General features: G+C 39.0%; 2 protein-coding genes across 2 annotated transcripts; one reads left to right on the top strand and one right to left on the bottom strand.

Annotated features, from left to right (window-relative positions):
* The first annotated feature begins 36,457 nt into the window (after positions 1–36,457).
* Positions 36,458–37,976, top strand: LOC145784079 (uncharacterized). The gene is made up of 3 exons (XM_082595832.1): positions 36,458–36,484; positions 36,634–36,826; positions 37,351–37,976. Exons 1-3 carry the CDS (start codon positions 36,458–36,460, stop codon positions 37,974–37,976), a joined length of 846 nt encoding a protein of 281 aa, XP_082451958.1.
* A 28,925-nt stretch (positions 37,977–66,901) lies between these two features.
* LOC145784078 (fibrocystin-L-like) lies at positions 66,902–136,618 on the bottom strand. Its single transcript, XM_082595831.1, has 88 exons — positions 136,537–136,618; positions 136,005–136,082; positions 135,473–135,605; positions 133,819–133,927; positions 133,142–133,347; positions 132,335–132,528; positions 130,339–130,439; positions 129,419–129,596; positions 128,409–128,590; positions 128,070–128,241; positions 127,661–127,855; positions 126,941–127,075; positions 126,324–126,561; positions 125,635–125,770; positions 124,902–125,079; positions 124,319–124,447; positions 123,132–123,263; positions 122,593–122,669; positions 122,090–122,280; positions 121,718–121,901; positions 121,333–121,489; positions 120,788–120,940; positions 120,473–120,583; positions 119,300–119,527; positions 118,860–119,046; positions 117,726–117,958; positions 116,999–117,181; positions 115,764–115,930; positions 115,558–115,657; positions 115,216–115,332; positions 114,740–114,897; positions 114,445–114,590; positions 114,157–114,281; positions 113,832–114,026; positions 113,463–113,573; positions 112,277–112,495; positions 111,793–111,956; positions 111,463–111,547; positions 110,890–111,042; positions 110,573–110,738; positions 110,113–110,221; positions 108,028–108,165; positions 107,455–107,592; positions 106,407–106,598; positions 105,909–106,026; positions 105,441–105,530; positions 104,434–104,561; positions 104,012–104,154; positions 103,623–103,720; positions 103,370–103,528; positions 101,861–102,092; positions 101,199–101,457; positions 100,299–100,437; positions 99,889–100,037; positions 98,860–99,052; positions 98,325–98,478; positions 97,922–98,125; positions 96,923–97,046; positions 96,204–96,377; positions 95,893–95,995; positions 95,490–95,673; positions 94,675–94,847; positions 94,090–94,179; positions 93,356–93,589; positions 92,975–93,078; positions 91,746–91,881; positions 91,391–91,560; positions 89,544–89,713; positions 88,876–89,024; positions 88,306–88,468; positions 83,995–84,106; positions 83,660–83,786; positions 83,402–83,578; positions 82,708–82,885; positions 82,037–82,191; positions 81,581–81,752; positions 81,317–81,400; positions 81,054–81,180; positions 80,778–80,874; positions 80,217–80,356; positions 78,407–78,526; positions 77,989–78,051; positions 77,322–77,507; positions 70,109–70,330; positions 69,398–69,449; positions 68,955–69,105; positions 68,302–68,450; positions 66,902–67,945 (listed from the first exon to the last, which is right to left on the bottom strand). The coding sequence occupies exons 1-88, from the start codon at positions 136,616–136,618 to the stop codon at positions 67,821–67,823; spliced, it is 13,242 nt and encodes a 4,413-aa protein (XP_082451957.1). The 3' UTR covers positions 66,902–67,820.
* Positions 136,619–144,179: the final 7,561 nt, after the last annotated feature.

The raw sequence follows: 144,179 nt of genomic DNA, 5'->3' as shown, positions 1-144,179 counted from the left end.
TTCATCCACTCGGGCATCTGCGAGCAACTCCCAGCTTCAGGAGCGGTCATGTCGCGTCGAAATCTCTCCTCAATTTCTTGAGGTGGGATTTCGCAACGACGGTCACTGTTTTTGCCTTCAACGATCCGGCGGACCGTTCCCTTCGCGTCCCGCGAGAAGGCGGCTCGCAACCCCACGCCCTTACGATATCGGGCTCCGTTCCCGCGCGAATCCCCGCCGCCCGACCGAGGAGAACCCCCGTTCGAACGACGGCGAGCCGCGCGAGCCCGGGCGCCACGATTGAAGCGTGGTTTGCGAGGACGTGTCCTCTTGGGCGGCGAAGTGCCAACGGTCCACTCTTCCAATTCAATGCAGAACTGACTCTTATCTTTGTGGAAAGAAAAGAGCCAACAAAACCAGCAGGCGCCAGGGCAGAGGACATTGTGAAGAAAGGCGCGTTCTTCCCGGCTATCAGCACAAGGCTGAGCACTCACTAGTACAGCGAGCAGTTGCGATTCGCTAACCATAACGGTGTAGCTTCCACGCTAGCCATTCAGACCATCCAATCAACAATATGTTTCTCGGCAGCCGATTTGTAGCAAGAATTGACAGCGATAGACACCGTGTTTCGCCCATGAGGCTGGGCTCGTCAGTATCGCACCACTAATTCTGCCACAAAAGTATTCGACCACCGCTTTACCAGTCTGTTTAACCTTTATCAGTTCCCTAGTCATGTGCTATGATGAATTAAACAGACTGGTAAAGCGGTGGTCGAATACTTTTGTGGCAGAATTAGTGGTGCGATACTGACGAGCCCAGCCTCATGGGCGAAACACGGTGTCTATCGCTGTCAATTCTTGCTACAAATCGGCTGCCGAGAAACATATTGTTGATTGGATGGTCTGAATGGCTAGCGTGGAAGCTACACCGTTATGGTTAGCGAATCGCAACTGCTCGCTGTACTAGTGAGTGCTCAGCCTTGTGCTGATAGCCGGGAAGAACGCCCCTTTCTTCACAAATACTTTCCTGACTTACCAATAGGCCTAACTAAGGTAATAAAAAAACATTCTACTAACGGACAGTTCAGTGATAAAAAAATCCAAAAGTTTGATATTTCTTTCAAATGCAAACAATATAAGTTTTTCATAACAAGATGAAGTTCAATAGCATTACAAGAATTCCATCACCATAATTCAAAAAGAACCTTTCCATTACTTGGGTTGACCCTTGCGATTACTCCGCATATGGGTTATGTTATGTACCACTATAGTTCACCGTACTGCCGATTGCCTAAAGCATGAAAAAAGTTGCATCTGTCTGCGGTTATAAGTTATATTTTTTTCTAAATTCAACTAAAACAGCTATTTGCATTATGAAACAGTTAGATGTGCCATAAATCAAACTATGGAATAAGTTTGTTTCCCTATAAAAACGCCTGCCTACAAAATGATAACATGTTCATAAAAATTACTAGATGTACATAACGCAATATACTTTATGATATTATATTTTCTGATTATACATTTCCAGTCCTTGTCATAGACTGCATAATGCTTACTCATTCACTTTCAATGTAACTGAAAGTAGTTGTTAGATAAAACCTATATATCACACGCGCTATCAAGTAAAAGCGTTCTATTTTACATTGATTCGATTGGCTCAATATGAGATGGCTACTTCTAAACTACACTTATGAAGGCAGAGTCTACAATTACTTGAATTTTTGCAGGTGTTACCTACAATAAATAATGCGATTAATCGAATACAATTCTCACACAACTCGTGAATATGTCTAGTCAATCAGCGCTGACATAATGCTGGATGATGCATTATTGTTTATTGAATAATTTAGTAAATATGCGTAACTTCATCTGTTTGTTATTGTGAGACAAAACTAGGAAGAATGGAAATAGAAATGGATAAAATAAAGGTATTTTTATTCAATGTAAACGCGCTGCCGCGTGTCATTATCTAACTAAAATATCTCTTGCCGCTAGCCTATGTCGATTCACCGTTTTCTGACGTCACGTCCATTCGACAATAAACGATTTCTTTCATGCATTCTCAGTTCAGGTTGGCAGTTCCCCGCCTTTCCGTCGATTCAACGTTGCAAGACGTCGCATAAGTTCATATCTTTAGTTTGGTAAACGGAGATAAGATTTCATTGTGACATTGCTATGTAAACTTATATTTCACATGAGACAACTTGACAAGTAAAATAATACACAAGTTTTCACAATTTATGACGAGTTATAGCACATGGAAATGTTACGCTACAATTGCTTTGCGAGGTACTGCATTGCGGTTTAGTTTATCAGTGACAGTGAACCTGGTACAAGAAGCCTCGAGTATATTGATTCAACTAAGCCGCATCACGTATAAACGTGGTGGAATGATCGTCCTTTTCACAAAAGCGTGATGTTCTGGTTTATCCTACACAAATGAGAAGCGTATTGCATATCAAATCTTTACATGTCGACTTGGAAATAAATGTTTGCAAGTATATGTGAGAAGCTTTGGGAACATCTTCGTCTTTTCTGCGTTTGATAGTGTGTCGGACAAAAGGAAAGATTTGAAACCAAAATCATAATATGTTACAGCGCAGCTTCTACAGTAACTAAATTTCTAATTATTCAAAACAGCGTTGAGGCCCAAACAGAGTAATCTAACAACAGTCTACAACGTTGAATATGTCACGAGAAATGAGAGTGAAAGAAACAAGTCGACCACTTTCAATACTTATCTCACATTTTACATCAAATCTACTTCAACTGACGCTGAATTATTGCAATAACGTTGTAACCTATGCTTTGTTTGATTGAAAGGACATCATTGTCTGCGAAAAACAATTGTCGCTCTAGTCTAGATGCATTGGCACCAAGTCTTATGTTTAATTTTACGCAATTTCAACCGCAAGCGACGGTAACTCATCGTATCAAAGTTGAAGCTTTTCTTCTATCGACGTCGCTTATAAGCCGTGGTGAGAACAAAAGGTCCACGCATACTGCCAATTTCCTTCACGCTGTGAAGCAGTTAGGATTAACGACACATGGGCCAAATTAATTACTTTCATCCAGCTGGTGGGAAAATTTTGAACAATAGAATATGAAATATTTCAGAGGATGTGCTGAGAAATGCCTTATATCTCTCAATTTATAACCTTTATTCGCTCAAAATTTCAGCTTAATAGAGGCGAATGAAAGTTAGGAAAAGTCAAGAAATCTCGTAGTCGCAGCCTCAGTGATTTTAGAGATACAACTGTCGATGCAAAAAAGTTGAATTGACAGCCCCTCCCCCAACCTTCAAAGAGTTAAGCAAAACAATGTATGCATTTTGTTTGTACCTAGTAGCTTAGTTAGTAAGTCTGATACTGCTGAAGTCAACAAATATATTAATGCAAAACGCAAGTTATATATTCTAAGTTACATCTTGTATCCTCAGGCTTACTTCACATCATATTTTGATTGTTACTAGGCCAGTAAACGTTAAGTAGCTGTTTGTTTGGGTTGTAATTAACGTGATTGGTTCCAAATAGCGTTTATACAACTCAGAAATGTGCCTGGGATTACTTCCAGCTTTGTCTATGTAGTAAACGACACGGCGTTAAATCTATCCCTCAAAATTACGAAAAAATATTTTTGCTGTAACTCAAAAACTAGAGCCAATTCGAGAAAACTTAGTGCATTTCAGAATCAGGGGCCTCGAAATACCTTAAAATGACCTTAACCCATTAAAAGCCGTCACAAGTTCTCATTGCTTTTTTTAGGAAATATTTCAGCCACAAAGTTGTATTGTCATAACTTTTGAATTAGTTTAAAAAATTTTGATCATTTTTGCTTTTTTGATGCATTTTTTTGTTTGCCTTTTAAAAGGGCACCGGCCACATAGTCAAATGTAAATCTCACGATACCTTAACATAAGAAGGTGTTTGTTTCAGTAGAAATTTGTCAGATATTTCTTGAAGGACGTTTCAAAGTTATTGTATGAACATATTATATTCACGGTAACCATCGGCGTAGCTAGTTGGGGGGTGTCCCCCCCCAATTGGCAGTCTCCTCCCAGGTCGGAAGCTTGTGGCAGCAAAATATTCTTAAACGTAAACGAAAAAGCATAATAAAAATCTTTTTTAAAATGGATTTGTCTCGAATTCTATTTTCTGGTTCCTACTTCACGCGTTTAGGGGTGCAAAATCATGGTCCACCGCGGGCGGCACAAACCATAGCGATACGCCACCGACAGTCGTCGGCTCCAGCTCGTGACTGACCATTGGTTTTGTCATCAAATCGAATTTGTCTTTGGATGGTGATGTCATATATGGCTTTGGAGGCCAGTGTATGATGGAAAAGACGTGGGCAAAAGTCACATTGTATGGGGGGTGAGGATTGTATGGAGGGAGGGACGTGGTAGTTTTAATTTTTCTAGTGCTCGTTTTTCTTGGGCTTTTGTATCCTTTTTTTTTCGAAAATTTCCGTGCCTTCCTTAAATCTTTTTCTCCAGAGTAATCTGTCACTAGCAAGGTTTTCCCATGAATCCAGATCAATGTTTGCATGGTTGAGGGAGACTTTCAGCTGATCTTTGTATCTCATTCTTGGTCTACTGGAGGGGGGGTTTCCTGTCTCTAGTTGTCCCTCCTTGTTGTTCCTTCTCATGACATGTCCTGTCCAGCGAAGGCAGTGTTGCAATATGGTGGCTTCTGAACTGGGCAAGCAACCTAGCGCGATCAAGGATTGCATCTTTGGTGAGACAATCTTCCCAACGAGTGCCTAGCATTTGACCCAGTTTCCTCTGCTGAAAATTTTCAAGACGTTTGATGCAACGGCGGTATAATGTCCAGGTTTCACAAGCATAGAGAAGGGTGGATAGAACGACTGCCCGTAGGACCATAATTTTTGTGCGGATAAATATAGCATGGTTGTTGAAAACACGATGGTTAAGTCTTCCAAGGCACAATGTGCTGCTTTTACACGATGTTCAATATTCTTTGACAGTGTTACAAACAACCAAAAAAATGTGGCCATGTGGCCGGTGTCCTTTTAAAAGGCAACAATAAATATAAAGCAAAATAAACAAATAAAAGAAGCAAAACCTTACACAAATTAGAGTGTAGTAGGAAGCACAATATTACAGAGTGTCAAACTATGAAGAAACATAATTCATATCTATTACCAATAGGCAATAAAACATGCATGTTCCTCCTCACTTCACTTCATCGGGCTCTTCTCATTTTTCAACAATTTTCAAACTTTTACAAAATTCAGAAAAAGTACGTTGTTCGCAAATATTTATCAACACCTTCCAAAACAGACCCTAAACAATTACTAGCAAGTCCAAAATAATTCAATCAAAATAAGATGATGCAATACTGATGCATTCAAAACGATGTCCTTTTAAAAGGACACCGGCCATGAATGGGTTAAAATGACTGCCTTTATATAAAAAAAAGTTTTGTTGGCCTGTGAAAATCGATAAACATCGTCAAATGATTCAAGAAACTGAAAGCAGTAGATATTTACTACGGTGAAGGGTGCACAAAGAAAATCATATGTGAAATGTGGTAGAATTCGACATTTTGAGAGTAATACACGTGTCAGTGTTCATGGAGTTGCTAATTAAACTACTTTGCTTGCTACAAGTTTGTGTTACTGCTTCTTATTGTGTCCATTAAGATGCTAGAGTGCATTAGAAGATAGCGGGTGAGCAGTTTCAGGGATAAGCGAAAATTCAATACTTTGAAAAGATTCAAACCAGGTGAAGCAGGGTCAAACGTTAATATTTTTTTGTGAAATTTGGTGTAGGAGATAAATTTACCAAAAGGAATAATATTCCAAACTGACGAAAAATTTAAAAGAAAAAAAATTTTTTTTTGAGATTTTGCGCCAGCCTAGTCCTCACATGTTTGGTACATCACATGTTTGCACCTGTTTGGTACTGCAGTGCTGATTGCCATAACAAAGTTGTTGTTTTGCAGCAAGTCTGATCACCTCTGAAGATTTGGGAGCTTACAACAACAACGAATTTGCTAAACAGTGTGAGCAAGCTATCAAAGCAGGTGCGTCAACTTCAGCTGCCGCATCGGTAACCCGTCTTGATGCAGTAGGGCACCTGTTGATGGTAGGCTACTGGCGCTGCGAAACGCCCAGAGACCAAAAGCTCTTGCTGGTCTTCTCTGGGCGGATTTCGACCAAGCAGGCAAGTACGATCTTCGTTATGTGTGCAAGGTTTGTAAATGACTTGTATTGTAACTAACTTTCCAAACACGTTTTAAACATAGTCTTCTTCTATCGAGTCTTCTAAAGTTTGTTGATACACCACAGATTGACACATTCTTCCGCAACGGAGTTGTACACTGACAGGTCCCACCTACTGCACCGGGTGGCAAGCCGAGGGCAAACAAGAAGGTGGTCCGCTGTTTGGGGCTCGGTGCCACAGATACATACAGCAGGGCCCGTGTCGTAGCCCCACTCCACCATTGCAGACTTAGTACGTCCAACACCGGTTCGGAGTCGATTTAATGTTTTCCACATTGCCCAAGGAGCGTTTGCTCCTGGGGGGAGGGACTCTGATGGTGGGATCTTCATTTCAGTGTATGATGGGTCGTTTTCGAATTGTTGTTTCCATTGCTTAAGTCTTGTTTCTTCTTTTGTTGAGGTTAGTGGCTGAACGTCTGTTAGGAAGCTTTTTCTTGATTTCAACCGGGTTTGTGCAGCAGTTTTTCCATATAGAGGATGTTTTTCATCACATATTTGTTTTAGCCTTTCAGCTTGACTGCTAACGTCTCTTCTTATGTATGGTGGTGCAATACCAGCAAGCAGATAAAGTTTGTTGGTATTTGTGGGCTTCAGACACCCAGTAATAAGACGACAAGAATGATTGAGTACAGAGTTAAGCTTCGATGAGTGACAGGACCTGTTCCAAACAGGGCATGCATATTCTGCTGTGGAGTAGCACAAAGCCAATGCGGTCATTCTGAGGGTTTGTGGATTAGTGCCCCACCCAGAGTTGGTAAGCTTTCTCAGGATATTGTTTCTGGTGTTAACCTTAGCCTTTGTGTTTTCAATGTGCTTTTTGTAGCTGAGAGTACGGTCCAGTGTCACTCCAAGGTAGACGGGGTTAGGGCAATGTTCCAGCTCTGTTCCCGACCAGGAGATTTTGAGGGTCCTTGTAGCTTCTCTGTTTTTTAGGTGGAAAGAACATACTTGTGTCTTTGAAGGGTTAGCTTTGAGGTGATTGTTGGTGTGATATTGTGTTAACTCCTCGAGCGACTTTGTAAGGTTTTGTTCTATAGCAACAAAGGTCTTTTCTTGTGATGTTATGCATAGATCATCGGCGTATATAAACCGCTTAGTGTGTTGATCTATCGGCTGATCGTTGGTGTATATGTTATACAGTAACGGTGCTTGGACACTTCCTTGAGGAAGTCCGTTCCGTTGATGATGCCAGCGGCTTGTTTTTGAATTCAGGATAACTTGGAATCGTCTGTTGTGGAGTAACGTTGCTATAAGCTTTGTTACTGCAGCATCTTTGGACATCTGCAAGATCTTTTTCAGCAGGAGACGATGGTTAACTGTGTCATAAGCCGAAGATAGGTCAACAAATGCAGCACCAGTAATCATACCTTTCTGGAATCCGTCTTCAATACGTTGCGTTAGACACAGCAATTGACCTGTTGTTGACTTTCCAGGTCGAAAGCCAGCTTGTTGGGGAATTAGGTGTTGTTCATAGTGTTAAACATAGTGTGAACTGAACAATTTTACCCAAGTGTGAGTTCAACTTTCCCAATTGTGTCATTTTACTATTTTTTGTCATTTTACTGAATCATTGTTCTGTCTTTTAAATTGCGTGATAGAGCCTGCATGGTCATTGGTCATTGTTTAACATCAAGCGTTTACAGAAGCCACTTTCCAAATTTAAAATCTTGTGTTTCTTGTTTTGCAGAGCCACGATCATAAGACGGCGGGCACATATGGTTCCGCCTCGTTAAGCATTCCGGTTGGATTGCATGGATTGATTGCATCCTTTTGGACAAACATGCGAATGAGTGGACCATATGTGTCAAAGGCTACCAAGTAGTAAACAACTCTGCTGAAAGCGAAATTATTTAGCGACTTCAATGTGTGTCTATGTCTTCAATGGATGAATCACAAAAACAGTTTTTTCTCCAAGTTGTGGAAAGACACAGAAAACAATATCCTGGTATCAATAAAAACAAAAAAAACTTAATAATCTGCAATAATCGTTGTTTGTGAAGCGTTTTAAGTTTTATGAACTGTAAACAGTGTTCCGGTTTCTTCTAAGTTTCAGACAAGCACGATTTTTGTCCAAATTGTGGTTAAAATCACATACAAATATGCAAAATTCTTTACTTTATATAGTAATTGTCTTTAAATTAAAGAATGAATAGCTTAAAGTAAAGTACGTTCTACGAAACAGTGACTGTAAATAAATTTTGTACTGAAAAAATGACATATTGTCTCACATGGTTTAAGATTGAGATTTTTGAAAAAATGAAAAATCCTAGGCAGTACTTACAGTGAACGAATCGCTATGAAACGTTGGGAACTTAACTTTTTAACCATTTGAAGCTGAAAAATAAATGAGCACTTAAAAAAAACATAAAAAAAAATTTGGACCACCCTACTGTAGGCCTATATACTACCATTACATTAATATAGAGTAAATATTATCAATACAATTCAAAAGACTGCCCAATGCCATCATTATAATTATATCACCTATATAATATATATAATAATATGGGAGCATTTGCAGTGATCAGTTAGAAGCACTATAGGCCTATATCTTGTGTATGTTAAGTCGTGAATACTTGGTTAGTATCACCCTCCCTTAGCTGTAATGTTTTATCTCTACTGCTAAGTGTTAATTTATAAGGGAGGAGTGATACAGTTAGTAACGTTTATTTTGCGTTATGGTCATTGCCTAGTGCATTGCACCGGGTCACGTGCACACGATTACGTCGTGCCGCCCTGTGGCTGTGAGTAGTTTGTAATCACGGCAGCAGGACTTCTTGGTAGCTACAGAATGATTTGTCCTTTGTTCATTCTAGCTCTACTCGCGTTGAGACCTCTTTTCAATCCTTTACGTTTATCTACAAGCGTAACAAATACTTACTTGTAATCCATGCACAATTAGTCAACCATCACCGGAAAGAATTATTGAAAATATGACCGTCCACCGCTCTAGTCGAAACGCAAAATGAACGCTTTTCGATAAATGAAACACAAAGATTCAAACTCATGCGGCTGGAGGTCACTGAAGCGTGAACGCAAAACAACATTCAAAATAAGAAAGGGATCGCATAAATCGTTTCTACAAGGTATCTGTGGAAGGAGAGTGCGGATTGAAAATTCTATGCGACCCGTCTGCAAAATTTAAAATGGCAGAACGGGCAAGGAGGCAGGCTTAGCTTTACGCAACGCACAAATGTCGTCCCACGACAAGCCGGGCTGTCCGTCCTGTGGGGTGACTGGCACCGACCGTAGTTTGATAGTTGGGCAGCACCCATTGTCACAGTTTCTTTCTATCTCTTACCGGAAAAGAGACTTGGAAAGGTTCAATGACGTAGTTTAATGGGATATTACCGAAAGGCAGTCAATCAAATGTCGAATAGTTCTACTAGTGAAATGATAATTCGAATTCTTGAAGGACTTTAACGAATGGTTTAGCACTTTCAGAAACTAATCAAAGTAATAGTAACAGTGAACAGCAATAGATTCCAACGCTTACAACTATTAAAATCGAGTTTAAGGTAATCCGCTCACAGCTTCTCATACGATTTTAATTTCAATCATAAATTATTTTAGCATCAACTTTGCTTTACTCGTATTCAATAATTTCAACTCTCGATCAACAATAATCTTTGCGTCTATTACGAACTGCTACTACTACAACAATGATCTCTCATAATAAATGCTCATAATAATGACACGCAAACTACACCACTATTTAAAGCAGGTTGTTTGGTCTGGTAACTTCGAGAAGGTTACGTAATGCTACATCATGACAAACAACATCTGGCAATTGTGAAAAACAACAGAACATTCTAGTTTCCCACGTAAACAAAATGTTCTAGATTGGCAATTGTGAAAAACAAGAAAATATTCCAGATTTGTATGTTACCGATTGTTCTGGAAATACGTTAAATAACAAAGATTCGCAATCAAAGGTTACTACAGGTCAATAACCGATAATAACACATCGCACAAGAATTCCACAAATCAAAACAGCACGCTCGGTCAAGATACAAAACAGCCCGTCGCAAGGCTTTGCACATTGATTGTGACACCCATGTCTCCATCACGTGACCATAACATAGGTACGTTTGACTCCTATACCCAGTCTACCCGTAGGCCTCTTGAAAAGCAAAACCAAACTTTCTTGGCAGATGACGACGTTTTTTTTTATCAAAATGCTTGGTATTAATTTGATCGTTTCAATGCAAACCCTAATCTCGTCAATTTACAAAGTGAAATATTTTGTTGTTTGCTGTTAGACTTGTCACAATTCGCTTGTCATCTGTTTTCCAGCCAGCAAATCATTCCTGCTTTACATCAAGTCAACGTTTGTAGACTTTGGAACAACGTGAAAAGACGGGATTTGAAAATTTCTATCTAGAATGTAATAAATTGGGTATAGTTGCTGCAAGAAAGATGGTGAACAAGAATAAATATCCACCTTTTTCACGTTAGTGCGAAGCCACAGCATAACGAGAACTTTATCTTCTTATTTCCTACTCTCGTCCCGCCTTGTTGCCGGGGAGGTGTCTGCCCTGTGGCGAGTGGGGACACCACGGGATGAGACAGTCTCTGGAGACTTCGCTCTGGAGGAGTTCACCGCCGCGCCCTCCGCCTAGTGGGGCTGCACGGGTCTCCGGGGCCGGGTGGGATCTGCCCTGAGCTTGTGCTCCATGCTGGCCATGCCCTAAAGTCCTGGTTACGTAGATTCCTCCCTTCCTGTCTGCACCATCTCCCAATCCCAAAAATCTGAAGAAGAGCTTTAGTAGTCGCGATCCCTAAGCCTCGTAAGCCACCGGACGACCCGGGGAGTTGTCGTCCGATGTCCCTCCTCTGTGCTCCTTTCGGGATCTTCGATGGACTGACCTGTGCCCGCGTCAACCTGGTCGTCGGCCCGTTCCTTCCAAGGGAGCGGGCTGGGTTTTGGCGCGGAGGATCCACCGTGGATCGGGTCGCACTCTTGACCCGGGATGTCAGGGATAGCTTTGAGGCTAAAAAGAGGGCCGGCGCTGTTTTTCTGGATCTCACAGATGCCTGCGACACCGTGTGGCGTCGCGGTTTTACTTGCAGGCTGCTTGCCTGCTTCCTGACCGACATATGGTTCATAAGATTATGGAGCTTGTCGGGAATCGAAGCTTCACCCTCACCACGGGTGGTTCAAGGCGAATCAGACTGAGACGCCTGAGGGGCGGCGTCCCGCGGAGGTCGGTCCTGGGTCCACTTCTTTTCAGCATCTGCGCCCGCGGCCTGCCAACTGCGGTCTCCGCGGGATACGCTTGTGCGAACAGCCTGGGGGTTCTCCACTCCACGGGGTCGTGGGAAGGCCTGGGGGATATCTTGAGTCAGGACTTGAAGACTCTCTCGGCTTGTCTCCAGAGCTGGCGACTGAAACCCGGTGGGGCCGGGGCTTTGGCGGCAGCTTTCTGCCTCCGCAGTCGAGAGGCTGATCGTGAGCTGCACGTCCAGAACAACCGAGAGCCTCTGTCCTTCTGCCCCGAACCAAGATATCTTGGGGTGGCGCTGGACAGATCGCTCACATACCGCCACCATTTGATGTCGCTGCAGGGGAAACTCACACCCCGCGCTGCGCTGCTCGGGCGCCTGGCGGGCTCTAGCTGGGGGGCGAGGGCTGATACTTTGCGTGTGGCAGCCTTAGCCCTTGTCTGCTCTTCAGCAGAATACTATGCACCTGTCTGATGCCGCAGTGCTCACTGCCATAAACAGCGCCTTGCGCACAGTGACAGGATGCCTGGGTTCCACACCATTGGACAATCTTCCCATTCTCGCTGGCATCCAATCTGCTGAGCTTCGTCGCGAAGAAGCCACTCTGTCCCTCGGTCTACGGGCACTGGAGCCTAACCACCTTCTCCACAACAAGATCTCTGCTCTCCCAAACGAGCACCCCCGCCGAATGCAATCAAGACACCCATTCGTGCCAGCCGCTCAACTTCTCATCAACAGAGTTGATGAACAAGACATCTCTGCCGCTACTTGGGCGGACCATAAATGAAGTTCTGGGTGGAAGTCATAAGTACCACCAGAGTCTATTCGTTCATCCCCGACGCCGGCACACGCCCCATCGACCTGACACTACCAAGACAGACATGGGTGCGCTTCAACCGTCTACGTACGGGCGTCGAGCTTTTCCGCGTAACCATGCACCAATGGGGAATGGCCTCTTCCTCCTCTTGTGAATGTGGTGCCGAGGAACAGACCGCAGACCACATCATCAATGACTGTTTCATTTTCAAGCCACCTAATGGAGTGGAAGGTCTGCGTGTAATGGATGATGAAATCAAAGACTGGCTGCTCTCTAGTAGCCTTCCAGTGTAGTCTGGTAACATCGTGAATCTGGGGTGGTGAAAGGATAGACCCTCGGCTCCAGAGGATCACACGACGACGATGACGACGACCTTACATTTATTTATAACATGTACAGAAAACCAAAATTACATTAAATTAGTTAGAAATTAAAATCAATCAACTAAGATGATATCAAAAGTAATAAGCCCAAACTGTAAATACTAAACTCATATTCAGCGAACTTTTTATAGCACTGAAGATGAAAATGGTTTAGTTATCGAAACTTTTCCTGAACATGAATTTAGTGTTTACATTTTGAGCTCTTTCTTGATTAGGTTGACCATGCGTTTCAACTATTTTGCTTCTGTTGTGCATTGCCCTAAAACTTGCCTGAGTTCATTTGTATTCAATGATTGACACGTTTGTTTCACTCGCTCTGTATTGTGCCTGTGTTCCTTGTGCGTTGACTAATCACTAATCAGTTCGTTACAAACCCGATCATTTGTACAAGTAACCAGCTCAGTGGCCGAGTGGTTTCGCCTTCGGCTCTGGTGCTGGTAGATCTGAGATCGATTCCAGGTCCGGTCAAACCGAAGACTTTAAAAACGGTACCGATTGTATTCTATCCTGCATAGCGCAGTGAGAATGAGTCGGGTAATAATGTGATAACATCGTAAACCTGATACAAATTAAAAATGAGCCCTGTCGCTAAAAGACCTTAGCTGTTGTAGAGCGACAATAAATAAAACCATAACATTATTATTATTATTTGTACAAGTGTTTAGTTGCCAGTCAGATGCCTAATTCTATTCTCAGTTATGTGGTTCTGTTTTTGGAAAACAGGAGAAGACATCTCAACTCTGTCTAATGTAGGCCTAATCAAATCTGACTTTTCAAAAACCAAAGACTGGTGTGATAAATGGGGTTTCAAGATCTCCGCAAACAAATCAGCGGTTGGTCTCTTTACAAACAAACGTACTGTAAATATTATGATCCGTGTACACTCGAAACAAAGAATTCGTTTATCCCCATCATAAAATACTACAAATACCTTGGAATCGCATTTCAAAGGGAAAGTATAGCATTCATGCTAAACATGTTGCAAAAAAATCCAAATCAAGACTAAACGTTGTTCGTGTACTGAAGGGTACAAACTAGAGAGCAAGAAAATCAGCACTGCTTTGCATCTACCGAGCCATGATACGATCGGTTATTGAATATGGTATGGAAGCATATTTTTCCACAAACAAAACCATACTACAACCAATTCTGACATTACAAAATGAAGCTCTAAGAATATGCTCCAGAGCAACGAAAAGCATCCCAATTTCAAACCTACAACACTACTGCAATGAATTACCCTTACCACATAGATACGAGCAACTTTGTCTAAACTACAAAGCCCACATTCTGACATTTTTACGCCACCCAGCACATGACATCCTTGAGGAAAGTTTGCTAAGAAATTTGATCAACACAAGTAACTACCAACCATTCCATTCCCTCACCGAGACAATAGACACGAATATTACCGTAAACCTCATCCAAGAACCAATTATCCCACCCTGGGAAGTCTATATACCCATAACTGACTACACCCTTGTAACTGAAACCTCCCAGCTTGACCATCCAAATGCCATCTCTGGAATAGTCGCTGAACACCTCACAAAAAATTACTCAGAATTTCTCAACATTTATATACAGACGGATCCACGACCAACACGAAAACCGGATCTTTTTGAATTAGTCAGTTTCACAGTAAAGTCACAAAATCAATTGATTTCGAATTTTTTTTTTGTATGAAATTCATTTCAAACAAGTTATACTGAGAATAGCGATTTTTTTAGCCTGCAAGCGATGATAGTTTTGTTTCGGCTACGTTTGAAGACACTCCGTGAAGGCAAACGAGCTTTCGGAACAATGACGTCATTTGATTTTAGTATTGATGGCCTTCAAATAACAAAATATATTTAACAAAAGTCGTTGTGGTATAACAAGGGCAATGTGAAATTTGTGAAAATAATAATAATTAACCACATTTCTGCAGCCTTCTAAGGCAAACTTGGGAAGAGAGGTTAAAACAGACAGAGCTCAATAACAACACGACATTTACCATTATAACACAGAAATAAAGTTTGTGCTTCTGTGTGCTTCACTCTTTGGATTTTGTTTTTTGTGCAATTATCTCGTTTTGTGCTTTAGTCCATCTTGCGCAATCTGCTCGGATACTTTTCCTCTGAACTTTTCCTCCATCAAATACTTGATCCGTTGTGTTGTGTAGTCACTTTGTATGGGAGCTAAATAGGAAGTTTTTCAAGGCTTAGATTAAACAATATTTTTGATGTTATACTGTGTTTCTCTAGGTATTTTTTTATGCAATATATAGTTATTTTTCTTAAAAGCTTGAAAAGGACTATACGTATAGCCAAAAACGTTCGCTTTATTTTTGCATTATTATGTTAACCGAATCTGTCACTGCTTCCTTTTGGCGGCAAGAGTTACTGGCCGAGACCATCAGGTCTAAGTCTCTCTTATTGCTAATTACTCTGTCGGCTTATATCAAATAACAACGGGAAAAAGTATGCCGTTGGTCAAAAGCCTTATCTATAACTTCAATCAATTTATTTCGCAAAATATATTCGTGATTGTGTATTTTAGGTAGAAAAAGTGATAAAGACTCGGTTTTTGATCTATTTTCGCCGTTTCTTGGTCAAATTTTTCAGTTGACATTTCATTTTGAAAGTCTTCTTGCATTGAACACGGAATTTCATCAATTTTGTTTTTCCGTTTCTGTGCAAACAGTATTACATGCACTTTTTGCAGTACAAAGCAATTTGCGCAAATAACGAATTACATTCCTAATTATTGTCTGCCACCAAAGAATGACTCATATTGCGTCAGAGACCGACTCTCCACCCAGACAGCAAAATCGACGTTGAATCGATGTAAAAAAGACGGATTTTGCTGTCTGGAATTTTAGCATCGTCAAGTTAAAACAAAATGAAACCTCACGCTAATAGTAAACTGTCAATCAAGCTATTGAATAAACCCGAAATTTTCTTGCATTTCATAACTGGCTGTGACAAAAGGTTTATTGTGAACTTCACAATTATCCGATACCAATATAATCGGGATTAAAATTTGTGGCAAGAAAAAAGTAAAAGTCAAGAAATCTCAGTTTTCTAGCGTCACTGCTTCTATGTGAAATTGCTGAATTAGCAGAGGGCGAGACCATAAGGTCTACGCCAGTAGCAGATACAGTTAAACCGCTGATTGTTGCTGAGCTGTGTCTGTCTTAAGGAAGTGACTTTCAAACTTATTTGTTGATAATTATTTTGTAACAGTGAGTCAACAAATATTTCACGTAACAATCGATGATATTCCATTCGGGATTTCTATTATCATTGAGTAAAGTTCGCTAGTAATTGTTTAACACTAGAACGGCCGAAAAAAAAGTATACCTCCAACGGCCGCTGTTGTCAAAATCGACACTTTTCAAAAAAACTTTATTTTTTCGCAAAATTAACAGTAAGAGTTCGTTTTATTTTACAGTGATAAAATTATCTGAAGCACTTATTACTTTTGTAACCTATTGCGCTGTTCATTTTTTAGTTTTAGACGAAAATTATGATGTAGGCTACCAGGTTTTTCTCAGTTCGAAGCTTGACTGTATCTACATCTTGACTCTGTACGATGATCTAAAAATTCAACAGAGCGAAGATATAATTATCATAAAAATAGCACAAAGTTTTCTTATTCAGGAGAAAAAAAATCAAACAAACCAACAAACACTTTACGCAGTGCAGCCTTTGCAATCTATACCTTTCCAGTCACCATTATCACACTTCCCACTTTTCGACAGTGGCGGAAAATGGTAACTGTATTGTTTTTGCAATAATGTCCAGCACATTTTCTGCGTTGTCTAGATTGTCGTCTCAGCTCTTCTCTGCAGTGTCGGCTTTCGTTTCAGCACATGAGCAGATCTCAAGCTCTCAATCTGGAGGATAAAATCACGTCGGCTGATATTGCTGCTGGAACATTTTCTAAAAATAATCCAAGACTTCAAAGCTGCAATGTCTAGCATATTTGTCCAAACTGCAGGAGGCCATCTTTTGCTTGCTGCATGTGTGGTGTAATTTCTTGCCATTTGGTCAAACACATCAACTGCTAGTTTGTTCTCGCTATAAAAATGGATCACAGAGGGTTTCTTTTTCTCTGTTGCATCAATATTGGGCCTTTAATGCATAGTGGAAAGGACATTTGCATTTTTTGCACTGATAGTTTACAAGCATGCAGCTGTTCGTTGAATTGTAGAAGAATTTACTGGAAAATCTTTCTCCTCCACCCTTGGTCATCTCCTTTGTCAGTCCGTTACTGTTAGCTCGAACAGTTCCAACAATGGTTATATTTCTTTCCTGTAGCAAACCAGCAAGATTGACACTAGTAAAGAAGTTAACTGCTGTGACATTGTACCTGCTTTGTCTGTGTAATTTGGTGGTAATCCTGATCACTACCTCCTCGGGGATAAGCTTTCCATTTCGTTGCTCTCTTTCAATAGCTCCGAGGTACGATAAGTAGGCTACGGCACGGTATTGCATACGTATTTGGAATGAACCTCGGCTAACACCCAGAATTTCATGCCAAACTTGTCTGGTTTGTTTAGCATGAACACGATAAAAGGACATCTGTTTTTCAATGGAAATAGCTGTTCATCGATCGGCAGGCTCCAAACCGGAGTGTAATTGTTTATGCAATTAGCCACAAGTCCTTCGACTGGCTCTCGAATATGAATAAACTTATCTATTGCAAATCGCTGATAGATTTGTGGAAGGTATTTGTAAACTCAGTAGGATGACCTAAAACCAAGCCGAGCGATAACACACATCAAGCCGAGCGTTGGACAATTACCATGAGAAACGCTATAAGTAGGCTACGGTAAGTATGAAAACTATTGAATTAGTTTTTTTCACACAGAAAATCTTTTATATTTTGCAAATCTTATTAAATTTGTATGAGGTGTCGATTTCGACACCTCGGCCGTTGGAGGTATATCCGCACATTGTAGATAACATAAAAAGATTTTTTAGAAAAATAATACTGAACTATAAAGTGTAAGCATAATTGGAAAGCTACTGAAAGTTTGAAAACGTTGGGATAACAATTAACGCCCAAAATAATATTCTAAACTTCTAAAAGAGTCGATTTCGACACCTCGGCCGTTCTAGTGTTAATTCCAATTCTTTTCACATAGAGGTTGGTGGCCGCTCGAGCATGTATTGTCGTAGCTGCGTAGGTTGCCAGAACGCACAGCCATGCAATCCGCATTTTCATTGTGACTATCTGGTTGTCCACTTTTCCACAAAGCATCAGCATCAGTTACAAGATCGCCATTGATCCATTTCCACGTTCTCTCTTTGTCGATATCATTCATTCCAACCCACATCCAGCCTACAAAGTTTAAACCCCTCTTGATGATCCTGAGAACACAGTGTACAAAATATGAGAGCAATGAAGCAGATCGGAAATGAAATAACCAACCACCGCTTTCAAGGTTGCATGTCATTCAATTGTAATTTGTGATGTTATACAATTACTGTAGATAATTAATTTTTTAACATAAAATATTTCCATGGTTTCGAAGTCTTACAATATTGCTACAACCAAGCACTAAACAGAAATATTATAAATTCAGAGAAAATCAGATTAAAGTTTAAAAGGTCAAAGGTCAGTTCAAAACAAAATTGCAAAACCGTGCTAGGTCTTTTAATTATTCAATATACAAATGTGAAACTGAACTTTCCTAATTAATCTGGTCATTAACTCTTTGAAGGTTGGGGGGTTGTCAATTCAACTTTTTTGCATCGACAGTTGTATCTCTAAAACCACTGAGGCTGCGACTACGAGATTTCTTGACTTTTCCTAACTTTCATTCACCTCTATTGAGCTGAAATTTTGAAAGAATAAAGGTTATAAATTGAAAGATATAAGGCATTTTTCAGCACATCCTCTGAAATATTTCATATTCCATTGTTCAAAATTTTCCCACCAGCTGGATGAAAGTAATTAATTTGGCCCATGTGTCGTTAATCCTAACTGCTTCACAGCGTGAAGGAAATTGGCAGTATGGGTGGACCTTTTGTTCTCACCATAGCTTATAAGTGACGTCAATACAGGAAAAGCATCAACTTTGATACGATGAGTTACCGTCGCTTGCGGTTGAAATTGCGTAAAATTAAACATAAGACTTGGTGCCAATGCATCTAGACTAGAGCGACAATTGTTTTTCGCAGACAATGATGTCCTTTCAATCAAACAAAGCATAGGCTGCAACGTTATTGCAATAATTCAGCGTCAGTTGGAGTAGTTTTGATGTAAAATGTGAGATAAGTATTGAAAGTGATCGACTTGTTTCTTTCACTCTCATTTCTCGTGACATATTTAACGTTGTAGACTGTTGTTAGATTAAATTGTTTGGGCCTCAACGCTGTTTTGAATAATTAGAAATTTAGCTACTGTAGAAGCTGCGCTGTAACCAGAGATGGGCAAGATCACCAGTATTGGTGATCTTGAAGATCAAGATCAAGATCACCAAGAATAGGTGATCTTGAAGATCAAGATCAAGATCACCAAACTATGTGATCTTGAAGATCAAGATCAAGATCGTGATCTTGAAGATCAAGATCACTTTCAAGATCACTTTTTGTGTACTTGAAAAAAATGAAGTTTTTGATCAATGATGTTGCAAAAAATAATTACTATAAGGCTATAAGCAACCTGGGTAAAGGTATATAGTTGGTATTGCTAACTTTTACTTTTAACCACTCGTTCGTTGGCCTAAGAATAGTAATAAGTCAGTGACTGTTGCTATTAGGCTTATCAATTGTTGACGTAGTTTGCGTAGAATCGCAACGTCACACCCAAGGCCAAGTTACAGTAGTAGGCTACTTAAAAAGACGCAAAATTTGCAATTAGTTTTATAGTTTTTATTTATAATAAATAAATAAAACTTTGAACTGCATCATTTTTTACCAAAATTTTGTCTGGTTCATGTGGGAGCTTTTATTCGTGTTACTAAGTAGTTTTAACTTTCACTGTATTATGTCAATGTTTATTGCACGATTTACCCATCTGGCAACCTTGGTAGGCTACTGTTGTCTGCTATCAAAAAAGTTCAGAGGTTCGCGGTCCGACAAACCGCTCCATACTCAGACACTAAACAAGTCTTGGTCTGGTTGATTTGCTGCAATAAACCACTCTAGGCTACATGTCCAAAGTCGGCTAGAGTCCAGATTTTTTAACACCGCCATTTTAGACTTTTGAAACATCTAAATTGGGTCAAAGAAAACAAACATTTCTTTAAAATTCACACATGGAAATTGTGAACAAAGTTAAATCATTTTTATCATACGTCAACATAAAGTACACGAAAGTTGACTTCTTTAAGACCAACACAGAAAACTTTTTCAATTTTGAAATGGCAACACGGACCAGATTAGATGGAGACTCTAAATCGTCTTTTGTTGGACACATATTATATTAAAAGTGGCTTAATGTTAGTAGTTGCCATTAACTACTTTGTGCAGTACGAGTTCTAAAAAAATGCCTCTATCTAATAAGTAAATTTCAATTTTAAAGTGATCTTGATCTTATTGTTCTTCAAGATCAAGATCACACAAAAAAAAGTGATCTTAGATCAAGATCAAGATCACCTCAAAAAAAGTGATCTTCAAGATCAAGATCAAGATCACGCCCATCTCTGGCTGTAACATATTATGATTTTGGTTTCAAATCTTTCCTTTTGTCCGACACACTATCAAACGCAGAAAAGACGAAGATGTTCCCAAAGCTTCTCACATATACTTGCAAACATTTATTTCCAAGTTGACATATAAAGATTTGAAATGCAATACGCTTCTCATTTGTGTAGGATAAACCAGAACATCACGCTTTTGTGAAAAGGACGATCGTTCCACCACGTTTATACGTGATGCGGCTTAGTTGAATCAATATATTCGAGGCTTCTTGTACCAGGTTCACTGTCACTGATAAACTAAACCGCAATGCAGTACCTCGCAAAGCAATTGTAGCGTAACATTTCCATGTGCTATAACTTGTCATAAATTGTGAAAACTTGTGTATTATTTTACTTGTCAAGTTGTCTCATGTGAAATATAAGTTTACATAGCAATGTCACAATGAAATCTTATCTCCGTTTACCAAACTAAAGATATGAACTTATGCGACGTCTTGCAACGTTGAATCGACGAAAAGGCGGGGAACTGCCAACCTGAAATGAGAATGCATGAAAAAAATCGTTTATTGTCGAATGAACGTGGCGTCAGAAAAACGGTGAATCGACGTAGGCTCGCGGCAAGAGATATTTTAGTTAGATAATGACACGCGGCAGCGCGTTTACATTGAATAAAAATACCTTTATTTTATCCATTTCTATTTCCATTCTTCCTAGTATGGTCTCACAATAACAAACAGATGAAGTTACGCATATTTACTAAATTATTCAATAAACAATAATGCATCATCCAGCATTATGTCAGCGCTGATTGACTAGACATATTCACGAGTTGTGTGAGAATTGTATTCGATTAATCGCATTATTTATTGTAGGTAACACCTGCAAAAATTCAAGTAATTGCAGACTCTGCCTTCATAAGTGTAGTTTAGAAGTAGCCATCTCACATTGAGCCAATCGAATTAATGTAAAATAGAACGCTTTTACTTGATAGCGCGTGTGATATATAGGTTTTATCTAACAACTACACTTTCAGTTACATTGAAAGTGAATGAGTAAGCATTATGCAGTCTGTGACAAGGACTAGAAATGTATAATCAGAAAATATAATATCATAAAGTATATTGCGTTATGTACATCTAGTAATTTTTATGAACATGGTATCATTTTGCAGGCAGGTGTTTTTATAGGGAAACAAACTTATTCCATAGTTTGATTTATGGCACTTATCCAACTGTTTCATAATGCGATTAGCTGTTTTAGTTGAATTTAGAAAAAAATATAACTTATAACCGCAGACAGATGCAACTTTTTTCATGCTTTATGCCAGGGGTTCCCAACAGGGAGTACTCGTACCCCTTGGGGGTACGAGATTAAACATCAAGAAGTACGAAGATCCTTGGGCCACAAAGCAGCTTTTTACAGATTTCACACTACAGTTTTATTTTGGAATTGTAAATGATATTATGCCATTACGGTCTTTGCTTTGAAAAAAAAAATTATCAACAAATAAATGTTGTTAATTAGTAGACTATAACAATGTGTTTTTTTACTTGCTGCTGCTGAAAATGAAAATGGAAACTTTGCTAATTTTCCTTGTCTTGGTCAAATTGCAAATAACTCTTTGCTGCAAAATGTCAAAAATGAAATTATGTCCCGTTTAAAGATGCTGGTTGATTCTTTCGATGGTTACTTTTTTGCTGGTGAATTGAATTATTTCCAGCATTGGATTATAAATTCTTTTTTTTTTTGATTCAACAAAATGTCTGGTGAAGATAGTTTGAAGGAGAAAATGAAATGAAAAGTGAAACATTGAAACTGCTATTTGACAAATTAAAGTTAGAAAATTTTTGGTGTGTGGTTATGAAACCTTCCCAAGTCTTGCTATGGAAGCCATGGCAGTGTTAATACTCTTAACAACTTATTACTGTGAAAGTGGCTTTTCGACCATGATGTATATCAAGAATAAGTACAGAAATCGTCTGCGACTGGAAGATGATTTACGTGTTGCCTTGAATATAATAGAACCATCATTTGAGTGAATTTTATCAATGAAACAGCAACAAATATCTCACTGGGAATTGTCAAACAAAATAACTGACATCTAACTTCTTTTGGTAATTTTTGCATTTTTGTGTGAAATATCGGTTTAACGTTTAATTGAGTTATAAAAGCAATTTAATTTAGCAATATATACCTGAAAAATTCAATCAGGATTTTTTTGGGGGTACGAAGAATGCTCTGACTTGACAAAGGGGTACGAACAGCAAAAAAGGTTGGGAACCACTGCTATAGGCAATCGGCAGTACGGTGAACCATAGTGGTACATAACATAACTCATATGCGGAATAATCGCAAGGGTCAACCCAAGTAATGGAAAGGTTCTTTTTGAATGATGGTGATGGAATTCTTGTAATGCTATTGAACTTCATCTTGTTATGAAAAACTTATATTGTTTGCATTTGCAAGAAATATCAAACTTTTGGTTTTTTTTATTACTGAACTGTCCGTTAGTAGAATGTTTCTTTATTACCTTAGTTAGGCCTATCGGTAAGTCAGGAAAGTATTTGTTGATGTGACATATGAGGATATTCTAAGAGACCGAGTTATTTTGTAAATAATATTTGATTTTTGGCACCATCAAAATTTTCACACAATACACAAATGCGCATCGAGATATAGTGCTCATAGTTGGGAAAAGTAAGAGTGTGATAATTACAACTTGCATGAGTAGGCCAACAGCAAGGGACAATCAAAATAGATGAAATCGCATTCATGGTAATATAGACGTTTTGCAAACTGCTCTTTTCATTTTCAATATAATAACAAGAATGACAGCTTATTTTCACTAAACATATCAACAAATATCAAAAATTATGGATGAACAGCGCATCTATATTTTTTGGTTTAGGTTCAAAAATGCATGCTAGCCATCAAAATGATGGAATATTTGGTAATTTTGTTGATACATACCATTGCCCAATCGTTGAATTTACATCAGAGATAATTTTATTAGATAGATTATCAGTTTCATGCACATGGTTTCATTCAGCGTTATAATGTTGTTTTTCAAGCCACTTGGCGTTCATGGTCATAACGCAACATTGCAGAAACTGCCAATATTGATACCAGGTAGGCGTACTAATTATTATGCCGCTTTCGTCGAATCTACGTCGCTAAACGACGAAATTGTGCAAACGCCTGTTGGATTTCCTTTCTACGTGTAGTTTATCATAAACGTGAAGCATTGCTCAAGAAGCTAATCTGAATCACCATAGATAACCATAATATTCATATAGTTTCATCATCAGTAAATATGTAAAGTGCACTTCACAATTTTTGACAACCGTCTGACAATTTATTATATTGCAAAGTTTTGGTTTATTCTTGACTTCTACAATTCTGTATAACAGTTTTTTTCCAACTAGTTTCTATGTGACTAACAATTTGTTTCATTATACATTTTCTTTAGTATTTCAACGCCATTATTAAAAAAATTACTTCCTTTTCACTTTTAAATAAAACATGGCAAGGCAAGGATTCAGTGCTGAAGAAATACTACAACATGTTTTACTGGATTCTGACGACAAAAGCCAGGTGGATGATTTGGAGGATTTATGGCACTCCGATGCAGATGAAGAAGTGGATTCTTCTCCGTCAACTTCCGCAAAAGCGATTCCGATCGAGATTGACGACCAGTTTACCCAGTGGCGTATCCTGGTTGGTTGAGCAAGGGAAGCAATAAAACTCGTGGGGAAATAGAGCGTGCCGAAGGCACGTGTTTTCTAGGGGGGTCCGGGGGTATGCTCCCCCGGAAAATTTTTGCAAAATTACACTCAAATAATGAATTATACTGCTTTCTGGAAACACCTTTAGGGTAATTTTTGTATGAAATTTATTAGCAGATAAACAGCTATTAACTTGTTAAAGGTAGCTCTTACACACGAACGGGCAAAGGGCAAAAATGCGACTATAATTAGAGAACACCAAAAACTCAGCTACAAAGTCAAGTCTAGCTTAGACCTCACATATCCTGTCTTATTCCAAAGTCTATCCAGCCAGGATAACAGTGTAAAGCCAACATTTGGCTCAAACTTTTGCTTACAAGGCCGATATTATAACCACAACAGTGCCCTGGATTTTCTCATTGCATAGCTCACTGGCACAACATCCAACAGAGCAGAGTTGCCAGACTATGAAAAAGTCTTAAAGCCAAAATAATACAAAGAAAAGGCCAAATGGATATATTTACCTGTTTCTATCAAAAATAATAAAATTTACATATATATTTTATAACTTGTAGTGGATTTTAATAAATTGTAGCAAAAATAATTCTGAAAGTAGCCCAAAAAATAGCAAGTTAGCCTATAAACGTAGCGGATGAGTTTTGATCCGCCACATTACAAGTATTAAACAAGTATAGAACATGTATTGAACAATGTTGAATATGGTTTCATCTGGTAAGGTTACAATATTAGAGAAATATTGATTATTATGCATTTTGAAAAGTTATTTTAAAAAAATAATTCGCGGAATTTGGCTAATCTGGCAACCCCGCGACTGGAAGCAATTTTTAAATCGCTTCCAGCGATTAGTTAAAAGAAACGTAAATTGCGAAAACTTTGCGCTGCTTTTTTCCTTTCTTTCAAACTTGTTTCTTCTTATTGCAAAAACGAGAGCAACGGATGCAATACGAATCTTCGCTTCCGTTGGCTTCCAACTTTTTTAAAATTAAAACCGAGTTCAAAATCATACGGGGGGGCATGAGTTAAAAACCGTTCTAAATCGCATTTAGGTAAAGAAATTACGAAATCGTTTTACTGAAAAATATCAGCTTCTCTTTTTTCAATTTTGACAGGGGAAGCAATGCTTCCCTTGCTTCCATTGAGGATACGCCCCTGAGTTTACCTTCCATGGGCGATGTTCAACCGGAGTTTGCGCCACCACGACGGATTATAACATCGAAAAGACTGGTGAACAGTGTGGCGCCCGAAAGCTAATTTTCTCTGACGCAACGCGCGTCATTGTGACGTCAGGTCGTATTCCAGAATCTTCTTTTCCAATCAACAAATACCGCGTACTTTCGGAATGCAGCCTTATAATCAATCTTTGCATTCTGCCTGAATCGCAAGTACCACTGTATTTCATCGACTAATGAATCCACCTTTGTATTACGTTAGATGATCGCATGTAGAATTGGCAATGCCTGTGGATGCACCTCTCCAATTTAAACTAGAGTTCCTTAAACTGCAACTATGATCCTTCACTAGACTGCTATTCGACTATACTATACTTACGATACTGCTATATCAGACTTTTCACTATTCAGACTATTCAGACTATTCAGACTATTCAGACTGTTCTATTATTCAACGCTATTCAAGACTATTCTTTATTCGAGGTTTATTCAACTCAGACTCACTGTTATTTCTGTTGGTAATCAAAGTTGAAGTTCTTTTAGTTCGGTGTTCTCATTTCGCTATGTTTGAATTTCTGTTCTTCCGAAACTAGTAGTCAAGTTAATAAACAACGCAGTCTTAAAGAATTCTACCTTGTGTCAAGTACTGTTCCGTCAAGCCAGTCAATAAATAAGACAGTGAAGAAGACTATCGTGTCCTGGTCATTCCTCGCCAGTTCTGATCTCGGTTCTGCCCAGGAATGTCGCCGTCAGCACGGACGGCTGCATATGAGCGCGAGTGCTAACTACCGCGTCCGCTACATATTTATGGTGACCCCGACGTGATTCAACCTTCTGCAACTTTCAACCTCCGAAGACGTGATTTTGGATTAGCGTGAAACTTACATTGGATTATATTGGATTACTTTCCTGTGGAGTATTGTACGATTCTCTTCACCGGACGCTTCAACAACGACTGCGACAACTATCATCACTGTTGTGTCCTGTTCAAGTTCGAGTTGGACCCCTGGACTCAAGTTAAGTGTTAGTTTACAATGTCTATATACTTTTTTTATGCTATTGTGCCAGCTATAAGCCTTTTAATCTCCCTCGTCGTTGTCGTCCTTGGTCGTCGCCTTACTCGTGGCTCGCGATCGGGGCGTCTTGACAGCAGCGATGACAATGTCTTTCGCCCCCGTCCGGACGACTCCCTTCAGGCACTGGACTGTGAGGCCTGTAGGTACCTTAGGCTTTGTTACACATTCACTGTTTAGTTCTTCGTCCTGGGCACGACGTAAAACTGCATCCATCCATCAATCCATTGCACCTTTCCTTAGTTAGCTTAGCACCGTTCTTGCATACAGTTATCAAATTAATTACAGTAGCTCTCCGTCCTGGGCATGACTGAAAACTGCAACCATTTCTTAGTCCTGGGTAAGACTTGAAACTGCATACATTTCCTCAGTTAAATCACTCCCTCGTTTAGCAGTTCCTTGCTATGTAGTTGTCTTTAGGAGCTGCGCTTCCCTCATATAGGCGTGCGACGCAGCACACTTCCTGTATATAGTACTTGTTATAATCCCTGTCTGACCACCGTCGTTTTGTTCACGTATCGCCTTGTTGTTTATCTTTGTAGCCACTGTTGTTAGGAATTTGCTTGTTAAGGTGGTATCATAGATGTAAGCCGACATGTTGCTTGCAACTAGCTTGCTCGTCGCTTTTTGCCTTTTTGGACTTGTCCTGCCACTGCTTCCGTTACTCAGTTGTCCTAGATATAAGCCGACATGCTGCTTGCGACTAGCTTACCCGTCGCTTTCTGCCCTATAGGCATTGTTCTGCTCTTGTTGCCCAGCTGTCATAGATATAAGCCGACATGTTGTTTGCGACTAGCTTGCCCGTCGCCTTCTGCCTCATTGGCCTTGTTTCGTCACAGCTACTCGCATTCATCTGTCCACCGCTTCCTGCCCTGTTGGACCGGTTCCCGGTGCAGTCGCTTCGCATAGCTATCTTGCTTTCAGTTTATCTATCATTCAGTCCCTGTAGTTGTAGCACTGTATATACACATTATCAGTTTCCGCCGTATTAACCTGTAATAACCGTTGCGTTTAGACATTGGTCTATTCAGGTAAACCGAAGGAAGAGTCATTTAATTTTTACGTTCGTGGAACAGAAGAAGTGGTAAAACGAATGGTGATGAGCCTGGAACAACACGCGGTGACCTTCAAGGTCGGAATATTTGGTATGACCGCTTGTACACCTCCATACCACTCGTGCAGTGGTTGCTTGGAGTAAAACTTGACCGGCAGTTGACCTACAGACCCCACATCGAGTCACTCCGTGCCAAGGTTACCTCGCGAAATAACCTCTTGAGAAGCCTAGCAGGAACAGGATGGGGAGCCCGAGCATCAACCTTGCGTACAAGTGCACTAGCCTTGGTCTACAGCTCAGCCGAATATGCCTCAGCTGTATGGAACCGCAGCAGACACACAAAAAAGATGGATGTGTGCATTAACGACACCTTGCGCATCATCACTGGCTGTCTCCGCCCCACACCTACTGCTTATCTGCCAACTTTGGCTGGCATTGCTCCTGCTCATGTCCGTAGGGAAGAAGCCTCTCACAAACTGGCTCTACATGCGAGACTCGATCCTCAACACCTTCTCTACAGTCACTCCCAAACAAATGGACCAGTCAGACCTCAACGCCTATCATCAAGGCGCCCATTCCATCGATATGCTACACAACTTGTGGATAAGAACTTCAGCTGCATGGAAACATGGACCCAAGAATGGAACGAGCTGCCACATATCCCTCCCCAGTTTTCAGTTATGCCAGCACTCTCCATCCCTCCTGGAGCAGACCTCTCAAGAAAGGCATGGGTCACATTGAACAGGATCAGATGTGACGTTGGCTGTACTGGAGCTAATTTGTTTAGGTGGGGGTTGCATAATTCGCCGATATGTGTCTGCGGAGCGGTAGAACAAACAATGCAACACATACTCCACGAATGTCCCATCTTACGACTCCCAAGTGGAATCACTGGTATTCGACAACTGGACCCAACTACCGTATCATGGCTGCACGAGGAGGCATTGCCAATCTAAGCTACTGCAAGTCAAACGAGAGAAGAAGAAGTGGTTGCTTGACAGGGGTATAACGTCAGTGGGAACCCTCAACGCTATACGTAGAAGAATACCTCTGCAAGTGAAGCAAGTGAGTGGTAGGGAGGAATTTTCGTACGAAATTTATTGGCAGACGAGTGAGGCTGATCTCAGGCTACATTCTTATGTAGTAAAAACAAAGAGTTCTGGCATGCGGAATGTGTTGATGTTGACGACTATGCATCCTCTATTGAGGATTACCAAAGATGACGGCAAAACGAAGCCAGGCTTGTATAATAGGGAGGGCCGTCGGAAACAGATTGCTTAGCAACTCGAGTTTCTTAGGAGATTCGTCGAGTAAATGGCGAAATCGAAAGCAATTTTTTAATTGAACGCCAGGAAGATGGCGCACAACCAGGGGCGAGTTTAGCTGATAGGGCCTCGGAACACCCTTAGACCGGGGGTCCGTGCAAAAAAATTTTTGCGCCTAGGGCGCGAAAAACTTTACAAAATAACTTGAAAGTCACCCACACGGTTGCTAATGCCTTTACGCCAAGCTCAGTCGCCACCCTGTGACTAAAATTAACCTTGAAAAAGGAGGCATTTTGCAGAAACTTCAAAGGCTGAGAGAAAATAATAATAATAACACAAAATCACATTTTCTACGTCGAGAGGCCCTTCAAAAGGTTGTCCCAGGGCAAATGCACCCTCTGCCCCCCTTAAATCCGGGCTTGTGTAGAACACGGTCCAAATAATCATTAAATCACCCCATTTCATGGATATTACCCCCCACCAGCGGTGACGTTCTCCGCAAAAGTGCCCTAGTGAAAAAAATAAAATTATGAAGAATAAGGACACCGGAGATTAAAAGAAGGAAATGGAGCTACACGAATTGGCGGAATCAGTGTTGACTAAAAAAGTATCTACGATTTCGCCACAGTGGCGATTATTACGTATGAGGGAGTGATCAAGAAGATCTTAAAGGAATGGGCCATGGTTAAGATGAAGAAAAAAATCCCCACGGCGAGAAAGAAGGCTGAATGGAAAACTTCATTGAAGGCCAGTCTTTGCCTCCACACGCTTTTCGACGTCGTTGGCGACAAATTGCTGCACTCACGCGAAGTTGATTTCGTTATCGACCAACGTGGAGCACGCATTGGTTTCATTAGAAACGTCGATTGGGAGGCGCTAAATCTGAAAAGAAGAGGGACGAGGGAAGGAGCAACTGCTTTCGCGAGAAAACGAGTGAAAGAACGCGAAGAATGTACTCACGACTCGGATGACTACAATACAGAAGAAACTCCCAGAAGGCGCTTCCCTTCTAGAGTGCTCGATCGGCAGAGAAGAACTCGAAGAAGAGCAAGAGTGATGTACTTTCGATCTTCGTACAGTTGCGCGTGAGGTGGAAAGGTATGGAATTCTAAGTCGAGCAGCAGCTGCCCTCGCAACCGCAACATTACTGGACACAAAAGATGATTTCAATCCGACGATGATAGTCGACAAAAACAAGCTCGTTCGTGCAAGAAAACTGCTCCGCTTTGAGACGAGTCACTTCGCTTCCAGTTCGCTCGACACAATAGTTGAAAGCCTTTACTTTGACGACAGAAAGGATAAAGCCCTTAAACTGAATGGCATAACTAGCTATCGTCGAAAATAAACCGAAGCCCACTAGGCAACGAGATGCTGATATACCCAGGATCTGAATATATCGACCACGTTTCCATTCAAGGGTGTTCAACTGGGAACAATATTGCCAAAACGATGTTGGCTGCTCTTGAAGTCAAGGGACTAACGTGAAAGGCATTCGGGTCGTTGGATGCGACGGAACTGCCCTCAATGCAGGTATGCACACAGGAGCCATCACCACCATTGAGCAACATATTGGAAGTACGGTGCAATGATCGATTTGCCAGTTTCAGCTCAATAAACTCCTGCTTCGGCATCTCTTCGGCGAGCTGGAAGGGAAATCATCAGGACCGCAAACCTTCAAAGGATTTATCGACCGTGCCGTCGTTAATGATAAGTGCAAAGAAGATAAAATCGAGTTCGAGAAGATAAAATCCAATCTGACAGCAGTCGATGAGGTGATGGAATTAGTGGCGAGCAAAAGTATCTGCTCGATGTGTTGGTCATCGAAGGAAGTCTGCCTCCAGAAAGCATTTGATTCCGTGATCAAGGAAAACGTGGTCATCCACGATGGCTTAATCTCGCTTCAAGGGTATGCCGACTTTATATCTCGGAGCCAGAACCAACAGAGGCGCTGATAGAAATGACGACGTACATCGTTAAAGTTTACGCTCCCATCTGGTTTACTACCAAGCAAAACAGGAAGGTCACTTCGCTGCTCGGTCCTTCCTTCGGTTGGTTAAGCTGACTCGCTATCTGACGAGCCAATTAAAAAAGTCGTCGACAGTGGCCTACAATCAAACGCCTTCGCTGCTCATTCGGCGAATGTAGTGTTGGCCCTTCTGCATGACGAGTCTAAACCAATGTGTAGCCTAAATCGGATCCAGAAAGCAAGGAACGAGTACACGGGTGGGATACGTCGCTACGAAATTCCTAAACTAAACTTTGAGTACACAGATTTGACAACAAACTCGTTGCTCCAGTGGAACGAGCGGAAACTCACTGAGCCACTAATTCTACACGATTTCAGCATGGAACAGCTCACAGAGCTTTTCGTCGAGCCCGATGTTCCTACATCGATTGACAGTTTTCCGTCCGGCACACAAGCAGTTGAGCGTGAAATCAAACTCGTCACCGAAGTAAGCGATGAAGCCATCGGCCATGACAACAGACATGAACTTGCCGACGCGAACTGCTGCTCGCTCACATTGTTCACATTTTGAGTCAAAAAAAGATTACGTTCTGTGATTGTTTTCGTCGTTTTGCGTATTTTCTATTCTTTAATTATTTAATTTTTTTTGGAAAAAAAATGTGTTTTTTACTTTTTTGAGGTAATATTGACTTTTTTGTGCGGCGTTTTCCCGCGCCCCGATCTAAAAAATATTTACAGATTATTTGTTTGTGACCTAAGCCTCCTATCTGAGTCGAGTTGCTAAGTGATTTGACAAAAAAGTGCATTGACGGCCCTCCCTATTGTATAAGCTTTACGACTTGACAAAGGGTGGCACCGATATCATCGACAAAAGGATGGGTTCATTCACGTGCAATGCGAAGTCCGCACGGTGGACAACTACTGCGTTTGCTTATTTTTTGGATACTTGCCGCGTCAACGCATCTACAGTTTTAGCACTAAATGAAGGGACTGATCCACGCAAGCGAAAATCCTACGACTTCGGTTGGGAACTTGCCATGGAACTCGTGAAGCCATTCATAAAGTCGCGATCTCTCCAGGGCCTGAACTATCACCCCATACATAAGATTGAAGCAGTAATAGGGAAACAACCTTCAACAACAATTCCAAGCGGCAGAAGGGCCACTCTGCCCCAACTATCGTCGACACAACGTAGATGCGACGTATGCAAACACGCTATTATGGGAGAAGGTGCCAAAGCCAGAAAAAATAAACTACCAAAAAACCGTGGCCAATGTCAGTGCTGTGAAAAGCCTTTATACCCTGCACATTCGATACGAGTATGTCAAGCTTGCTTTTGCGCAGAATAAACTATTTGAATGATTGCAGCTTTATAAACATTGGCTTCAACCACAGCCTAAATAAAACGCGGAGGTCAAAGAAAGATTTTTTTTTTCCTTTTATTAGACAGATAGCTATTTTTGCGATGATTCAACATATCAGGACGTTGAATACTTGTAAACATGCGCGGTTTTGCAATTAAATTGCTTATCAAAATCATCTATCATTTTTTGTATAAAAAGTGGGTCATAAAACTAATCGTAATACTCGATGTAAAATTCAGCATTTTTATATGCTGAAACAGTATTGTATTCAAATTTTATATTTAGAAAATATCATTATAATGCGGTTTGAACATAGCTGAATTTTAGCACGGTTACAGTGACTGATTTTATGACTTTTATACAAACAAGGACAGAAAAGAAGTAATCTAATTGCAAACCCGCGCATGTTTACATCGTCTTGCAAAGTTGAATCCACGTCGAAATGATTGTAATAGCGTTGTATTCAATTCCTCGTATTATCGAACTGTAAATGTGCAGCCACTTGTAACTGCAATGTGCCTCATTGCATGTTCCTAAATATTTCTGAACTTGTGTGTACATAACCTGACAGAACACAAGTTGCTTTACCATTGAATCAAGTTGAAACACGTTGCTGCAAGAGCCTTGTGCCAATTGCTGCATTCCGGTATTACTGTAACCAAATCAAAATACTTATCAATATTTCAGATAATATGAAATTTGCTGCCAAACTGACATTTTTATTGCATAAACGCCCATTAGGCAGCTAATTCTTTGTAAAGTATTTCTCCAAGTTCACAATGATTTGACGCATAATAAATACTACTTGGAATAAATCTAAATATTGTTTGGATTTTATTGTGTGACCTATGAATCTTAGAGAGCTTATTGAATCCACAAAAAAATGACCCGAGGCATTACAGATTTTCCTTTTGATGAAAAGCGTTGTGACGTTCTGTTAATTAATGAACCGTAACTGTTTTATTTTGAATTTCTTTCTGACTTCTGTTTACGTAGAGCAGTGGTTCTTAACCTTTTAACAGTGGGGGACCGGCACAATTTTTAAAAAATGTTCGCGGACCGGCAACCAAAGATCGTAGTGAATAGAATGAATATTTGTAACGTTTTGTTAACCAAAGTTGTCGTTGCGCACCATAGTGCAAGGTTTTAGCATATGATTTGTATTCAGGACAAAAATTAGAATAAAACGGCAATCAAATCAACTCAAACAGAAAAATGTCAATTCATTTCCATACAAAATCAATGTCAGTGGGAAATTTGCTACTGTTACGTTGCCAGTAGCCTATGTGAGGAAAACGAAATATCAAAGAAGTTTCTAAAACACGTAGCTCTGTTTCGACATCCAGGCGATTTCTTTGCTTTGTAAAAGCCAGACATGAAAAAGAACTGTCGTTTCTAAATAGTTAGTTGAAACAATTACCATCAAATCGATTGTTTTGAAAGTTAGGCACGAATTCGTTTGCAAGAGATAACCAGAAGTGTGACGAGGTCGTTTTTCGAATCTGGACTGCAAAGTAGAAGCATAACATATTGTAATTCAATCAGATTTTCTTTTTCATGAAGATTAAGGTCGCATGTGTTGACATCATCGATGCATGGATTGTTTATCCAAAAGTTTCCATGTCGAGGATCTTCATGTTACGCGAAATGAATCATTAAAATTGTTAGCCAACTCTTTCAATTGTTGACTCACAACGCTCAGCACCTCTTTCTACTTTTTTTACCACTCCATTTCACCAGCATTTTCCACAGCAAATTGGCTTGTCTTCATTCCATTCTTTGAAAAACAAGATCTTTGCTTTCTCAAACTCCGGTGCTGGCAAATTTCCATTGCAGGCCTGACTTTATCCCGGAACTTCAAACTTATCTAATTCCAAATTTTCGTCTCCAACGACTTTGAAATTTTTCAAAACCAAGAACAAAATTCCCCATTTGTTTATGTATTTCTGTGTTTCAAAACTTTTTGAAAACTATTATGCAATTTGTCACAAAAACATTATCAACGGCACAGAATTAGGTCATCAAAAAGTTCACCTTTATTATTAAACAATTTTACGTGGAGATATGTCAGTTTTACAGCTGTGCATGTTTCACAGTGCGATCACAATTTTACAATATGCTAATGACTCCACATTAAAATAAGCTTTGCAGAAAGTAAGATCTTTTGCAGACCGGCAAAAAAATTACACGGACCGGCACCGGTCCGAGGACCGGCGGTTAAGAACCACTGACGTAGAGCATCATCGACTTTATCGGGTAATCTTACTCCTAGTACTAGCCTTATACGTGGCCGAGTTCACATTGAACTTACATTGAGAGACGCTGTTGCAACTACAATACATTGCATTTAAACCGCGTTTTTTGTCGCATGATCTTCCATTCGTTTTGTGGATTACATAATCGTATTTGATAAACGCCACCCTGCTTCTTCAGCTGGTCTACATTTGTTAATAAAGCGTAGGAGTTGCTGTTCTTGGAACCGAGGTCACAAGATCATAATCCAAATTGGTGTGACACGCGTTCAGAAATCTCATTACTGCATGTAATTGATGAAGCATTGTTCTTTTAGTCAAGGAGCGAGCTTATGTTTGAGCGTGGGAAAAGTTATTATTTTGCATGAAAAATATAGATTCAAATTGAGATTATGTAAAAAAATTTTAATCACAATATTGCAATGCATGTTCTTCATTACTCTACCACAAAATAATGTGTAAACTCACGCTACAATTGCTTTAATCGCAAAATAATCCAATAGTCATAAGTCACCTCAACATTTCAACGTATATGAGCAGTTCTAAAATTCACATAGTTTTAATTTTCGGATATGGCCAGCATGAATAATTTTACAAAGTGAATCCCAATGTTTGAAACCGAACCTTAAAAAATACCAGAGATATCACTCCTAAAGCATAAGAAGAATCGACAGCCCCCCCCCCGCCCCAAACTGAGCAAGACTCCAGGAGCCCAACCTTGTAAGGGTTAAGAAATCAAACCAGAAAATTTACAATCAAGTGAAAAAATTGTTACCAGTCCAAAGCCAAGCTAATGTGGATCCAGAAGATGATGCAATCTATGACTCAGTGAAAAAGTATTTATTGCTAGTGCAGATCCTTCTATGCATCAATAAAGTAGAAGAACTAATTTCGAGGTGCAGACTCAGAAACAAATTTAGTCTAAAAAACTACAAATACTTTTTACTCAATTGGTTTCTACCATATGAACTTTCGACATGTTGCAGTTTCAACATGCATGTCAATTAAAATCAAGTCTTAGTTTTATTGACTTTACAAAATAGTTTGGTAGTATATTTTTGACACCATAACCTAATTTATTTTATTTTATAAATTAAATTTTATTGAAATACTATTGTGAGTGTTAGCCTGGTCAAATGTTTCAAGGTTCACATTTGAGAAAAAAGCTAGGCTATTTATTTGTTTTCTTATTGATTGCTTTCTGTGTTAGGTAGATCGCTCATTTGAGGAAGTGTCATAGTACCAGATGACCTCTTCCAGTTAGTTTTTCCCACTTTTAGTTGCCAGTATAAACCATAACAAAATTGCGAAAGTAACACTATTGTGATGTCACAATGGAATGACGTCAAGGCGAATTTTCCTCCTCCTAAGGGGCGTGAACGGCTTCCTGCTTCCTGATTATTCAATTCCACTTAACAGTGCCAAATAACAGCAGGTTTACAAATACGCCCACAGTATGTCATTGTAGGCTGTAGTGGGCAAGGGGCAAGGACATTTCACTAAATCTCATGCGGTATGAGTATAAAAAAGTTAAGAAACTCTGTTTTAGTCGGTTTAGTTACAAAAGTATTTTTAATGGGTAAACTGATTTGTTAGTAATCTTACAACTTTTGCAAGCAGTGCTTGTAGCCTCACCTTCTATTCTCCAAAGTTCTGACGCCGTAAACTGCTAAATCAGCTCCAATTCCTTGGCAGGATCGTCTGCTTGCTGCATAATTTTGTCCACTTAATAGTTTATATTGGTATCTATTGGCCAGTCCAGTCCATCCGTTATCCAAACTTGCAAATCCGTTTCGATATGCTGAGAAAATAATTTTATAATGTTTAGTTGAGGTATTTATGTTGGATCCACCAGATCTTCTATCTTGTTTGTTGCTTATTTTAGTAGAGTTAGATCGTAACCACCAAGGGCTTGATGCAGTCTTACTACCTCACAAACAAAACTGAGGTCCAGCACAAAAGAACGCGGCTTTTTTTTACACAATAGAGAGCGAAAGCTGTGACGTCACACATCCCTAGCAACGCGCTGGCTGGTTCCACCATCTATGGTTCCACACTATAAATTCTTGCCTAGACAAGCTACAGAACTCGCTACTAGTTGAGGTTTCGTTTGCTAGTTACTCGATTAAAATGGTTAAGTTTTCTATTACTTCTTTTGTAACGTATGTTTCTGATTAACCTAAATCTATAAATCGTGGAGAAAATCACTATAAATCAAATCATGTCCCGTCTATAGACTCTTTTGAAGGTTGTCTCAGAAGAAGTGTAGGCTACATGCCAGCATGAAAGAGAAGGTTTATAAAGCTTCGGTAAGTACTTGACATTAACGTAGATTACCCGTATAATTTATTAACATTATATCATGTTGAAATAAAGACAGATTTATTGCAAATACCCAAACACATTATAAACCTAACTGCATTTGATTAGGTCTAAGCAGAAAATCCTTGTGTTGCAGGCTCAACTATCAGGAGATGCAATTGTATCCACATCATGTGAGTGTCCACGGGGCGGATATAAATTCAGCCATGGTGCTGCTTCTATGATGCATGCCATTCAAAACATAAGTTGCACTGATACAGAATGTTCTTGGAAAAAGCCAAAAGCAGTGAGAGAAGTAAGTATACCGGTGGATGAAAACTCTATCCCTGGTAAAATTGTGTGAGCTAAGTTGTAAAGTAGCAGGCTTAGGAACTTGAAGCCATAGTGATATTAACAGTAGTATTATTGTTTATTTGCATCAGACCAAAGCTCCATATTTACTACTAAACATGCAAAACAAAATACCAATACATTAAAATAATCACAATAATGCAGTTAACAGACAATACATAAATGGCTATTATTAACACCTAAAGTTGTCATTTGAATAGTTGTTACTAAACCAAATCTCACTTTTTTGAAATCTAATTTCAGGTTGAAAGTGTATAGGAAATGTACCCACCTTCAAGGGAGCACACAACGATAAGCAGAGAGACAACAGCAGAAGATAATCAGTGGCTATTTTTTAACCTCAAAAAATATGGACAGTTCACTGGCTTAGCTTGGTTAATGTCCCCAAAACCCTAAGTTGAAAAGTTGTTTATACCAACTATAGAAGACATAATTCTTTCAAAGCAGTTTGCGGAAAATAGTTGTCAAACAGACTACTTGTTAGATCAACTTTCATTATCAGAAGAAGATATCATCAAGATGAACTCTCTCACAATAGGTCAAAGGGACAATTCATCTTGGCACCAGCTGAGAAAGGGAAGATTGACAGCCAGCAACTTTGGATTAGTGTTGAATGCCAAACGTGTGACACCATCTCTCATAAAAAGAATATTTAATCAATATGACCTCAGCAGAGTGCAAGCGATTAACTGGGGCATCAACCATGAGAAAGATGCAATGCAAGAAATAATGAAGGTGGAAGTCAACCCCTCGGGTCTGTGGCTTCATAAGTCAGGCATCTTGGGCGCTTCGCCTGATGGTTTAGTCAGCAACAATCACATTGTTGAGGTTAAGTGTCCATACAAATTCAGAAATTCAAAGATCCATGACGCAACAGAGTGTGCAGATTTTTATCTATTGAAAGATTCTGCTGGAAATTATTCACTAAAGGAGAATCATCAGTACTGGCACCAAATACAAGGGCAGTTATGTATTACCAGAAGGTCGTCGTGTTATTTTGTTGTCTGGACCCCTCTTCAATGCGTGGTGCTAGAAATTAATCGTGATCCCAGATGGGAGCATAATATTGCCAAATTGCATGATTTCTACAAGACCCACATGATTCCAACATTTTTAACAGGTTGTTGAGATGTAGGGTAATTATTGTAATCCCATCGAAGAGTATTTCTTTATGATGTGTGCTTTTTTGTTTGCTTTGTGATGATCTCAATAAGGGTTCTTCTTCTTGCGTTTGAGACCGCCACAGATCACGTTGTTACATCCAGGCGCAGCAGCCAATGGATTGTGTATTCATCGAGCGTTGTTAGGTCCACATGTCTATCTTGTGGTCGGTATACAGGACATTGATAGATAATGTGGTGTGCAGTTTGAAAATCTGAGCCACACGCACAAGATGGTGAATCGGCGAGGTCCCACTGGAACATGTTGCTGCTAAAACGGCCCACTCTAGTCCTCAGGCGATTGTGCTACTATAATAAGGGTAATAAGGGTAAATAAAGGTCAATAAGGGTAAAACAGCCTGTTGAAGTTTTAATGAATGTAAATGTAAGTAGTAGGGAAAGAGGAGATCGATATCCGCTGGCAGTGCTAAAAAGCAGTGCTCCGGCAGTGCTAAAAAGCAGTACCTGGCAGTACGAAAAAGCAGCAGAGCCTTGGCAGAGCAGTCTGGCAGAGCCTTGGCAGAGTCTTAGCCTCTGTCCTGGTACTATTTCTTGTTTGTTTATTTTATGAGAAAAGCAGTGCTCCGGCAGTGCTAAAAAGCAGAGTCTTAGCAGTACGAAAAAGCAGTACTTGGCAGAGTCAGAAAAGCAGTGCTCTGGCATTGTCTTGTCAGTGGTCTTGTTTGTTTATTTTATGTGAAGTTGATATTATTTCTTGTTTGTTTATTTTATGCAAAATTGATATTATTTATTTCTTGTTTATTTATTTTATGAGGAAAACAGCCCCCTTACAATGCTATGTCTGCCAGTACAGAGCAAGAAGCAGTGTGGCAAAGCAGTGAAAACAGGGTATTATTTCTTGTTTGTTTTATTTAATGCTAAATTGTTATTATTTATTTCTTGTTTGTTTATTTTATGAGGAAAACAGCCCCCTTACAATGCTACTACTGGCAGTACAGAGCAAAAAGTAGTGTGGCAAAGCAGTGAAAACTGAGTATTGTTTCTTGTTTGTTTATTTTATGGAAAAGTAACCATTATTTATTTCTTGTTTGTTTATTTTATGCGAAATTGATATTATTTATTTCTTGTTTATTTATTTTATGAGGAAAACAGCCCCCTTACAATGCTACGACTGGCAGTACAGAGCAAGAAGTAGTGTGACAAAGCAGTGAAAGCTGAGTATTGTTTCTTGTTTGTTTATTTTATGTGAAATTAGTATTATTTATATCTTGTTTGTTTATTTTATGAGAAAAGCAGTGCTCTGGTACTGCCCTGGCAATGGTATTATGTCTTGTTTGTTTCATTTTATTTGAAATTGACATTATTTATTTCTTGTTTGTTTATTTTAAGAGAATAGAAAACCAACACACCACAGCGCTACCGTTTGGTGAAAACAATTCAACCGCGTCATCGATGTCACAACCGTTGTGTAATATATCGAAGAAATGAAAGAAGTCGGTACTTTCCCTACTCATAATTTTGTAGGAAATTTGTTGTTAATTACTTCCTTGCCTAGGTATGTTCACAGTTGCCTAAAATTATATTACAATACTGATTTTAATTCATACTCTTTAACCTTAGAAGATTAGTTGAACTAAAGTTTTATTTTAGTTTTATAAAAAAATTATCATCTAAGGTACATTTGTTAGGTAACAGCTTTTTGGTTGGTTTAAGTTTATCGTAATCCAAGGTTTTAAAGTGTTCCTTAGTCACTTATCATTTAGTTTTAGGATTCATTATTATCTGTAACCTTTCGCAGTTGCCTCAAACTATATTGCAACTCTGATATTAATTCATACTCTTTAATTTTTATCCCTCTATGTCCAACAGTTTAACCCAAAGACTTAACAAATCCTGTATTCTTTCATCTTGTCTTAGTTTATATACTTGTATTGGTAAACCTCCATTAGGTCTCCGTTTAGTGAAGGTTAGCGCAACAATGGCTTTCGTTAAAAGCTTGATACCAATTGTTTGTAACTGCAGTAAACCCTGAAATTGTTACAACCCAAGGTTTGCAAAAGTGATAACTTTGTCGCAAAGACGTAAGTTTAAGTTTGTAGTTTTATTTGTATTTTTGGAAATAACTTTTTTGTCTTACTGTATGATACTAACAACAACTAAGCACTGACATGATAATATAACAACACGACTTGGTAAACGATCACTCTCTTTTACAATAGCACCTAGCCTCCAAGACATTTTGTTCATCCGAGTTACCGGCTTTTGCGTTGGTTGGAATGGCTCCCTGGAATACACGTGGAAGAACTTCGCCAAATGGTGATCACCCATGTATTGAGAACGAAGGATCAGAGAGAGAAAGCGAAAAATCCATGAATGGCTTCGCGGACTTTGAAGAAACTTTATTTCAAGAGCTCTATGTCCCTAAAAAGAGCGATGTTGGTGCAGTGGACCTCGTTAAAAGATTTATACTCGTACATGCTAAATTATCACAGCACGATTGGAACAGTGATACCTTTCCGAGTAAACGTTTTCAACTTGTTTTTGAAATACAACACACCAATACCAACCAGCGCTGCTGTGGAACCAGGGATTGTAGATCATAGGGATGCGAAACTTCATCCGCTTTTGGCTTAGCCGCAACACTAGAAGGGTTACGTTTTTTTGTAATTTATAAAATATTTTACTTTTTATAGGTTATATAAGAAGAGTGGGGTTGGTTTTAAAGTAATTTAAGGTTTTTAGTTAAAAGCAAGCCAGCAGTAAAGCGCAAAAAAAATGTCAAATTGGCAATTGACCCTTCTAATGTTGAAGGAACAACGGAGTTGCGCGTCCCGTAATGTACTGTCGCTATGTGGAACGCATGTTTTCACTTGGAAAGGACAATATGCGTCCCAAACGCAGCAGATTGTCAGACAAACGTTTTGAAATGCTTATTTTTCTGTAAGGAAATAACTAATAGGCTAAGCAGCTAATTACAATACAGTCTCAAAACATAATACCTGCTCTTTATTCAGGAGCGTCAGAACGGTTTTTGACTGGGGGGTCAGGATTATGAAAAAAAGGCACTTTTGTTGCTAAAAGGCCTTTTTTTTTAAAGTTTAAAGATAAGACATACTGTAGCAATAATTCTCATCCACCAGCTCATCATCGAATAATGATACAAGTGTCCGGTATACAAATAACAATGGCACGGGAGGGCGTCATGCTATGTTATGATGATGTAGGCTAATTACCTACTGTGATACAGAATTTTGTGTTGTGAATATTATTTTGTGGCAGAAATGAAAGATTATAATTAGGCTAATAGCTGAAATTGTTATGTCATATTGAAAAATGTGCTGAAGCTTACATGACCTTAAAAGGGCACCATCGCCCAATGCCCCTCCCCCCATCCACAGAAAAATTGGGCATCCGCTCCCCTGCTTCCGGCGCCCCTGTCTTTATTTACAGCTATTGTTAGTCTAAACTTGGTTGAAATATTTCTGTTTTATGAGACGCTGGCAAAAAATATCGCTAGAAATTAGCGCTGACACTGACGCCATCAATTTCTTTAAGAGCTTACGCAGTACTTTATGCCGTAAAGTTTTTAGGCAATTCACGCTGAAGCTGACGCCGTCAATTTATTTCAGTGACGCGTACAACACTGCGTAATAGTCCTTTATTTCGTTTATTAACGCCTCGAAGAGTATTTGTTTATTATGTGTGCTTTTTTGCTTGTTTTGTGATGATCTCAATAAGGATGAAACAGCCAGTTGAGAATTAACAATCATGCTGATACAAGCAAAATTCACTTTATTGCATTTTTAGGTACCTATACTTGTTCATTACATGTGTTTTTTGTTTATTTTTTGAGTGTGGTAATGACATCTACAGACTTGTATCTTACTACACATAGCGATCTATGTTACTACCTTACCATGCACTCGTACCTTTCAAGTTTTTGTCACTGACATGGTGGTAGGCTATGTCTTTTATTGCAGCTTTGCAGTGTCAATTTTATCATAGGTACGTTAATGAAGAAAGATATGATGCCAGATTTGTTAAACCGGATTTGTGACAAATTTTTGATTTGGAATTTATAATCCTAAAAACTTCATCAAAATTGTCTAACATTTTTAACTGATAAAATTCTTATGGCGACATGGCGTGTCATTCTTGGGGCAAGTGTTACTCTGTGATAAGAAGCAATGGTACAATTGGTAAGCTTCGTGTTACATTTTGTGAAGTATATAGTATGTTTGGTGTCAGACTTGTCCATGACTGTGACTTCCTAGTTACCACATTACAATTTCTAACTGAAAAATTGCATTGTTCTGCGGAATTGAAGGTATCAATAATGTTAAACAGTCAGCTGTTTCCACGAGCAAAATTGATATAGGATTATCAATGCAATAAAAACATCACATCATTTAGGCCATTTATGAAACCAGGTAATACAAAAGCATGCAAATTAAGCAAGCCATACATAAAACCGCAGGAACAATGTTTAATATTTGTTTAAAAGTTGTTGAAGATCATTTGATTGTTTGCAGCAGGGGTGGGCAACCTTTATAACACAAGGGCAAGTTAGGATAATGTAATGCTTACAGAAGGGCCGCATATCAAATAAGCACTAATTCATATTTTCAACATATTTTCGAAATTGTGTAAATCGAGATGAAAATTCCTCACGCATTAATGCCATTCAGTTAGGGTGGATCGATTTAGGTGAGTGAAAAACTTTAACACTGTTTAAAAAGTTTATTACGATCGAACAAATCTTTGATCTGCCACCAGCCACTTGAAAATTTATTCTTTCTCTCTGCATTAGAGTGAATCAATTTAGGGGGGGTGCATGGCCACCTGAAGATGCGGCCTGATTTGTCACATTTTGCAGATTTTGATTACAGCTACTGCTAGTGCTTGACTGACATTTTTTGAGATGTTTTTACTTTTTGCGGTTTCCCAATGACATAAAACTTTTTTGTTGCCTTGGGGAGGCAGTAGCAAATGAGAAAAAGTAAGTTGAAAAACGCAAAATCAGACTGTTATTGAAAATTAACAGTCTGACTAAAATCTTCGAAATCAAATTTTCTTTTTTTTTCAAGATGTGAGGATGTTAAACCTGTTGTGTCATCTGGGGAAAGCAGTAAAGAAAGCGTAAAAATCCAATTTTTAAAAAAATTTCTTTAAACGTTCGCCCAAAGTTAGGAAAACCTGGAAATTTCTGCAAAATGTGACAAACCAGGCCGTATCTTTAGGTGGCCATGGGGGGTGTAAAACTGTTTTCCTCATTTTGCTTAGCTTGGGTAGCCAAAACTTGTCATTGGGTATATAGAACACTGTGCTAAAAGTATATTTCGATCAAACAAACTTTTCATCTGCAACCAGGCCATTACTTATCGACAAAAAATGCAAAAATACATGCAAATGTATTTGAATTTGACGTTACCATAGAGATTTATTGCAATACAATGGAAATGATAATGTGCATCAAACTTCTCCGCTTTAGATGAAATAGTCACGTTTCGATTCGAACTTGGGCATTTCTTGTGGTGATTCAATGCTTGAGCGTATAAATTCATCTTGCGAATTAACCCCGCACACCGCCGCTGAAGCTTCCGTCACCAACTTGACGCACCTTTCCACCACCTGTGTGTGACACGGAAATCAAGGAAAAAAGTTTTGGAGTGTCATTAGCTGCAATCATCTCTCGTAGCTTTTGGTCTCTCATATTGGAAGCAGGCAACCAGTGATTATTCTCATGGTGGTGTTGAGGGCAGTGTCAATTTTGCAAGTGTGTGCGTTACGGCACCAAGTGGGGGAGGTATATTCGGAGGTGCTGTAAACAAGTGCAAGAGCACTTGCACGGAGTGTGGATGTATTAGAACCCCAGGATGTTCCAGCTAAGCATCTCAGAAAGTTGTTGCGTTCTGATAGCTTGGCATGGAGGGCTTCAGCATGGTATTTTTAGATTAATTGTCGGTCGAGATTCACTCCTAGGTAGGTGGGGCATGGGTTGTGTGGGAGTAGGTTTCCGTTGAAACTGACAATTGGCGCCTAGATTCCATGTTTCAAAGGTGAAAAGGTGTGACAGTGATCTTTGCCAGGCTCAGTTTCAGCATCCAAAGCTTCAGGTAGTCTGCAATCTGGGCCATATCATCTGTAAGTGCTTCCTCTACAACATGCCAGTACTTGCCAGAATGGAGTAGTGCCAGATCATCAGCATAGCCGTACTGGCGTGACGTAGTCTCTGGCATGTCACTGATGTAGATGTTAAATATAGTAGAGGTGATAAGCATGATCCTTGCGGAGCACCGTTTCTTAAGCGGCTGGGCCGGCTGAACTGCCCATCACTCGTCTTAAGCAAAAAGGTCCGATTTGCCAGAATGTTTGCGAGAAATCGCACTACCTTTTTGCCTGGGTTCATTCGGAGGAGCTTTAGTGTTAGCCCGTGGTACCACACAGAATCATAGGCAGCAGTGAGGTCTACCAAGATCACTCCTGCTCTGTTGCCCTTATTGTCCGTGCCGAAATCCAGTTTGTTCTTTTGGTAGTTGGGGATCAACAACTGGCTCGAGTCTAGTTAGCAGGAGCCGTTCCAGGATATTATATGGGACGCTGAGTAGTGATATTGGACAATAGCTCTTGGGATCCTCAACTGGCTTGTTTGGTTTAGGTAGTGCCACTACAGTTGCTTTTCGCCAGATTTTAAGGTATGGACTGGAGGGTCAGGCAAGCAGAACAGAAGCTTTTCAACCATGCCAAACATTTGGGACTACAGTGCTTTAAGAATTCTGGAGGAATATTATCGGGTCCTTGTGCTTTCCCACTTTTAACGTGTTTAATGACTGATGCAAGTTCTCTGGTGCTGAAGGGGGCTGACACATTGCCATCTGCGCTTGGGGCGTTCCAGAGCCAGCTGCATTCCTGCTTCACTGCAAGGGCGTGCTTCTTATTTGCCACTTTACATTTGCCATTGGTAGCGATAATCCGTGAGCTTAGACTTGAGCGAATTCAGAAAGCTCGATCAAGCCATCTGGAATAGAGAACGGTGCGACGATTCTGCATTCCGCCCTTAAAGTTTGACGCCAACGAATTCTACGATATTGTTGACTGGCAGGCTTTCAATCTCACCGAGCCTCCTGTAACAAGAAACGGTTCTAGGACAATTGCCCCTGGACAACTGCTCCCCGGACAACTGCTCCCCGGACAATTGCCCCCCAGGACAATTGCCCCCCAGGACAATTGCCCCCGGAGAATTGCATCAAAAAGTGCAGTAAAGTTTTTTCTTAATTAGTGTTAATGACTTGATTCTTATTTGCGACCGAAATATATATAAACATCGCCATTAGAAATGTAAATTATGAGCGATTCCTCTTAAAAAGTCAAGTAGCTTACATTGCGATTTTCATAGTCTTCTACAATGGTTGCAATGCGAGCTGAACAGTCTTCATAGCGTTTTTCTGGCAGTGGTGCAGGAAATCTTGCAACCATTTGGTTAATTGTTACCGTTGCTAAAGCCTGCTCGCTTTTTACTGCGTCCATAAACTTCCATTTGGTTGACATAGAGTAATGTAGTGTTAGCTTGAAGGTGGATATGCCATCTTTCCAACGAATTGTTTGGGCGGGGAAGATCTTCCACTACACAATCATACATACTCCACATGCTGGTCAGAAAACGGGGTGATCGTCTGTTGATACGTAGCCTTCTTCCGATGAAGATATACTCAAAGTAATCTACGGTCGAGTCAGCTTCTGTTGGCATAGCATCCTGAAGTGTTTCAAATGCACTAACTACGTCATTTGGTCGAATGAAAGCCTGAGATAGAAGCATACGAATTTTCAGAGCAAAGTCAGCAACTGCCTGATATTGGCCTTGCAAACCTTGCGCCTGCCTTTCCTTTGTTCGGTGTAACGAGTAGCGATGTTGCCACCAAACATCTTCGCGCTATGAATAAACTTCACCAAGTCATGCTTAAATTTTGTTATTCTCTTGGCATTCATTATCCGTGGGCAGTTGTCCGGGGGGCAGTTGTACTACGGGGGCAATTTCCGGGGGCAATTGTCCGGGGGGCGATTGTCCGAGGTCAATTGACCGGAAGGCAATTGTCTGGATACCACAAGAAACATGGGAGACAAAGAACTACGAGATATGATTGCAGCTAACGACACTCCAGAACTTTCTTTTCCTCGATTTCCGTGTCACACACGGGTGGTGGAAAGGTGCGTCAAGTTGGTGACGGAAGCTTCAGCGGCGGTGTGCGAGGTTAATTCGCAAGATGAATTTATACGCTCAAGCATTGAATCACCACAAGAAGTGCCCAAGTTCGAATCGAAACGTGACTATTTCATCTAAAGCGGAGAAGTTTGATGCATATTATCATTTCCATTGCATTGCAATAAATCTCTATGCTAACGTCAAATTCAAATACATTTGCATGTATTTTTGCATTTTTAGTCGATAAGTAATGGCCTGGTTGCATTTTAAAAATTTGTTCGATCGAAATATACTTTTAGCACAGTGTTCTATATACCCAATGGCAAGTTTTGGCTACCCAAGCTAAGCAAAATGAGGAAAACAGTTTTACACCCCCCCCCAAAATTGATCCACCCTATTGTAGAAGGAAATAGTAAATTTTCAAGTGGCTGATGGCAGAACAAGATGTCGTCAGATTACATTCTAACTTTGCACAATTTTTTTTGGTAGTAATTGGTAAGTTTTTCTACCCCAAACTAATAAAATTTTATAAAAAGTGTTTTCACTCCACCTTAATAACCATCCATTACTGCCATCACAGACACCGCTTAAAGTGGAAAAATGGCCAATTTTGTGTTCAAGCAGGCTAAAAAAATAGCTGGAAGATGAAGGGCAGCACAAAAGATAGAAAAAGGTCGCATGTGGCCCGCTGGCCGAACGTTGCCCACTCCTGGTTTATAGCCTTTACTGTTATTCAATATGGTTCGGTGCAGTTTATTTTTGTTTTGTTGGCGACAAACAAAATTGTGCGTTGTGTTTTAAACCATTCAACCACCCATCTGTTATCCAGCTAGGATTTCTATTGACACCAACGGAGGTTACACTTTGTTATAAATTTTACAGTAGGCTGTATTGCAGTTTGCAAAGGAAGATGGTTGTTTTATTGTACACTTGAGTGGATTTATTTGAAAACGCTTTTGCAGCCTATACTCCATTGATCACTAACGAGCGTAACGTGGCTTAAATAGCCATCCTGCTGATCCAGTAAATAGTATTATTGCAATATTACGATATTTTTCCAATGAATTTGCCTTCGAGTTTATTTATTCAGAATAAATAAACCGAATACTGTTGGTTAGTGGGGAATTAAATTGATACATAGCCGACGACTTTGTATATAGAGAATGTTATGTTTTTCAACAGGTTTACTTTTTAAATAGTCTATCATCAATGCTGTACAGGAACAAATTCGATTTCTTCGTCCAACTACAATGATCAATCTTCCATTGTTCTTAAAACCGCCCCATCATTAGCGAATGCTCAATTCCGCACTTGCGATAGACGTGCCCGATAAATGTCATTTGCCTGTTTATAACAGTTCTGATGAGGATGCTAGAAGTACACCAAGAGCGTCTCCTCATTTCTTCGTTAGTGATCCTATCCATCCAGTTAATTCCCATCATTCTCTGTATGAAGCAAATTTCAGCATCGTTGATCTTTTTTTCCATCTGCTGGCATATACAGTAGTACAGAATTCACAGCGATTCACCAGAACTGACCACTCGTACACAAGCAAAACTTTTATTTTAATCTTCATAGATATTGAGTCAGATTGGTTATTTTGGTGAAAACTTGTTTGGATTGTGCAATTCTTGATTTGATATTGCCCCAACATCGACCATTTCAAGTTACTATGGAGCCAAGATAGAGTTGAAACTATATACTTGAGGGACGGGTGTATTCTGTATCATGATTGTGCATACAGAAAATATTTTTTTGCTGAAATATACTTCCATGAGGTTTTTGTTCTGGTCAAGTTGCCTAACGTTCTCATTTTGCTGAATGATTATGTCGAGTAATATCAAAATATCAAATATTAGATTGGCTGAAGAAGTAGGCTTAATAACAGATATAAAGTCGAGGCTATTTGTGTTTACCTGTAAAATGGGACACCAGTCTTCTTTCTAAAGTCGCTATCTTGTCTAAAAAATAAATAAAACTGTTGCCACGTTTAGTCACAAACGAAATGAAGTAATGCCAAAAAATTATCGAAGTTAAAAATAAATTTTTGCTAGGTGTTAATTGTTAAAAAGCGCAATTAAAGAGCACATCACCTCTTGTGACACGTGCACTGACATGTCTCGATCGACCAATTTAAAATCATCTCTCGAGGCAGATCTGATTTTCAGACTAAGACCATGGAAACCTTAAGAATCAAACGTAACAATCCATCTCTTAACCGGCAGTTAATCGCCTGTGGCTCATCGTTCCTTTTGTGTGTGTTCTAATTGTTTTGTCCAATGCCTGTAGTCTACACCACACGTGATCTGTTTCCCACCGCATAATTTAGGCTACTCGCAATCATTTTCGTATCATTTGTTCAATTTGTGCTTTCAGTCCAGAGTGTCGCTACAGTTACAGTGCATAGTCAAATTTATCTTATGATTTTTCATTATATGTATTGCAGATTTAATTCCTGATGAGGACACACGTACGTGTCGAAAACGTTTGAGTTTATTTTATTTTAATTATGTTATATTTTGCGTGAAATAAAGTATGTTAAATCCGCTAAAGTTACTATGTTTCATTTTTCTATGGTTCAACAAAGCAAACTCTCTACCAAACCTTTAAAAATAAATATATTGAATTTTAATTTTAATACAGAGTTACATTTACCTGACATATTTGTTAGTTGTAGTTGTTTATTCAGAGACGATATTTCATCTGAAACAGTGAATCAACAATGCGAATTCACAAATCACTTTTATATTAACAATAATACTTGAAAGTGTGCATCAATAATTACATACAAAAGTTTGGTTGATTTCTTTTAAATGGATGGCTAACCAAGTAGTTACTTTAATAACATTACAGTCAGAGTGTTTGAGCTGAGAACGGAAATTGAAAGTTCATACGCACACAGCAGGTTAATACATAGACAGCAATAATGTCTTTTCACACAACGTTTTACGTTGTTTAAAAAAAAGTTAAAATAAACAATTTCTATTTACTCGATTGATTTGTGAGTTGTTTGTGCAGCGAAGATATTTCCTCTGAAACAATAACAACACGACATTAGTAAACATCACATTTATATCAACAATAACAAAATGAAAGTGTGCATCAGCAGTCTCCTATGTCTACAATTACAACCACAGTGCCACTGCCAGAGTGCTCGAGTTGCAAACGGCGCCGAAGTGTCAGCATAAGCTACCCGATAAATGGTAGCGATTCCACAAAGTTTTATAATTAGTTTTTTAAATTCAAAATTAAGAATTAAGGAATGTGGGGATTTGAAAACTTTACATCACACATTTGAAGATAATAAATGTGGCAACAACGCTTCTGTGACGTTCGTTTTTATTTTTGTTTTAACATTGCGACATTTTATTTGAAAGTTGTTTTTGCAATAGAAGCGTTTTTTTTTTCAAATCACAAAGTTGTTAATAAATTTAATCTTTAAATTAACCATCAACCAATCAACCCATTCTATTATTTTTGTTTTCACCTGTACAGTTTAATTCCATCAGTCTTCTTTCCTGTTCAACTAACTTATCTGAAAGGTAAAGTTGATTGCAAACATTTGGGAAATGAAACGAACGGCCCATAGTTGTTACTTATTTTATCTGTTGCTCATCACATAAACAATTTCTATCATCTAGCAAATAACTCGTTTAATAATAATAATAACAAAACATTAACTAGGACACTGACGTAACAACATGCAACTCAGCCAGCAAATTAGTAAACAATAATATAATTCAAATAAACATAAAAGCAACAATTTACCTTTGACGACTTGCTCAGTGATTTGCTTTATCTCTTCTTTCTTGCTCTCATCCAAAGAATTCTGTCCACCTTGCTGGATATTTGAGTGCATATACACGGTCTCAGAACACTTGCTGCTTGGTGGAGGTTCCTTCTCTGGATCAAATGTTCTGCATAGAGTTCTCAGCTCTTCGTGGCTTGCTGGAATTGAAAGGCAAAGAGCTAAAACTACGCATTTCACAAACTTGTTCATTTTGATAGTTGAAATGTTCAACAACGTTAGATTTTCAATTATGACTTGTACCTTGAGACAACAAATTGTAAAAATGATCTATTTGGCCCATTGCGGACAAAATATATCCGCGTTTCGATCCATATAAGAACGTGAAATTGCTTCATTTACGTCACATCAGTTAAAACGCCATGAAGGTTATTTTGCTTTTTTAGATGGTAATCACGATTGTCACCAGAAGCACTTAGGCCTACCGATGACGTAATGCTTCAGAATGTTGATTCAATGCAGGTGCGATAATCGTGGTGAGGTTTGAGTCTGCTTTCATTCCATTGCAAATCTTTGGCATCCACTTCGCCCAACAGTTAAGCGGCAATAACAACCTAATCTTCATTCAATGTTATTTAACTGTATTGGACACTTATTAAACACCAATTTCAATTCCTCTTGGTTTTGTTTATTTTGAAAGCTGTTCTGCTTTGATTTATCAATTATTCGTTCATAGAATCACAATAACAACCAACTTTTAATATGTTTTACTTCAACAACCGAACTACCGAAAGCTTCTTGCAGAACTTAGTCCTGGCAGTTTCGCATACTTGTAGAAGTAAATGCTTTGAATCACTGATGCAGGCCCGGTTACCGAGATTAACAAAGTGAAGTTTCCGATTGTTGAAGTGTTGTTGTCCGGGAATTATTCCATGCAATTGATGTCGCTGAATAGAGAGCAGTCTTTTACGTGTGTTGCTCAATCGCACTCCTCGAGAGTCGAACCAGCGCCGCTTGATCTCGAAAGTTCTTCGTTCCATAAGTCACACGTTAACCAAGTGAACTGTCGGGGCGGACTAAATTGAATCTAAATAAATTGGATTGAATCTAAGTAGCAGCAGATCTACAAAAAATCACTTTTAGATTATTGTTTGACCCAACACACTGCACCATTGTTCGTCGCACTCGTTATTTGGACATAATCATTTAATCAAAAACTAGATTTATGTGGAAGTTAAAATTAAATTACAAAGTTTTGATGATCCTCTCTTGGTTTAAAACTGTTTCAAACCATTTCCTTTATGACAAAAGGAGTTCACAAATTCTGCATCGTGTTGGGTACCAAGGAAAATTTGAAAATCCGTCCGAAGTGTCCCCACCTTTCTCTATAGTTACTTAGAAAGATTAACACAGGAGGTACTGTAGGTTAGTTTAATGGTGGGCTTGTTACGTTAATAACAAACCGAACTGAATTACTAGTGATCGTCAGACCACTCGGCATGCGACAACTCAGCAAGTGACCCATTACCAGTTGGGTAAGCAATGTGTTTACTTTGGAATATAAAAATGTTTTTGTTATTTTGAAGCCCTACAAATTTTTTTATCATCCACGTCTAAAAACAAACGCGCTTTCTGTTAACAATCTTAGTTATTGCAACGTCTTCACAAACGCAGTTTTTAGAAATAAGGCTTTGCCTTAACCCTTTGAGGACCGCTGGGACATATGTGTCCCATGCACTTAACCGATCACCCTGCAGTTAACTTTAAAAAAATTGCCACTGCTGATACCCTAACATAGTATTAGATGTTTATCCTTCAAAATAAATATAAAAATTGGAAGCTCTGAATCATTTTTCTTGGTGTTATTTTAGATTGAAAACAGTGAAAAGTTGAGGTTACAAGTGCATTGTTTTAGTGACTAAATTGAGAAATTTTCATATCATTTAAAAAAAATTTTTTGGTTGCAATGTGGTCTGTAAGACCTCTTTTTTGTTGTATGCCAGTTAGAATTAGGATAAGAGCGAATATTATGGCATGAAAGGATATTTTGTTTGCATGGGACATATGTGTCCCATCGGTCCTCAAGGGTAATTTTTTATGTTTCTTTAGAGACTGTGTATTCGCTATATTCCAGGATTGAAACACAATTGTTAGGCTAACTGAAAGTTCTGCAGACTGTTGAAGATGATAATTTTTTGATTAAAAACATTAACAGCTAAATTAGGCCTATTCACTATTTTAAGCTGCTAAACTGCAAATAACTAGCATGCATTATCAATGCAAAAAAATATCTCTTACATCCACAAGTTCAATTCTCTGCACACCTTTAATCAGTGCATTTGCCCAAATAACCCACTAAAGTTTGTACAGTTACATGCTAAAAGTTCTGCCCTTGCACACACTATGTTTTGTCAAAAATAGGCTATCTGTATATTCCAGGGTAGTCTGTTATTATGCAGTTTACAAAGCTGTTCTTATGCTGTTGGCCAATAATGTGCTTATCTTTCATATGATTTAGCCTATTTCAAGTATATTTCAGCTTCATTCAGTACCGTATCTATATTTTGCGATTTATTTCAGAAATTTATTATACATAATTGCATACACAACAGCTAACTGCTAAAATGCTATCTATTGCTCGTACAAAAATGTTTCATTTGGATGAAGAATCGATTAGTCAACTTCAGTATTGCGATGATAGCGATGATGAAGATGTTTTGGTGCTTGATGAAGAAGATATTGCCTTCTTGGAAGATGATTTTAAAAATGTTGTCAACAATGGTGGTGATTGTCCAATTGAGGTTGTTATTGAACCTCTAGAACAAGTTCAGCTGGTCACACATCTCAAGCTGAACCTCATGTGGTAGACCATTCTTCAATGATGTCAATGAAAGCCAGTCACTGACAAGAGAATGTTCAAGATCCCAATTTGTTGACATGGAAGAAGTCTAGGCCTACTGGTACACCTGTAGGCCTAGACTGTCAATTGTCTAGTCTAGGCCTACTGTGCTCAAGTAAAAAGTTGGAAAACAGAACAAACAATAAATGTGAAGAGTGCAATATTTTCCTTTGCAATGTGAATGGCAGGGACTGTTTCAGAATGTACCATCAAGTATAAGTGCATGTTACAATAGCTTTCAATGATACACTGTTAGACCCTAAATGTTCTTCATTACAATGTTCTGTTTTGTTGTTTTGTGAAATTACAAAAATTTGCATACATAGTAGTATGGTACGCATCCTAAAAGTTACTTCTTCTGCAGTAAATGCTGTAGGTGGTAGGCTACTTCAGGTTGGTAGTGGTGAACATCCACTGCAATACCATATAATACAAAGCCTGCATATGAAACAGAAGAATTTGTTTTGTAAAACTTCTGTCTATTGTGTTTTTAGCCATGTTTTTTAGTCACTGTAAGAGCAAAAATTAAAAAAAACAATGTTTAAGTATTGCGGATAAAAAATTACCGTTGAGGACCGATGGGACATATATGTCCCATGCGATATCTCCGGCATGTGAAATATTTTTTTAATTTTTTTTTGATAGATGTTTTTTATATGACATATGAAGTGTAAACAAACAAATTCTACCTAAAAAATTTGTCTGGAAAATTAATGGTCCTCAAAGGGTTAAGTGGAAGAATAAATAAACTGCTGGCGACAATGAAAAATTACACAACTATTGAATGAACACATAAAATTTGCTTTATGAATGTTTGAAAAAAAGACATTTTTTTAATCAAAAACATAAAAATCTTTCTTTCTTCATTATAGCGATTTGAAGTTAACAGAATCAAGATAAAGGAATTTCGGCCAAAAAGAAATTTTGTTTCTGGATTTGTAAATGAAACCAACATCAGTGAACATTGACGTGACCAGTCAAAGATCATACAGATCAAGGAACGTGCTTCTGAGTTCTAAAACTTTCATGTAATTTATTCGGTTTAGTTTCATTACACATTTAACTTAAATTAGTTAAGTATTAAAATTAATCAACTAGATTTCCAATATATAGATACTACGGTAAATTCATATTCATCAAACTGTTCGTCGTCGTCGTCTTCTGAGCTTCTGGGGCCGAGGGTCTATCCTTTTACCACCCCAGATTCACGATGTTCCCGGACTACACTGGAAGGCTGCTAGAGAGCAACCAGTCTTTGGTTTCATCATCCATGACACGCAGACTTTCCACTCAGTTAGGTGGCTTAAAGATGGTACAGTCATTTATGATGTGGTCTGCGGTCTGTTCCTCGGCACCACATTCACAAGAGGAGGAAGAAGCCATTCCCCATTGGTGCATGGTTGAGCGGAAAAGCCCGACGCCCGTACGGAGACGGTTGAGGCGCACCCATGCCTGTCTCTGTAGTGTCAGGCCGATGGGTCGTGTATCGGCGTCGGGGATGAATGAATGGAGTCTGGTGGTGCTTGCCCTCCCTTCAGAATTCCATTTATGGTCCGCCCAAGTAGCCGCAGATATGTCTTGTTCATCAGCTTCGTTGATCAGAAGCCGAGCGGCTGGCACGAATGGGTGTTTTGATTTCAGTCGGCGGGGGTGCCCGTTTGGGAGAGCAGAGATCTTGTGGTGGAGAAGATGGTTAGGCTCCAGTGCCCGTCGACCGAGGGACAAAGTGGCTTCTTCGCGACGAAGCTCAGCAGGTTGGATGCCAGCGAAAATGGGGAGATTGTCCAATGGTGTGGAACGCAGGCATCCTGTCACTGTGCGCAGGGCGCTGTTTATGGCAGTGTCGATGTTGTGGCAGTGAGCACTGCGGCACCAGACAGGTGCACAGTACTCTGCAGAAGAGTAGACAAGGGCTAAGGCTGCTATTCGCAAAGTGTCACCCCCCGCTCCCCAGCTAGAGCCTGCCAGGCGCTTCAGTAGTGCAGCGCGGATGTTAGTTTCTTGCGCAGTGACACCAAATGGTGGCGGTATGTCAGCAATCTGCCTAGTGCCTAGTGTCACCCCAAGATACCTTGGCTCGGGGCAGAAGGACAAAGGTTTTCCGTTGTTGTGGACATGTAGCTCACGTTCAGCTTTCCGATTTTGTAGGTGGAAAGCTGCCGCCACAGTTTTGGTTTCGCTGAGTTTCAGTCGCCAGTTCTGGAGATAAGCTGAGATGGTTTGCATGTCCTGGCTCAAGGTGTCTTCTAGATTTTTCCACGACTTTGTGGAGTGGGGAATTGCCAGGTCGTCCGCATAAGCATATTTTGCGGAGACCGTGGTTGGCAGGTCGTGGGTGTAGATGTTGAAAAGAAGTGGAGCCAGGACCGATCCCTGTGGGACGCCGTTTTTCAGCAAACTGTTCATAGCACTTAAAAAAAAAATAGTTTAGTTATCGAAACGTTTCCTGAGCATGAGTTCAGTGCCTATATTTTCAGCTCTTCCTCGATTAGAGTGACCAGGCGTTTCAACAATTTTGCTTCTAACTTGCTCGCTTTCTCAATTAGTCAGTTTCATCTAGTAAAGACACAAAGTCACTTGATTTCGATTTATTCTTGTTTACAATTTTTAAGTTTTGTGTGAAATTTATTTCAAACAAGTTCTTCTGAGAACAGTAATTTTTTAGCCGGCAAGTGATGATATGTTTGTTTCGGCTACGTTTGGAGACGTTGAAACGATGTAAATACAACATTTAGCTGACAAGATGGTGGCTTGCTACAGTTTATCCCTCGATTGAACAAAGATCACTTTGTTTAAGGGTATCCTGCATTTTTGAGGACTGCTCGCGCTCTTTCAGTCTTGCCCCTTGCTATTCAATAACAGCTTCTATCATTGGAAGGAATCATACTGGAAGAAGTTAGTCACGTGACTGTGAAGTAACAAACTTGATGTTGATCCCAAAAAGAACAAAAAATAAAAAAGCCAGTTAGGCCTGATGACGTAGTTATAAAGTTTGTGACGTTCATTTGTAAAAGTTCCGTGACTGAACCCGCTTTCCTTGCCCGTGTTATGACATCACGCTTCATATGTTGAAGCTCTGAACCTTTGCAACTTGCGGTGGTGACGCATCACGTGACTCAAGTCGGTGGGAGAGCTCCCGATGTCGAATTGTTTAAAAGTATTTCCATTTGAACCAAAACTTCTACACGTTGTATTTTCTACTATGTAGTTGCCGTTTGACAAGAACAAGGAATAATTTTGCAAACAAAATGTATAAAGTGTCTTTCTTGTCTTTCTGTGCTTATTGTGAGTATGTCATAAAACAAAATCAATCTCTGCTTTATCCATCCATCCAAGATCTACAGTACAAAGCTTCAAAAGACAAAGCTCATCTACTTTTTAACTTGGCAAAAAAATTTAAACAAAGAATCTATAATGCAAAATGATCAAGGTGCTGAAAATTTCAAAGGAGGGTTTTGCACAAAATGAAATTGATGGTTTGTAAGTTACAGTGGCTACATACTTGCCACCAAGCAACAAGGAAGATAATACAAGGTTTGTAATGTACCCGTCTTCGGTACCGACGAGAGTGGGGTCAGTTTCGTAACTAAGCCGCTTTTCCTTCCACACTAGCTCAGTTTTTACATCGCGCCCTGAAGTGAACAATGTTTTTTCACCAACCAGCTGAACCACATGGGAGTCGAACCAGGATCGTATGATTGGAAACCAGGCGCTTTATTTGCTGCCAACTCGCGTGCATTGTGTCTAGTGCATCTATTGAAAATAAATGAGCGTTTAAAGATACTGTATAAATAATGTTTTTAGATCTATTAATTGCTAAGTGCAATTAGTTTCCCAATCTGTCACAATTACCTTTTTTTAAATGCAATCTTGTTGATTTGAGTCACTTCAGTCCATATGACTCAAGAATTTTCTAAGAGGAAGTTTGTAAGTTTCCAAACAAACATTTCGTCATAAACACTTTGCAGACTACGTCAGTGACGTAATACTCAAGTTTACGATGGTTTTAAAATGTTATCAGAACATTTAACAAAACTTAACAAATTAAGATATTCTTACGATGTATGTTTGAAACCGAGCTACGGTCTGTGCAGAAACACAGTCAACTCGTTTATTACTAAACAATCACCTTCTTTATTGAGCGATCTAGCCACTCTTCAAACGCAACTTCAAAAATATTGCACGAGCTGAGATATCAACTGTGAACGAAAGAACAAATCTGTACTCATCGTGTGACGTCATTCGATTACTGTCCTCTCATGACGTATTCCAACAACCTAAAATATGGTAGCCACTTTAACAAGGAAAAATTCTGCCACTGCAATTCACTAGAATGCACCACCAACCAATCACAAGCTACGTTTTCTATGACGTGAAAAAGAGCGAAAAGAATATGATACAAAGCAAATCAAGGGATGGATTTTCTGTCAGCTGGTTGGCTTAGGGGTTAGGGTTAGGGCTAGAAAGTAGTTATTTCATTGACGCGGGTTCGATTCCCACCACTACTATTGCCCTTTTTTCTTCCAAATAAAGTTCAAAACAAGCATTAACCCTATTTCCTGTGGGGGAGGGGTCGGTGGGGACTTGGTACTTTTCAAAGTAATATCACTACAGAACGACGCGATCCACAGCTTTGAAATTTCTTGACTTTTCCTAAAAAATTTTCAAGTATTTATTCCACTTTAAATGACGTTGCTATTGTCTATAGTTTTAAAGATATTACATGATTTTCATAACATACTCTGATATTTTAGCTAGCTACTAGCTAGCCCTTTTGTTTTCAAATTATACGGATTAATAGGATTACTGAGCGCCGCCGTGCGTGGTCTGCGACGCAGATATCTCGTGAGTAGGCTTTGTTGTAAAGCATTCAACCGTAATGATTCCGCCTTTTGTTTGCAAACTCGAGCTTTGAGTTGCTTTGATTAATCTTTTAATTACATCTGATTTCTTTAAAATTATCAGAGAGCATCCGATAAGCTATGCTGAAACAAATGTAATTTTTTTACGTTGTTTTCTATGACCAATACATTTTGTTTCTAACTTATAACAAGAAGCAGTAGGAAAATTCTTGACAAAACTCTGTATATCTCATAAAACAAACAGACTGATGTGGTAAGTTTCTTGATCTCTTGTCCGAAAGCAAGGAGTGCGTTCTTGACCCGCCAATAAACTTTTGCATGTACCTGTACACTTATATTCACATGAATATTTATGGATGTTGTGAAAAAAAAAATGTGAAAATGTTTTATCAAAACGAGAGATTGATGGATATTGAAAAGAACTTGACACAGACTATCTAAACTGCTCTGCTTTTGTGGAAAAACACGCGCAGCTAAATTATTGTGCTTTGACAAATATTGTGCATATTGTATCAGCACTGAATCTTTACCTAAATGGTAATTTGCAGTTGCTTGAGATATTACAAAATTATTTTTTCTCTACGAGGATTTAAAAGTTTTGATATATCTCAGCAGAAACACTATTAGGACCAACTCAATAAATTCAAACTTTTCATTCAACTGTTGGTCTTCAAAAGCTTATTTTCACACAACGGTGTAGGCCTATATCTTTTTCTCCATAAATTTGGACATTTTTGTCATTTGGAGCAAAGTTGTTTTTGGGTTGAAAGAATCTGAAATCAATGCCTCGTTTTTGTAACGTATTGTAACGCAATCAGTCAGCCGCATCAGTCAGCCGAGTATCAGTCAGCCGCTTTTTTGACTTTTTGTTTTCGAATACATTTTTGTGACAAAAGATGGGCTTTTGTAATAACGCCTTCAACCATAAAGTTGCATGCTCTGACTGCATCTCAAACGCTATACCATACTCAGCAATTTTTCTAAAGCATTGTTACACAAAATGCATATCTGACAAAAAAAGGGAAATATGTTGAATTGAATTATTTTTTATACGGATCGTTTTCCTTGTCTCATAAAGCTAATTAGTAAAAAAGAAAGAACGATTTTTATCGTTTGGCGTAAAAATATGTACATTGAGGTTCACCTTGGTTTGCATAATGAAAATCACCACAAAGAATTGCTCGAAGTGATTTTCGCAGCTATTTGATCCTTTGCGATGATATCAATTATATTTTTTATCAGATGAAACCTGTTCAAACTATATTTTTTAAAACTATGGTTCATTCAAGAATATAATACTTTGTAAATATAACTTACTTCATTTTTGTGTTTTTACTTCGATTTTTTCACAAGCAAGACTTTACCCAGCAAACATTGATTGCTGGGCCAGCATTGGCTATATGCTGGGTATGTTGGCACAAGGTCGGCAATTTCGTCCAACATTTTGCCAACATTACCAACAATACACCAACAATTTCAATACTTCTTATTAAGCGTTGAAAAAGGTCTCAAAGATTTTATTTCAGGTTTATTTGTTTTAAACTTGAAAAATACTAACACAAACCTCTTTTCATGTGGTATTGCTTCTAAACACAGTTGTGTGATTGGTTAACATCGGTCAGAAGCATTGCCAACGTTGTGCCAATTCATAACAATTTCGGTGTTTTCTTTCAAATTATGCAAATGTATGCCATCATTTTGCTACAATTTAAAATTTTAATAATAGGCTATCAATGCTGTTATTATTTTCTGATACCGTACAAGTATATTATGAATATTTAAGACCAGCGTTGGTCAGAAGAGTAGCCAATGCTTTGCCAACAAAGTACTTTCATTTCAGTTTGTTTATGCCAAAATGAGCAGAGGTCTAGAAAAAGGTAGGAGCAACAAAACGCGAACGCGATAACGTGCTTGATACCGAAACAGTTTAAAGTTTCCATTAGCCTACACGTTTCCACAAAATAAACAATTGCAACGTTGGCTATATGCTGGATGTGAGGGCACAAGGTCGGGCAATTTCGTCCAACATTGCCAACAATACGCCAACAATTTCAATACTTCTTATAATCCCTTTGAGGACCATAAACTTTTGAGACATGTTTTATTGAATTATTGATGATTTTTACTACTAGTTTATCACTTTAAAGAGGTATTTGAAAAAAAATTAAATTTTTTTTATTTCAAATAGAAGTTACGCTGTGGTACATATGTGTACCATTGGTCCTTAAGGGTAATGAGTTTAGTATCATTGCTGGTATGGTTTTACACAGTGGCGGCTGGTGCTGTTTGTGAGCAGTGGGGCTGCAATGAATAGTTGGAGGGAGGCGAAGCCTGCCGCTGAGTTCGCCAAAGGCGAACGACTTCGCGGAGGGTCCGGGGAGTCTCCTCCCAAAAAAAATTAAAAAATCACATTAAATTTGGTGCGTTCTGAGCATGTTTTTACCCTAAATTTTGAAAAAATGGATTCAAACTTTGTTGAAAAGTTGATATTCCTAAGCTGTATTTTAAAAAACCTAATAGTATTGCTTTGGAGACAAACTTTACTGGTATTGAGCTTAGTCTTGACTGGCCTAGCCGTTGCATGCAAGGTTCAAGTGATTTTGAGATGCCCTATTCTGGACTAGCACTTCCTATAACCTGTTGAATACCCTAACTTCACAGCTAACACTTCTACATTCATGGCTCATCGCTACTCTGCGAAATAAAAACTAGCTTCAAAAAGTCTGTAAAGTTATTCGGTTAGGTTGGGCTGTTTTCAGAGGCTCACACGGCGACGACGACGCAAATCATAATTGCTTGTACAGTAGGCCTATTGACATAATTTGCTCCAAATTATAGAAATTTTTCAACCGGAGGTAATGCTATCAGTTAAATTTACCTTTGCATGTAGGTCTAAAATACATTCCTAAAATATTACGTGTTATTTATATTAAAATTTCACAACAACAGTCTTAATTTTTAAGTTTTTCCCACATCACTATATCCCTCCATTAGACTAATAGAATTTACCCTTCAGGACCTTTGGTACATATGTGTACCACAAAAGTTTAGCATTGTCTAGCAACATGTTTTGTTAATTTTTTTATGGTTTTACTGATGGGATAAGTCAGATTGATCACTAAACATTGATTTAGAATAAAAATTATATTATTTTTTTATTTTTTACTTGTCTTGTTGATCTTTCAAAGTTTACCGCTTCAAACCCTGACCAATTCACCAAACAAAACCAGTTAAAGCAAAGCTAAAACAAAATACAATTTCCAAATTTTTTTTATTTATAAATAGATTATCTATTTAAGAAACGTTTAGAGACAAATATTTTTTGATAATTACAAGAAAATGATTAGAAATCGTGGAAAAAGTTCATGGTACACATATGTACCAACGGTCCTCAAAGGGTTAAGCGTTCAAAAAGGTCTCAAAGATTTTATTTCAGGTTTATTTGGTTCAAACTTGAAAAATACTAACACAAACCTCTTTTCATGTGGTATTGCTTCTAAACACAGTTGTGTGATTGGTTAACATCGGTCAGAAGCATTGCCAACGTTGTGCCAATTCATAACAATTTCGGTGTTTTCTTTCAAATTATGCAAATGTATGCCATCATTTTGCTACAATGTTAAATTTTAATAATAGGCTATTAATGCTGTTATTATTTTCTGATACCGTACAAGTATACTATGAATATTTAAGACCAGCGTTGGTCAGAAGAGTAGCCAATGCTTTTATTACTTATTTCCATTTTTAAAAATATCAATAGCCTACAAACCTTTTTTATGCGGTTTTGTTTAAAAATATGTTTGTGTGAGCAAACATCGGTTAGAAATGTTGCCAACGTTGTGCCAATTGAACAACTATTCTAAAGTTTTCTTTGAATTTATGCAAATGTACACCATTATTTGCTACAGACCAGGCCAGTGAGAAGATAATTTGGGCCCGTTACCAATGAGATCTTTGGGCCTCTAAACAGTTTTAAGAATAACGCACTACATCTAAATATACGCGGTAGTTTGTTTGTTTTTCCGGACACCTTGAAAAAGTTACGGGCTCCTAACATTATCCAGGGCCCGAGTTCAAAAGTACTCCCTGAACTCCCCTGACACCGCTACTGGTGGGCAATTCCCAGCTTCAGGAGCAGTCACGATGCGTCGAAATCTCTCCTCAATTTCTTGAAGCGAGCTTTCACAAAACGATCGCTACTTTTACTTTCAACGATCCGGCGAATCGTTTTTTCTCCTCCGCGGTGCATAGAACAACACTGCAGGCACAATAATTGTTGTGAAAACTCCATTATGACGTCACTACTTAAACTTTGACTGGTCAATATGACGCGTTGAAGTGAAATAGGCAACAAAGCTTTAGAATGCGGCGATGTGTTATATCAACGTGAGGAGATGCAATTTAGCAGAAGAACTTGGTTTGTTTTGATGAAAGAAGACAAAGGCCATGACTTAATCCTTTGCTAAAGGGATTATGACGTCACTCGATTCACTTCGACTGTTCAAGCATGGCGGTTGTGCGCAATACACAATTACGTGGAGAGCCGAAAGCACAATGCTTATGTGAACAGCGCTAAGAGGAATTTTCGCTTCTTGCATCGAAAATATAAAAAATCGAATTCAATTGAGATATTATGGCCGAAAGAAGTTTTAGAAATGATCAAAATGAAACAATAGGACTGACTTACGACAATGTTTATGAAAACCTGGTAGGCCTAAGTGAATGTCTTTTATTCATTGAACCTGAAATAATTGTGTAAAGTCGTTTTTGTCACTAGGCTACGTTTCCACAATTTAAAGACAGTTATAAAACTCAATTTGGAGAAAGTTATAAAACTCAATGACCAATGGAAAACTTTCATATGAAATATTCTCGTGACAAATTTAGTGCCAGTGCTCCTAGATGAGTGCTAAGAACATATCAGCAAAGTAGCAGAGCTTGTGATGTCCCACAACATGTGTAGGGTTTTGCTCAATCTTTGATTTTGCTGCTCCGGCAGTGTTTGCCTGACTGCTTGAATGTTTTTGTATTTTTATGTCGTCTGGATAGGTCTGTGATGGTTGTAGAGTATTTGCAAATGTAGCTTTCATTGCCGTCAACTGAATAATAATAATAATAATAACATGTTTTATTTTGCGCCCATTGTGACAACATAGCTTACAGTAGCCTACACTGCGACCTACTGTACATACGCAACACAACAGACGACTGGAATCCCAAATAAAACTTTAAACGTTGGCTGTCATTTGTAACAGTCGAAAATTTCTGTAACAAGTGCTGAAGCTTTTTAGTATGATGGATGAAACCCCTGTCATTACATTCGATTTACATTTTGCAGGTGGCAAATTTAAGTCAAGTTGTTGGCAAAAATGCAAGCGATTGTATCAGTGGACTTATTCCAACTATTATTATCGAACACAACACAGTTCAAGTCATGTCGAGAACAAAGAAAGAAAAAAAAACATCGTGAAGTCTAAGCACTCGTTTGATTGTTTAAAAAAGAATCTGAAAAAGGTTGTTCTTGGTGAGTACGGATAAATGTTTCTACTACGACTAAATGATTATGTCATAACTAGGGCCATTTTTATTTTGACCTAAAAAACTTTTTTTTTACTTTATTTTTATCAAATTTTGACTTTATTTTGACCTAACGAAATTGCTTATTTGTAGAGGCCACAGTTCTCCCTTGAATTGATGCCAGTTACCCAAACATAACATTTTTTTCGATTTCATACCCAAAAACGTAATATTTTGTCGAAAATTCAAGGTGTTTTATGGATTATAAAAAGTGCGTCGTGTTGTTTGGTTATTGGAAAATCTCCACAAAGCTGTCTAACTTTTACTGAAGACGATTTAGCTTGCTTAGGCATTTTTGTTAGAGGATATCAGTAGGCTATTTCTAAAATCCAAACTGCTGAGCTTCGAAAAGACCACGTTTGTAAAGAGGGAGTGTTTTATAAAAATGATTTAAATGCGTACAATGAATAAACAATGGACAATTTGCGATAAAAGTTACTGCTGATCCATGCTGATCTAAGTGGGTATTGTGACATATTTCCTGATTTTTTGGGTTAATATGATTTAATTATGTTGCAGTTCTTGATTTACAATGTTTCCACGAGGATTTTGACAGAAATTACTCTCAAGAAACACAAAAAGTTTGTCAAAAGTCATAATTTGACAAATTTTGACTTTATTGAAAATTTTGACTTTATTGTCAATTTTGACTTTAATTTGACCTATAAACTTCATAGAAACCGTCCCCTAAGTGCTGAAAACAACTTTATTCCTTGATTCGTAGATAGACGAGGTCCTTAAAAAATTTTGACTTTATTGACTTTTGCGGGCCCTAGTCATGACTAGGCTATGCCATTTTGCTCTTTTGATTAATGTATGATGTAATTGTGAAGAGTATTGAGTAATGTATGAAAATGTTTTAGTGGTGTACTCGCATTGATGTGAACAACGAACATGGTGGTTAGTAAGCTATGTCGGCATTTATATACTGATTTAACACTTCTTTTTTTACTTTCATGATTAGACATGGTGATGGCGCACGACAAAGCTGCTGCCGTGCAGCAAATTGATGAAGAGTTTCAGAGTGATTTCGAAATTGGAAGGACAGGCAAGGTGGCCGAAAACGGCAAAAACTAACTTTTGGTAAGCTTGTTGTATGTTTGAAAGACAACTGCGAATGTGTTGCTTTAGTTGTTGAATAACTATCTGTACACGCAATTAGAATGTATTGGAACTTGATTATCGCTCTGCGTGGCGCAGAATCGAATGATAAGTTTTTTGTCACGCACGTTGGAGAGAGGGATATTACATTGATATTGCAGATTGTCAATTAACTTCGTATTATCCTGGACGACAACTGATCAAAATCATACACTGTTGCCAAACAGCCCTCTTGAATTAAATATTTTTGTTTCATTCGCAGGAATTCAGAATGATAAAGATACGCAAGAAAAAGCTGCTGATGTGCAATGAATATCCATCTGTCAATACGATTTGATGTGGCTTGTTTCTAATAAATGTGAAAATATAAGAAGCTCGGCTGTTACTTTGCTTTGTCACAAAGGGAGTAGTGTTGCTTATAAATCCGTGTTGCTGCTGTTCTTTCGCCCAAGGATTAGCTAGGTTCAACAATAAACTTTTGGTGATGAGCGAAGTTTAGGTACATAGACGTTTGGTAAATGTAAATGCCAATGCTGTTCAGATGTTTTATGCACCAGCTTGCTTTGCATGGCCAACCTTGGTCAAAGCGCGGGCATCACAATAGTCAATAGGTCAGATGAAGCAGCGTCATGGTGCATAAAAGTCAACCAGAATTTAGGCGCCAGATGAAGCAAAATGGTGCACAAGCCATCTTGCCAACGTTGGCCAGATACAGATGCCAACGTTGGCAAGATGAAGCAAAATGGTGCATAAAACATTTTGCCAATGTTGGCAAGATACAGAAGCCAACGTTGGCTAGATGCAGAAGTCGACGTTGGCTAGATGCAGACGCCAACGGTGGCAAGATGCAGACGCCAACGCTGGCCAGATGCATCCAAATGGTGCATAAAACATTTTGCCAACGTTGGCAAGATGCAGAAGGCAACGTTGGCAAGATGCAGAAGCCAATGTTGGCAAGATGCAGAAGCCAAGGTTGGCAAGATGCATAATCCAATGTTGGCAAGATGCAGAAGCCAACGTTGGCAAGATGCAGACGCCAACGCTGGCCAGATGCATCCAAATGGTGCATAAAACATTTTGCCAACGTTGGCAAGATACAGAAGCCAGCGTTGGCAAGATGCATAATCCAATGTTGGCAAGATGCAGAAGCCAACGGTGGCAAGATGCAGACACCAACGCTGGCCAGATGCATCCAAATGGTGCAAAAAAACATCTTGCCAACGTTGGCGTCTGCATCTTGCCAATGTTGCGGCCAACTTCTTGCCAATGTTGCCCCAACAATCAATGTTTACTGGGTACACAAAACAACTTTAGTGTGAGCCTACCTTGGAATGTCGACTCGATAAGTTATTTGCAACGTGAGTTGATTGACCATAGTAGCCTAAATGGACCAGAAAGCTGTGGCCAAAACTTGATTACTTTTTATCAAAACTTTTTATTTAAATTTATCATCGCCAATACTCTGATTAGTTATTTTATTAATATCCAGGCTTACAACTGGCTGATCAGTTAACTATGGATGACTTTAGAAATTAAAATAATTCGTATGGTCGTAGAAAATTTTAAACGAGGCTTGACTAGAAATCATTGGCAGATTTATTGAAATCTGAGTAAAAATAGCAATTTTGTCTGAAAATGTGTAGAAAATCTGGTAACACTTTTGAATAAAACACTCTGAGAACCATGATGGCGTAAGTTGCGTATCCCAATATGTTCTTAATTACCTTAGTATCTGAGAATGAATATTTTACATGGGCACATGTCGCTGCAGTTTACTCGATATTCTGGCATTATTATCAGTTACATAATGATGTGTTGCAAGAAATCTTGTGCATGTTGCGTTATAGTTTAGTGTATGGGGACCAAGCAAATGGGGCAAGCAATTTGAAGACTTGAGTTGTAGAACTACTTAATAACCCGCTTGGTAAAAATACTACTTTGTGGATCCTGTTGAGGTTTTATTCAAGAATTATCTTTAGTACTACAACGCCATTGCAAGGTTTTCAGCCCCTTATTATCAGTTACATAATAATGTGTTGTGTGTCGACTGCGTAGCCGAGTGGTGAGAACGTCTGCGCGACGTTCAAAAGGACGTGGGTTCAACACCGCTCCAGAGCACCCGGCTGTGTTTCGGCAAAGACACTTAATGGCAAGCCAAAATAAGGGGAGCAGCTGACTCGAAGACTACACGTCACTTCACTGCTTCCTGTTATCTGTTGTATCGCATCTGTGATCGCAGTGTATACTGTATGTTATCGCAATGGGCGCAAACAAAAACACGATTATTCTATTATTATTGTTGCAAGAAATCTTGTGCATGTTGCGTTATAGTTTAGTGTATGGGGACCATGCAAATTGAAGACTTGAGTTGTAGAACTAATTAATAACCCGTTTAGTAAAAATACTACTTTGTGGATCCTGTTGAGGTTTGATTCAAGAATTCCCTTCAGTACTACAACGCCATTGCAAGGTTTTCAGCCCAAAAATAAAATCCAATTTTTGCACAATCAAAAGTAACTACAGTATAGTTTGTATTAAACCCATTTATAATTATTAATAACAAACCAGTAAATTAACCTTCCTTCATTGAAACTATCACAGAGAGCAACATTTGCTTGAGCTACTTATATTTTCAAAATCTACTACAATGACAACAAGCAGGGCTGCCACACTGTGAACTAAGCAATCCCCATGTGCTTCTCAGCTTTTTTCCAGTTCAGTAGAAAACGTTGCTTCAATGAATCTCTTTGAGGATCAAGACAGAAGTCCTATTGAGCTTGTTGGCAAGTCCAGCCCTGATGCCAAAGAGCACCACATGATATTAGAAAACAATTTGAAGAAATAACATCGATAACAGCACAACAATTATCTTCACTACCGTTCGTTTTGAATATCAGGCTATATTGATGCAAGTTGCCACAAAGATCCCAGAGTCACATTGTTGTAAGTTTGGTTATTTTAAATGATTTGCCTTCAACTACATCACCACTCCTCGCCGTTGGGTAATCTTATGCAGCCGATTTAAATCTTTGCAAAAGAAATCGTTTTTGTGAAAACAAATTCAACGCAACTTAAGTGAACACTTTAACAGCTGTTAACAAACATGAAAATTAAATTTTTTATGGATTTGAATCAATCACATTTGCTGTGGTTTTATACTTAAATGTTATGGATCATGACCATTCCATCAGCACTTGTGGCAAAACCAAATAGTTGAGTTAAGAACGGTGCGTAAATAACTATGTTGTTGCAATGTAACGAAATTTAAAATTAAGCTAACCAAACATGATATCTATGTCCAACGATGCGTCTTTGAAGAGTCACCGGTAGATATATTTATACCTTGCTCAAGGAATAGTTCTAAACGTGAAATGTCTCTATAAGAAGTGCAAATAAAAGACAGAAATTGAAAACATTTAGGAGTGAAGAGAATGATGGCCTATGCTTTTGCTGCGGTGAAGATTTTAGAGACATTGGTCTTCGCTGTTGACGGTGTTAAGCTCCTTCAATAACTCTTCCCATTTCTTGAACATCTTCCTCCAGAGATTCTGATCCCTCTTCCATTCGGACAATCTGGGACCGCTTTCGTCTAAAAAGAGAAGATAGAATTGGTTTTGTTGATGAAGACGATTAAATGCTGAAATACTTTGAAATGTTGAGAACTTTGGCATAAATGTCCTTGCAGATGTTTTAACATTCTGCAATTATGAATATTACTAGAACATAATATTCAGAAGAGTTTATCTACAGTATTTTTTACCAGCATCTTGGATAATGATATACATCCTCACAGGTTAAAAAATCCAAGTCAAGATTTTCATCCCATAAGTATTAAGTATATGAATCTGTTAGGGTTGGTTCAAAAGGTGATTCAAATAAACATTTCAATCTTTTCCTCAAAGAAGGAAATCATGAACGAATTTGTAATTAATACAATGAACTTACAATAACCATCAAGACAATAAGGCAGCGAGCAACCGTGGGAGTCCTCTACTTCCCCCCACTTGTCAACGTTCTTGCATTTCACTTCCAGCTGGTGGCACTGCTGCGAGGTCTCCTCCATACTAAAAACATCTCTCCAGTTTGCGGCTATCCTGCAATGGAGAGGTTGATGTTGGTAATGATTCCCCAAATAAGTAGCAGAATCCTGACCACCTTGAATTGTTTTATCAGCTCAATAAAAATGTAAGAACCAGCACTTCGTCGCTTGCTACAACTCTCAGTTTTGACCCATCAACTGGATCGGTTTAGTTTTGATATTTTTTAAGACCCGGTTTCTGCGAACCGTTGAGAACTGGTTGCATCACCGGACGAAAGCTAAGGGAAGTAGCTATTTCTATTTCTTGAAACTATAACACCAAGAAAAACACCGCGGATAGAATTGAGTCTGTGACGCCGGATTATGAATCTTGTGATGAGACTGAAATTTGGATGTTCAGAGCTTCGGTGGTGTCCGGAAAAAGTATGGATAACCTTGGGCGGTGAAAGACTATAACTGCTGTCCCTAAAGGCTCAAGAAATAATCTATAGTGTAAACTTTTTTTCGAATCAAAACAGTTATAATTATATTTGATTGACAGCTGCCACGTCAATCCCACCTCCACTTGTTGAAAGTTCGTCGCCAATTCAAGGAAAAATCAATTTTCCATCGAATGTATTCGCACAGCCACTGGGATCTTTGGTTGCACTTAGTGGCAGTTTCAAACATCGGGCAGTTCAACTCTGGAGGGCCAACTACGACAGGAGGTTCTAATGAAATTATTAGCAAAAATTATATGAACAAACACATAAGCCTATAAGCATGCCATTGACAACAATAGCAGTAGATAGGTCATCACTGACCAGACGTTTTGTTTAACTGGACCAGATTTGACTGGAGAGGTTTGCAACCTGCTGTTACAACTATCTTTACATCTATATTTTTATAAGACCAGAACATCTCCTCATGCGAAGAAAACCACAGCATGAAAACCAACTAGCACTACAGATGGTGCTAGCCTGTTTGGAGGCTAAATATTACAAGGCAATTATTCCCACCTACCTGTAGGTTCAGTTGTGTTATTATCGGTTGTATTCTTTTCACTTTCAATAAACTGAAAACAAAAAGCAAATAACAACTTTTGTTAGGAGTAGGGTTGACGTTTCAAATGAAGTCAGTCAACCTTGACTCAAGCAAAACGTCAATATTTACAATAGACTAAGTATCAGTTTTACAGGGTTTGAATAATTGTACAAAGCTTCAAACTGCCCACTCTGATCGCCCACCAATGATGTTGGTTCAAACCTTCCGAAAGGCGCGCTCAATTAACGAGGATGGATTTCATAGGAAGATTTCACAATCCCAAGATAAATAATCTCTCGATCGAAATTGCCGACAACCAATAAAGGAAACAATGATATTGAAATTTGGTGCGTTTTTCTTACTTCTGTCTGTCAGCTCACCAGGTTTTAACTGGTGTTCCGCAAATAGCCTATACTCTCACGTGATGCGTTAAGGCCATCGCTATCAGGCTCTTGCTCAATAATGACACGAAAAAAGTTTGCGTAGTTGTTGGTTCAAGTGCAATATTCTGTGCAAATTTAACCTGATTGCAGACAACTACAGTACAATTAAAAGTCTACGCTTCCGTGGTAAAAAAGGCTAAGAGGGGTCAGAATACCGTGATGTGTGATTGACAATGAAGCAAACTTCTTAAAGAATAATTTTGCAAACAATTAAATATAATTGTGGAAACCATAATTCCTCTCCTACCTGAATTGGAGGGAGCACCATGGAGAATTCATACTCCGGAGGAGTGGATTGAATCTCGAGGATCAGATGATACGAAACGTTAGCCTCCGTGTTCAGGAGCATGAAGGATGGCGTCATCATTTTCGGGGATGTAATTTCGAAGCTCACTGATCCGTTTTCGATGCGAGTGTCGCCATAGTTCATGGAATCATCCAAGATAATGTGTCCCTCCCATATGAGACCCTGTTGGAAATGACGTAAAAGGTGAGAAAAGATTGCCACATGGCGTCGACCAAGATGTTTCTTACCTGCAGATGAACCGATGTTCATCTCTCGCTATAGAAACCTGGAAATCTCATGAACCAACTGAGGTTCAAGATACTTTTTGTCTTGCCTCGTTGTATTTAAAAGTTATATCACGACATCGATTGTAGGCTACAAGTACTCGACAAATTATCAGCCATTTTGCTTTTCAACTAAAAATCTAAAGCAAAAATTCTAAAATGAGGCGGCAAGAGTTTATGGTAACTAATCCAACGTCATGCTTGCTGTGTTGGAATGAATCAATAAGCGAATCAATAGCATAGACCATTGGCCATATCGCGCCACTATCGTGCTCAGAAGTGTTGTCGTCCTGACGACGACTGTACATTAATGAACAACGCGCCGCTACATGTTTTTGTATGTATAGCCTATATATTTATATTTATACTTTTATCTGTATTGCATTATGACGTTAGATATATTGTGGCTAAACCATATCAAAACACGTTACCAACGAAGCAATTAAAAAATGAATTGAGGTACAAGACAGATGGGTAAACGATTTAGCAAAACAAAAGAAGAAATTCGTTGGACATGTTATGAGAGAATCGGCAGGACAACTGCATCAATTGTTTATTGAAGGTATTGTGGAAGGAAAGAGGTGCAGGGAAAGAAGAACTTGGAGAGATGATGTAAACAGTGGGCTAACTTGTCAAGCATCGGGGAAGCTAAAGTATAGTAGAAGAACGTGACATGTGGATGCAATTGACAGCCAACCTCGTGGCTCCTCGTCAGCCTAGTGGCTTCTCGTGCCCCATCCTGTGAGTAACATCTGCACCCAAGCAGATGCCAAACAAAACTTGTCAACCAAGAGCCTCCACCCGGACAGCACAGCTGCAAGGGGCAATGGACAAGACAGCCAACCGTCGTCTCGGAGACCGCATATGATAATGAATCCAATGCAATAATATCATAGAATCATCATCTTTACTCTTTTATAAAAAGCATTGTTCACGAATATACAAAAATGGAAGTTGCTTTCAGTTTTCGTGCAGTGCAATAGCCAAAAGTCAACAGTTCTAAAACGCTTAAAAATTGGCAGTTTGAGTAATTTAAGTCCTTACGAAAAGGGGCTCATGAAGTGTTGAAGGAGACTACTTGTTGTGTATAACAGAACAAACTTGCAAGAAACAAAATTTTCTCTACTTGTATATTATTAGATCAAATTAAAAAAAAAAGAATGATTGTGAAGGTATGGAAGCCAAAAGAATTGGAAAATGTGGAAGAAAACGAAAAACCTCACTCATACTTGACAGGAAGGTATTAAAGATGCTTCTCCGTAAGAGGAGTTATTTTAAGATAATTTCATCAGTTTTAGGCAGTCAGGGGTTAATCGCATCCCAAAAGTGTCAGTAAACAGATATGCAAAGTTAGTCTGAAAGCGTATCGATCCAGAGAAAAGCCTTGCTGACAGAGAAGATAAAAGCTTTTCAACTTGCATGGAATGTGCAGGCAGCGGCTGGACTGTATAATATTGGTAACAGGTAAAAAACCGCTGTATTACTTTACACATTATTTTAAACCAACAAAAACGTTCGTTCTTTTGGGGTACATTTTCTGGTGAATAGTTTTAGCTATTCTGGATAACAGAGTTCAAACGATAAGGACAAGGACTAGAGTAGACTTTTGACCTGCCTTTTTGAGAAATACATTCCCAACAAAAATAATGGTATAGGGTGCTATTTCCGTTTATGGTACCAGCAGATTGTTTGATGTTAAAGGATATATGATCCCAGCAAAGTACTTGGAAGTATTGAGATTTCACTTGAATCCACAAATCAAAGAGTAATATGGACATTGCAGATAAGCCACGAGCACTGCATCAACATTCAGCCCCTCACCATACGACAAAGAAGATCTACGATTGCACAAATAAAAACCACACAGAGATGCTTCATGGTCTGGTAATTTACCGGATATTAATCCATCTAAAAGTAGCCTATACTGGATATTTTGAAGGGTTAAATGTATGACGATCTAATAACCAACAAAATTCATCACTTACAACATTTAAAATATATATATGAGTTATAGTTTCGGGAGAGAGTTTGCTTTTTTATACCAAAGACAGGCAAGACACAACAATAACACAGGGTTGAGCATTACAACAGTATATTACATATTTACAAATAGTTCAACATATCAAACGTTTTCGACTTAACTTAAGTCCTCATCAGGAATCTGTAAATAATTATAAACTACAATCAATTTCACTTCTTGACAGTGACTACCGTAACTAACTAACAGCATCGAGAAACACGCACGATTAAAAGCACTGGAGTGGAAAACATACAGACAGACGAAAAATTACATTAAGAAAAGGCAACTGCATGATTAAGTTACAAACGAATTTGCACCACGGAGTACGTGATACAACTAGGCTAATAAATATTGAGGAGAATGGAGGCGCCACTGGCAAATAATTGTTTGTTTAGATTTGGATTGTAGCGTTTGATTAACAACGCTTCCTGAATTTTTGTGTCAAATTGGGATTTGCCTTTGCGTAAAATTTTAAATGAGTCAGCAGAGAATTTTTGATCTGTGCAAAAAGAACAATCCATGATATGGTCCTTGATGGCACTTTTCTTTAAGTCTCTAAAGTTCAGATGCTCCCGTACTCTCGTGGTCAAATGTCTGGTGGACATACCGATGTACGTCAATGCCGAATCACACGGACATGTAAAACAATATACGACATTTGAGCAGAGAGACGAAGGCGTCTGGGACTTTAGTTGAAAATACGAACTAATTTTAAATGTTTTATAAACAGGAAAAACGTCCACATCAAATTTATTTTTCATAAACTGTCCGATTTTACGAGCAAACGTTTTGGATTCTTTTCCCACAAACGGAATGGACAAGCAATGCTTCACATTTAACTCATTTTCAGCCTTTTCTTTTTGGTTGGAATTCTCAGAGATAAAACGATTCAATATTTTCTCAAAGTACAATTTTGGATAACCATTATTATAAAACATTTGTTTCAATTTCTCTATTTCAATATTAAAAAGAGCATCATTGCAGCAAATCATTTTAGCCCGAGCTAATAGGCACAAGATCAAACCAGATTTCCATTTCAATGGGCATAATGCATCAAAGTTCAAAAACAAACCAGTATGAGTTTGGTGCAAATTCGGTGCAAATTCGTTTGTAACTTAATCATGCAGTTGCCTTTTCTTAATGTAATTTTTCGTCTGTCTGTATGTTTTCCACTCCAGTGCTTTTAATCGTGCGTGTTTCTCGATGCTGTTAGTTAGTTACGGTAGTCACTGTCAAGAAGTGAAATTGATTGTAGTTTATAATTATTTACAGATTCCTGATGAGGACTTAAGTTAAGTCGAAAACGTTTGATATGTTGAACTATTTGTAAATATGTAATATACTGTTGTAATGCTCAACCCTGTGTTATTGTTGTGTCTTGCCTGTCTTTGGTATAAAAAAGCAAACTCTCTCCCGAAACTATATTATCATATCAGCAACAAGAGAGGTATTCCTGTAAACCAGCTCAGAAGCATAGAGCGCTGCGGAAGAAAATTAGTCAAATTGAGATTGGACAAACGATATTTTGAAACATGCTTAAATTTAAAAATATGCCCAGAATTTTTGAAATTTAAACCGCCACGATTAAGTGTTTATAAAAAGCCGGATGAACTCTATCAAATCATTGTAACCAGAAAGTTAAAAGAAATTAGCCGGGAATTGCGCATTGTGGAAAGCAAATATGAGGAAAACAAGAGACAGACGCTAGCAGCACTCAGTTTCTTTCAGAAAACATGTTTAATATCTTTGTTGTCAGAACAATTTAAAGTCTTTGCAAAACAAACTCTTGATGTTCACCAAAAAAAGCTCACCAACCTCTGGCGACGACAGCGAAACAAATCTCCTAATTGTATTATAAATTTGAGTAGCAAGAAACTCAGTCTATTGGAAGAAGACGCTTTGCGGTTTGGATTAGACCATCACATTTTGCCGAAAAAAGTTCAAATTGACAGCATAAAAACGAACATGGAACAATTAATTTACTCGGCAAGGAAAGAAAAAGAAATCACGCTTGACGATGAATCTAAGGATGAAATTAAGTTTATGGTTAAACGATTCATGTCTGATGCAAAACGTGCTTGCTCGTCAAAACGAAATCAAATAATACACCGAACTCTGAACACTCTATCAAAAAACAAAGACATCAAGATCTGTAAATTTGATAAAGGAAAAGGGACAGCAATTTTAAACACCTCGGATTACTATCTGAAACTGGACTCTATAGTCAATGATAAATCGAAGTTTGAACGTATTTCAGACAGCGGCAAATCACATCCCATCATTTCAAAAGAAAAGTCAATTGCGTACTACATCCGTAAGTACTTTAAAGACTTCGACAAACAATTGATAACAAAACTGATTCCATCGGGCAGTAACCCCGGTAAATTATACGGCTTGGTAAAAGTGCACAAGGAAGGTAACCCTCTTCGGCCTGTTGTTTCTATGATAGGCTCTCCGGAATATGAACTGGCAAAATTCTTAGATAGCAGGATTAAACCGTACATTCCAAATTCGTATATGCTTAACTCCACAAGTCATTTTTTAGAAAAACTAAAAGATTATTCTCCGTCTTCTGGACAGATGATGGTCAGTTTTGATGTTAAATCTCTGTTTACGAACGTACCTTTGAAAGAGACAGTTAACATCATTGCTGATTACATTTATTCGGAAACAAAACCAACTCAATTACCTTTCAAGCGTGACGTATTTGTCAAGTTAATGAATTTAGCTACCGAAGGCATATTTATGTATAAAAACCAATTGTTTAAACAAATTGACGGTGTGGCCATGGGATCTCCATTGGGCCCTACTATTGCTAATTTTTTTCTGGCACATTTGGAAACAAAATTATTTGAAAAACATCTAGCATTTCACCCGAAGTTGTTCTTACGTTACATTGATGACATTTTTGCGGTATTCAATAAAGAAACCTCATGTGAAACCTTTTTAGATATGCTGAACTCTCAACATAAAAACATTAAATTTACAATCGAAAAAGCACGTGAAACCCTTCCTTTTTTGGACGTTGAAATTAAAATTAATGCCACTGGATTTGATACTTGGGTTTGGCGCAAACCAACTCATACTGGTTTGTTTTTGAACTTTGATGCATTATGCCCATTGAAATGGAAATCTGGTTTGATCTTGTGCCTATTAGCTCGGGCTAAAATGATTTGCTGCAATGATGCTCTTTTTAATATTGAAATAGAGAAATTGAAACAAATGTTTTATAATAATGGTTATCCAAAATTGTACTTTGAGAAAATATGGAATCGTTTTATCTCTGAGAATTCCAACCAAAAAGAAAAGGCTGAAAATGAGTTAAATGTGAAGCATTGCTTGTCCATTCCGTTTGTGGGAAAAGAATCCAAAACGTTTGCTCGTAAAATCGGACAGTTTATGAAAAATAAATTTGATGTGGACGTTTTTCCTGTTTATAAAACATTTAAAATTAGTTCGTATTTTCAACTAAAGTCCCAGACGCCTTCGTCTCTCTGCTCAAATGTCGTATATTGTTTTACATGTCCGTGTGATTCGGCATTGACGTACATCGGTATGTCCACCAGACATTTGACCACGAGAGTACGGGAGCATCTGAACTTTAGAGACTTAAAGAAAAGTGCCATCAAGGACCATATCATGGATTGTTCTTTTTGCACAGATCAAAAATTCTCTGCTGACTCATTTAAAATTTTACGCAAAGGCAAATCCCAATTTGACACAAAAATTCAGGAAGCGTTGTTAATCAAACGCTACAATCCAAATCTAAACAAACAATTATTTGCCAGTGGCGCCTCCATTCTCCTCAATATTTATTAGCCTAGTTGTATCACGTACTCCGTGGTGCAAATTCGTTTGTAACTTAATCATGCAGTTGCCTTTTCTTAATGTAATTTTTCGTCTGTCTGTATGTTTTCCACTCCAGTGCTTTTAATCGTGCGTGTTTCTCGATGCTGTTAGTTAGTTACGGTAGTCACTGTCAAGAAGTGAAATTGATTGTAGTTTATAATTATTTACAGATTCCTGATGAGGACTTAAGTTAAGTCGAAAACGTTTGATATGTTGAACTATTTGTAAATATGTAATATACTGTTGTAATGCTCAACCCTGTGTTATTGTTGTGTCTTGCCTGTCTTTGGTATATGAGTTAGTCGTAAAAATAACTCAAGTTTTTGTGTAAAACATTGAAAAGCGGCATGCCTGAAAAAATAGCTGCTCTATAACCCGCTAAAGGTGGTCAAGTATTGAAATAGATTATTATCATTTCATAAACATTTAATTGGAAAAATTAGCACTATTGGGGATGATGCAGGGAAAGAGAAGCAGAGGTCGACAGAGATTAACTTATTTAAACAGCTTGAATCAATGGGCCACAAACACAACAGTCAAAACGAACGATTTTATACGGATGTCAAATGACAGAGAAATTTGGAAGACCATGGTCGCCAACGTCTGTATTAGATCAGGCACATAATCATCAAACATTTAATAACTTTCAGTCTGTGTATAGTTGAAACGAAAAAGAATAAACGAAAAATTACTCTTTTTGTCTAAACGGCTGATAAAATTAGTCCAGTACTGTATTATAAAAATGCATGAAAAATGAGAGTTGAAATCTATTGCGAACAATTTTAAAATTTGGGTCTGCATAAAAAGAAAGCTCGAAAAGTCACCCAAAATGTATTCTGTGGAATCCTGGAAAGCTCCGTGTGAGGTCGGAGATCCTTAGCGTGTACGTATGCTTATTTGTAACAAACTATTTCATGACATCAGCAATAATATAAACTGTCCCGATACAGACGAAAGTGACGACTGAAAGTAATATTATGATGCTAAGTAATGCACCCGCGTCCTTGTTCAATTAGTTTACCTTGTGGTTGATGTTTTCCAATAGCTGATTGTTAGAATTCCTTAATTCCAAGCCATAGGAAAACTTATCCTCTGGACGATGTGGACTGCTGTCCGGTTGGTCGGTGACAGCGATGTGAACGAGTCGACGAACTACGGTCACATTGACCTCTCTAGAGTCGAAGATGTCTCCCGAAGTCTTTATGACCTAAACAATCGATCCACATTGTTAGACATTGCCGCCATGCATCATAAAACAACCAACCTGGTTAATACCAGGACTTTCATGAAGTAGAATACTTGGTCGGTGTTGGGAAAACACGTTTGCAATCAACTACTTCCTCTGCATCTCCCACTTTATATGAGATGGAAGGTGATTTAGAAGCGATGTCAATAAAAATGATTGTTTCTTATCTGGTGCTTGGGAGAGCAGGGAAAATGCAAGAGAATTGTTGCAAAGAAATATTTCTGGCACTTTAACAAGATTTTATAACCAGACAAGTTGATAAACAGCTCATTCAACCTGCTTGGCAAGTCATTGCCGCACACGAGATTCGGCACTTCTTTCATAATTACCCAGTTCGCGCATGCATTGTCTTATGTGCAACACGCAAAGGGAAAGCCTACACAGTCAACCAGGGATGCAAAAGTAACGTTTATTAACAGGGTGGATAGGTGTATGGACTTACGTCACAAGCTAATCTGTAGCTTCCTTCATGTGTGATCGACAAGTCCGTCAAGTCCACCATCCCCTGCGCATTGAGATGTGGTTAGTATTGGCAATGCTGTTCAGTTTTAACTTTATTTCACACAAAAACAAATATTCCAGATGAACTACATTGTACAATAATGGAAGTTAAAGTCGCGGTTTTCTAGAAGCAACTGAGAAATAGGAACAAGCACTTTGGATTTAACGAGCACTTTGGTTGATACCATGACTCAGTTCCTGCAATGTAATCAAGTGATGTTGGTTCATGAGAAGACATTAGTAAAAGGAAGATTTCCATTCAACACTTAATTGTTGCCCAATTCTACAGATGAACATCACGTGGTTTTGGTGGATGAAGTCCTAGAAAACGCAGAGTTGCAACTTTCTTCATCTTTTACCTTTGAAAACATGCGACGTGTCTCTCCAAGAAGAATCGCGTCAGGATCTGCATCAGATAAGTCACGAAGAAGTTGAACAGCCACTAACCAACTTCCTCCAATCTCGGGAACAACTTCATCCTGGGCAATGGGAGATGAAGATGTTATATTATTTCATTTTATCAACCTCTGACCAACGCTGCAGCCAGGTCAACTTTCTTATGACGTAGGTAAACCAAGATATTGTGCTGCTGTAGGCGTCTCCGAAATGTTTAACGCTATCTGAAGCGACACGGGGTTTATGAGGACGCCCCACTCTAGTAGTAACGTATTTCACAGAAGGAAATATGCCAGAAATGTGAAATTTCATGACTTTTAGTTTTTATTCTTCGCGAATTTTCTACACCACAACTGGTCATTTTTCTACCTTCCTGCCCTTCACAATAAGCATTTCGTCTCAAGTGACTAGAAATTTTTGTGCAATGGTAGTGCAATATAAATTTTAGTGCAATTACTTTAAAATGAAGAAACGTTCAAAAATGCCTTATATTAATGAGCAAAAGTATTTTTTTATTTAGTTTTGTTACACTTCAAAAATTTCAATTTTGAAGCTATTTTCGGGAAATTAGAATAAAAACCGATTTTCTGACGTTTTTTAATCTCAAACACTTTAATTCAATAAATGTGTTGAGTAAAAATTTAATTTCTATACGCACAATACACATGGCTATTACCTTGTAAAATATTTTGGTTCTGTGATTTTCATAGCTCCCGTTATTAGCGATTAATTAGCACGGGGCTAAGATAGCGTGACGTGCTTTCCGCGTACGAAAACAGCTCATATTAAGATAGGGTTAACTTGTTACTGCTTCCTGTACACATTTCCTTCTTTGTTGACATTTTCTCACAGATTTAGCACCACACGTTTGTTTTGTGTAGACTTTGCCGATGTTGCCGTCAACATCGTTACGGTATCTTCCCACTCACTTGGAACGCTTTGCACGCGTGGTACATGATTATAAAGTGCCCAGAGACAGTTTAACCCCTAGAAGGTTGGGCTCCTGAAGTCTTTGCTCAGTTTGGGGGGGCTGTCGATTCTTCTTATGCTTTAGGAGTGATATCTCTGTTATTTTTTAAGGCACGGTTTTAAAATTTTGGATTCACTTTGTAAAAGTATTCACGCTGAGCATATTCAAAAATTAAAACTATGTGAATTTTAGAACTGCTCATATACGTTGAAATGTTGAGGTGACTTATGACTGTGATTGCAGCGTGAGTTTACACATTATTTTTTGGTAGAGTAATGAAGAACATGCATTGCAATGTTGTGATTAAATTTTTTTTACATAATTTTACATGAACAGTTAGGATTAACGAGACATGGGCCAAATTAATTACTTTCATCTAGCTGGTGGGAAAATTTTGAATAACAGAATATGAAATATTTCAGAGGATGAGCTGAGAAATGCCTTATATCTCTCAATTTATAACCTTTATTCGCTCAAAATTTCAGCTCAATAGAGGTGAATAAAAGTTAGGAAAAGTCAAGAAATCTCGTAGTCGCAGCCTCAGTAGTTTTAGAGATACACTTGTTGATACAAAAAAGTTGAAGTGACAGCCCCCCCCAACCTTCAAAGGGTTAACAGCCATAAAGTAACAGTCTGATGAGGGAAACGTGGCTCAATCAAATGCCTCGTTTTCTTTCAGAATCAACAAGTCAGTTCATTATTAGTGACCACGTGGCTGACCAGCTGGCTAATCCTTTCACCGCTTCCATTGTCTGTATGACAATGGTGTTTCCTTACGTGTTAGATTAAATATAGGATCTCACCTCTTCAGTAAGCAAAGTCAATATGAGAGGAGGAGATATTTCCAAATACTCCTCCACCACCGCAGAGGTCCATGAGATGTTGGCTTTTCTCGGGATCTTGTGGCTTACCAAGGCAGTCGTTGTAGGCTCCTCCAAGTTCTCTGCAATAAATTGAGATAAATGGATGGTGAGAGGCAATGTTTCCATTATATCGTCCACATCATCGCAATAGTCATACCAGGTTACCATTCTTCATTGATAGACTAATTTAATTTATTTGTATTTCATCTCTAGGTTTACGGGTAACTTTAGCCAACAATTATTAGATTCTGATTAAAGGCGAATGGGTTGGGCAACATTTACTTATGAACAGCCACCCAAACAGCCACTTCATTAGACCAGATCTTTATCAGATTTGAACCAGATAAAGTAGTTGTCTGGATAAGAACTTTTCTTGAGCGATATTCATCTGCTCGTGGAAGTTTGGTGGCGATGGGAACCGGAAAATAAATTGATATGAAATTTTGTCAACAAACACAGCTGGGGGGAAATCCAAAAGTAAAACAATTTCCGGCAACTCACCAATAGTTGCGTTGACAACAGCTTTCGTGGAGGCAAACCCACTCACAGTAGTGTTGATGGCATCCGACATGGAACCATTTTGGAATGTCTCCAGCAGCTTTGGAAGACAAAAGTATTTGATAATTCATTGCAGTGCAAGCAGCAATCAACAAAAATCAAAAACTATCATCTCTTAAAACACTCCTGTTGCCAAGCATCAAAGCGAACGCCAGAAGACGCTTGAATAACGGTTCAAAATTATTCTTTCTAAAAGGATTTTCAATTTATCCAACGTACCGTGGAGGCTGCAACGTTTAGCTCTTCCGGAGTAAGTTGATCGGATGTTGTGGAGTTGGTTGTTGAAGAAGTCCTCACTTCATCAGTGATCATTGCTGTGATCGTCTGTTCCTCTCCTGCTGTGCTGCTGTCGAAGAGAAAGTGACGTTCTGAGTTATAAAATTTAGTTTCAGCATTGCGATTGTAAATGTGGAAACCTTGCTACTGTGTCACAATCAGATAACAGAGGTTATTGTGTTGTCATCAACAATGAAAGCACTCACTTGTTAACCTCACGGCGCCGTCTAGCGGATGTTTCCCTCACCACAGAGACGATGCGGATCTTGTAGGGAGGAACTTTAAGGAACCTGAACACAAAGATTGCTAAGAATATCCAACGTGTTTCAACGTAGTGAACATCAAACTGAGTTAGATGCAAATATTATGTTGAAGAATGAAACTGTAAACTACATAAGTCTCAAGGTTTAGACAAGAATTAAGTCGAAAAAAAAGAAATAGCCTACAACTCTAGCAGAGATCACGCTCACTTGGCTAAGTTGTCGATCAGATTCTTCTCGAAGAAATCATCCACAGAGATAGCAGGGACTGAGAATGCCACAATGATGGCGGGGGCTGTTTCTATGACAACAGGTTCACTGCCTCTCACGGTCACGTAAAGAAGTTGAGTCGTAACGTCGAAGAAGTTTGCTCCGTTTACATCTAAGCAACGTAAATAACATTCGAGCCAAATGTACATTAGATATCTGAAAATACTTTATGCCGTTGCAATCCATCAAAATGAACTGCACCTTCATAAAGCTTAGGACTAAGTTTTTGTTTTCAATAATGTCACTAATTCCTTGTTAAAGGTATAAAACTTTTTCTTCAGGAAAAAAAAAACTCCTTGAATGCCTCACCATCTGATGGATAGCTAGCACTTCCTTCTATGATCAAGATAGGTAGAAGTGAGAATATCATTAAAACTACAGGCTCGCCTAACTCACTTGAGTCGATGGCTGGTTTAAATGAATCTTTATTTTCGGCCGTTACGGGGCGCAGATCCCAAAACTCCTCCTCTACATTATAAACAGCATTTTCCGGTTGAATATATTTCCCTGATTGGTCTCGCTTGATGTCAAGGCGTTCAGGCTTGGAATACCTGTCGTGAACACACAAGCAACCGAGGGTTATATAAAGTGTAATCGGAAGATTGAACTTCCAGTAGATCAAACGTTGCGCTGGCCAACTAACCTCAACTACAGTTTTAATTAGAGATACAAGCAAACGTTTCAAGATGAATGCTTTGCGCTGACCCCAAATCTGCCGGCAAGTTTTATCGATTACAGATTTTCAAAATATTTGAGCTACAACGTTTCACGTAATTTCATTCTTAATGCTCTGAGACACTTTGGAACCAAAATCAAAAGTACGTTTGAGGACACAAAAATTATTTCTGATTAAAACCTGCTGTTGACCACCGTAGCAGTCATGGGCCTCGATGAAATCGGCAACAATGGAGCTAAATTGTTGAAGTAGCTTAGTATCACAAGCAAATGGCGGACTCCATGCCAACGTAACAGACTGGACATGAAAATAAAAGCTGTTAAACTTGCTTCCTTATAAGGTAAAAAACAGGAAACACTTTTTGTAAAAACCGAAACATGAAAACAATCACCAGATGGCGATGCGAATCGATTCCGTGTCATCAACGTTCAAAAGATGTAATCTCAATCCTCTAGGTGTCGCCCCGGTGAAGAAGATTGTGAAGTGGTTGCCAATAGCAACGATAGTGTAAAATGTGGACAACCTCAGTTGGCAAGTGTACCCGAAGCACCATCCGTGATCCTGTGGTCCTGAGGAGGAGATGGAGGAATATTATTGACAGCTGTTCATATGCCGATCTGTTGGTGGCAATGGGGCTGTCAAGGCCGTGGACATTTTTATGCTTCATATCAGACCAACCAGAGCATACAATAGATTAAGTTTCGCTTGTAACAACACGTCTAATTATTCATCCGAGGCCGTCAATGTCTCCAGACAGGGCAATTGAAGAGGAAGAATATACAAATGACCTGTGTTAGCTTGATGCTGCGGGTTGGCTTTGTATATTTTTGTTTCCAGTTAAAGTAAAATTATTTAGATTTGCAATTGATATACTTTGAATGATTATTTTCGTCAAGCTGTTTTGTTCATTTAAAAGAATTTTATTGAATTTAATAATTTTACTGTTTGCTCTATTTAAAAACTTTGCAAAATGAAACGCACAATAAATTACAGAACTGACGAATATTGTTATAAACTAAACTCAAAAAGAATTTGCGAACATTTCTGAGAAAAATAATTGTTTCTTCAGTCAACGCAACAAATACCATTGTTGAGGTCAAGGTAGCCGTTGCCTAGCAACGCAACAGGAGAAATTCTTCTGGTTTCCGAATCGTCGTCCATGCTCTCCATCACCAACATGCGGTAGTTGAGGGTATTGTTACCATGGCAATCATAAGCCTGCCACGCGTCCTTGTAGGTACAAGCCTCACTGCGGATGATACCTGCGTGAATATTACAATGTAAGTGCGCTTCAATGCAGCTCACACTGCGGGAAGTTGTGGTTGATCAGCAAATTAACCAACCTCTCGCATCAGCAATGTCATCTGCATCGAATCTGGAACCATCAGTGGCACTCAGCATGGTCTTAGGAATCCTGTAATCTCCAAGTCCTCTGCTCATCTCCTTATCATCATCCCAACCAAACTCAGCCTGAATGAATACCCACCACGTAAATATTCACACGCTCCGCCACACCTCCATGATGACGTAATAATCATTGTGAAAGGAGCAACAGAGTGACTGGAGAACGTCATAAACACTCAATAAATGAAACATGTGTTAAAATTTTGGAAGAAATTTTAGAACTTGGGTTTTGTTTAGTATAAGTTGAATAGTTCTCAATCAAGAGGTTTCTTACCTGCGGGATAACAGCTCCTGGCTCTCCAAGGAATCCTCCATCTTCATCTACCACGAGAACTTTCTTCTTTCCGTCGCACTCCATGTCAACACAATCTGAAGGATTGATCTTCCTGAAGAAACAATTGTTTGCATCAAGTCAAAGATGCTGGTTTCAACAAAACCTCGTGTTGCTAAGGAACATCATCCGAACGGATCATTTGAACTACACGAGGTATTTCAAAGTTGCTTTAATTTTAAATCCTCTTCTCCTCTCGTGTTGTCGCTGTATATCAGGGCACCCATCGGTTAGCAACTGCCTGGTAGCATCGTCAATGGCGACTTGGCCTTCCATACCATCAGGTGGTTTGTGCAGCAGGCAATCTTTGGTTATGTGGGCTGCCGTCTGCATTTCACCGCACTCACAGATAGCACTCATTGGTGCACATAGGAAGATAGAATGTCCATATCATTATATTGAACAGTAAATAGATTTAATAGAGTTAACAGTAAATAGAGTTATATTGAACAGTAAATAAAATGCATTCTTTCCACTTGATATGGGGAATTTCATGAATTTTCCATAGGAAGCTTGAAGAATTGGCAATTAAAACTTTTCAGATTTTTCAAGTTTTCACCGAAGTAGAATTACGTTTGTGAAGAAAATAGAAGTTGATATGTGGAAGAGAAAAGCAGAGCTGATGAGATGTAAACAACATTAGTAAGTTTGTAAAGTAAAATCCAAACTAGAATGGTTGGTTGGTTGGTTCTGAATCTTTATCCTTGGACTGACAAAGCCTTGATAGGTTATTCCTGGTAGTTTCGCATACTTGTAGAGTAGGGTGGAGTGAAACATAGGTTAAACATGATAGTTGATAGAATCAATCTGTAATAGTTACTAAAAGTTGTGATGTGGTAAATGTATTCACATGCTGAAATATTTTTGATTTTGATCAACGTTTACGTCTGCCGCAAGTCCATTGAAGTTTTCACTGGTATTTTGGAGCTATGACGTCATCACAATTAGCAGATCGTCACTTTTATCTAACTTCTACCTTCGGTACTTCTATCTAACAATATCAGAGTTGTAAATTACACATAAATCGTTGCAATGCAGTGGAAAATACGTCTTTTAGAACGCTTGTTGCATGTATATGATCAACTGATAAGAAAAAACACGGATTTTAAGCTATTTTCTTCAAATTTCTGTTCCTTTCACAAGTTCATCACCACAGTTTAAGCAAGTATGTGCAATGAAGGTAAAGCAAACTACAGTAGAAAAGTGTTTTTCTTAATATGACAATATTGAGATTTCGGTTGCCTGTTTACTTTTGATCCCATATAAATATTGTAAACGCTTTTTAAATCATCAGCTTATACAGTACATGGGCGTTGGCAGAAATATTGCAGGGGGAGGGGGCAAACATCTTTTAAGCCAAATTTCATCTTGTGAGCTACAACGAGTGCAACGTAGCTAAGTGTATTGATGAAATGTAACGTAAATTTGGACGGCACGAGCGAAAACGTTACAATTAAAGATATTTCCAAGGCATACTTAGCGATAGTTTCCGAAAGCGCGAAAAAATAGTCCTGGAAAAATGTTGGTTTACTTCGAAGAAAATTGGATGAAAAAGATATTATCGCCCAAAGGTAAGAAACATTTTTGAAAGTATCGTTTTCATAAGGAAAGAAACGTTTATAAAACCCAAATCCAGGGGGACAAGTGCCCCTCTCTGCCGACTCCCATGAGTTTAAATCTCATTAAGCACTCCATTTGCCCAAAACTCTCGTTTTGTATTGTATACAGGCATTTCTAATTTTGACTGCAGTCTACTTCGAATAAATCCCTCCCGTTGTTTTTGCCCACACACCGCAGATGCTGCTTCAGTAACGAGGCGCACGGCCCCTTCCATGGCTTGCGTGTGACACGGATAGCTAGGAAATTCAAGCTCTGGAGCTGCAGCATCTTGAATGAAGGACATTAACTGACTGTCCGGTATGTCTCGAGTTAGTGGTGGTTCATATCTCTCTGTATGCTGCCAATCAATCAGTTCAAAGTATTCGTTTGCTTCAAAGATCAAGAGTGGAACTTTAAAGAGACGAATGGAATCTCCATGACCTTGTTTTCTGGAAAGTATCCTTCTCAGTGCTAATTTTCTGTTGTACAGACGTTCATCTACCAACATCCACAGCAATAGGTTCTCTTGGTGAGCAAAAAAGGCATTTCGGTTGATACCAGGGACAACTATTGCTTTTAGTTCAGCGCTAAGACAGCGCGACTTTTTAACTACGTGAAACAAAGTGTTTAGCTCCTTTACAGTAAGTAGTACAGGAAGGTTGCGTTTTCACTGCAAACCACGTTGGAGCGTATAACTTGGCAATGTAGGCTACTCCACCAAAAGTTTTCTTGCTTCAGTTGTCCCATTAGGTCATGACGATGTCGCCGCCAATGTGCGGGTTCAACTATGGCAGGAGAGACTGGCAGCCGGACCGACATTGGCCAATATGGAGCTCACACCCATGGAGAGCCTTCCTCCCAGAAAACGTGAACCGTGGAAGTATTGGCGATGCCTCAACCGCTTAAGAACTGGTATTGGCAGGTGTAAAACCTTGATGAGACACTGGGGGTATTCCATGGGGAGCACAAGTTGCAAATGCGGACAGGAGCAAACGATGCAACATCTACTCGAATGCCCTGACCTAAAAGCAAGGTGCTCTGCACAGGATTTGGCCGAGTTCAACGATAGAGCAAGGGCCTGCGTGATGCTCTGGGCTACGGCCGTGTGATACACGATGAAGAAGACCAACGCTCTCAGATTTTACAGGGATTGTTTCGTGAAACATAAAGCTTCAAAATGCGATTGGTTGTTGTCAGCCATCTGGAGTGATTCATCTTTCTTGGATTACAATAGGCAAGCTTGGCATCACAACGCCCTGAGCTAATTGCTTTACAGATGCCATACAAGTACAGTAGGCTACTGCTGGTCTGTGCTTAAGCTCACGTCAATTGAAGGCAGTTGAATATCAACAGCCTCAAACTCTGTGACTGGTAAACTGTCACAGTCTTCAAGTTTTTTACCAATGGAGCCAGAAAAACTTAGTGGACCAGATGTAACTCCATCAAGATAATGCATCAAGTGTCTCAGTGGTAATTCATTAAAATGCAACAGACATACAAACCGCTGCAATGGCTTTTTCAGGCCCTTTTTAAGAATTGCATATTTCCGATTATGTTGCTTAAATGGACTAATTGAATCGTAAGAAATATCCTCTATGACGTCACATGCGATGGTTTTGTTGCGGAAAAAAATCTGAAGCAAATTGTGATATTTAATCAGCACATCCCTTGTAATCTTGAACTTGCTTGCGGCAGACGAAAACTTTATTTTAAAACGCTGAAATTTTCAAAGCTTAATAGTCAAGCCACACTACAACTTTTAATCGCTATTACAGAGCAAAAATCAAAATTTTCTTTTTTCACTCCACCCTATTGTAGAGGCTCTTAACTCAGAGCCGGTTACAGAGATTGGCAGAGTGAAATTTTCCGATTGTTGAAGTGTTGTTGGCGGGAAATTACTCCATCCACTAGTTTCCGCTGAATGGAGAGCAGTCCTGAAATGCGTTGCTCAAGCGCACACCCCGAGAGTCAAACCAGCGCCGCGTGATCTTGAGCCAGGCGCGTAACTACTGAGCAAACGGGCAGACTTAGGGATAGAATCCATCAAACCGAGTGCATTTGGCCCCAAATTAAAATTAGTTATTATTCTGGCAATGATATTAAGTTGAGCACAACAAATAAAACATTGTTTTTGCTCTTCTGATGTTGCATTTTTCAATGTTCTCCGAGGTAAATACCTTCACTGAAGAAGAAACATTCGTGGCCATAACAAACGATTGATTTTGTTTTGGAGGGAGAATAAGTTGGATAAACATCGTCAACATGGCCATAAAGAATGTAATTCTACGATTGTAAAAATACTTTGGGTGACCCACTATGTCAATCTGTTGAACATCAAGTGTGTTGTTTTGAATTATTTTAAAACACGTAGGGCAAATATTCATATTCCTAAAACAGCAAACCAGCAAAAACAACATCAGCACAACGAACCTAATGAGGTGATTTTATACAACTACCAAGGAACCTGGAAGCTTGTAAACATTGCACGCAATCCAGTCCATACTTGGGATATAGTTTGACAGTGAAGATGACAGGAAGATTTTGATATTTCAACTTGCCGTTCATTATCAAGTTTGAAAAAATGTTTATCTTCACAATCGAATTAATTAATGACTTAAAAATACAGTGACATTGTTACTCAACAATTCTGCTCACCCGAGACTCGGTCGTGCCAGGTAGATCTTGCTCTCCTCCTCCACATTGGTGAGGATCACTTTGCTCATAGAGGTTGGATGATAGGCGTCCTCATTGTCAGGATTGGTGAAAAAAATGAGATCTCTCTTCCCATCATGAGCCTTGTAATTGTGAGCGTGCAAACCTGAAGATAGCGCAGTTGTTTTAATGGGAAGTAGGCCGGAACACAAAAACCAACATCAATGCCAGAAATGACAACAATCTTCTCATCTCGGTTCCAGAGCCACGTGTCTATTACTTATCAAAGCTTAATGACCTACTGGTATCCAGGGCTGTGGAGTCGAAGTCGGAGTTGTGGAGTCGGAGAGATTTTGGCGTGTTCGGAGTCGGCCAGATATAAACCTAAGAGTCGGATTCTTATATGTTTCACCCAACTCCATAGCTCTGTTGGTATCAGCAACCAGACCGGGATTTGCTTGCATCATCAACAAGACTTACACTATTTCATTATTTATGTTTCATTTATCATGTGTCATTGACATAACACTATGTGCCAATGTCTGCCACCAACGAAGCTTAAAGTGGAATCACCTTTGATGGTGAGACCACCATGAATTGCAGGGTAGTCCATGTTGGAATGAAACGGCTTAAATGGAGCTCCGTTAGGTCCGCTCTGGAATAATGGAAGCATCACACACATCTTTCCGCCGGTGGGTGTTAGAGGGGCTTTTCTGGATGGTCTGAAACACAATGCAATGCTGGTTGTTCATAATTGAAGCACAATACAATGCTGGTTGCTCAGAATTGACAACTAATGCCCATGCAAGGATCTAAATCTTCTTGCAACAAAGAATTAAACCAAATCATTAAAAATTCGCAAGCGGTCTACAACGTCGAGTACGATGGGCCTCCGTATGCCCATACAAGACAACATCCCATAGCGTTTTCCGAAGCCGAATTCTAACATCTATTAGTGCATAATCAGAGAATGATTTCAAAACAATCGCTCAAATCTATTCACAAGAACGACACAAGAGGTCGAGGCTTTCACAAAAAGGAAATGGCTTTCAATGTTTGCACATATTCTGAACATGTCTACTCTAGTACTCGTTATCAAGGTATTGTAGAGGTGCATTCTGATTACTCGTTTTACGACTATTCATAGTCAGTCAACAACATACGATGCACTTTTTGGTCTGGCGATGACAAGAATTAACAATAACAATACGAAGATGAATGTCCTTGCCAGGTGGACCTACCTGGCACTCCGGATCAGAAGATTCTTATCTGTAGCTTCGTCCATAAAATCAATGGTTGGATCAAAGTGGTCGCTCCGACCCACACAGAGCACATCCTCCATCGTAGCCGACTTCTCGGCGTACTGGTGCTGCTGGGCAAGGGGTTGGAAGATCATGGGGAAGTAACCCACCTACATCATACAAAGAAAGTTTATGTTCTTTGCACTGCATTCTGAGCCACTTATCAAGCAAGTGAAATGTGTCACTTCTGTGCATTGTTATTATCTTGGTTTTATTTTGAGCTGCAAATGTTAGCAACAGGCAAGAAAATTACATTAGGTTGAAGAGTCATCGACTGAATGGTGACAATAATGTTTTGAAGAAAAGTTTACAGGTTTCTTGATATTTGTACCAAAGACAGGCAAGACACAACAATACCACAGGGTTGAGCATTACAACAGTATACTTTACATATTTACAAATAGTTTAACAGTCAAACGTTTTCGGCTTAACTTAATCCTTAGAAGGTTGGGCTCCTGCAGTCGTGCTCAATTTGGGGCGGGGAGGGGGAGGCTGTCGATTCTTCTTATGCTTTAGGAGTGATATCTCTTTTATTTTTTAAGGCACAGTTTCAAAACTTGGGATTCACTTTGTAAAATTATTTACGCTGAGCATATCTGAAAATTAAAACTATGTGAATTTTAGAACTGCTCATATATGTTGAAATGTTGAGGTGACTTATGACTGTAATTGTAGCGTGAGTTTACACACTATTTTTGTTAGAGTAATGAAGAACATGCATTGCAATGTTGTGATTAAACTTTTTTACATAATTTTACATACAGCCAATTCCTTTCACGCTGTGAAACAGTTAGGATTAACTAGACATGGGCCAAATTAATTACTTTCATCTAGCTGGTGGGAAAATTTTGAACAATAGAATATGAAATATTTCAGAGGATGTGCTGAGAAATGCCTTATATCTCTTAATTTATAACCTTTATTCGCTCAAAATTTCAGCTCAATGGAGGTGAAAAAAAGTTAGGAAAAGACAAGAAATCTCATAGTCGCAGCCTCTATGGTTTTAGAGATACAACTTACTGTAGATACAAAAAGTTGAATTGACAGCCCCCCCCCCACATTCAAAGGGTTAAGCCCTCATCAGGAATCTGCAATATTTATAAAATACAATAAATTTCAAATTCAACTTCTTTGAAGGTAACTAGCTAACTGGCAAGAAACACGCAACGATTAAAAGCAATAGTGTGGAAAACCCACAGACAGATGGTAAACAAATTACATTAGGAAAAGGCAACCGCATGACTAAGTTACAAAAGAATTTGCACCACAGCCCACAAGGTAGGCTACGTGATACATCTAATAAATGTTGAGGAGAATGGAGGCGCCTCCTGCAAATAATTGTTTGTTTAAATTTGTTTTGTAGCGTTTGATTAACAGTTCTTGATATTTGATTTCAAAAATCTCCTTCGTTGAGATCCGGGTTTTTAAACTGTTTTGTGAACTTTTGTGAACTGTTGCTTTGTTTGTATTGTAATTAGCATCGTACTAATCACACACACAAGTTATAAGCATCCAGTTTTTCAACTCCTAAAACCTTACAGCCTTCAAATAGTTGAAATGATATTCGCATACTACGAATCATTGCCCTGTTTTGATCATCCAACATCAATTGATCTACAGAAGGGATTTGTTCAAAGAATGAATTGCTACAATTTGAAGCCAATATTTGTAGCCTACATGAACCAGCGTGTTAGCGGTCCAGCGATAACCCTGAAGAAGTGCAAGAAGAACGGTCCTTTGCATGAAACCAGAGTTACAGAGGAGGCCGCAAAGAGACTACTGCTCACCGTGGAATCCGCTATGATGGTATTTCTGACAACAATGCTGACTTGTGTTTGGTGGTAGATGCCAAAGTCCCAAGCTTTGTAGATGATAAAGTTTCTTATCATAGAGCAAGTACCGACTCCATCCTCCTTGAAGATGTGAATTCCATGTAGACAACTGTGCGCAGTGTTGTCTATGACAAAACAACAGAGCTTACTAGACACTTTTATGACATAATTATGTAGATATTTAGTAGTATCAGCCATTTCGGTGAAGTGTGGTGACCATCTATTGTAATTATTAGGACATGCTGTAAATCGATTACAAAACAATCAAATATAAAATCGATCGTTATGAAATCACAATGACGTTCCTCACCCCTCCATGCGTTCTCCTCAGGGGCATCACACGCTTCCCCATTGAAGTGAAAACCGAACCTCTCGCTCCCGGCAGCAGTGTTGCCAATTAAAACTGGTTGATTCGCTTCGGTGAGCTGAAAACTGGCGGGCCAGTCCTGATGGCAAAATAATTTCTTAATAAAATATTGAAAAATAAAAATAAATACATCAGCCAAACATTTCAGATCATTAAGCTTTGCACACAGCGAAATGGCGTGGCTTACGGATCTTTCTTTTGTACTGTGAGCAAATCCGACACATGTTTGTCGGCTTTTCCTCTCTTCTTCTTACACAAGTATGAAAGTTCATCTTTGTGCAATCGATTATCATAAGTAATGTCATAATTTAACGTCAGTCAATGTTTATTTTATCAATATTATTGTATCGTTTTCTTAATCTTTGTCATCTACAGCAGTACCAAATCTTTCTTTCTATTTATATCTGTTTTCCATAATAATTGTTACAATGTGATGGAGGCCTATCCCTTTTTTTCCCTGTTACAATGTAGTAAAACTTTAGCCAAAGTTGTATTCTAGCACACAATTAGATTGGTCGTTGGCTTCATCCGGGTTGCTGGTTTGAATCTTCATCCTTGGATGTCTCAGTCTGAGGCTGGAGATTCAAACCAACAGCCATTGTTATTTTTACTGTCAGTGGCTAAGCCCTTTTTATTTACTGAAGTAGTCGCTGCCTCTGCACACTAGTGTGTATGAATGTGTAGTTAGATTTACTGTGATGGGGTGGTGGCTGACTAGATGACCGCTTATGGTCTTTCGCTACCATCCTGATTGCGCCATAATTAACAACATCTGTAGCCTAACTTACAATGCATTGTTTTTACTTCTCATTTACTCTGTTTGTTTATATGTGGCGCTATTGAAACAAAATAAATTAACTTGACGTACTTGCCAGCATATACATTGACATTTGTGTTAGTTTCTACCGAATGAACAAATGCATTGAAAGCTGTTTGGTTTGATAACAAAGTTGGACAGAATGAAAAATACGTTTGGCAATCGATCAATTAATTGTTTATTTACAAGATTAAAAAAACAAACGGTTCACCTATCATCTCACATAGATGCAGATGCATCGCATAGATAAACACAGAGAAGACGGTACAGTGCGGTTTACCAGCTAATATGCCTCGATGAGTCACCTACCATTGTTTTCCAACTAACATGGCTAGGTTAGTTATAGCCTACGTACCAGGAAGTTGGTTGGTTCAAAGCGATCACCGTACGAATCCCTGAACAAAGTCATCGCAACCAGATTGCGTTCCAGTCTGTGTCCGCTTCCAGTGATGCGGATACCTAAAATGAAAAAAGTTAAAAGTCATGCAGCAAACCTCAGATTAATGCTTCCTGCTTAAATAACATAATGAGATCTGCCATCTGTTACAACATTGCCACTGCCATTAATGGCGCTTGGTAGAGTATACACTAAACCGCAGCAAATTAGCCGGTTTAAAAATTGAGGATAATTATCTGATACTACGAAATCTTAGAGTGAGCTACAGAACGTTTATTCAGAACATTTCGTGGAATACAAGAACAGGTATTTTATTATTTTGTTTATATTATTTCTCACCATCGTGTATAGCTCGGTGGATGACGTTGTGGCTGATTGTGATGTCATCCGCTCCAAACAAACCAATAGCCGTGGCGTAACCATCGTGGAAGGCGCAACCCTTTACGAAAGATGGTCGGGCTGGGGAAGTAGCTCCAGTGTCGACCCAAGCCAAAGAAAATCGAGGATCCCAGGGATCTGTCCACCCCAACTGACCAGTCCGGACAAACTCCACATCAGTGAATCGCCCCCAGCCTGGAAACAAAATGATGCATAATGATAAGATGGAAGTGGATTTCGCGCATCGATACTTGGATTTAGAAAATCAAAAAGTTTAAGTATTTCATTTAGAGATTTTGTTGCGTTTCATTGAAGTTTAATATGAAGCAGAAATTTTTATTTGTTGACAATAATAACAGCATTGGCCCAGTTACATGTGTCCGTGGTACCAATTCCCAATCAACTAACCACATACTTGTGTGCCCTCAACTTACCACCCAATGCAGCAAGTGGGACTTTTCAATAACAACTCCGTCGCACAAGTATGTGTCGATCTGTGGCATATCAACCAAATTTAGAAGAATCGATACAAGTAGAATAACCTTTTGGTTCATCAAGCAACCTTTTGCTGGTAACCTGAGTCGCGTAATTGCCGAGTTTCATTTGTCAGATATCTGCACGAACCAACACTGAACGATAAACACTAAACAGTATACCTAATGATCACTTGCTTGGACCTTCTTTGCGTGACTTACCCCAAATAGTGTTCTCTGCCGCGGTTTTGGTGGTGCCAACCAGGACTCGAGCACCAAACCCTTGCTCTTCGATTCCATCATATCTTTCACCTGCAATAAGAAATTGAGCTTGATCTTAGATTGTCATGATGATGTTTATCTTGGTACTCCTGATGTACGATCATGATACACGCACAAACGTGACGTTGTACGTGATAAACGTATAACGTGACGTTGTGCGTGATACACGTACAAACGTGACATTGTACGTGATACACGTACAAACGTGACATTGTACGTGATACTGGTACAAAAGTGACATTATATCTGTATCATGATCGTCACAAGCTGATGGTGTAATATCTGATGATGTTTTAAAAATGTTCCTTCTCAGGAGCAAAATGGTTGGAACGCTTGGTTGCTCTAATCAAAAAATAAAGAGCCCAAAATGTAGACACAAAACTCTTGCTCAGTAAGCAAAGGTTTCAAAAACTTTATACTGTCTTCATCTTCTGAACATGAGTTTAATATCCCCTCTCACATTCCAGAAAATACGATAACAATTTCTTAAAAAATTTTTTGCATTTTTATAGCAAAGTCACGCACCAATGATTTTGATGTTTCTGCTCAACAATCCAACTTCCGCTCTCATTGGAAGTTGCCACGTCCCTATGGAGTAGCTCTCCCCTAGATGACGATGCAGCAAGGGTTCGCTCAAGGTTATTGTTCTCTTGTCCTCTTCAATGGACTGGATAATGTGTTTCTCTGTCTCATCAGATCTGCGGAGGAAAGATGTAGAATGATCAACTTCAAAAGCATGAAAAGTAAGCAGCAAGTCTATTTCCAACATTTTACTAGCCAGCACAACTGACTCCGTGGGGGAGATACTACAGATTTTTTAATGAATAACTGTGCTACCGGTCAAACACATAAAAACAACCAATTAAAAACAAAGAAATTTCAAAAATTAGCATGTCTATGATATTAAAACGGTTAACAAACAGATAAGTAAAACAATTAAAAGACTGAATCCATGGAAGATCTTTGTCAAATAAAAAATAATTTGAATGTTTTGATTTTTGAATCTGACAGAAATGTCTTCATAGTATTGGAAATCTGGGAATAAGATATGCTTTAAGCATTAGATTGTTGTCTAGTTCTCTAAATTTTAAATTGAGGACCCCATTTTTTTAATTAACGGTAAGTCTGTTTCTCTTAAAGCACATGTTGAACGCAGTTCAACAGATGTACCGTTAAATTCAAAAAGATGGTCGAAAAGATAGCACATGTTGAACACTTCATTTTGTGAAGGTACAAGCGATAATTTAGTTTTAATATGTTTCAAAATCGAGTATCGCACTGCATCTGAAGAAAACGTAAAGCACAGTTGATCATCATCTCTCGCTTGAACTGATAGTCACCTGTAGCCTGTTGTAGCGATTACGATCTCGTCTCCAGGAGTCCAATCCACCGCATCCACCAAGACAATTGTGTTCTTTCCAGCCATCGCAGTCTCTTCTAGATGAGTCCAATAGACATCGTGGAACTTGCCGTGGAAATCGCATCCTCCAAAGCATCCCAACGCCTTTGCTCCCAATTCGACGCCTGAGTTATTTGTAGATAAAATCGTGAAAAAATTAACCAGTAGATTTTGAATATAATGGTGATTTCAAAACGTTATTTGAAGTTGTTTCCTCAAATGAAAAATAAATGGGATACTTTTGCTTTTTTCATTCGGTTGTCAGATATGTGAGGCTATGTTCAGATGTGCAGATGTTCAGAAGAATAAAACTTGAATCGTAAAGCGTTATATATTTTGACTACCTGGTAGAGCCCAGGCGGTAGTTGATTGGTTTCCCCTCAAAGTGATTGTGAGCTTGTTGGAAAAGTGCTCGGTATTAGAAAATCCAGCAATGACTCTTCCTCCCTTGAAAGATTTAGGTTGAAGGATTAAAAACAAACTCAAAACGTTTTTTGTGGTAAAAAGTAGTTCAGTATACTTTTGATACAGCAGCCTGTTTGATGGGACAACCAGAGTTCTCTAACTGAATTTCAAGCTTTGTTTATTATTTGTATGATTTTATACAAGAAACAAAAAAAAAATTAAAATCAGTGAAAATCCTCTACCATCTCACCTGCACCATGATGTAGATTGCCGACACGTCGACATCCTTGTTCTCGAAGTGCAGCACTCCTTCGATGGTGATGTTGTCCACAATGATGGAATCAACGTCCACTACAACCCAGCAAAGCTCTATTGCCGGCAGGCTCCCGTTGCCTTCCACGCTTCGTTTGACGAAGACGGTATTCTAGAATGAACAACCCGTTGCATCATCATGCGGCAGCGTCGTCACAATTGATTACGGAACCACGTAAGCTCTAAGCCTCGAAACATAAGTAATCAACTGAAGTGGGTTATTTTGAATTCGCACAAAGATAAGAATTGCTTATTCAAATAGAATAGTTTGGTAGAGAGGTTACTTTTTTCAACCATAAACAGACATAGCTGAGCAACAACACAACAGTTAACATTATAACAAGCAAAACCTAAAATTAAACAAACGTTTTACGGCTACACATAAAGCCCTTATCAAAATACAGTAGACTAAGTTCAAATTTAAATAGAATAAGTACAAGCAAGTTATCAAGAATCTTCCATAACCAAATTCAAAAATTCAATCAAAAGACATGCAGCTGCACTGACTATGATGCGTTTATGACAAAAGCTGTGACACTATGAATCTTGCGTGTCCATGTTTCGAAATATCTACAAAACAATGAAAAGTATGTGGAAACGCAAGCTCAAGATTTGCTTTTCCAGTCAGTGCATTGATGTCGTCACAATAGAACTCACGTCATCAATCCATTCCAAGCAGGGGTTGCTTTCATCTGACCAAAGGACAAAGTCTTCGGGTTTTTCTCTGGTTGGGGGAATTTCGTCGGGATTGGCTGGTCCGATACAGTTTGCATACAAACATCTGTAAAGTGGAAAAATAATTGGATTCTTGAAAGTATTCTTAATCTCAGCTCAGGTTCGCTTACACATACCTCATTACCTATTAGGCCTACTGGTAGAGCATACACACGTCTGTGAGGTAGAAAACAAAGATGTTCAGAAATTTTTGGCAATGGTTAAAAAAAGATTTGAAAATTTCCTTTAATGTTTATATTGAATGAAATATTGAAACATTCAAGCATGGCTGCTGCTTGACATGATTTATGAATGATCAAGCAAAATGATGAGAATGAATTGCTCCTTGCCACAATCAATATGCGTAGCCCCACAGAAGGCTACATTACATGTTGTTGAACAAGTCTTTGACTAAATGACCAGAAGAATAAGTTCATATAATGTAATATTACCATAGCCTGTGGAAGCTTCTGGTCAAAGCAAATTTGTTATAAGTAGTGTGATTTGAGTATGATTTTTTTTAGAGTTGTGTGTTACGGGGATTAGAAGTTGCAGTAAAAAGTATCTTAGACGATTGCAGACTTCCAGCTGATATTGAATAGATTGTAAAAGTGGAAGCTACTGTACTGCCAGTTGTACAATGTGCAGTTGCTGTTGCAAGTAGTGGTGTAAATTTATTTTGAAACCGAATAAGTTGTTTGCTGTTCAGAGTTTCATTTTTTTATGTGTTGGAAGTGGTGAACCATTCGTCAGTTTAAGAATTTTTATCTATCATCTCACAAGTAGAACTATTTGGCCATTTATTTGACTGTTTAATGTTTGATATCCCAATAAACTACGTCATCAATCCTTCCAAGGTCTATCGACGTGTAAGAACTAGAAGAAATTGTGACAGTTCTCATGCAACTTGCAACAGCTTAGCATCCCAGTAACCATCTTCACCTGTAGATGGTAGGTTGGACTGCCACGTGGGTGTAATTTTCATCAACAATTTCAATTGCGCGTCGGTTTCTCGAAGATGTCTTCCCGGATACGATGAACTTGAGTCTCTTCGATTCTTGAAGGAAGACCCAGTCCAGGTTGTTGCTAGATGACGATATTGTTGTGGCATTTTCAATTGATCTGGCCTCTCCATTGAATGCGACGCTGATGTGGAAAATAATAACTTTTGGAAACATTTGTGTCTTGAATGAAACAAATTTGTCAAGCTTTTAAACAAACGCAAGTTGCTAAAAGGTAGCCCAAATTAATTTTCTTCAAATTTGTAGAACTTCAAATTTGTCTCATCTTGTTCTCAAATGCAAACTTGTATTTAGACCATCGTTGGAATAATTCGACAACTTACACATCCGGTGTCTGCTTGAGCTGATGAGTGATGAAAAGATAATCATCTTCAAAAAGATCGTAATACTTGGAGTCATAAGTAATGTTGGTGAACTGCTCCCCGTCATCAAACCACATCAAGTAGTCCTCTTTACTTTGGAGGAGGAGCATCCAACCTGTTCATCATCATCAGTGTAAACATTGTTGCTATGACATCACATTATCACCACTACAAGCGATAATAATCCAACACTGATGATATGAGAGAGTACAGACTTGACGACCTCCTACGCCATTTCAGGGCTACTGTCTTTCGCACTCCCTTATTGGATGCACACTGTACGTTTTTTTTGTTTTTTATGTACGTTTTTTTCGCATCCAAAGAAAAACAAATTATCATCCCATGCATGTCAGCATTATTACATCAAAACTTTATTATCTGCAAAATTTGCACCACCGATTGAGCTATCAATTATATTTTCAGCAGTGCAAAGAGATACTAAAGTTTAAACCAAAATACAAAAACAAAAGATTATATAAATTTCCGAATTATTTACCTGGCTTGTGCGTCAACCTTTTCTTATAATACGTGCTCGATGTATTCCCAAATCTGTTGGATACGAACAACTTGTTGCCTTCCAAGGAACTGGGCTTAGGGTTGTTTAATGCCAAGCGGTGAAATCGAACCTGAGGCTCGCAAATTGCCGATGGAAACTCAGGATTGCTCGAGAAAATATCTCCAGTGGATTTCTGTGGATGGAACAGAATTTGGTTAAATGACCAAAACAATATTGAAATACAACATTAATAAAACATTAGAATATAGCCATGAAATTTGGTTGAACAAATGAAAGTGAAAGTTTAAAGTAAACAAGATTGTGATTAAAAAGTTACAGATGGTTGGAAAGGATAGTTGGCAAATATAAAGAAGAAAAAATAAAGATGTGAAGTTAAGTTTTCGTGAAACCTTAATTTAAAAATTAAATGCAAACTTTTTATACTGTATGCCACGTCATGCACGTCACCCACGTCACGAATGCCACGTCATCATGCGACATACATACGACAATCCTCTGTCTCAAAATATCGCTCACATTTATTGTAGATGATATCTTACAGAATTTCGTGTAAGTAAAAGTTTCAACGTAAACTTTAAAAGCATTGATTGAAAGTCGAGAAGGCTCAGTGTATTTTGAAACGAACGAAATATAATTTAGGTGAAATAAAAAACAATCGCTAAGTACTTATAGTGCTGTCATGCCAATATATAGGAGCATCTGACTACATGCCTCTTCACTGGTTCTTGTGTATTGTGTCGCATCTGTCGTTTGCAGTGCAGTGTATGTAGTGGCAGTGGACACAAAATGATATCAATCACTATATTGTTGTTATCAAAGTAAAATATGAAGATGCAAATCTGCTACATTTTTCACATGTTAATAAAAAAATCAAACTTGCAACATGCGTCATCATCAACCAGTAACACATTGTTTTAGTCAACTACAACCAGATCATGAGAGCGTGATGGACAAAAACATCAATCCCTTTCTAAAAAGTATTAAAATAATACAAACAACGGCACCCACCGGGCAAAGAGTAGGATCCATGATGTCTGAAAATGGAACGACCTTAGACATTGGCTTCCCCTCAGTCAAGCTTCCATCTCGGTCCACAATGACTCCCTCATGGAGCCATCTCCAAACCAACTTCTTTGTCACGGATGTAAATGAGAGACCTGTCAGGATGATGAGTCACACATTATAAGGGTCTGATTCCACATATTTGCACAACTATAGTTTGTAAAAACTGTTTATCAAACAAAATGAACAGAATGGAATATAGATACACCTTTGGTCCCTTAACTTTCTTGTAACAGCTGTTTTATAAAACCAAACTTCCTTTTGAAATTCTCCAAAGCTTGTACATTGCATTTAACATTCACAACAAAAAGATATTTCGTTATCTTTAAGCCACCAATAAAAGCTCTTCGAATCACCTTCGGTCATGAAATAGAATCCCCCGCAGTTAGAAACGCACACTCCCTGGATGGTGGTGCCTCCCAATGCTACGCCTCCTCTATTGAAGTTGATGAAGCTTGTGTCACGAATCAACAACCCTGGAGCCATCGGAAGAATCTATATATTCAAATATAAAATATAACAACAAACAAAATATATTCAGAAATGTTTTTTTTAAAGATTTTTACGCTCCATGAAATCTTTGAAACAAAATTACTTTGAAAAGAGTCTCCATCTCTTAAATGATTTATCAATTTTTATGTTAATTGATCATTTTATCAATTTTTATTTCTCATATTTTTCAAACACAATCAAATCATAAACTTCAACGATTTAACTCTAGAAGCCTGGGGTGTTCGTTTGTCTCTACATTTTAGTACATTTTGAAAAAAATAAGCAACTAAATACTTTTGGATAGTAATTGCTCCCTGCACCTATGATCGCTGGTGATAGAAACCTCATAAAGAATTGTCTGTTTTTTTTTGGTTCGATATTAAATCGTCGATTTAAAAAGAAAGTCGTTAAAAACCGGTATGAAAACATTTCATCAAAAGTGACGGTAGGGTTTTTATACGTAGAAAAATACTTCAGGGCTTCCAGAGTTAAAAATTCCCAACTCTTTTAAAATCTGTCAATAATTTCTCAACTTCTCAAAGGAAACAACATCACAGTGTACTGCGTTAGATAAAGTATTTCGCAACATTTTCATAATCACGTCATCTATTGAAGCAACATTGTAAAAATCACGTCATCTATTGACGCAATGACCCCACGACAGGTTCGTTATTCAACGGTGTGCTTTGTTGAATAAATTCACTTGTCGGTGTTGTGGTTTACTTATATTCACACGTGATGCTAATTTCAACTCTTGCACTTACAATTCCAACTTGAGTTTCGAATATTAACGAGGCCTCATCGGAATGTCCAACAATGAGAGCGTTATCGATCAGTGCTCCTCTCTCTGCACCCCAGGGCGTATTCTTGACGAGTTTTGCTTCAATCCCGGCAACCTCATTGTCCACCATGATGAAATCAATAAACTGTATCGCTCCACAGTTCACCCACTCCGCCCCCTTCTCGCAGTTCCATGTTGTTAATGATTTGAACTTTGCAGGACTTGGAACGGTAGAGTCGCATCTAGATGACAAAGAGTTTGATGAAATGAAGAAATATGGCAGTTAAAGAATTACAACAGCATGAAAGATAAGCTCTATGAAACGAGTTTGCAGCTGAGAAAAGTTTCGCAGAGTAAAGATTCCTTTAATAGAGTAAGGCAACGAGTCCCTTCAATACATCCATGAAGCAGGAGGCAGCTCGTCAAATATCAAATCAGCTTCAATTCAAATGACATCCTGTCTTTTCTAATATATTTTTTTGTTTATTGAAGGCATTGGCATTCATAAAGTGCTGTAATCTTTGTCCGCATGCTGACATGCCATGATGTGGCAAAAACAGTGACGTCAAAAAACGATAGCAGACGACTTTAAGTTACTTGAAAGCTCACGTCGTCAAAAATATAAAACGTAAAGTTATTACTCACCTCCCCCCTTCCATCGGGAAGTAAGACTCGAAGATCCAGAGGCCAAACCAACCTTGGGAATGCACTGTGTTGTTCTCGAACCTTCCCAACTCCACATGTTGTTGGCAGACATCCGGAGTGAAAGAAGGACCATCGGGATGTTCATGCATCCGATACCAGAATCCGAAGTGTGTCCCTCCAGCAGCGTGGTTGTGTTGAATGATGTTGTCGGGGTTGGTTACCCAGTATGCAGCTGCAATGGAGAAGATGCCTTAACTCAGGGGTTCCCAAACTTTCTGTTCATCGGTACCCTTTGGTCAATTTATAGATTCGCTCGTGTACCCCTAACATTTTCTCATATTTTTGGCTTTAGAAAATTTAGATATTGCAACAAATTAACAGTAGAGCTGCATTAGAAGACTGCATACATGATATTTTATACCAATCAAAGCACACAAAGTTATTCATAACAATGTAATCCAAGGTTAAACAAACACTACAATCAATCAAACAAATAATATATCGGCTGAATAAGCCCAGCAATCCTAGCTAATGTGATAGCTGAGCCTGCTTTTTGGCAACAAGCTCATTAATACGAGGTGAAACATTAGCAACAGCACAACGAAGATCATGTTCAGGTGTTTTGAGCTGTGATCAGACAACTAGTGCTTGAATGTTGTTTAATAAGCGGGGACGACTGGTTGACTGTATTTGCTTTCTAGGCTAGCCTTTGTAATTACGGTTCTCATAGCAATCAATCAGCTGTTTTGTCTTGTGTGCTGTGATTGGACAAAATAAGTCATATGAACTTGGTAGTTAAAGTAGTTAAAGCTTCTACTGGGGCGAAAATGTGACTTACTAAGGAGTTCTTAATCTCAGGTCTTCAAATTATTAACATCATCAGGTGATAAAAAATATTTTAAGGCAGATTAGAAGTTATGGAAAGAATATTTTTATACTTAATCTAATGTACCGGTACCCCTTGAAAAGTCGAAATGTACCCCTGGGGGTACATGTACCCGAGTTTGGGAACCCCTGCCTTAACTGATGCCACTTCTTTCGATCGGAAGAGACTTGATTACAACTAGAGCTGTAAAGCCGGAACACAAATATCTGGTGCAAATTCCATAGCCTTGATTGCAACAGTTTGTTTGTTTCTAGTTAATTTAAAGAAATATAGTTACTTAGTTATTTGTCTCTACTCCCCACTTTCCTCCATTCGTGAAGAACATGTTCACAACAGATGGTTGAAGATTTTGTTTTGGAAGCATCGATTCAATATCATTGCCAACGATTCTTATATTTTCTCAATTGTGCCATCGAAGGTAAACTTTTTAGATTAATTGGTCTCTCATCCCCCGAAAATACAGTCATCCTAGGTGAGTGTATGAATCACCGCGTCGGTCATCCAATATGAAGAACCATTCCCTCACGAGAAGATATTTTGCGTAGTCTTGTTTACGATTCAGGTTTATCAGTTATGATTAAAAAGAATCAACTCTGCTTCAACGACCTTTCAATCATGCGTACCTGGCGTGACGTCATCGTTGAGCAATGATGTGCTTTGCCTCACAAAAACGGCGAGATTGTATTGGATGATGTTGCCAGTCTCGATGCCGTCTTCGATAAATATCGCGCCTCCCATGACGTCATAGAGCACGTTGGAGTCCACAGTCAAGTTGTGAGTTCCTAAATGGAAGTTAAAGGAGATTTATACTTTCTGGTGTGAGTGACACTACCAGATGAAGTATAGTTACACTTTAGATCAGGCATAGTAGCATACCATGGATGGTGACCGCTCTGTTAAAGGTTTTGTGGATGGAACATCTGCGTACATAGTGGCCGGTAGCATCTCCCATCAAGTGCCAATGGATTGGATATCTGCAGCAAGTATGAAACTGTTTATACATGTGTGTACATGTGAACTAGTAGATTATACATGTATGTGCTTTTGTGGACGACCAATTATAATCGTATTGTTTCTGAAAGCTATCTTTGTTAAATTCAGTGTTTCCAAATATTTGATTTGAAAAATCTTTGAGCTCTTTGCTCTTGTTCTGGGCAACCTACCATGCTTATGTACAGCAAAAATTTTCTGCACTTTCCAAGCATGCTTTGACCCCCATTTAAAATAACTCAATCCTCCCCCCAATCCTATTCACCCCATCCTACCTTCCTAGCCTGAATGCCTGTCCGGCGTAAGTGATCTCAATATTCTCAACACGAGCCACAGTGTCCGGAGAGTTCGGAGTCTTTGTATGCATCATGATGGAAGCCCCGAATTGGTCCGATCCAACTTCCTCACCAAACCGACCCTAAAGTCATTGCGTTAGTGAAACAAACATAAGATGCCAACAGTGATTGTAAGTAAATAGCAAAACATCGATCAAGTCTACAGCCTAACATAATTCCAAATGCAGCACATTCAAGCTATATATGTCTGATGTGCTAGACTCAAAATCTTGATTAACAATTGAAAAAATTGTATTAATTCCTCTCTAGTGTAGAATCTTGAATTAGAGACAACCAGATTTCCACTTGTGACGCCACAACACAAATCCCCGCTGCAAAACTTTGCTTTACACAAGCCATACCTGGAAGCAAGTTTGCGTCGCAAACATTCCAGTGTCAAAGCCCTCTTCACACTTGGGTATGTCGTCATTCCACACGTGGTTGTTGGAACCGCGGAAGACAATGTTTCGCGAAAGTAGTCCGACCTCGGCTGGAAAATTATGACGACGATATTGGTTAGTTGGATGTTAATTACTTTGATGGAAGTTTTCAATAAAATTAAGGTTGTTTGACATTGAAAAGAGAGTTGTTATGATGCTATAGAACCATTTTGTCCGTCCGGACAGCTCAGTGGTTACGCGCTAGGCTCAAGATCACGCGGTGCTGGTTCGACTCTCGGGGTGTGCGCTTGAGCAACGCATTCTAAGGACTGCTCTCCATTCAGCGGCATCTAATGAATGGAATAATTCCCCGGCAACAACATTTCAACAAAGAGAAAGCTTCACTCTGCCAATCTCGGTAACCGGCCCTGCGGTAAAAAGCCTCTACAAGTATGCGAAACTACCAGGAATAACCTGTCAAGGCTTTGTCAGTCCGAGGAAAAAGATTCAAAAACTACTCCGGACCGACCAATCAAGGAAACGATGAGATAAACAAGCAATTGCAAATTAAATAGGATTATGATATAAACCATTCGATGAAATGGTCACTAACGACCGTCTCATCCCTGTCCAATGTCCATGAAAGGATGACTCCTAACCTTGGAAAAATATCATCTGTTTGTTCATTAATAAAAATATATTTATTTTTCCGCGAGTCGAGAGTATTTTCAAACATTGCTTTTGTTTTATTCCTGTTCGAATAAAATGTTTCTTTTTTATTTTACTATGTTTATCATTCAATCTGATAATGTCTGACGTTCATATTGTGGAGTACATTAGCACGTTTCGTACAAGCTTGTTTTGAACTGGCGTCAACAAACTTTCTTGAGGTTATAGAATCACAGGAGCTACTCTTCCTACTCGGATCTGGTCAAAGAAGTTAATAATGAACGACATGACCATCAGGCGCAATCTTCAACGAAGCCTACCTCGGAATTCGACGCTGACTCCATCAAAAACTTTCGTCACCCCAAGATGTTGGTACTCGAGGGCTTCACTGAGAGTCAAGGTGAAACCATCTGAAGGTGGATGAGTTGGTACAAGTTCAAAAAAAATATTAGCTGAGTAGTCAGAGCATAAAGTTTAATCACAAAAACCTTTGAATATTTAGCACTTAACTGGTAATAAATTGACAGGAACTACAGTTTAATGAGTTCATTTGACCGTGTGTTTAGTAGGCTAAGTTTCTAATGAATTTAATATTTGCAGCACTCAGCTTGACAAATATGACATTAAAAAAAACAAAAAAAAAACAGATAAAAATAGAAAAAGGAAAACATGGAATTAGTTTTGAAACAAGTTGATTTAATTCATGATGTACTTTTTGCATCAAAGAACCTAAAAGGAACAAATTAACCAATCAACAAAACTCCAGACAATGAAGAAGATGAACTCACCACCCGAGATGTCCGAGATGCTTCTCTCCTCATTCTCCGATTGAGAGTGACGTAGTCCAGTGGATGCAATCACGATGCGATCTCCCACCTTCCAATCCACTGCTTGTTCCAAAGTGATCTAAGACCGGACGAAATATAACGTTTGTTAAACCTTGAAGAATGTGATGGTGTTTTATAGCGCAACAAGAAAAGTTCTCAATTTTGTGGACACTTGAAACATAAATTCGATTTTGCTATTTTCCAAACAACGTTGTTCCGGATATCTGCTTTGATGGTGCTGTAGTGGATAATAAAATAAAGTCCTCAGCACAAAGTTAATGTAAAAAGCATTAAGAAAAGTAAAAGTTTTTTTAGAAAAATTTATGTCGCATAAAATGCTAAATCCTCAACAAGTTCAATAAGACTCTCATCATGTCTTTATCAATGGATGCAGAATATTTCACTGCTTCACTCTTCAACAAAAAGAACTCTAATCTTTTCATACCAACTGCCACCAACCTGAGTCGCTCCAGCATTTGCTGTAGTTGCTAACTTGGTCCAAGGGTGGCTGATGTGCCGTCCATGTAGGTCCAGGGTGCCGTCTCGGAGGGCCAGTGTCTTTGCTCCGTATATGGGAAGCTCAGGAGATCTCAGGTTCCCATACATCACAATGTTAGCGTTTGATTGGAATGGGGCTTCCTCTGTACCGACCTGTGTGGCAACCACAATGCTCAACGAAGTGTTGGATTTTTTCATTGCGATAGTGAAGAATTCGTCATAGTTTAGATGTGATAAAAAGTTAACTTTGTAAACGAACGATTTTGTAAACGATTTTGAATAATTGCAGAGTTGTTCTGTTTTGTAAACAATTCACGTGACATTAAAGCCAGATAGCAACAAACAACTACATGATTTTCATAAAAATCTACTTTTTCCCACATCATCTCTGTTTATTGTGGGTGTATTGCGCAAACAAACTTGCCATAAAGGAAGCTACTTTGCCAATAGAGGGAATAACATGGTCAAAGATCATAGTTCGATTCCGAAAAAATAATTTCAGCATTATAATGTTTGTATGACGTTACTTATCAGACCTAGTTTAAACAAATGCGATGAAGTTATCCGTAGAATTTAGCAAAAAAGTTATTTTGACAATTTGGCAGATAAAGCTTAGCTTTAGAAAATGCATTTCTATACTATGACCTCGTAGTAGTTCAGTGTGGCTTTCACTTTCGCGCAAAACTTGGTCAGCAAATGGCCTAATTGACGTGAAAAGGAAAACTATCTAAAGTTTAAAAAAATATTTTTCCAACACAGCTTACCAAGAATAAATCACGAACTCTTTGAGCTTTAATGCTACTAACGAAAATAACCAGCAAATTGTGCGATACATCGATACAACGTAACAACAAGCATCGTTTGGAATTCATTTCTCTTGGTGTATGTAGGTAGGTAGAGAAAAAACGAACTACTGTACAACCCAAAGTATGCCCTTAGAAAATAAACAGGATTTTGATGGCTGAATCTTTCCGATCAATTACAACATCCTCTTTTTATAATATCTCACTTGTAGCCGACCACCGTTAGTGATGAGAATGTTCTCCGCGTTCAAAGTCACATCTTTTTCATCAAAGATCAACTCTCCTCCATCAATCAGCAACATCTTCATCACCGCTGTGTCCGTGTCCAACAATACCGTTTGTCCCTTTTAAAAAATAATAATTGAAATGATCTTTTTTAACAACAATTGACGTAAGATAACGGTTTAAAATCAACGCAATGCTGAAAACAAACTGTCACTTTTGATTAAATTAGCTAAATCTACACCCAGACAGTAAAACCCGTCATTTTTAAATTGATTCAATGTCTGCAGACATTGAATCAATGTAAAAATGACGGATTTTGCTGTTTGGAAATGCTCCCAACACTCGTGGTTAAATCTCGCGTAGATGTACATTCTTGGCCTACATCAATGCTCACATGACAGTAGGGCAAGGAAGTAGAACACGTTTGTATAGTTGGTTTTCTTCTAGCAACATGATCGATACCGTTCGTTTGCTTATGGTTCAATACAGCGACCTCTTTTCTAAGAACTCATAATTTGAAGAAAGAATTAAAATGTGATTAACTTCGAAGTTACTTTTTGAATGATGACGAAATCTTGGTCGACGGGCAAAGTGGTTCCTCCCCAAGTGAATATAGAGGACCATCTGTCCACGTAGAAGAAGTCAGCGCTTTCTTGGAAAGCAATCCCCTTGTTTCCAGTTTTAACTTCAACCTGCAGAGAAAGAAACATTCTTAAAATGTATATACCAAGAAACTTATGCACTAATCAGTTGTTGCTTCCCGGCATACCAGTTTACAACTACGCGCTGCTGTGCAATCATTCCTGGTTCATGATGGACACAGAGTCTTCATCAATCAATCGGTGAATGGATGCTGCCTCTTGCAGGGATGGAACAGCATCATGTTTTCTTCATTATCAAAGTTTGTACTCATTTTGGAATAAAGAGTCTTTCTGGACATATAAGTTCTTATTCTATGCTAATCAACCTTAGCTCTATTTGAACAACTACCAATTTATTAGATGACAATTTAGTTAAGTTGATGTGGTAAAGAACTGAAGTTGTTAAAGTTTTTTGTTCTAACACTAACCCAGGCGACCGATGCTTTGTTTCGTTAATATCCCGTACAATAGTTTTTATTTACGTCCAGTATCTGTGACTGAGGCATGTAGCATCATGTACAATGCCATCTATTTTGCAGTGATGAGGCAACAGCACTTTTTCTGGTTGCTTGCGTTTGGTATTGAAGGTGGTGAGGTGGTGTAGTAGATCTAGGTTCGAATCCCATATGGATTAACGCCAAATATGCTCAGACAGCCTCCAAATAAGCAATAATAATAAAGTGTGTTTTTCTATAGCGCTGTATCCATTGCAGATATGTGTTGCCACCAGTGCTTTACACAGCCGCTGCCGTCCCAAAGTAAAGCGACGTAACTACTGAAAAGTAAAAACCGAGAAAAAGCGCTTCAAAGTTAATCGTAAACCATAACTACATTTTAATCGCAATTTAACATTTGATGCCTCTAACTAAAAGAACTTGCCTACATTTTGTTTGAATGAGAACAAAAACATTGATTGTTGTCCTAATTTTCGCTAATTAAGATAATTAGTGTAGTTACGTCGCTTTACCTTTGTTAACCTGATTGTTTTTCTGACTGTGCTGCAAAGGCAAACCAGCATATCTCAAACAATGCATTAGATTCACACACAAAATTTGTAATATTGTTCAAATACAATGCAGTATCTTTAGTCAACATCTATTAAGTCAAGTGAGTTGTCATTGGTGGGTAGCTGTTCCCAAAATTGACGTCGATTTGCCGGCATAAGCGGGCTTAGCTTGCTTAGTATGTCCCCGCGTTTTGATGCTGGCACACCACGCGGTGCTGAACGACATGATGGAACACTGTCGACTTTGAACCTCTTCTTCAAGAGATCAAGGGATTGGTAGTCAGCATTGATGCTGTGGGAAGTTTTGTACTTAACCGACCTCTATCCTCTCTGGAACAGCACGGCACTCATATCAGCAAGCTTAACACGCGGGACTGCCTTGGAGAGTTGGGCTCTATGAGAACCATCCACAAACTGCTGATTCTGTTCACTAAAATGATGCTACAAGGCGCTTTATGAAGAGTGTTTACTGTTTGAGTACAGAGGCTGCAAAGTCAACCCATTAACAAAAGATTAACCTCATTTATCAATACAAAACGAGCGAAAATTTGGGATTAACTCTAGACTCTACTGCAATTCGACGTAACTGGGATTATTTGCTCTAGATTCTATGGTAAAACAACGTAATTGCCAGTTACGTCGTTTTGGCTTTGCATATATCATCTTTACATGTAGTTACGTCGTTTTACCAACAAATATCTCGCAAACTACTGCAGTTACGCTGTTGAATCTTTGCTTGAAAACAAATATAGTCTTTGCGAAGCGTTTACTAATAAAAAGTGGGAAAATCAAAAATCTGTAGTTACGTCGCTTTACCTTGAGACGGCAGAGCAGATAGTGTCCGTGCAGCCGTAGAAGCGCAACCGAGTATATTAGTAGATGATGAATTTTTGATAGGAAAGTTAAAGTGATGTCATAAACAATTGAACACTGTAAAGTTTCTTATTCGATAACCAGACGTATACACCACCACAAGTTGGTAGCAGACCCACCTTCGCCTGAACAGAGCCCCGGTGCTGATTCGTGTGGCAGACTATCTCTGAATTGCTGGAGGAAGCTACGTCACAGACGCTTCCATCAATCTCCACCAATGGCGTGAGGCTTGACATAATATTCAGAATTTTTTTATCAGATTAGTACTTGAGATTGTCGTTTAGGTGAAAAATACTTGATCAGTTATAAAATTGGCTTTGAACGTTGTTTCTGGACCATCCAATATAGATCAACATGAACCTTTATGGACTAAGTTTCTGACTACGCATGATACAGTTTAGGTATAACGTAAGAGGAATGAATTATTATTATTGTTGTTGTTGAATTTATGATCAATACAGGAACTACGGTATATTAAACTTATGCAACTAGCACAGCAATCTTACATTCATTCAACGTTTTATCATGTATCATGTACAAACTTTTTATTGAAACGATTGTCTTTGTGAGGTCACTCACCCAAATCCGGATCCAGTGATGGTAACCATTGTCCCTCCACCTGTGCCCCCTCTGGAAGGCGTAACATCACTGATGACGGCGGTTATGGATGACGCATAAGTGTATGATGACGACAGAGTGACGTTGCTGTCTCGATTGGACACCATTACATCACAGTCGGTACGTTCTGTCAAGCATGCAAGGAGTTCATTGTTGCTAAACAATCATCTTTATTTCGTAAAGAATAGTGTGCTCAAGCCATTTCAAACCTTTCTCAATTTAATTGTTAACCGAGAATGTTTTAAACGTTCATGCTGGCCAGGACAGTACAAACTCACCGGCAACCCTGTTTTTATTTGATGGCGTCATACACTCCAGTTGGGTCGGAGTTTGTGACGTAATAGAGCAGATGTTTCCACAAATATGAACAGTTGTTGTTGGGGAAAATCCCTCTCCATCAATTGTCAATACTTGACTTCCACCATAGCTGCCTGAATATGAAGATAGTCATATGTTAGTCTTTTTACATTGAAAGCTTTGAGCAGTTTCCATTGAAGCTGAAAACTATTTGAAGTAATATTAAGTTGATATTTTTTTTTCGTAATAAAGTGGCTACAAAACACTTAATTTCGTATTTAGAATGAATTTCTAAGGCCTTAGATTAAAGTTATGTTGAGAATATTTTCGCATTGGAACATACAATAGCATTTGGTTGATAAAAAAAATTCCCAACGGATAGATGGTTGTACTAATCAACCTCAACCATTTATCAATGCCAATTAATAAAATTCCAATTAATTTTCAATCGTATTTCTAAAACTATTTTGAAGATACAACAGTTTTGAAACTGGCAATGAAACGAATTTGGAACTCAACATTAAAAAGCTTGCAGCTACAGTTTATCTACTAACCTTCCGAGGGGCTTACAGAAGTTGCTGACAGGACATAAGTGAAGTTAGCACGTATACTGGCAATTCCCCTCCCAGCCACGTGGACCTGCAAGTGAATGTTGACGATAATGATGATAAGTTGTAAAAATAAGATTGTTTAGATGCAAAATTTCCCTGTTTTCCAAATATAATCAGTTCACAGGAAATACATTTATGAGGAACTAAATTTATACATTTGTTTTTCCTGTAGCAAGCTGGTGATACTGATGATAGTTATGAACGTAATTGTAAGAATAATTCAAATGTAATTCACTTATTGTTGTTACTTAGCAAGTAGAAGAATTTGTGCACCTGAATTGCGGCAGATCCTCCTTCTCTTGACCCAAGAGTGCATGCCAATGATGTATTACTGACAGACGACACGTCACAGCTGACATCACCAATCGTCACGGTGACGTTACTCGTCGAAGATCCAAACAGTGTTCCAGTAAGTGTGACTACATCTCCACCGACACCTATGGAATGTGATTGTTGTTTCACAAACAAAAGTACAAATTTCTTTTGAAAAAATCGTCTGGGTTCACAATGTAATAGACTCTCTGACTGATTTAAGCATCTACAAGCATTGGTAGCAGATCAGGCTGATTGGTTGCCAAGGTTGCATAGGGCATAGTACAAAGTCATCAATTATCTGCAGATACACAAATTCTATAACTTTCAGATATGAACGAATTCGACGTAATTTCATATTTTGTATTAATATTTGCACAGCTGATCGAGATTGACACTTGTAATGAATCCTCATAATGTATACATATTAAGCAAGGCTACTAACCTGATTTTGACGAAATAGAAGTGACTTCTGGTGTGGCATCTTCAGAATATGTGAATGTTTTTTGTGGGTAATTAATTCCTCCTGATGTCACTTTCACAATGGCATCACCATCTTCTCCTGCTGCAGTGGTGCAAGATATGGATGAGAGATCGGTGTCAGTGATGAGGCAGGCCACTCCTCCAATGGTAACCTGTGTATTGTCTCGAACAAATCCATTTCCTAAAAATATCCGTCGTTCAGTAATATCCGTCATTCTGTAATATCCGTCATTCAATAATATCCGTCATTCAGTGATATCCGTTATTCAGTAATATCCGTCATTCTGTAATATTCGTTATTCAGTAATATCCGTCATTCAGTAATATCCGTCATTCTGTAATATTCGTTATTCAGTAATATCCGTCATTCTGTAATATTCGTTATTCAGTAATATCCGTCATTCTGTAATATTCGTTATTCAGTCATCTTAACATTGTTTGAATATTACCCGAAGCCACTTTTAATGAGGCCGAATTTTGATAAATGCTTGTTTTCCAAAAAAATGGCCTTGATAAAATTCCATGTATGAATATACAATACGCTTTAAAACAATAAAAAAGTTTTAGATTATCATTATAAAAACTTTACGTAAAGACTGCTGCCATTTTGAGACACATAAAGCCATAATCAAGCAATACATCAGTAAATTTCTCATGGTGTAGAACAAGCAAAAATATGTTGATTGATTAGGCTACATCTTTATACTCGAAATGGGAAAGCTTCTGTAAGAGCTTGATCCTGGCAGTTTCGCATGGTACATGTTACAATGTTACATATTTGCAGAGTATATGAACCACGGTCCCAGGTCCGGTCACCGAGATTAACAGAGTGAAGTTTCCAATTGTTGAAGTGTTGTTTGTGAATTTCCCATCCACTGGGTATCGCTGAATAGAGAGCTTTCTTAGAAATGCGTTGCTGAATTGTACACCCAGAGACTCGAACTGGCGCCGCGTGATCTTGAAGCTTCTTCGTTCACGAAGTCACGCACTAACCAACTGAGCTATCGGGGCGGACAAAAATAATAATATTCCATGAAAGTGGAACTCAAACCAGGGACCTTAGAGTGGTTGAGTTTTTTTGAAGAGACCTCTGTGAAGATAATGCAGCAATTTACCCCCAATAGTTCTCAATCACCATTCGGACTCACCAGTTATTGTTAATCTAGTTCCTCCGTTCAAGCTGCCAGTCGCTGGTGATATTGTATCAATCAGGTTCGGACTTGTTATGGACGACGATGAGTTGACGAAGAGTGCCAGCCCTGATGCAAACAAAATGAATTCCTTGCTCCCAGTGTCAAATCAGTCATTAAGCTTACTTCAATATACTATACACAGCAATGTAATTGGCGTTCAAAATTATCTATTCATTATTCCAGGAGGGACAAATGATAAATTTGATGAGAGATCTGTCCAACATACAGTCCATATTCAGAACTGGCATAAAATTTAAACTATAAGTTGTTGGCACAATAAGGTTGCCGGGTATGAACATAATTTAAGATCCACATTAAAACTACCTTTTCCTTGAACGAGGAGATGAATCTCGTTCTCTCCAACTGGGAACCTCTGGATGTTGCATTCCAGTTTGCTGTCATCCAACGCTGTTACGTCACAATGATGTCTCATTCCGTTTCGGACTAGGCTTACGTCAACATTAGCGAAGTTTCTTCCAAAACCTGACGTCATGCAAATATATGTCATTGTGCAGTGATCTATTGTATTAATGTATTATGACATCATAATCGCACTAAACAGTTCGACAAGAACTAAACCTGTTATGTATTTTCAGTTTTGTTTCGACTTTGAAATACAGTAACATTAAAATCACTCATCCTTTGTTACCATTCCCGATGAAGACAATCTCGAGGTTATTCCACTCTCCATTATGGCTCCATGACGTCACATTCGGTGTGGCACTTTGAGAGTATTCGTAGCTGCAAGTGGTGGCACACTGTGCCTCGGATTTTCTGAAATCATATTATGATGTCATCGTTACGTCTGGTGTGTTGTAATGCAGCCGACATTACCGAGTGAATGACGTTCAATCCACAATCACGTGATTCATAATCGAAATAGTCATGCAAGTAAAATAATATGAAACGAATCAATGGATTTGAAAAGGTCACTAACCCTGGGGAGACCACTTTGACAGCGGCCGATGAAGCCGATGTAACGGCAGTGGATATACATTTGATAGAAGTGTAGGTTGTTTCGATCAGTTCGCAGGGGAACCACTCGGCCAGGTGGACTGTAAACTGGTTGTTGAAGCCAGAGCCCTGAAAAAGTGTTTCTTCAAAGAACCAGTGGACATCGACTCTAGACGGTTTAGCTCAGAACAATCAACGTTGTCGTGCTATTAACAAGTCTCAGACGACCTCGTTACTTTTTGATAAGTCTATATCATTTGCGTTGCTTAGCAACCGACCTGTATCGTCACTTCAGTGCCTCCAGCGAGCGACCCGACAGCAGGCGACACTGACGTCACAAGTGGCAGCAAAACGAAGGTTCTGTTGATCACGTTTCGAATTTCGTTTCTTGCTACTCCTCGGTTGTTGATAGATACTACCACCTCGTGGTAGGTTTCTGTGACGCCAAGAAAGGAGTCAATCATGATTTGTAAACAAGCAACATAAATAAAGTCAGTTGCATTTCAAGTCTTAAGTTGGCAACAAAATTAAAGACTTAAAAATGGAAAGATGTCAAACAAATCAATAAGAAAATATTGCCAGAAAATCATTATCTCGGCTTTCCATTAACCAATTACTTAAACATTAAGGTGATCCAACTTTTTTACGTTTCTCCGTCACAGCCGCCAGAGCAATAAGTAGCGGCCTTCACATCACGCACGTCATAGTCAATATTTCATTTTATTTTTTTATCAAGATTGATTGAACAGCTCACCAATCGGCAACTCCTCATCTTTATCTATCTTGCAGGTGATTACTGTTGTCGTTCTAGATTTTGTGTCACATGCCTTTTCTCCAACAGTGACTTTAGCGCCAAATACAAAGCCATCTCCTAGACACAAAAATCTCGATCATGTTTGTTGAGCTTCGAGTGTAGGATTGAATCTTAGGAAGGCGCTGTAGGTGTCTAATTGTGATTGGTAATAAGTGAACAAAAACCTCATGAAGTGTGTTATAGAGCATTTTTTGAAGAAACGTATTTGAATTTGCCACCAATGAGCCGATATTAGTCACCAATAAACTAGTATCTAAAATGCAACCAAACATGAATTCGCACCTGATATGGTGATCAACGTCTCTGTTGTTCCTTGTCTTGGCTCGATGCTTCTAACAATCGGGGTGCGGCTGGTGTCGAATGTGAAGGAATATTCATTGGGCTGAAAGAACATCAGTTATCAAACAGTGGACAGGATAGCATAAAATTGAAAACAAAGCACATGTGGACTAAAAAGCCTTGCGTGGCAGATCTTCTGTAAAACTCACAGTGTATTCCGCTTCTACGTCACCAATTCTTGCCGACAAGGTCCCGACTACGTTTGTAGCCTCTCTCACGTTTATCACACCCCTCATTATTACATCACAATCGTCGTCCAGGCAACCACTTGCGTAATGCACCCGACCGACGTCATTAAATGTAAAAGTATGTTTTCCTGAAAATAGAAAGAAATGAATCATAATTGCAACAAAAATAGAGATGAAACCAAACTGCATTCTTTTGAAACAAACGGTTTGATTGTAGTCTTTGTGACGTAACAACATGATTTTATTCCCAATAGCCCAACCTGCTTCATGTCTCAACAACGTTGTCTACAATGCACATTGCACAATCGTCAAGAACGTTGCTTGATATATTTAACAACTACCTGAAGAAATCATGATGATCACACAGATAAAATGAAAAAATAATAGATTGATTACGGAAATTTGTATCATCGCTGGTAATGAAATTGAAAGTTGTGCTTCAACTCTAGCATTTCTTCTGAAGGCCAAAACCATTAAAACTAAACTTTCATTTGCACATGAAGACAGTTAGAAAATGTTGCGATTCTACAAAGTTAAAAACAACCACATGGGCGATTAGTAAGAGCCCTGGTGCAACATTCGGAAGGGCAGCGGTTCGACACTGCTGAAGAGCATTGGGCTGTGTTTTTAGCAAGACACTTAAAGGCAGTGGTTTTCAACCTTTTTCGGCTTACGGCACCCTGCGAACAACCAAATAATTTGGCGGCACCCACAGTCAAACCAAAAAGTTTCTGCATTAAATAAAAATGATTTTGGAAAGAGTTCTTGCAAAAACAAAACTAACTACAGCTCAATATCATATCATGTAGGCTACAATTTAACGAAATTCGTTTCAAACAAAGTCGGTGCGAAATTTGCGCTGAGTTTTAGCACAAATCCTTTTAATGTATGTACGCATATTTGATAACGCTACTCTAATAACTTGCGGCACCCTTGCGAAACGTAAATGGCACCCTTGGGTGCCGCGGCACCACGGTTGAGAATCACTGCTTAAAGGCAAAAATGAAGGTGAACACAGAGATTGGCTTCCTTGCCTTCCCGTCCACTTAATCTAAATGTTAAACCAGTGGGAGTAAAATTTTAAGAAAAAGAAGTGTTGCACCTAAACCTGGCATATGTCTGAATAAAACAAAAAAAACACCTTTGTACCAAAATTTTCTAATTGTAGAAATGTCAAACTTTATCCAGTCACGCACCTGAAGAAGCTGCGGTCACACTAAACCCATCCTCATCATAATCCATTCCCGAGGCCCCAAGCGTAGTGAAGAGCCCGATGTGAACGCCAGTTACTTGTTTCGGAACAGACCAAGCGAAAGTCACCGAGTCACCGACAACGATATCAAGTGTTGAAGGCGACCATGCGTAACCGATTCCAAGCGCTGCAAAGGGAGTCACTGTTTCAATCGCGATTAAATATAGTTTGAAACAACTACCATGTTTATACATTTAGGAATGTCAGATTTAAACTTTTTTAAGACTTTCTTCAAGTTGGCAAGACCCAGATTATTCCCTCGCATTTGTTCAATCTTGTTGATGAAATGAATGAAGTCAACGACAGAACAACACGTTGCTGAGGGAATATGTTTGGAAGACCAGTTCCCATGATTTCAAGTTGAGCTTGATTTTATTTTTCCGTTTCTACTTTGAGATTGACCAATCAATATCAGAAAGAAGTTGTATGGAGAAAAATGTGCTGTAATACATTGAGATGTTCTTGGGGTGACAACGCTTGGGGGAGACTCGAGATACACTCCTGAAGAGGGTGACAGCCTCTACAGTACTCCAAGATTGGAATTCCCTGCAGCCACCCAGAGTGTGTCACCTAAAAAGGTCTAGCATACAATGACCTAGGGGTAACACCTTTTGAAATAGACCATCAGGTGGTACCCCTCTGCAGTGCCATGATCTAATGCTTCAACTTACACGGATGCCTTCCGCTATTTGAAACAACGTGTGTCTTGGAAGCCGACTGAGTGATGCAGGTGAGGCTGGTCGCAGCTTCGTTCAAAGCAACATCTTCACAAACAACTTCTCCAAACTTCACAATCATGTCTTCGGTGAATCCACTACCAGAGATTGTCACACTGGTGCCCCCGGACAAGGATCCTCGACCTGGACTTCGATCACTTACGGTAAACTCATATTGCACTGTAGGACTGAAATGGAATGTTGGCATTAGTATTTCACTATCTATATCTGTGCAGCCTTAATGCTAGCCAATAAGATCATCGGATCAATAAAATGCCTTTCGGCAACCGAGTGTGGCAACCATTGTAGACGAAACAATGTAGCCTTTATGCTAGCCGTCCAGACTTTCCAGATAATATTTTTGGCTGCTAACAAATAAATTGTTTAAAGTTTTAAACGTGGTGCAACTTTAGCGCACAAGCTTGGACCGTGGTTTGATATTTCGACCATTATCGTTGTAAACTTCAAATTAGCATATTTGTTTTCTTTTGCGAGAAAACAAATGTACAAACACAACAAGGATGGCAGCGAAAACCAAACGGTGACCAAAGTCAGCTGCCTCTATTTGTTCACAAGTCTGCACTGAAATATTACGATCCCGTTTAAAAACAGGAGTCGATCACATGAGAAGTCGATTACATGAGGAGTCGATCACATGAGAAGTCCATCACATGAGGAGTTGATCACATGCGAACCAATTGACATAGGTGATGTACTGATGTCCTACGTGTGCTCTGCCAATTATGAAGTCGTATTTTGTTTGTCAGTATTTTTGCGTCATAGTTTCCTCCTTGAGTGGTGACCAGCGGCGAGTTCGTCACAATTAACGTTTATAATCTACAGACACGGTCATCATCAATCAAAATCACGTAGCTGTGTCTTTGGCAAGACAGTTAATGATGCACTTGAAGGTGAACACGAAGAGCGGCTTTCGTGCCTTCCAAACAATCTAAATCTTCAAAACACCAAGCAACCCTGGGTACAAAAAAGAAAGAAACGATTTTGTAGCCAAGCTTGTTATACTCCCTTGCTGTTACGATTGTGAGAAAATAATGAACCACTTGTGTTTATATTACGAATAAGAATCACCTGTTTGCTGAACACCCAAGGGACGGCACCACAACATCCACAGAATAATCACCAGATGGAAGTGGAGGATTGAGAAATACAATTTCTGTGTCCGACCACGAGATGAAGTCGCTCACTGATGTTGTTCCAAAGTAAACCTGACCAGGGTCAGAACCGAACCCACGTCCAGTGATGTTGACCGTATCTTCTGTAAACAAGTTAGATGTGAGTTTGTCAGATGCAGTTTTAAAAACTGATAAGACCTACTAATCAAAATACAGGCTTGTCCAAGCTACAATAGAGGCTTCAGTAGAAGGCTATCCACCCAGGGAGACTGAATCAATTGAGTTTAGTGCGGGTGGTTTTTCGTATTTTTGTAATGTTAAATTGTTGCCGCCTGTGTATCAACCATTTCAACAGTTACTAACGCTCTTCATTGCTGAACAACCCAATGTACATACCTCCTTTCACCGAGAAGACTAATTGAGATATCTTATCGACGGATCCGGTGTTTGTGTCGACGTAATCGAATTGGAATGATGACGTGATGGTCACTTCACTGGTGGTGACGTCAACAGTACCTGAACCAACTGAGGCAGGACCGGTGATGCAACGAATGACGTCATAGGTGACCTCATAAACTCGACAAGTGCTTCCCTTGATCTGGACTGCTGATGAGGCATCGAAACCTGCAATAATGCAAAATGGTATCAATGACAGTGGCATGGCGTCCGACGTTTTCTTCGTAAAACAATTCTTCGTAAATAATTCTTCGTAAAATTAATTTTTTGTAAAACAATTCTTCCCAAAGCATTTCGTCGTGCATGCAATTGAGATTTGATGTATACGAAGAAATGCTTTACAAAGAATTGTTTTACGGATTTCATTTCACCAACAACTGTTTACAAACAATTGTTTTACGAACAACTGTTTACGAACAATTTGCCTATAACCCAGTGGCGTAGAGAGCAGATAAACTTTGGATCGCAAGAAGCACAGAGTTGTGTTGGCTTTCAACATGGACTAAAGAAACTTCAACGACTCTTGAGAACCTTCCTCAACTAATTGCTTTGCTGGTTTACCATCAGTTGATGACTCATTTCCTACAAATCATGGTCAGGTAGGCCACGCACGAATCTATCCCAAATAAACCTTGCATAGTTTCCACACTCTAAAAACTCCTGCATAGGTCCAGGCTCTAAAAGATCCTGCATAGGTCCAGGCCCTAAAAGCTCCTGCATTGGTCCAGGCCCTATCCTGCATGTGTCGTCTGTCGGTCATGGCTGAGGGATGATATTGTTAAGTTATATAAGAGAGTCCAGCAGCCGTTAAGCAGCATTGTTTGTGTAGCATTCAGGGCGTGGTTGTCTTCCAGAGCATTTAATTCATCTCCCATGCATTGCTCACATGAATGCACTCCTTTCATAATCGCTATCCAACTGCACATTTATGTTTATGTGGGCCAAAGTTTAATGGGCTTTCTACAAAAAATAAAGGGGATCCAACATGAAAGAAATTGATTAACTTCGTGACAATAAAAATCTATTGAACGTAAATTAATGCGTTTCCACCAGCATGAAAGCTTGACTTTCCACCAGCATAAAAGCTTAGCTTTCAAACTACATCCCACAAACCTTTCCCGGATATTGTGACGTTCAAGCATCCGTGCAAACTACCACTAGTTGGTGCAATGCCATCAACGCTTCCAGAAACCTGGAATGTCAGACTCTTGTTCCCAGCTAAGCCTGCAGGAATATAAGGAAGTTGCTCTCAGGGAGATGGATTATGTTGAACATGATTGAGAAAGTCATCCACTGCATTGAGTAAGATGGAAGTTGATTTGAAAACGACCAAAGTTTATTGCAAACAAGCAACATCAGTTCAATGAAACTAACTTAAAAAGTTTTGAAATTTTAACAATTTTTTGTTTTTATCGCCACCAGCTTCACCTTTCCCTGCCACATTCAAGACTAGAGGCTGGACTCCTGTTGGGGAGTTCCCCAGAGTGCATGTGAGGCTGGTTGAGTCGGAGGTAGTAACCACACACTCCAATCCTCCAATAAGGACTTGATTGCCAGATGGGATCTCAGCGAAATTGATTCCTGCATCGAAAGATTAAAACACATCACGTTGACGCCACTACCTGGTTTGGCACCCTCACTGTTATGTGACAATTGGATTTTTTGATGTAATTATTAGGTTTTCAGTGGAAGCTTTGCTTGGTCATGTTGTGGAAGCTGATGTTATTGAAAGCGATGACAGTCTTGGTGTAACCGCACTCAATCAAATCTACGGCATTACAGGCAAACTCTCCTTGTGACGTAGCGACGTCAGTTTGTGATTGTGACGTTGCAATATCAATTTTCTGCCGTAGCTACCCAGCAATTAATCGTGAAATCTTCCGCAATTGTTATACGTCACAAACAGATAATTATAATAGCTGACAGCGAAGACAAATTCCCCAATGCGACGCTCACCAGGGTTCGTGACCAACCTGTCATTTCAATTACTTGACCCGGTGATCCACTTGATGGATTGATTGTGCTAACGTAAGGAGTTGATGACGTCAGCCAATTGAAGTCGCATGACGCCATATTGGACTCAAAGTGAGATAAACAGTGGGATGGTACGTCATTGATGAACACTTGAACCTGAAATACGTAACGTTGCCTGCGTTTGTCACGTTTCTCAACAAGCACCTCGTTGAGGTTGGTACAGTGGTGAGTTGTTGATGATAGTTGTAGTGCATGGAGTCATATGTACAATTGTACATTGTACACTCAGTTCATGATCGTGAAAATAACAAATAATTACCGACCTTCTTAACTCTGGAAGTTTTGACAAAGCATTGCGTCATCAATGGGAAACCACCTACTGACCTGTGGTACGTCATGAGCAGTTCTCAGAAAGTCTCCTGGAATAGGATTCATGTTCAATCCTCCGTTTTCCTCTTTATCCACAGTGATGTTGGCTGGTTGTGGAGACGACACAAGATTCTCGTCAACGGGCTTCATCAAAGGATAGCTCCCTCCAGGAGAAAGAAACTTTACATTCCAGGAATATCTGAGACAAATGATCACTGATTACTGATCAGCTGTGCAAGTTTTTGAATAATGAAGTAGCAAACGACAGAACCCGGTTCGATACCAGCCCAAACCGAGAACGAATAGAAAACATTCGCTGTGAAAGTTCGGATCTTTATTATAAAAGAACAGCTACGTCTTTTATCAAATCAATGAACAGCTACTGACCCATAGCAAGTTCCACTTCGGCTGACTTCAACTGACTCTATCTGCATCAGAGTTTCCAACTCATTTTTCAGCATATCTGCCGATATGTCGGCAGGCAGGTCGCGTAAAGTGATAAAGTTTGAATCTTCAAAAGCGATCCCGAAAGTTCCTTCAACTGGTGGGGACGCTTCGGAGATGCGTTCAACAGTTATCTAGAGAAATCGTCATTAGTTGCAAAACCACGAAATGTGTGAGGGCTTGTGCAATTCGGGTTCTTTCATAAACCACTTTGAAAAAACTATAAACCACTTTTGAAAAAACTAAAAACTTTCAAAAAACTATAAACTACTTTGTTTACTCGATGCCAGCGTTGAGCTGATGTGAACCAACGACAAGTATGAGGAACTGATCTCTAAATTTAATTTGAGTATTTTTTATGACATGATTTGCAAGCAAAATTTGATTTGACGCTATCATAATGACGTAATATTTATTCTTGTTGACGTAATTCCTTTAGCCCAGACCTTCGCTTCCTCTGGTCCAAAAGTAAACTCCTCTGCATTACTTGAAATCTCTGATCGAGAAGTCGTGAAAGAAAATCCTGAACGGAAAACAGAATGCTTCAGTTTTATAAACTATTCTTGCCCCTTCAGGAGAAGAACTATAAGAGCTCAACTCGAATGAAAAACAACGCGAACGTGATGATCGGACAATGCAAGCTGTTATGCATCTTGACCTTGAAGTGTGAGTGTATCGCAACAAGGTATCGAACACTGAACCTTCTGCTTTCTTGGCGTAACCACTGTGCCATTGTGCCTATGCAAAAAGAGCTGATTTGCTGGCTGGGTAATAATGGGCTCAGGGGTCACTGTGCGCAAACCATCAGTAGTGACGGAGGTCAGATTTGTATTCATCTCACTCGGCGCTAGTTGGATCCTTCTAGCTGCATCGAGTTTATAGAAAGAAATAACAATTACAAAATTTCAGGTTCAGATAACAAAAAAATAAGCGATTAATTCATCACAACATTGTGCAGTATTGTAAAACAAGCAATCATTGTTACCTAACAAAGGGAAGCTATGTCCACAATCGATGGGATGGAATGTGACTTCATAATCGGTGTCTGTTTTCACCACATCAACAGATTGCAGCCTAATGCTGGGAACAGCTGGTGGGATGATGCGACTCAGGACAGCTAAAGAAAATACAGAATGTGAAGACTTGGCATCAGAAAACGTATAAAGCAATGCTGTCATTTTCAAAGTTAAAAGTGATAACTGAAAATTAGTTTAATTTAATTACCAAGAGCCTCTTGCACCGCATCAAAATAATTACATTTCATTTCCTACTACGGTATTTACAAAAAAAATATGGTGCAAACTCTTGCTTGATGATTTCAGATTAGTTTCATGCTCATTGTAGCCTAAACTGTGCACTGTGCAGTGTGCAGTATGGCGTTCGATCCTTCATGGCTCATGCTTTGGTCACTCTCCCTCCCTGCCCTCATGTTTCTTGTTGATTGATAATACTTAAAGTATTTTTTTTTTCTAATTTCAAAATTGCTCGAGAAAATTTTGTTTCGAAGTTCAATGCCATGTTGCATGTTTGCTTGTTTTAAAGCAACATAGTCCTGTGTTTTGCCAAACTAGACAAGTAGTCACTACCTGACCTAGTCCCCTGAAAAAGTCAGTCGTGTCTGATTGACGAAACGTCGAAATAAACGCAGATTATGATTTGTTTTATCTTATTGAATTTTAAGTTCTTCTACTACAGAAGAGCGAATTATCGTTTTAAATTAAATGTCCGATGTACAGTCCCATTCCATTTTTAAACAAAATTTTGTAGAAAGTATGTTCTTTAAAGTTGAACCCAAACGTGATCTGGTTCGGCTTATGACATCTTTAGATTCAAATATTCTTATGGTTTCCTAATGAATGCTCAAAAGGAGGTGATATTTAGACTGCTTTAACTTTTAAGTACTTTACCTTAACCTCAAAATTGCAAAATTTCAACTACATTTTGCACAAATTCCAGCAGATTTCCTGACAATGATCATCATCATCATCATAGTCATCAACCAATTTTGATTGTACAGATGATGAATAAATCCTCATGTTGAGGGTGTGACCTGCCTGTGGGTCAAGATCCAAATCGACGAGCGACGCGACATTAATTTGATAACTTGATTACAGGAATACTTTACACAATGTCAAAAAACAGGTGTTTGTGAAATATCCTATGACGTCATACCGTCTATTTGGGCTTGACTCAGTCGAACCTGGCCGATGAAGATATTATCCACATAATGATCCATGTCAGGATTGGATCCGGCACGGATGTAAACCGCGGAAACTTCGATGTTTCGAGCGTTAGGATTGTCTGGAATAATTAAACAACAGTTTTGATTTCTATAAACACATGACCAAAGAATATAATGGTATAAAACGCTTTTTGTGACAGAAAAAGTAAAATCATATTTGCACCCGATCAAATCAGGCTTACCAACCGGTGGGCTTTAGAGTGACCTCGATAAGTTGGTGCTGATGCAAAGAAAATGTTTACACCCTCGTTGAAAACAGTGAACACCCAGACAAGGTAGTCATGTTACGCCACTAACAGTAACCACAATCGATGTGAGCAATCTACCTTGACACTGTGTCAGTGTTTCCATTAAAATTATTATTGAAAAAGAGAAGCTTTCTTCCTTAATCAAAAATGATGTGCGATGAAGTTATTATTTCTATTTACGAGAAAGAAAGTTCAAGTTTGTAAATATGTGGTCAGCAAAAAGCAATGGATCTAGATTCGACTTGCAATGTATGTGAAAACATACCGAGATGCAATCGATCATAAAGATTGTAGCAATAATGTCTCCATTTCTCATCAGATTGAACCAGACCGACAGTCCTGAAGCTCCTCAAAGTGTGGGATCCACCTTCACCTGTGTCTTCAGTATACGTGTAACTAATGTAGAAACGGTCATCGATGTCGCCAGTGTACGCGAAGCAAACCTGCCAATACAAGGTCCCGCGTTATCGTTGCAATAGCAGAGGACGATCCAGACATAGCCTACGTATCGATCTATGGTAGTTTTGTGCAAACTGAAGTGCTGAGCTGCAAAATTTGTTTCCAGAAGCGCTTTCTCACCGAGACGTGAATGTTGGAAGTCACATCAAAATTATTTTTAATTGTCTTATATGCATGTTGTATGCAAATGAATTTGTTGAATGATTTTTTTTGCTTTATATTGATCGCAAGACCTTGAAAAGTTCTTTGTGGTACAGAGTTTGAATATGGCGAGAAGGAAAATTTCCTTCCTTCCTCTTCTTTTTTGCCAACTGTAAATACCTCGCTACAATTAAGTTTACTTCATTCTAACGACAAGCTTCTGAAGTGAGTTGGACAAAAACAACTGCAGCTTTAAGCCATGAAAAATCTTTTCCTCTCGATATCGCAAGGTCTTAAACGATGATAATAGTAAAGCAAGTGGCTGCTTGTTCTGAGTTACAATGAAAGTATAAGCTGACAACCATCTTTGAAAATATTAGATAACTTCTTATCCTCACATGTTTGTAAGTGGACAGTCTGTAAGGCTGCTCTTCATCTCTAAACAAGTAGTTGGGATTCGTGAGGGAGTAGCTACCACAAAACGAGGTGGAACTGGTTCGATGCCCGCTCGGAACGGATTCACTTTCCATGTCACTGCAGGCAACAAGATGCAAGTTGTACCGGTTGATAACAATCAGGATTTGCTTGAAGTGTTTCTGCTTGTACGTCATAAAGCATAAGTTAAACAGCGTTAAGCCGTACGATGGTTTCAACATGTGAAAATAATCATTCAAACAAATAATCAAATGTTGCGAACCCCATCGCGAGGCGTTGTTGTTTTCATATTGGTTTGATTCTTTGAAATAAAAAGCAATAAATTAATAATTTGATGCTCTGATTAAGAATGGCGTAAATTCGAACGGTAAAAGAAATAAAGGCAGACCAAGAATGATTTGGAAATCAAACATCACTAAATGGACAAAATTAAGTTATGAAAATGCAGTACGAACAGCTCATGGTCGAGAACAATGGCGCATTGTATCCAACCCTCAATACGAGGAAGGAACAAAATGATGATGAAATTCAAACGTCATTTGATGAACAGTTTTCTTTGTTAGAAAACCTACATTAATTGGCCATAAATTAAACTAATGCACTGATATGCTTCAATAATCTTATGGCAACCTATGCCTCCTTGCAAACTCACAAGTATTTGCGGCTTCTCCCGATGCCGGGTCCGATCTCATCAGAACAACTTGATCCAAACAGACCCATAATGACGTCACCGACCTGTGACTCAGCCGCGTCGAAAGGAATAGGATCTGAAGACAATCCGTTCACTTGGAAAGTGATTGTGTCCAACTTTGCTTCTCCAACAACTTCTTCCTCGGCTACCACAATCAAGCTGGACTCGTCAGAGCTTTGCACAGAAAGCTGCATCCGACCTTAGGTCGACAAAGCAATGGATTAGGTTTCGTGCGATATAGAAAGTGGACATTTTATTGCATTTGTAAACATAAATCTGATTCAAATTACTCAATATCAAAAAGATTTCAATAAAATAAAGGAAAAAATCTAATAATAAAGGAAAAAATAATCTAATATCTCTGTCAACAAGAAGCACTTTATCAGGCACATATCTTTACAAGATCTAGTCAGAATCGTACCCTATCAAATGAAGATAAGTACCAGAAAAAGATACAATCCCGTGTTGTATTGAGCCACAAAATATCGTTGGAATAGTCACTCAAGACCAATATTGGTTTGGTTAGGCGGTGTATCCCTTGATGAGACGTCATCCTTGGACACTACAATCTTGCTTACCTCTGTCCGTGGTGAAGGTTACTCTGAATACATTGTCTTCTTCCTGCTCAACCGCTACAGAGTCATCTCCCAGCAGTGGAAGAGCACTGATAGCGGCATTAAAATCGTCAGCAGTGCTGCCAATCATTACTGGTCCTGCGATACAATGATTTTTGGAGATTTGAGGTTCAGAGATTTTAATTATCTTGTGATTGTTGAATTCGTCATAATGAGTTCAACATTTTACATTATGACGTCTTGCTAAGGCGAACTCCAACACACACAATCGAATAGCTTCGAGTTGGCTTACTTCAAGTACGTCTGCTTTTGTGTAACATATCTTTGCATAAAAAACTACAGGTTACAGCCAAATAATTCAGACTCTTCCGTCTGCATTTGAAAAACAAGAATACCTGAAACTTATTCACCAACAATATATTTGAAGTAACGATGGGTTGCGTTAATACGGCCATAAGTTTTCTCAGCATTAATGCTAAGCAGATGAAAGGAGCTGTTTGGTTGATGAATAGGAATTTCATCCGCTTACGTATAATATTACTGTTTTTTTTTTATCCATCAACAATGAAATTAGAAAAATATGAACTTAAATTTTTGAAGTACAACTAGCTTGTTTTAAATCCGTGGTTTAAAGTTGGCATGTACAACACTGCCTCAGGTGATTAGCAAAGTTATCATCTGTGGCTTATTCAACGATTCAAACTCATAAAGCCTCCGACTAACCCGTTCTTGTTTCCAGCAGTTCTATTGTGAACCAATCATCGAAGCACCCAGCACTTTCATTCAAACAAGTCACCTCCATTAACCACACGGAATGAACAGGGGTTTGCATCGTCCAGTTATGAAATTTAATCTTTTGGACTTCCTTTGTAACTGTCGAGCTGATGACGATATTCTGCACGTCAGTGATGACAGATTCTGGAGATGACATCAGAGCTTCGTTATGACTTTAATCCTATTGCAAGCTTGACATAAAGTCAATTAACAGTCGCAAAGTTTGAAATATCAAATAGCTTGACATGGTGGTGCTATTTGCAATGGTCACCTTGTCCAAGATGTAGCGCATTAAACCGTTTGTTGGAAACAAAAATTCACCGTCAATGCATATTTTCCACTGTCATGTTCATTTCACCTGATTGTGAGGTCGTGTATGACGTTTTACTGACGTGTGCACCCAACTGAATGTATTCGTGGCCGCCGAATTCAATGTGCCGGAGCTCATAGTAATATTCCACGCCGGCTCGTAGTGATAAGCTCTTGGTGACATTCACACGAGATGCTTGATAGGAAAATGTCAAACGTTTCTACAAAAAATAAAATAAAAGGTTTCACTGAGCTACTGAAGCAAGATGTACAAAGCTTGACATCTCAATATGCAAACAAGACAAAGTATGTCTAAGATATTAAAAATATACATTATTTTTACTACAGTGATCTACCTCATCAGCTATCCAAACCATAGACGACCTACCGCTTCTGCAGCAGAGTTTCCCTCCTCGTTAAAGTACAATTCAATATGATCATCTGCTTCGACCGAGAAGACATACTCTGCATCCACAGATGGAACAAAGAATCCCTTGGTTCGGGAAGTAAAAGAGTTTTGATTTATGATGTGGCGGTCAAGGAAGGCATCCTCCGCAAAGAAGACATCATCTGCGATCGAGTAATTTTATCATTAAATTGTCATTAAACTCAAAGTTTAACTGCTAGCCTGACTGCTTTTTTAAAAGTAGTGTTGCCAGACGTGCTTAGATCAATTAAAATTTACTGAAATTCGTATCATCAAAACTGCTTTTTTGTAGCCTTAACTTTTTGTACAAATTGTTACAATAACAATCTTTCTTCTTTATTTACTTTTAAATACTTGCTTTTATCTTTTTAATCGCTTTAAGTGAGTTTATTTAAGATTACCTTTTGGTGACATTGCTAATCCATTTAAATTCCTAAAACTTATTTTATTTGTGATTTTCATAAGGCTTTTGAAATTTTGAATTGAAGTTGATTAATCAAACTTTATAAAAAGAATTTCTTCTTTGTGTAATAAAGTTTAATCGCCCTTGCACTTTCAAGTATTAATTGTAATTGTTGCACTATTTTCACAAAAAAAAGTTTTGTTTTTTCTATCTCGCTTCTAGGTTTGGTGGTTGGGCAATTTTAAAATAGTGGTAACACTGTTTCATCGATGTATATTTTAAACTTTTGGGTTTTGCCATTTTTTCCTTTTGTTGATGTCAAATTTGTATGTATACTTTGCCGTTCTGTAGGCTACATATCTGCGCCAGCAACAAAATATAAAATTGAATTGATCTGGATTGAAAGAAGATATGTGAACAACTTTTGTTAATCGTACATTGTGACGTCACAATGACTTAAGCCTAAGCACAAACCATTGCACACTGGCCCGCCATTTCGTCACATGAAAGACAGAGCTTGGCTTTTGTTTGGTCATAAACATACCCTTCCTGCAAGTCGTCAACTTACATCCTTCTGTAGAAACGTTGAGATATGTTGAAAAATCCACAATTTCTGGAAAAATTTCCACTCGTATTCCACGCCCGCCGCTGTAAGAGGGTTGCTTCAGGGGTTCCGGGGGTGTTACACACGTGATTTCACTGCTTGTCACTGTTTGAACATCACAAGCGACTCCGGAGACATAAACCTATGAAAATATTTTGTCAACTTTACTAAATTATATTGTGCAACACAAAGAGGTCATCAAGACACTTTGCAACATTATAAATATTGTGGTTTCTAGAACCATTTCATCTTTGTGCCTCTGAAAAGAAGAGAATGAGTAAATTGAGGCCTGATTTAGATGTTGTCTCCACATGCTATTAGTAAGAAACCCTGGAACGGCACTCGAAAGGGCGCCGGTTCGACACCGCTCAAGAGCATGCGGCTGTATCTTTGGCAAGACACTCTATGCCACACCTGAAGGTGAACACTAAGACTGGCTTCGTTGCCCAGTGATCCATGAGTCTTCAACTACCGGGCATAAGTATGGACACGACAAAGCTCATCAAAAAAATTCATCCAGTGGAGACGCGAAACATGAAGCAATACGAGCGACATTATCAAGGAGACACTATAATGTGGTAGCCTACAGACAATGAGTGCGCAACCACAAATGCAGAACCAAGGATTTGCTGCATCATGTCAAATGTGATCAGGTTTCTGTTAGTGGGTCAAAACATAATTAACAAACTGGACTTGTGACTTTAGTTCAAATTCTGGCACACTCAGGCACGCTGTCTCCGCGGTACAACGCATAAGCGCAAATGCCATTTCCAAACAAACACAACATTTCCTATTCAGATGTGATGCGCTGATACTGGTCATGGAAACTGTGATCAGTTCGAGTTTATAAAACTGGCAGCTCATTTCTTGCACGGAAATCTTACCCTGGCTTCGATCCCTGAGGAGGTGTCGAAATGTCTTCCACTGATGGTGAGTAGTGTGCCTCCTGCTGTGCTTCCAATCTTCGGATTAACATCAGTGATCACTGAATAAAGATTTAAAAGGTTAACTGTTTTTTAATGAAAATAACTTATCAGACGTCTTTTGTGAAAAAAGAGTTTCTAAAGTTATTTGCCAACCAACATTAAAAACTGCCATAAAAACCTTTGTTTATCCAAAAATTGTGCAGCAGTATACAGTAGTGCCATGTCAGTAGAGTTTAATCACTTTAGTCCTAAGAGTTTAACCATGAAGAGTGACGTAATTCTCTGGGCAATGGCAATACGACGATGAAGAAATGATGGCTGGTATAGATGAAATAATATGCAACAGTGGATAAAGAAGAAGGTTTGACTTCGGGCGACTTGCCTCGCAATCAACGAAAACTTGATTGAAGCCATCGCCGGCAATGCATTTAAAGTTATTGACAGTGCGCAAATAGCCTCAGAATGCACGAAATACCACTAAAATGAGATAAAATTTTATGGGGGTATACCCCAGGATCCCCTCTGGCTCGCTCTTTCACGTATCTCTCCGATTGCAGCACCCCCTGTTATCAATACTACGAGCCGCCACTGAAGTTATTGATATCAAAACCAAACGAAACTTAACAGACAGTGACTGTTGAACATAAATCATAAAACAAATCTCGTTTTTGAGCGATGCTTTCGAAATATTTTTGTTGCTGTCTGTTGTCCGCTACAACCAGCGGCCACCATTTTGAATCAGTGACAATGGAACACTTTGAGAGATCATTGTTGAGAGCAGGGCCCACAATAGGGGGAACAACCGGTGCATTGCACCGGGGCCCGGTGAGTTCAAGGGGACCCAACAAAATGTCTAAATTCACGCGATAAAAAGATTGATTTCAACGATTTTGCATAAACTGTTGTTTTTATATTAGTTCCGTATGTCGAATGGGGCCTCCTTATGGGTAGCCTAGGCTATGCCCTTTTTTTAAATTGCAGAATTTTCAATTTTTTTAGTTTAGGGGGGCCCGACAAAATGTTTAAATTTGCGTGCTCAGGTCGATTTTGCATAAAATATTGTTTTTTATATGAATATTAGTTTTGTATTTTGAATGGGCCCCCTCATGGGTATGCCCTTTTTTGGAACAACAATATTTTCATTTTTTTTGCGTTCAGGGGGCCAATAAAATGTTTAAATTTGCATGAAGGTCAATTTTGCATAATTTTTGTTTGATATTTTGAAGTTGGTATTTCTTATATGAAGTTGGTATTTCTTATATTGAAGTTGGTATTTCTTAATGTCATAAACAATAGCAATGCATTCATCCTAAGTTTGCTGCCCTAGTCTCTGCAGATTTCAAGGTCAGAAATGGTATAATATGTTAATGTAAAGCTGTAAGCACACATATGCACTGCTATGTCAGCCATGTCGGATAGTATTGCAATTTTTATCTTCGAAATGGCTGATTTTACCCACTTGTTGCCATGGTTACAATCAGGTGTTGCCAGAGTTAGGAAAGGTTAGAGTTAGGAAAGGTTAGGATTTTGGTCTTTGCCCAGGACTAAAAAAAAATATTCAAAATACAAGTTTTTGTTTTCAACAGCTATAAACTTTTCCTCAAATTAGGGCAGAATTCCATATCTGACAACGCTATTGAGGCTATATTTACACTATGTAGTGTTTTAGCATTTTACAGCATTTTATCTTTGTGTATAACTAGTGTGTATCTGTGAATTTAAAGTTATATTTACAATAGTGCATTGTTTGTGAAATAATGGAGTGTTAATACTTTAACCTAATTTATCCTTTGTAAGAAAGCACACTGCAAATTTTGCTTGTGATTGGTGAGATATCACGCGACATGTCGCGGTGGGGGCCCGCGGCAGCAACATCTGCACCGGGGCCCGGCAGGGCTCTTGGTGGCCCTGGTTGAGAGTGCACGGTTGAAGACAAGAATGAATAGAGCCTCACCTGCGTATGTTTGAAGCATGTACAACTTGTTGTCTGCGCTTATTCGCTTCGTGCGGCGGTAAGCGGAAGACCGCCCGTAGTCATTGTTGACAATAAACGAAAGATTCTGACTCCCAACATATGAACTTTCAATCATGCATTGTAAATTGCCCCAGTACGACTGCCCTTCATCGCCATCTAGCGTAATTCCGAATCTACGCAAATAACGATAAGCTGCATGACGTGGTGGAACAATATTTACCAAAAAAAAAACAGTAAACAACAACCCGGTGGTGAGTTTTTCTTTATAGAATTAAAAGATATTTTAACAAACATTTCCCTGGAAAATCATCATCATCTTATTATGGTAAAGAAATACAATTTATTTTTCAAATTCATGCTCAGTAATGTTAAGCAGCTACAACCGCATCAGATTATCAAAACAAAATGGCGGTTTCTGCTTGATCACTGCTTGCTGGAAATGCCGCGTGGAAGTGAAAATGCTTTTATTGTAACGTGATGCTAAGCGGCCCAGGAATTATCAAGATTATGGTTGATTGAAAAATGCAGGGAATTTTTAAGTTGATACGCAATATTCTCATCTTATTTGGAGAATAAAATGAGATTATATTCCATGTTTCGAATATAAGTTTAATAACTTGAATAGTTCAATATAAGTAAAGCTTTTGTTACAGAAACGATAACTTTGTTAGTTTTCTGCAATACATTCAAGCGAATTTCATTTGACTCTTGCTATTTGAGTATCAACCAAAGCAATGTCAGTGAAATCCAACAAAAAAAAACATATTAACTGTGGATACCACTCACGGAAGTTGGGTGGTTTTGTTGTACAACTGACATACACCAGATGTGACCCAGACCCGCGTGATGGCGATAGAGAGGCCGTTTGTAGCTTCAGCTTGTGATGACGTCGTGAGGTTTGTGAATAATCTTCCTCTGACGGTGATGAAGCTACGTGGCTCGTTGCTTTGCCAACTCAAACCGTATACATTAGGGGTGCGAAACGACCGGATCTGAACAAATCTTATTTAAACGACTGAATAGGAATTGAAGAAGTGAATAAGTTTTAATTCAACCAAAAAACAAAGAGCCTAAAATACTGTATTGTGTAGATACTATCAACTTGTTTCAAAAAACATTTCAAAAACTAAACTGTTTTCATCTTGAATGCTATAAATATGACCATTTATAGCTTTTATAGTAGTGATGATAAAGACAAAGGTTTCAAAATGTTTGTTTGCTGAACATGAGTTTAGCATCTATATATTAGCTCTCTGTTTTTTTGATAAGATTAACCAAGCGTTCCAATCATTTTGCTTGTCGGTATAATTAGTTTTAGGAGCTTTCCAGTCAAGCGTTCCATATATTGGAAAACATTTAGTTTCGTTTAAATGCAAAATTAATTATTTTTGTGTCGTTTGAAGCAAACGCCTTACTGAACGCTGAACACTTTTTTTGGCTTTGCAGTGTCAAATTGTTCTCACCCTTATTCTGCATCTCCAGCTGTTTGGGGATCCTCCACAGTACTTCTTGAGATCCAATGGGATTCCATTCGTAATGAGCCTTATGTAATATTCTCCTTCTTGCATCGGCCTGGAATGTCGGGAGGAAGATTAATTGGGAAATCAGTGATCTTGAAATGCCGGCCTCACTTCTATGACCTCAAAATGAAGTCTACTTCACTTGTATAAGCGTTTTGTGTGCAGGTAATATACAAAGGTCTACATGGCGCTTATAAAAAAGACATTTGAAAGAAGCATAAACACAAAACAGTTAATAGTTTTTACTTTTTATGCATTTTCAGTCATGTCATGTTCAAACTACAGCACAACATGAACATTACAGCAAGGACAGTGGTGTTCAAACTGTTTACATGAAGAATCCGTTTGAGAAAACAGTTTTGGTTTGAAAATCTATTCAGTCAATCAAGAAAACAACTTTTGATTACAATGAAAAGTGAAAATGTTTGTTTGAGGGAACAGGAGATTATAATTTGGTTAAAACATCACTTTGGATTTTGTAACCGGTGACAACGTTGATATAACTGGGTATATTACCTGGGTTTTTGACAAGAAAGTAAATTAAATACTTTCCGTTTCAAGCAATTTGTATTTAGGGGTTGATCGTATTAACCGTGTATGCATTAACTGGATTTTACTACATGCTTCTCATTTGAAACTTTTAGATTTTATTGCATCAAAGAAATGATGGAAGTCATCATCATCGGCGTGATAATGATGATTTGAAGGGGATGCAGAGCAGTAAGATTGGACGGTAGATCTTCGGGTGTCCTGGGGGCTTCTTCGGCCTAGGAACTGCAACCACAAGGGCTATTCTCCAGATTCTGGGAACTCTCAGGTGGCGCAAACAGCAGGAAAGAAAGTCTTTTAACCAGAACTTTAAGGAGGCAGCAGCATGGAGTATCAACTACGGGCATAGGTGGTCAGGGCCCGGGGCTTTACCTGGCTTTATGTGCAGGAGGGCGGCGGAAAATTTCTCCGGGGTGAACTCACCAGAGATGTTGTCCTTGTCTGAGGTTTTTACCCTCCAGAAGCCCGTCATTTCTTGAAGGACGGATCTGTTTGATTCACGGTCTCTCGATTTGTATGTCCCGTTCTCCACAAGTTGTGAGGCGATGGGATTTGCTAAAACGGGACATTGTTGACGAGAGGCACGTAATCTGCCAGTTAGGTTGTTCAATGTACTCCATGCTATGCGGCTGGAGTGCGTGAAGTCGATTGATTCAACGGCTTCTGTCCAGCGCTCCTTCCTCTTTGAGTCCAGCCTTGCCAACAGGGCTGTGGCTGAGCTGTTGGTGTCGTTGCCCTGAGGGGCGTGGAGTGTCGTTGCCATGATGGAAGTTATACTAACACAATGATAATTGAAACCAAAACTGATAGTAACTGTAAGGTTTGATCGGAATTTGGTATCTATGGTGGAAGGGGTTGAAAGTCCTTTCTTAGGATAGCAGTTTTGTTTACATATAATTATAGAAGCCACTCTGCATGTTGCACAGACGAGGAGTCCACAACGCAATATCTATCGAAATCCGACTCTTCTTGGTCGGGAGGGTTAAAGCCATGACTCCCCACATTGTTCAAGCTAAAAATTGCAATTGTTCACACGGGAGCCACTTACACTGTGTAACAAACGATTTGGTTCTCATCCCTCTCGGCGTCATGCACTAGACAGGGGTACTCGTTGAAGGGGGAGACAAACTTCACTTCAATCCTGGGACTGTTTCGTTCCAAGGTCAAAGTTGTGTCAAAGTCTGACAAAATGAAAATTTTCAATTTACTTTAATTGTCAATTAAATTAACAAAAATGTATTTTTTTTAAAGTAAATTTTTACTTTATCAAATGGAATCGAGCATCAACCTTTCCTTCTACTTTCAATGGAGCGTCCAATGGTTTGAAGTCTGGTTTTACTAAAAAATGATGCGCACTAGAAACGAGAGAGTTTACAAGACCAACAATTGCTACACATGATGGTGTTTGGGCCTTCAAAATAATTAGCTTTTATAACTTTCATCTCATTCTTTTACTTGGCCATTTGAAATGTTTCAATAAATATTTAAAATTTTAATTCTAAACTAATTGTTACAATCTTGTAAAAAAAAAGAAGTGGAAATTTTGTAGCAACAAATATAATTTATTTTTGTTGTCTTGCCTTGTCCGAAGATGGTCACTTTAGTTTGTCCGTTCACTCCTCCATAGTTTGGAAAGATGTAATCAACTTTTGTGTCTTCTGCCAAAGAAAAATCGATGTCATTGTTAGCTCACACAATAAACTCTCGCGGGTTGATGTCTGTTGGCCTGTGCCTTGTTCCATTATATTTCGTTTCATTGAAACGTTTGACAAAAAGTCTGTTGTCAAATTGCCGCAGTTTATTGTTCATGCGTCTTTGCACAGAAACGTTTCCACTTCACAATAGTCACGCGCATGAGCTCATTGTGTCATAAGTCACATGCTTCAGAGCAAAATTTGTTGAAGCGAATAATTAATATTTCACCGCAACAGTCTCAAGTATCATGTAGCATTGCCACTAATAACAATGTGCTGTGCGCCCGCTTTTTGTAACTGAGATCGTTTCATCATGTGCAAGACGATGACAAGTCAAATTATATCATCGTTAAAATGCAAACGTGGCTTTCTTGCAATGAATCTATTCCTGGAGCATTGAACTCATAAACAACCTCACGTTGAAAGAAGAAGAAAAAGATTGCACCAGTGACCTGACGTTTGGACTTAGCTATTAAAGGCAACACGTCGCCACCCGCCATTATAGTTTGCTCACATATATTGAATTTATTTTTGGTGTGCAGTCACCCTTCAAGTATTATGACGTAATAAGCCTTTAACAAAACCATGAAGATAGTTGGCACCTGGTTGTTAAGTGTCTTTCATGCTGTTCTAAATTACTAGTGTGGAATAAATAGGTTTTGTTCAGTAACATCCAATTTGTCGTTTACAAAAGGACTCCAATTTGAAAACTGAAACTTACACGCCCACAAAAGAATATTTTTTTTCTCAATAAATGTACTTTCCATGGGAGCAGTAATTTGGAAGTTTAAAATTATAAATGTATTTTTGTTTGTTTGAGATGATATTACCCTACACACAATACAAATGCTTTCACTGGAAGCTTATCCTCAATTTGTTTTTGGTATAAAAGAAGCTACACGAGTTTCTATTCAAAAGTCCACTTCTTCGAGATCGAAGCTTCGGACATTGTATTGTACATGATAATCCGGCTCGATGACGTCATAGCCGTCACCATTGCGCATGATAAGTGCCAGTGTGACGATCAAAGAGATGGTGGCTTTATATAACTATAAATCAGCTTGATCATTACACAGCGACAGTCAAGATCAATGCTTTCCCAACAAACAAAAACTGTTTTTCTTTTTTCTGGTTGCAATCAAACTTGCCAAACGTTTGAATTCCGTTGTTTTATTGATTCTTGGTGATTTCCACAATAATAGTTTTCGGTTTCAAAGATACTTTTAAAATACGTTTTTGTATTTCAATAACCAACCAAAGATACCCCGATACAATGGTAACTTCAAAATGCTTGATATTTAAATAAAATCAGCCAGATTTGAAAACTTGTTGCATTGATGAAGCTTTCGCCGTCTTTACATCGACTTCATCAGTAGCCCAATTCATTCTATTTGAGTAGGATGCTTCTTCTTCGTCGTATGAGCTTTCTTCTGGACTATATGTTTGGGCATGAGGTCATCAGCCACTCGACAGTCTCATCATCCATAGCCTTCAGTTCAAGCGTTCCATGTGGTGGTTGATGGATTGGGCAGTCATGGACAATATGGTCTACTGTCTGGTCTGTGGCACCACACTTGCATCCCGGTGAGGGAGCCAGGCCCCATCTGCACATGTCTGAACGAAAGCGACCGACGCCGGTTCGTAGACGGTTAAGCCGGACCCACGCAAGTCTTGCGAGGGACATTCCCGGAGGGTGGGGATCGACGTCGGGTAGGAAATCACGGAGTCAGGAGGTGTTGTTTTGCCACTCCGTGTTCCATGTGTAGTTCGTCCAGTGTGCCGCACTTATTCCAAGATCTTCAACGTTGTTCAGAAGCTGTCGTGCGGCGGGCGCAAATGGGCGTCTTGATTTCAGTCGCTGCTGTTCTCCAGGTAGGCGCTGGGATGTACTGTGGAGGAGGTGGTCGCGGTCCAGTGCGCGACGAACAAGAGAAATCATGGCTCCTTTACGGCGAAGCTCAGCAGGTTGTATGCCTGCAAGGATGGGAAAGGCATTCCGTTGGAATGGGACGCAGGCATCCAGTCACAGTGTGTAGTGCGTCGTTGATGGCGGTGTCAATGTGGCGGGTGGGAGAGCTGCGGCACCACACTGGTGCGCAGTACTCGGCGGTAGAGCATGGTCGAGGCCCAAGGTAGCTGTGCGAAGGGTTTTCGCGTCAGCTCCCCAGCCGGAACCCGCCAGCTGCCTCAAAAGTGCAACGCGCTACGCCGAGGTAGGTGGGCTCGGCTCAGTATGGCAGGCGTTCGTCATCGGTGGTAATAATAATCTCACGTTGTTGTTTAGATGAAAGGCCGCCGACACTGTCTTTGCCTTGCTGAGCTGTAGCTTCCATTTATGGAGATATGTTAATATAGTTGACATGTCCTGGCTTAGCTTCCTCTCCATTGACTGCCAATCTCCGGCTGGATGTAGGAGAGCCAGGTCGTCTGCGTAAGCATACTCCGGCTGGATGTAGGAGAGCCAGGTCGTCTGCGTAAGCATACTTCCTGGAGATGGTGTCAGGCAGGTCATAAATGTAAGTTTTAAAGAGGAGGGGGGCCAGGACAGAGCCCTGTGGGACGCCGTTCCTGAGTCGACGTAGTCTACTTTGTCGGCCGCTACCAGGGGAAAGGGTAAAGCTGAGGTTTTGCACAAGTTCCATAATCATATGGACCATGTGCCTGTCAGGAAGGAGACGGAGTAGTTTGCAAGTGAGGCCGCTGTGCCATACAGTGTCGTAGGCAGCCGTGAGATCGACAAACACGGCGCCAGCCTTCTTTTTTGCCGAAAAGCTATCCTTGATGTCTTGGGTCATCAGAGTGACCTGGACTACGGTTGATCTTCCGTGGCGAAAGCCGGCTTGTTCTCGAGGGAGCTGAGGGTCTATTATCGGTTCGACACGGGCGTAGATAAGTCTCTCGAGTAGGATGCTGAAGTCGCCGCTCGCTGCAAAAGCTTTATCAATATATCATACAAGTTTTGAACCTGGCTGATTTTATTTAGTTGTTATATTTTAATTGTTCGGTTGCATCATAAATGAAGGATTCTTGTATAACTTTTTATCCTCAACAACATCGAGGAACCAAGACATAAAAGTTGGGAGATCATCGTCTATTTTATTACTCACATTTAGTGGCGGATTGCAATTTGACAACAGGCCACATCTAGACGCAAAGTTATGCAAAATCCCAAAACATTTTCTGCTTTATGTTCCGTGTTGATCATACGCCCAGTACAAAATAGTTAGTTTTGTCTAAGTGATGATTTCGTTTCCGTAAACGTTTTCAAAACGACTTCCAAGGTTTGAAAAAGGTTTCACGATCATGGCCTTGTCACCAAATGGATCAATGAGATGCCAGAGGGCACCATCAACAATGAGGCCCTTCTTGAAGCAACTACCCTTCATCTCACTAACCCCACATCTTCAGCTGAGGTAAGCCTGGTTCTTAACACCCAGCTTTGAAACAGAAGCTCACTTCAACGACAGCTCTGTTCAACGGATAAAGTCAAATAATAGATAAAACAATTCACCGACAAGAACACTGCTGCAGCGAATACTTTGTCAATTTCCGTGCTGCCTGGGCCTGCGTCAGGGGTTCAATGCTTCTACATTCTACAAGTATACGGGAAATTGCCAAGATGAAATTTATGAAAACTTTCTCACTACGTCAAGAATAAATCTTAATAGCGGTCGAGGAACTTTGGCATAAAGGGCGCGCTTGATGTTATTTTGCAACAAATGCCTTTGGTGACGTTTCGTTCCACTCCGTTTGTTACATAACTTCTCGACCTGGTGATGTGTTGCCATTGTGTTGCCATAACAGCAAGGTACCAATAAAATGTGGCTAAAGGGCTGACGCGGGCTTACGCTCGTAACAATTGAGGAAAGAGAATTGTTTCGTTTTTAGACCTTTTTTATTTTATTTTTCAATCTATGCAGTGTTTGTTCAGGGTTTATTGAGATTAATTTGGAAAGATTAATAACAAAATTGAGGACTCCCCTGTGTATAACAGTACGGCCATATTGGCTAGCCACAAGTAATGCAATATTTCAAAACAGAAAATCAGACCTTTCTACATTCATTTAATATATGCAGACATCATACCGATGTAAAATACACAGGTTACGCTGAGCATGACTTTGGTTTTTTGGTTCCACCAAAACAGATTACGGTGACGTCATCAGCGGTGACCCGTTTAATCGATTATTAAGTAGCAGTGGCGGCTGGTGCTGTTTGTGAGCAGTGGGGCTGCAATAATAGTCCGGGGGGCGAAGCCCATAGCTGAGTTCGCCGACGGCGAACGACTTCACGGGGGTCTGAGGGGTTCCCCCAGAAAAATTTGAAAAATCACATTAAATTTGATGCGTTCTGAGCACGTTTTTACCCCAAACTTTGAAAAAATGCATTCAAACTTTGTTGAAAAGTTGATGTATTCCTAAGTTGTAATTAAAAAAAAACTAACAGTAGCCTATTGCTTTGGAGACAAACTTTACTAGTATTGAGCTTAGTTTTGACTAGCCTAGCCGTTGCATACAAGGTTCAAGTGATTTTGAGATGCAGTAGGCTGGACTAGCACTTCCTATAACCTGTTAAATACCCTAACTCTACAGTTAACACTTCTACATTCATGGCTCACCGCTACTCTGCAAAATAAAAACTAACTTTAAAAAGTCTGAAAAGTTATTTGGTTTGGTGGGGTTGTTTTCCATGCAGCCCCAACAGATTCAAAAATTGCTTTAAAATACCAAAAGAGGTGGAGCTTCAAAGAAGCCAATCAGAGTGCTTGAAATCCAGAATCTCGGGCTGCAAAGCCGTTTGCCCAAAGTCGGTGTTGCCAAACGAAAGTTTTAATAATATTTTAATTTTTGATCCGCAATTCTTAAGTAAAAAAGTAACCGGGTCGGACAAATACAGAGGAAAACATATTTTCCCTCTTCTTATTCTTTCAGGTGGGGCTGCAGCCCTGCCGCCCCACGGCACGAGCCGCCACTGTCATATCTTTCGCCCGACTCTGTGTTTACATTTCTAATCCCCTTTGAAACAATTAACATTCGGTGTTAGTTAAATATCAAGCAGGCTACCACTTCATTGTCAGCTCGCGCGAGTCAATTATCCCTCATGGTCGAAATAATCAACACGCTCTAAAAACACGAAACATAATGGCTTCGAGCCGACGCCCTTATTAACCAGGAAAGTTAATTATATCCACGCTTCTCTAAATATTGATCTTACCACAGACACATTTTGACCACAAATTTCATGTTACGTTTAATAATAAATAGTAATTTCGGTAAATCAAATAATCTGATACAATCGACATTGTCTTCAAGCACAATGAGGATTGTGCTTTACAAATAAACTATAGTAGACCTCACCTTGTGACGAAACACACGTTGCTGCAAACATCCATAGCAGTAGACTAGTGATGTCACAATTCATCATTAACTACACATCTACTGCTTTCTGTGAGGAAACAAACAAAAGCATTTTGAAGAGAGCGCAAATGGGGAATTTGAAGCTAAGTTTTAGATTTTAAACAAGTCAATGCTTGATACCGTTGCTTTCATCTGAGACGCTGCAAGAATAAGCAATTAGACTTAGAGGGTTTCTCAGTTTGAGACTAAAGATTCAAACCAACCAACCAAATACATTGGAGCGTAGGCTATAGGGCTGCAAGTATGTGCTGCACTGTCAGCTGCATAGTCGAGCAGTGTCGAGCTGGCGCAATTTCGGAGGGAGTCTGGTTCGACACCGCTCAAGAGCATGCGGTTGTATCGTTGGCAAGGCACTTGAAGGCATGCCTGAAGATGTGCACGAAGATTGGCTTCCCGTCTGCTTAATTTGAATCTTCATCCATAAAGGGTTAGCTTGAATACGGCGAAAGAGCAGATGGTTAAAACGTTCAGATTACCAGCGTTTATTCTCATGACATCACAACGCCATATACCGAATGCCTGTGTCCCACACTATCGGACAGTTTCCCTATTTTTTTCTGGGATCCAATCTGCTGAGCTTCGTCCCAAAAAAGACACTCTGTCTCTCAGTCGACGAGCATTGGAGTCAAACATCATACTCCACTCGAATGTGCTTTTCCAATGCTTTCCCAAATAAGCGTTCCCATCCATTGAAATAAAACAAGCATTTTTTAGTCGAACCAATTCCAATCATTGTGGGCGACAATAACTTAAAAATAGGCAGGAGACTATAGGTACAACTAAATTCTGCTTCTCCATTGTCAATTCGGCTCTCGTCCTATCTTCTCTTTCACTTGCTAAAGGCGGCGATACTTTTCATCTAAAATGCCCCGATGAGAAATGACATTCTCCTCCCTCTGTGAGTGTGACCAAAAATGCCTAAAGTGTGACATTCGCAAACTTACCTCCATTCTCATTATCAACAATCGTAGTATCTAGATGTTGTTAAATGCTACAAGCGTTTGCATTGAGAAATAATGGACTAAAAAATAGCTGCCCCAAGTTGTCTCTAAAGTAAAGTCAAGCTTCGGTGAATTGGGACGTCAATGATAAAAACCATTGGTCTCAGAGACTCAAAGCAAGAAGATCGTCACCGTGAAGTTGGTTTTTGGACTCACAATGATGGCCTATGGTATTGTGAACCGTAGTCAAAGGCGCCAAAGTTTTCAATATCATTATTGCACTGATAACACAAATCAACATTTATATAATATAATATAATGCTCAAAAAAAATATGCCTAACTTATCTGCACTGAAAGTGAAGTCAGATGAGTCATTTGGTGCAACTTAATCTCAACTCACTCTTTCTTTCAACGACATCCAAGCCAGATCAACTGGCAATGCAGCAAACTGTGTTTATATCAAAAGAACGAACACCTTGCTTGGGTGGCGCCTTTTTCTATTTCAGCATCAAGTTGAAGTCGCAATTTCGTCGGCAAAAGGTCATTTTGTCGTCACAATGCTTTACGACAGGAGAACTGCGCAATATCAATTTGAAGTTCACTGAAAGAACATGTCGCTTCGATCGCTTGAATTCACATTTTGTCATTGTGTAATTTACGAATTAATCGAAGGATGGAATCTGAAGAAAAACTTTAGCGAAATTATACCCGAGTCAGGCGACTGACTATGAGCAACGAAATTTCAAGATCAAGCCACGCTTGTTCGACTCTCATGGTACGCGCTTGACCAACGCATTTCAAGGAGTTTTCTCCATTCAACGACATCTAGTGAATGGAATAATTCACAGACAACAATCGGAAACTTCACTTTTGTGAATCTCGGTGACCGGGCCTCCGTCAGTGGTTCAAAGCCTCTGCAAGTATGCGAAACTGACAGGATTAAGCTCTCAAAGAAACTTCGTCAGTCCGAGGATAAAGATTCAATTAAACTTTGTTATAAAGGTTTCAGTTAAAAAAGAATTAGACATAAATACTGTATATCGAAACCAAAAATACATTCCGAAATTTTTTTGTTAAACTCGCATTTGCACTCCAAAATAATTAGAAAATTGATTTATTTTACATTCAGAACGCAAAGGAACTGCTTTGCTTTTGAATTTGAAGTGAATGGAAAGTTACCCAAGGAATTGTGCCTCTAATGGTGAAACTAAAGCAAGGCCATAGATCTAAGAAAGAAACAAAGATCGGCAAGAATGAAAGGCTGTGATTTACGAGAACGAGCGAACGAACAGAGGGAATAACGGAGGAAAATGATCTTTTTACTCTCCTTTTCGCAAACCACACTCTTTGTTTCTTTAATATTATCTCCACATATTTACATCAAAGTGAATGCTCAGGAATAACACTATTTCAAAAATCGTAGTTTAACATTTCCTTCATCTTCGCAACTTTGCAGCTGAAACTGCAATTATAAAAGTTCTAATTAGTTTCTTTTTAAAACTTACTCGCCTAAATTGTCATCTTTATCTGTTGTGAATCTGCTTCACCTTGGCATGATCCCTGAATTCGCAAACGATTAGAAAAGTGACTAGAGATAAGTTTTGTCAAAACAATCAGGTTAGTGTTTCTGAAGTGTCCTCTCCTCCCAATACCATAAGTCACGCTACGCCACTGGTCGTCATAGTTTGTCTGCCCGCTTGAC

Source organism: Aplidium turbinatum, chromosome 15 (genome assembly GCF_918807975.1).
Source record: "Aplidium turbinatum chromosome 15, kaAplTurb1.1, whole genome shotgun sequence".
Classification (NCBI taxonomy): domain Eukaryota; kingdom Metazoa; phylum Chordata; class Ascidiacea; order Aplousobranchia; family Polyclinidae; genus Aplidium; species Aplidium turbinatum.
This window is presented reverse-complemented; position numbering and strand designations above follow the sequence as displayed.

What these genes read in the sequence shown, in the direction of transcription:
- LOC145784079 (XM_082595832.1), top strand. Translation starts at nt 36,458, where the DNA reads ATGAAAGAGAAGGTTTATAAAGCTTCG. An exon ending in AGAAGGTTTATAAAGCTTCG is followed by an intron (nt 36,485 to 36,633) that starts GTAAGTACTTGA and finishes CTTGTGTTGCAG; the next exon opens with GCTCAACTATCAGGAGATGC. An exon ending in GGATGAAAACTCTATCCCTG is followed by an intron (nt 36,827 to 37,350) that starts GTAAAATTGTGT and finishes TTTCATTATCAG; the next exon opens with AAGAAGATATCATCAAGATG.
- LOC145784078 (XM_082595831.1), bottom strand. Translation starts at nt 136,618, where the DNA reads ATGGCGGGTGGCGACGTGTTGCCTTTAATAGCTAAGTCCAAACGTCAG. An exon ending in CAGAGCGGTCACCATCCATG is followed by an intron (nt 103,529 to 103,622) that starts GTATGCTACTAT and finishes ACTTCCATTTAG; the next exon opens with GAACTCACAACTTGACTGTG. An exon ending in TTATTGTCTTGATGGTTATT is followed by an intron (nt 67,946 to 68,301) that starts GTAAGTTCATTG and finishes TTCTCTTTTTAG; the next exon opens with ACGAAAGCGGTCCCAGATTG.